Here is a 109,707-nt window from a genome sequence, read left to right as displayed (position 1 = left end):
CCCCACAGAGGTGGGGCCCAATCCTTCCCGCCCCTGGCCGTGGGGCCCAGCCCCACAGCATTTAGGGACCCCCACCCCGAGCCTCAGCAGTGCCTGCCTGGCCTCGCGCTCCTCCAGCTTCCACAGAAGCCCCCAGGTAAGCACTGCGGGGTCCCCAAAACTGGCACTCCCTGCATGGCACCCGTCTGGCACCCTCCATGCTGGTGGGGGCTGTGGGGCACAGGGGGGTTCCCTCAAGGAAGGGTGGGTGCCTGGGCATGGAGAGGGAGAGGGTGACAGATGGGGGGCTGCAGCTCTGTCCCCCAGATTTGGGGGTGTCTTGTCCCTGAGATCCCCATAGGTGACCCTACATCAGCAGGGTAGCCTGGGCAGGTCAGTGTCCAGAGGATGGCGATTATCCCGGGAATCCCAGGCATCTCCCAGGGCCTCTGGCAGCTGCCCTGGGCTGAGTCACCCCACAACCGGGACGGCCCCGAGCACCAAGCCGCCCTTCAAAGGTGCCGTGGGTGACTCCTCTTGGGATCGCACCGGCACCTCCAGCACTTCCATCCTGGCATAACCCACGCAGTGTCTCTCCCCAGGGCCACCACGCTCTCCATGGAGACCAGCAGTTCCTTCCCACAGCTTGGCATGCAGCAGCCCCTCGAGCCCCCCAAGCAGCAGCTCCCGGGCTACGGCAAGTGCAGCACCGCGGGCAGTGATCCTGGCAAAGATCCTGGGAAAGCTGCTGGATGCAGTGGAAGCAGCGGGATCGGGAAGGGGCCAATGCCAATGGTCTGCAGCACTCCATGGTGAGAGCGAGGGGCTGGGGGCAGGAGGGAGACAGGGAGGTGAGCAGGGGAAGCTGAGGCAGTGCCAGGGTGATGGGAACCCCAGGCTGGTGCTGGGGGAAAAGTCTGAGGTCTATGGGCCACCACATCTCAGCATGGCCCAAGGGAGAAGACCGGATCTGCTGGGAATGGTGCTGTGTTAAGTTGCTCCCAGCAGCGAGGGAGAAGGTGTGTGTGGACTCCCTGCTCTGTCCCCAGGGAGTCTGGGGCTCCAGTTTGATGCTGGGATGGGATAACGTGGATCTGGGATGACATGAGGCTCTGGGAAGATAGAATGGGGCTGCGTCCCCTCTAACACCCTCGTCCCCGCAGTGGGAACCCCTATGCGGGCCTGGTGAGCCACCTGCGGGCATCCTGGCTCTCTGGGAAGACACGGCCCATGGAATACCGCATGGCCCAGCTGGAGGCTCTGGGACGCTTCCTGGATGACAAGAAGCAGGAGATCCTGGAAGCCACTGAATTGGACATGGGCAAGGTGAGAGGGTCTGGGAATTGGGGGCCACTGGCATAGCGTCTTTGGAGTCCTTCATACACCCTTGTCTGGGTATTGCATCCTTGTGGGAGTCTGGGCATAGGGGTGTCCCTTCCTTGGGGTCCTGCTTCCCCCTTGATGTGCTCCCACGCTGGTGCATCTATAAGTGCTGGGTCCCTGCAGATCCAGGGGTTAGCAGAGGGACTGTGCTGTTGATCCCATCCCTGGTGCCCTGAAACCAGGCAAAGGCCCTGTTGGCCTGTCAGTGACCAGCTGAGGTGGGAGCGTTTCACACTCTGGTCGGCATCCTGGGAGTCCATGTGACCTCCACAGAGGTAACGTCCTGGGGAGCTCCTGGCCAGCCTGGCACACCCAGGATTACTGGCATTGTGCAACATGCTGGCACTGCACATTCCTCCCAGGGCCTCCAAGGGACTGGTTTCACTGGCATGGTGGCATGGGCAGGGCTCTGGATGTGGCTTGGGGTATTGTGGCATGCCAGGAGCTCCTGGATGATCTGCTGGCAAAAAAGGAGCATCCGTACCATGGATAATTCTACTGGTCTCAGCTCATCATCCCTGGAAGTGTTCAAGGCCAGGTTGGATGGGGCTTGGAGCAACCTGGGCTAGTGGAAGGTGTCCCTGCCCATGATGGGGTGGAATAGGATGAGCTTCAAGGTCTCTTCCAACCCAAACCATTCCAGGATTCCATTATATGACCCTCACCTCTTTGTTTGGCATCAGTGTAGTGGCCCATGCCCTCAGCCATGTCTTTTCCACATTCTGCCATCTCCCAAGGCTCCTAATTGCCTTGTTTGTTGGAGGTGAGTCCTTTTCCTTCAACCAGGCTTTGATAGGCATCATCATCTTTCCTAATTAGGCCTAATTAGATCCGGTTGTCCAGTAATGAGCTTGTAATGCAGCTGGGCCCTCATAGCTGGATGGACACTTCACCTGCTCTTACGTACCTGAGGTGGTGTCTCACCTCCAGTGGTGCCGGTTCCTCTCTGATGCTGATGATTGGTGGCACTTGGATGACCTCAGCCTTAATGTCCTATCTCATAACCTTTGTATCCCATCAAAATTCTTAATGAACCATCATCTTCTTTACCCTGGTCATGCTATCGTCATCCTGGGTTGGGAACAGCCCCGTTGCTTCACTGGATTGTCTCATGTGCCTGCTGAGCCCTCAGGTCCAAGAGGGTCCTCGCACCTCCTGGCAGCTGCATTTTGGGGACCTGAAGGTCTCTTGGTGGTGGAAGATCCTGGGAATCAGTATCCAGCCTTCCCAACCCCAAAGTGGTGTGGGGATGGGAAGAAGATTGCAATCCAGGGATGGTTTTGGGTTGGAGGAGTCCAAAATATGATGTCACAGCGCAGGAGCTTTGCTCCTCCTGCTCTCCACAGTCATGAAGGGGCTCCACTGAGCCTGCTGGGCTATCCCTGGTGTCTTCACATTGCTCCTGCAAGGATGATATGATCCTGATCTGTGCTCTGTGGCTACAGAGAGGACCCACTTCTCTACCACAAGGGGTTTAATTAAGCCATGGTTCTTACTACTTCCCTTTAGTCAAGGTCTTAAGACTTTGACTAAACTTAAGACTAAAAAGTGCAATTTTTGTCCACTGGTGGTGGAAGGGAGCTCGGGGCTTTGCTTCCAGCTTGAATATCCAAGTGGTCAGGATGCCTCTGGCACCACAATCAGCTCTTCAGGAGCTCTGATGACATTGCTTGGTGTCCCCTTGGCTTGGGGTTCTATTGCCAGTTTACAGTGCTGAACTCAGGAATTTGTTAAATACCATGAAAATGTTCAAATTTGGGTTTTTTTTCCTTCTGGTCAAATACCTATTTTCATAATATTCTGGGACACTGATATTCCCTGGGAGTTACAGGAGGTGATGGAAATTTCTGCTGAAAAGATTCTCCTGCTATTCCTGTTTGGAAGAGGGGAGAGATGCCCCTTGGGGTGGTGGGGTTGGCATTGGGGTTATGGGGTCTGTGTTAGGGTGACAGGCTCAGTGATGGGGTCAGTGTTGGGGTGACACTTCCATGATGTCTGTCCCCAGCCATCCTTTGAGGCTTTCTTCAGTGAGATCCTCCTCTGCAAGAACGAGCTCAACATCACCCTCAACAACCTGTGCCACTGGATGAAGGATGAGTATGTGGACAAGAACCTGGTAAGAAGGAAGCTCTGGGAAAAGGGAAGCAGGGAAGAGAGATTGCTAGTGGGGAAGGCAGTGCTGAGGTCATGTTCTTCTCAAAGGTGATGCAGCTGGACTCCGCCTTCATCCGCAAGGACCCCTACGGGGTGGTGCTCATCATAGCGCCCTGGAACTACCCCATCCACCTCTTCCTGGTGCCCCTCATTGGGGCCATTGCTGCTGGTGAGCCCAACCTTCCAGTTCCCTGGGCCTGGAAGTGCTGGCATCTCATCCCCAGAAGGGCTGGCTGTCACCATGTCACTGTGCTGATGTCCTGTTCATCTTCCCCCAGGGAACTGCGCCATCATCAAACCCTCGGAGATCTCCAAGAACACAGAGAGACTCATTGCCGAAACGCTGAGCTGTTACCTGGACAGTGTGAGAAGCCCTTTTTGTCCTTGTCCCTTGTTCCCGGGCCATGGTGTTCCCAACCCTGCCTCACACCCACCGTCCCCACACATCATCCCTGTGTGGAACCTCCTCCCTCTGCACTCAGTCGATGTCCCAGCCTCCTGGGATGCTGTTGGTAGGGACAGATGGTGACACAAGAGGACTTTTTCCTGTTTCCTTGCAGGACTGCTTCGCTGTGGTGACCGGTGGTGTGCCGGAGACCACCAGGCTGCTGGAGAACAAGTTTGACTATATCTTTTTCACTGGTAGGTCCCATGGGACAGAGCAGAGCCCTGCCTGGATGTGGTGCCAGGATCTGCTGGAGGATCTGGGATGTATGTCTGAGGTCTGCCACCAGACCCAGTGCCACATCCCAGAGCCGTGCGATGGCTGGTGGGATCCCCACCTCAATCCATGTTTTCCCTGCTCACAGGCAGCCCCCCGGTGGGGCGGATCGTGATGACAGCCGCTGCCAAGCACCTGACGCCGGTGACGCTGGAACTGGGGGGCAAGAACCCCTGCTATGTGTCCGACACCTGCAACGTGGCCAATGTGGCACGGCGTGTGGTCTGGGGCCGCTTCTTCAACGCAGGGCAGACCTGCATCGCTCCTGACTACGTGCTCTGCACCGTGGAGATGCAGGACAAGCTCATGCCTGCCCTGCGTGAGGCCATCACTGAGTTTTTTGGCCCCAACCCCCGAGAATCGCCGGATTTTGGCCGCATTGTGAGCGACAAGCAGTTCCGGCGCATCCGGGCGCTCCTGAGCAGTGGGCGCGTGGCCATCGGGGGACAGACGGATGAGGCAGAGCGCTACATCGGTGAGGCTTGGGGGTCACACACCTCTTGGTGAGCACATTGGGGGTTTTCAGGGAGTCTTCATCCAGAGGGGAGGCTCTAGAGGGAAAAGAGTTTTAGGGGTGCTTAAAAAGAGGTCCTGAGGGGAGGTTTCATCTCCAGCCTCTGTGCCCAGCTGATGCGGTCAGGTTTTCTCTCTGCAGCTCCCACAGTGCTGGCAGACGTGCTGCCCTCAGACCCTGCCATGCAGGAGGAGATCTTCGGGCCCATCCTGCCCATCGTTGTCATCGCCAACATGGATGAAGCCATCGACTTCATCAATGCGCGGCCGCAGCCATTGGTCGTCTATGCCTTCTCCTGCGACAGCAAGGTGTGTCTGTGGAGCAGAAAAAGTGGGGAGGGAAGTCAGGCACCACCTCCATGAGCTCCAGGACATGCTTTGAAGCGTCTTTAGAGCCCAAACACTCTGGGAACATCCAGTGGGTGAACTGGCTAAAGTTTGCCAAGTGCAAGTCCCTCATCTACCTTCTCTTCTCCCTCCCAGGTGGTGAACCAGGTCCTGGAGCGGACGAGCAGCGGAGGCTTCTGCGGCAATGACACCCTGATGCACGTGACTCTGACCTCGCTGCCCTTCGGAGGCATTGGTAGGTCCAAAATCCCCAATCCTGGCCATTGGGAGCCAGGTGTGATCTGTGGCCTGAGCCATGGTGAGGAAGGTGAGCTTCCTGCTGCAGCCAGTGTGGTGCTGGGCTGGATCCCTTTAAGTCCCTCAAGAGCCAGGATGTACCTTCATGCCAACTTTTAGGACTAAATATTAGGAAGACCTGGAGAACCTCTTAGGAGATCTTGGAGATCCTTCTCAGAGAAGAAGAAATTTTTGGTCTCCAGAGGCACCAAGTTTTGCTTTCTGAGGTGTAAAGTGAGGCTGTTCAGCCCTGGGCTGTGGGTGCAGCATGGTCCAGGGATACAGGAATGTTGTTTCCCAGAACACTTCCCCATGTCTTTATCTCTCCCCATAATATTTCTGGGATAAACCTCTTCATTTGATGCTGCCCTTGCTCAGCATCTCTGTCGGGGCTGGCACCTGAGTCACCTGGACAATTAATTCCTCACCTGCCTGTGGCTCAGGGAACAATTTTTGGTGCTTCCCATTCCGTAACTTATCTTAATTGGTAATGATTCAGACCATCTACTTCCAATTATCAGGTAAAGCCACTTTAGAGCAGGTGAAGGGGCTGAAGTCATTGGGGTGAGATGGCACCAAAGCTTCCATGGGAAGTCACTGGGCTCTTAACCTCCAGTTAAACTAGCCACAGGAACTGGGAGAACTGGTGTTGCCAACGTGGCTCCAGGTTTTTAGAGTTCTGGGAAGAAGGTGGAACAGCTCCAGCTGTGGGGAGACACAGTGGAGCATCATGGAGGGAAATCCAGACTTGCAGAACCCAGCAAAGCTTGTGTAGATAAATGGAGGTGGGTAAAAAGGAGACGCTGGGGCCTCCAAACTGCTGAGATGCAGCAGGATTGGCTGGACTGAACATTCATATACCTGGAGGAGGCACTGAAAGAATGGAATTCCTCCACCATGTCTGTGCTGCTCAGAAATTCCTGTAGGCATCTTTTTCCCTCGTGTTGATGCTTGGAGAAGGCATCATCAGGAGCAGAGTCCCGTCCTGAGCATGGACCTGTCCTGTGTGTTCCAGGGAACAGTGGCCTGGGAAAATACCATGGGAAGTTCACCTTTGACACCTTCTCCCACCACCGCGGCTGCCTGCACCGGAACATGGGGCTGGAGACGCTCAACACCCCGCGCTACCCCCCCTACACCCAGCAGAAGTTGGGCCTCCTCACGACCACCTTCGAGGTGAAGCGCAGGGGCACCTGCACCCTGCTCTGAGGCTGCCATGTCCTGCTCTGAGGACACCACGGAGTTGGCGCAGAGAACTAGGACTGTCCCCCTCTCCCTCTTCATCATGCTCCTCACTTCCTCATGGTGTCCTTTGCCTCGCCTGGAGCATGTCGGATGGCCGGGATGGACATCCCCTCCTGCACCCTTGTGGCCTCCACTCCCAACCATTTTCCAGGACACAGCTGAAATGACCAAAAACTTTTTCTTACTCCAAACTTCTCTTTCTGGTGGAGAAGCACTTCTGTCAGCCCCGTGTCCCCTCACATAGACTTTACCTTTGGAATGAACCTCTCTCCTTCCTTGCTGTTGCTCTTTGCTCTGTGTAACTCTGCCTGTAGTAAAGACTTTGCATCAAACTCTCTCCCAGCCTCTCTTTGTGCCTCCGTCCTCTGGTTTGGGGGGGTGCTGGGAGGGAGGGTTGGGGCGGTGTTTCCCATCCCAAGCAGTTTTAACTGGAATGGAGCCAGCAGTGGCGTGCAGCTGGACAGGCAGCCAAAGGTCAGGGGCAGGCGGCCAAGGGGCAGGGCAGGAAGCTGACAGCTGTGCTGTTAGCTGTGAAGAGGGAAGCTGTGGTTGAAAGCCCCAGCATAAACATCCCGCACCACACCTGTGGGACCATGGAGACTGGAACTGCCTTCCCGCAGCTCCCTGAGAGTGAGGCCAGGAGAGCCCCCAAGGGTGGTGGTGGGAATGAGAGTGTGGACGGTGATGCCACAAGGTGAGACTGTGGAGGGACAGAGGGGTGGCAGGAGGGGTCCTGGTGCTCCATCCTCTCCCCGGAGTGGCAGTTGGATGCTGGGTTGGGGTGGTGCAGAGCTCTGAGGAGCTGCGATGGGGCTGGCGTCCCTCTTAACACCACTGCACCCACAGCAGGAACCCCTTTGAGGGGCTGGTGAGCCACCTGCGGGCAGCCTGGCTCTCTGGGAAGACTCGGCCCATGGAATACCGCATAGCCCAGCTGGAGGCTCTGGGACACTTCCTGGATGACAAGAAGCAGGAGATCCTGGAAGCCACTGCCTGTGACTTGGGCAAGGTGAGAGGGGACAGGAACGGGAGGACTGAGGGGCTCCCATCGTCCAGCTGGGGGTGCTTTCTCCTCCTCTCATTGGATTCTCCAGTCCTGCCTGGGCTCTGCCCCAGGCTCGCAGCCTCTGGATTTGGGAGACTGACGTGAAGCATGTCCCAGTCACTGTTGTCCAGAGCCCATCCCTGCTCTGCCATGGGCAGAGGGGGCTGTGGGGAGTCCCTCGACATCAATAGCCATTCCCACACCCACCAGCCTCAGTTTCCCTCTTCTCCGGGCAGGTTAATCCCTGATTTCTGTCCCTGCTCCCTGCCCTGAACTTCCCACCTGATGTCACCCCCTTCCCTCCCTCAGGGCTCACCCAGGATGCAGCTCTCTGAGCCTGGATCCCCTGGCTCTGCAGACAGAGCCTTAACACCACGCAGGGCTCATTGTCTCCTCCACCCTAGTCTCTTTGGACACCCTCCCCATTCTTCCTGTTGTCCAGATGAATGGGATCTGCATAATTATTCCTATTTTTAAGCATTCAGTGCTTAAAAACCTCATGCTGCAGACACAGGGAGTGCTCAACACCTTTGGGGATTCAAATCCAGCATGGGATGTAGAGAGCTCCAGAAACCAAATCCTGGGCAAAACACTATGGAGTGTTGGGATAAGAGCTGCAGGACATGCCAAGGTGACGTGTTGGGTCCTTGGTGTCCGCAGGCACCCTTTGAAGCTGAATTATCTGAGATCCTCCTGTGCAAGAATGAGCTCCATGAGACCCTGAACAACCTGTCCCACTGGATGAAGGATGAGCAAGTGGACAGGACTCTGGTGAGAGGGAAGAGGAAAGAGAGGATGGGAGGCAGAGCCGGGTGGGATGGTGGTGCAGGGCGGGACCTGACATGGTGAGTGTCCCGCAGGCGATGCAGCTGGACTCCGCCTTCATCCGCAAGGACCCCTACGGGGTGGTGCTCATCATAGCGCCCTGGAACTACCCCATCCAGCTCTTCCTGGTGCCCCTCATTGGGGCCATCGCTGCCGGTGAGCACAACTTTCCAGTCCCTTGGCTTAGAGGATCCCAGCAGTACTGACAAGGGCACCTCATCCCCAGAAGGGCTGGCTGTCACCATGTCACAGCTCCAACATCCTGTCTGTCTTCCCCCAGGGAACTGTGCCATCATCAAACCCTCAGAGGTGTCCAAGAAGACAGAGAGACTCGTGGCAGAAGTGCTGCCCAGCTACCTGGACAAGGTGGGACACTCTCCCCATCCCTGTGGCATGGCTGGGGCACCCCAGCACACACAGAGCTGTGCTCTGTGCCTGCCTCACACACCATCTCAGGTTCCATGTGCTGCCCAGCTTCCTTCCTCCACGTCCAGCTAGTGTCCCAGCCTCCTGGGATGCTGTCGGTGGGGACAGATGGTGACAGGAGGGGACCTTTCTCATTTCCTTGCAGGACTGCTTCGCTGTGGTGACCGGTGGTGTGCTGGAGACCACCAGGCTGCTGGAGAACAAGTTCGACTACATCTTTTTCACTGGTAGGTCCCATGGGACAGAGCAGAGCCCTGCCTGGATTTTGTGTGAGGAGGAAGAGGGGTTCCCTCCAGACACCCCTGCTAAGAAGGCAGGGATTGGGTTGGGGATGTGGTGCCAGGATCTGCTGGAGGATCTGGGATGTATGTCTGAGGTCTGCCACCAGACCCAGTGCCACATCCCAGAGCCGTGCGATGGCTGGTGGGATCCCCACCTCAATCCATGTTTTCCATGCTCACAGGCAGCCCCCCGGTGGGGCGGATCGTGATGACAGCCGCTGCCAAGCACCTGACGCCGGTGACGCTGGAACTGGGGGGCAAGAACCCCTGCTATGTGTCCGACACCTGCAACGTGGCCAATGTGGCACGGCGTGTGGTCTGGGGCCGCTTCTTCAACGCAGGGCAGACCTGCATCGCTCCTGACTACGTGCTCTGCACCATGGAGATGCAGGAGAAGCTGCTCCCAGCCCTGCGCAAGGCCATTGATGATTTCTATGGCCCCAACCCCCGAGAATCGCCGGATTTTGGCCGCATTGTGAGTGACAAGCAGTTCCAGCGGGTGCAAAGGCTCCTGGGCAGTGGGCACGTGGCCATCGGGGGACAGACGGATGAGGCAGAGCGCTACATCGGTGAGGCTTGGGGGTCACTCACATCTTCATCCCTGCATGCAGCACATTTTGGGTCTGGAGAAGATTATGATGGGAACTGGGTGCTTGGCCAGGTGTCCTTTTGTAGAGGAGGAGTGTCCTGGGGGGACAATCAAGGTGTCATCTCCGACCTCTGTGCCCGGCTGATACTGTTGGGTTTCTTCTCTGCAGCTCCCACCGTGCTGGCAGATGTGCAGCCCTCGGATCCCATCATGCAGGAGGAGATCTTCGGGCCCATCCTGCCCATCGTCATCATTGCCAACATGGATGAAGCCATCGACTTCATCAACAGCAGGGAGCGGCCCTTGGCTATCTACGCCTTCTCCTCCAATGACAAGGTAGAGCCAAACCAGGACTACACATGCCCTGTGCTCCTTGGCAGCTGTATCCAGCCATGTTTGTGCTCCAAGTGTTTCCCTTACAGCACATCACCCTAGTCAGGGAGCATGGATTGCATTTAGAAGTACAGGAATGGGGTGGGAGACCCATGTCCCACCTTCTTCATGTCCCTCCCAGGTGGTGAACCAGGTCCTGGAGCGGACAAGCAGCGGAGGCTTCTGCGGCAACGACACCCTGATGCATGTGACTCTGACCTCGCTGCCCTTTGGAGGGATTGGTAGGTCCAAAATCCCCAATCCTGGCCAGGAAGGGTCTCGGGGGGAACTCTCAGCTCCAGAGGGCTCAGTAGTCCATAGGGAAATTCTCCTCCAGAAGCCCTTTGCTTCACCTTGGGCTCTTGGGTTTTGCTGGACACCTGTGGAGCACCCTGAGGTTCCTTTTCTCCATATTTCCCATCCCAAGCTCTGTGTTCCCTGGGTTCATGGAAATGTCTTGCTTAAACATAGGGAATCAGGGCTTGAAGCAATCTGGTCTAGTGGAAGGTGTCCCTGCCCATGGCAGGGGGGTGGAACTGGATAATCTTTAAGGTCCTTTCCAACTCAAACCATTCTGGGATTCCATGATGGAGACACCCACTTTTGATGGGATGATCTCCACTACCGGCTCCTGTTTTCCTCTCTTCCCACTCAGCTGGCCAGGAGCCATCAGTAACCTCCCTTTCTCCTGGGGCTGCTGATGTGCGAGGTACTGAACCCAACCCATCACCCCAACCAAGGCTGGCATTTTATCAGGAACACTGACTGGCTCAGGCTGACTCATGGAATTTTATCCCATCTGTTATCAAATGATGTGTGGATTTCCTTATTTTTTGCCACCCTGCCTGGCTTTCCTGTGCTTGTTCCTGGCCAGCCAGCTTCTACCTCCCAACATTCATCCTTGGTGCTGAGTCCCACCTCGTCAAAGGCACCTTGGTCATTGTGCCTCTCCACTCCCAGAGTCTTGCCTGCAGCAGGGCTGGATCCAGCATGGATGGGATGTTTTGGAGGTAGGGAAGCTCATCTGAAGCTCATCTGGTGGCAGCAACTTGCTGCTGCCATCACCTCATCAGTGACACCCCTCCAGTTGCTAAATATGTTATCTGAAATAGTGAAATCCACTGATGAGAGGGTTTTTGGGAATCTTTCCACCTCCCAGCCTAATCTTAACAGTCTAAACATCCACTTGGGTGTGCACTAGGTCACCTCCATAGTCCTCTTTGGGTCACGTTCCTGGGAAGCTCATCCATGGCTTGGAAAGCAGCTGGATGAAGTTGTGGTGCCACTTTTACAGAGCTGGGAGCTTAATTTTGGGTTCTTTGACCCAAAGGATGGCCAGATCCAGCCACCCACCAGGGTCCTGTGCTGTGTATTCCAGGGAACAGTGGCCTGGGAATGCACCACGGGAAGTTCAGCTTCGACACCTTCTCCCACCGCCGCGGGTGCCTGAAGCGCGGGATGGGCCGGGAGCCCCTCAATGGCCCGCGCTACCCCCCGTACAGCCAGCAGAAATTTGGGGTCATCCGGGCCACGTCCAAGGTGACACGTAAGAATGACTGTACCCTGCTCTGAGGGTCCCCACATCTCACTCGGAGTCTCCCCACTCAGCACATCTCCTGCTGCTGGTCCTGATGCCCAGGTGCAATGAAAGATGTTTCCACACATCTGTGTGGTTCCCTTTCACCTCCCTGCTCACCCCAAAAGTCCCAAGACTCCCACATGTCCCTCCATCCCAGTCCCATATGCCCCTTTTCTGGCTCTTTGGAGTTCTATTTCCAGTGGTTCTACCACAGCAGAGGGGTCTCCTGTGTCCCCCTCATTGCATACTCTGCCTTGAGAAGGTCCACAGCAACTCCCTGATCACAAATCCTTGAGCTGGGATGATTCCAGTTTTCTTCACCCCATGATCTCAGTGTCCTTTGCCCCATGTTCCCAATTTCACCTACTCCATGATCCCAAGTTTTCTTTGCCCCATGGTATCAGTGTCCATTGCCCCATGTTCCCATTTATCCTGCCCCATGAGCCCAGTTTCCTTCACCCCATGCTGCTCCATTTTGGGGGGCTGGTTGTGCCCATTCCTGCTAGGCTGTGGCTTGTCATGGCTGAATCCCATAGGGATCCCCCCAGGTGGGACGGATGGAGAGAACTGGACAAAGGAGTTGAAATAAAGACAGTTTTATAGAGAAAGGGAAACATTGAGTGCACCATCAGTAAATTTGCAGATGACACCAAGCTGGGAGCATGTGTCGATCTGTGTTGGAGGGTAGGAGGGCTCTGCAGAGGGATCTGGACAGGCTGGATAGATGGGCCAAGTCCAACAGCATGAGGTTTAACAAGTCCAAGTGCTGAGTCCTGCACTTTGGCCACAACAACCCCCAGCAATGCTATAGGCTGGGGACAGGGTGGCTGGACAGTGCCCAGGCAGAAAGGGACCTGGGGGTACTGGTCGACAGCCAACTGAACATGAGCCAGCAGGGTGCCCAGGTGGCCAAGAAGGCCAACGGCACCTGGCCTGTATCAGGAATAGTGTGGCCAGCAGGACCAGGGAAGTCATTCTTCCCCTATACTCGGCACTGGTGAGGCTGCACCTTCAGTGCTGTGTCCAGTTCTGGGCCCCTCAGTTCAGGAAGGAGGTTGAGATGCTTGAACATGTCCAGAGGAGGGCAACAAGGCTGGTGAGGGGCTTGGAACACAAGCCCTGTGAGGAACAGCTGAGGGTGCTGGGGTCATTTAGCCTGGAAAAAAGGAGGCTCGGTGGTGACCTTATCCCTCTCTCCAACTTCCTGAAAGGTGGTTGTGGCCAGGTTGGGGTTGGTCTCCCAGGCAACAACTGACAGAACGAGAGGACAAAGTCTTAAGCTGTACCAAGGGAAATTTAGGTTAGACGTCAGAAAAAAATTCTTCACTGAAAAAGTATTGCGTGCTGGAATCGTCTGCCCAAGGAGGTGGTGGAGTCACCGTGCCTGAACGTGTTTAAAAAAAGACTGGATGTGTCACTCGGTGCCGTGGTTTAGTTGATGAGGAGGTGTTAGGTCATAGGTTAGACCTGATGTCACCTCCCGGTGGAAGGTGTCCCCCAAAGGTCTTTTCCAACCTACTTCATTCTGTGATTCTGTGACCCCCCGTGCCCGCCTCCAGGGACTGTGCTAGGGCTGGAGGCTCGGGGCTCACGCTGAGCCCGCCAGAGGCGGTGCTGGGCTTTGTAGTGAATCCAAGTGTCTGGGCCGCTCCAGCTTCGAGAACTTCCGGCACCCGCGGCCCGAGCTGCTCCAGGAACCGGACGGAAAGCTCCGGGGGCTCGGGAAGCCCTGAAAGAGGGGGAGACTCTGCGCCGCCACCGTGACCGCGCCCCGCCGCCATAAACACGCGCTTCCGCCCGCCCTTCGGCCACGCCCCTCCCCTGCCTAACCAATCGCCGCGCAGCACGGCCGCGCTCCGCCCAATCAACGACGCCGTCCCCTCTTCCTTCCCGCGCTCCCGCCCATTGCGGGACTCCCACCAATGAGAAACGCGTCCGCCGTCACTCGCCCCGCCCACGACGCGCCGCCGTGCGCGCATGCGCAGTGCCCGCGGGGGCGGCCAGGGGTCAGGACGCCGGAGGGCCCTTGGGGCAGGTGAGGCGGAAAGGGGGGGCCCGAGGGAGCTTGGGGGGCCCAGGGGGCGGCCCGGGGCTGTGGTCACCCTTGGTGGCGTCTGGTGGCCTCCCAGATCCCGCTGGGGGCAGAGGAGTCGGCCCGGACACTGCGCTACCCTCCGCGCCTCCCCCTCCCCGAAGGGGATACACGCAGGGTGAGCGGGGACTTTGGGGGTGACAGGAAGGATCAGTCCAGCCTGGGGCTCAGGTGGGTGCTGGGCGGCGGGGAGGGGGCTTGGGGACGGGGATGGGGGGACACGTGGGTTCCTTGGCAGGGGCAGGACATCAGGGCCCCTCGGGGGGTACAGCTGGATCCTTAGGGGTGGGAAGGGACAGGATATCTGAGTGCCCCTGGAGGTGGGGCGCGGGGCAGCGGGATGCCCAGGTCCCTCGGGAGAACAGCTGGATCCCTTCTAGGGGGTAGACAAAAATCCTGGGTCCCTTGGGGGATACACTTGGGTCCCTTAAGAGGGGGCTGCAAGGGGGGGACAGGATACCTGGGTCCCTACAGAGGGGTTGCCAAGGGAATCAGGATGCCTGGGAACCCTTGGGGGAAGCACTCGGGGTCCCTTGTGGGATGTTGAGATGGGTGCCTGGGAGTCTGTGTCTCTTTCAGTGGAGGGGTGGGGATCAGGCTGCCAGTGTCCCCCACGGGAAGTGGGGGGCCCCTGGCTGCCCCAGTTCCTTACTGGTAGTTGCTGAGATTCCCTCTGCACTCCAGGACCGGCCATGGCAGCGCTGCGACTGCTGTACCGGGCTGCCCGCGCAGGTGAGGCCGTCTGGGAACCCCCAAACCCCCTGAACCCCCCAACCCCATCTTGGCCCCGCTGACCCTCCTGTCCCTCCCCAGGCCCCCCGGCCCCGCTGGGCTCCCTGCGCCCACTCAGCACCAGCACCCCCAGGGACTGTTACAGTGAGTATGGCCATGCCACCCCTGTGGGGGCTCAGCTCCCACCCCAGGGCTCTGTGGGGTGGGCACAGCTCCCCTCTTCCCACAGAGTACGTCAACATCCGGGAGCCGGCCATGGACATGCGATCCATCACCGACCGTGCTGCCCAGACCCTGCTCTGGACCGAGCTTGTCCGAGGTGAGGCCTCGCTCACCCTCCTCATTTGTGGGGTGACCCCCCTCCCAAATAGGCCGTAACCCCTCTTTCTCTGTCGCAGGCCTGGCCATGACCCTGAGCTACCTTTTCCGTGAGCCGGCCACCATCAATTACCCGTTTGAGAAGGGCCCGCTGAGCCCGCGGTTCCGCGGGGAGCACGCGCTGCGCCGGTACCCGTCTGGGGAGGAGCGCTGCATCGCCTGCAAGCTCTGCGAGGCCGTGTGCCCGGCACAGGTGAGCCTTCCTCCCCCTCCTCCTCATCCTCCTCACGCGGGCCTCCAGCCGTGACGGTGTCCCCGTGCCAGGCCATCACCATCGAGGCCGAGCCCCGCGCCGACGGCAGCCGCCGCACCACCCGCTACGACATTGACATGACCAAGTGCATCTACTGCGGGTTCTGCCAGGAGGCTTGTCCTGTGGATGCCATCGTGGAGGTGAGTGGGGCTTGGGGGGGCTGCAGGGACCCCCTTTCCCCGCCATGGTGACCTGAAGGGTGACTCCATCCCACCCTGGCAGGGCCCCAATTTTGAGTTCTCGACGGAGACGCACGAGGAGCTGCTCTACAACAAGGAGAAGCTGCTCAACAACGGCGACAAGTGGGAGGCCGAGATTGCGGCCAACATCCAGGCTGATTACCTGTACCGGTGACAGCCCCTGCGCAGCTGCCTGCCCCCCAAATAAAGTGTTTGGGGGTTCACCCCCCCTGTTGGCACTGTGAGTGCCAGCCCCTTACCATGACTGTGTCTTTTCCTTTCCAGCACTGGGGTCAGACCCCCCGACCCTTGGGGGAACCCACCCCTGAGTGTGTGGTTGTGTTTTGGGGGGGTGGATGGGGGTCCTGGGGCTGCTGGCACCAATGTTGGAGTAGGGAGTGGTTTGTGGGAAAAGGTGTGGGAGGTGGAGGGAGGGCAGGCAGGAATGGAGGGGCAGTGCTGGGGGGATTTAGGAAATCTCGGAGGGTCATTTCCAGCTTCTGAGGCCAGCTAGGGTGGGAGGGACCCGGTGATCCTGGCAAGGGGGTTCACAGTGGTACTGGTGTGAGGGTCCCAATGATGCTTGTGTGGGGATCCAGGTGATCCCAGCAGAGGTCTCGATGGTACCAGTGGGGAGCCTCTGGTGGTATTGGTATGGGTGTCACAGTGGTGCTGGTGTGGGGATCCTGGTGGTACTGGTGTGTGGGTACCAATACGGGGTGCCTGGCGAATCTGGCAGGGGTCTCACAGTGGTACCAGTATGGGGGTCCTGGTGATCCTGGCAGGGATCTTGCAGTGGTATCCGTATGGGGGTCCCAGTGGTCCCAGCAGGGAGATCCCGGTGCTACCAATTGTTAGGACCTGCCCCCCGAAGGTGAGAGTAATGCAGGGGCAGATTAGAGTAAAACGACTCAATGATCGTTGTTTGTAAGTATGTCCGTGTAGGGTTTATTTTAGAACAATTGGGTTGCAATGGAAAGCAGGTATGTAGCCGTTTTGGTCATAACTATCTACAGTCATATAGCAATATGAAAGCATGGAAGTGTTACTTTAAAAATTTGTAAGGGAAAAGAGAAAAAAAGAGCGAAAAGATAAGGGTAATCACCGCTGGCAGATCTTGTGACTTGATTGCTGCAATTTAGTTGTCCCTTGGTCGAAGTAATGGTCTTGATCTGTCGGCGGTGGGGGAAGAAGCCCACAAAACACAAAGTCCGATGGGTTAAAACGCAATCAGGCTCGGGGGAAACGCCCAGGTTTCAGTCCTCCGGTGAAAGGCATCAGAAATTAGTCTGGGAGCGCTTTCGGGGGTCTTTCATGCTCGGTGATCCCTTCTCAGCTGCCTCTCACGGCAGCGCAGTTCAGCCGGTAGTGCCGGAGGGGAAGTATTAGAACTGAGCGAGTTGTGCAAGGGAGGGCCATTAGCGTCACAAGAACGACCGTCGCGCCTTGCAGGATGCAGGCAGTGATAGTTCACCCCCTTTGTTTCATGCGCATTGGGCAGTAGCACCCCAAACCTCTTCTCTCCAGGGATGGCAACCTGGCCCCAGCAAAGCACCCTGGCTCCTGCACAAACGGGCGATTGTTTTGAGTAATTAATTACTCGCTAGCAGTCCGGGTTCACACCAGAGTGGGGGTCCTGCTGATACTGGCGGGCGGTTTCCCGGCTCCGCTCGGCTCCGGGAAGTGTCTCCCATTTCCATCCTCCTGGGGGGGATGTTGCGGGGGTCCTGTCTCCGAGGGGCCGCTCCCCACGCGGTGCGGGGTGCGGTATGTCCCGGGGAACGGGGTTCCCGGGGGGCGGCGGGGCCGGGCCACTCGGTCCCTCCCCGGGGCCGGGCTCTTCCTGGGGAAGAGGAAGTGCTGGATCCCGGCCCCGCTCCGCGGCGGGGGGGGCAGCACGGGCGGGTGGGTCCGGAGCGGGTCCGGCCCGGGGGGGCGGCCGGGGCGGTCCCGGGGCGGGGATTGCGCTGGCCCTGACTCAGAGGCAGCTGAATGGGGCGGGGGGTGGACGGGGAAGGGGGGTTTCGAAAGTACTTTGCCAGCCCGGTGCTGGGCACAGCCGCGTGTGACCGAGCGGGCCGGTTTCCCACGGTCACAGCCCGGGGACACCCCGGTTCCGTCGCCGCAGCCGCCGAGACCCCTGGGCGACCTCTGCCCTGCTGTCCCGCTTTCCAGCCCTTAACCCCCTTTCTCTCAGTTCCTCATTCGCATCCCACCCCATTCCCTCCTATTTCATTCTATCCCATCCGTCCCCAGGCGTGTGCCCTGACGCCTTCGCACACCGGGCCGGACTGGGGGTCTCTGGGGGGCCATGGGGTCCCTGTTCCGCAGCGAGGAGGTTTGCCTGGCCCAGCTCTTCCTCCAGTCGGCTTCTGCCTACAGCTGCATCAGCGAGCTGGGCGAGCGGGGGCTGCTGGAGTTCAGAGACGTAAGTAGGGGTTGGGGGGGCGTTTTGGGGTGTCTGGGATGCAGGGGGTCCGGCTGTGTGGGCCTGGGTGCACTGGATTTGGGGACGGTGGTTTGGGGTGCTCCGTGTACAGGGGGTTTGGTCTGGTCGGGTTTGAGATGGGTGTTTTAGGGTGCCCCGGGAACAGGGAAGTTGGTCAGGGTGGGTTTGGTGCCTGGCCTGCCTGTTCCCCCGGGATGCTGAACCCCTCAATCCAATGTGGGGCCATGCCTTGACTGTATCCCCGCAGCTGAACCCCAAAGTGAGCCCCTTCCAGCGGCGCTTCGTGGGCGAGGTGCGGCGCTGCGAGGAGATGGAGAAAACCTTCAGTGAGTGCCGGGGGGCCGTGGGGCTGACTTTGGGGGGCTTCTCAGGGGGGTGCCACCCTCGGTCCCTCATTCTGACCGTGTCCCCCCTTCAGCCTTCCTGCAGCAGGAGCTGCGGGGCGCGGGGCGGGTGCTGGGGCCGTGTCCCGAGAGCCCGCGGGCGCCGGCGGCGCGGGAAGCGCTGCGGGTGCAGGAGCAGTCGGAGCAGCTGGCGCAGGAGCTGCGGGAGGTCAGCCGGAACCGCGCGTCCCTGCGCGGCCGCCTGCGGGACCTGCGCCAGTACCTGCACGTGCTGCGCGAGGGACAGCGCTTCACCAGCCTGCCGGTGGGTCCGGGAATCCCCGCCGACCTGGGGGTGCTGCTTTGGGCCTCAGTTTCCCCCAGGCTCATCCCTCTGCTCCGCATCGCCGCAGGCCTCCCTGGGCTCCCCGCCGCGGCCACGGGCGCTTTCGGAGCGTGAGCCCATCCTCGACCCCTCCCTGCACCAGCACCTCGAGCGCAAGATCAAGTGAGAGGGGGAAGGGTGTGGGGTGGGGGGTGGAGAGGGGCTCTGGGCCAGTGGCGTGGCCGTAGGGCAGCTGGGAAGCTGTGGGATAACGCTTGGAGATGACCTGTGGCGCAGTGGTGCAGCCATGGAGTGGTTTGCCTATCCCAACCCTCCTGCTGTGTCTCCGCAGCTTCGTGGCCGGCGTCATCCACCCGTGGCGAGTGACCGCCTTCGAGCGGCTGCTGTGGCGTGCCTGCCGTGGGTACCTGGTGGCCTCCTTCGTGGAAATGCCCGAGCCCATGGAGGACCCGGCCTCGGTGAGGCAGCACCCGGGGGGAGCTGGCACAGCTGTGGGGGCCGGGATATCGGAATGACACAGACCGTGCTGTCCCCAGGGCGAGAGCATCACCTGGGTCATCTTCCTCATCTCCTACTGGGGCGAGCAGATCGGGCAGAAGATCCGCAAGATCTCGGACTGGTGAGTGTCCACCCACAGGGAGGTTTATTTAGTAACACCCACTCTGGACCCCACTGTGGGGCCGGGCTGGGGAGCCCTGACACGGCAATGTCCCTCTGTCCCAGCTTCCACTGCCAGGTGTATCCGTACCCGGAGAGCGAGGCCAGCAGGACAGACACCATGACCGGGCTGCACAGCCAGATCCAGGACCTCAGTGTGGTGAGCTGGGCATCATGAAGGGATGTGGGGGCCATGCTGGGTCCGCCATCCCTGACACAGGTGCCCACAGGTGCTGGAGGAGACAGAGCAGTACCTGGCACAGGTGCTGGACAAGGTGGCGCTGGTGCTGCCCACCTGGCGCGTGCAGGTGCAGAAGATGAAGGCCATCTACCTCGTCCTCAACCAATGCAGCTTCGATGTCACCGAGAAGTGCCTCATCGCCGAGGTCTGGTGCCCCGTGCGGGACCTCACCCAAGTGCAGGATGCCCTGCGCCAGGGATCCGTGAGTGGCTCTGTGTCCTCGTCCTGGGCATGCTTGGTGTCCCCATGTCCTTGTACCAGGGGTTGTTCGGTATATCCATGTCCTTGTTCTGGGGTTGCTCAGTGTCCTCGTGTCAGGAGTTGCTCTGTGTTCCCATGTCCTCATGCCTGGGTTTCTTGGTGTCCCATGTCTTCATGTCAAGGGTTTCTCGGTGTCCCCATGTCCTTGTGCCAGGGGTTGTTCTGTGTCTCCAATGTCCTTGTTGTGGGGTTGCTCAGTGTCCCCCTGTCCTCGTTCCAGAGGTCGTTTGGTGTCCCTATGTCACCTCATCATGGTGGGGCATGTGCCGGGCTGGGGGTGGGTGCCAGGAACAGACTCCAGGTGCTGGGTAGGGGGTGCTGGGGGCTGGTGCCAGGAAGGGGGGTGTTGTGGGGTGGGTGCCAGGATCAGGTTCCGGGTGCTGTTCCCGCAGTACCAGAGCGGCTCCAGTGTGGAGTGCTTCGTGCAGCGCATCCCCACCTCGGAGAGCCCCCCCACCCTCATCCGCACCAACAAGTTCACTGCCGGCTTCCAGAGCATTGTGGATGCCTACGGGGTGGCCAGTTACCAGGAGGTGAACCCCGGTAAGGCCCCCGGCACCCCCTGAGACCCAGGGCTGAGAGGGGACACCTTGTGTAATGCAGTCCGTGTGTCCCACAGCACCCTACGCCATCATCACCTTCCCCTTCATCTTCGCCATCATGTTCGGGGACGTGGGGCACGGGCTGCTCATGTTCCTCTTTGCGCTCTGGATGGTGCTGTACGAGGACAGCCCCCGCCTGCGGCAGGGCACCAACGAGGTGGGGGCAGGATGGAGCAGGATGGAGGGGTGGGACGCAGTTGGAGACATGGGATGGGGTTGGGGGCGTGGAGGGGGGTTGGAGGTGTGGGACATGGTTGGGGATGTGGGATGGGGTTGGATGATAAAGGGTGCCGCTGGTGGCTCAGGACAGGGACACTATGGATCAGGGCTGGTGGTGTGGGAGGGAAATGGCGTGGGGCAGGGGAGGTGGTGAGGGACATGGGAGCTGTGTTTGCCCCCCCAGATCTGGCTGATGTTCTTTGAGGGGCGCTACCTCATCCTGCTCATGGGTGCTTTCTCCATCTACACCGGCTTCATCTACAACGAGTGCTTCAGCAAGGCCACCACCATCTTCCCCTCTGCCTGGAGTGTGGCCACCATGGCCAACCGCTCCTCCTGGAGGTGTGGTCTCACCCCTGTGCCCCCTGCCCGGGTCCCCATCTCCCTGCTGGCACTGACATCCCTCGTTCTGCCCCCAGCTCTGCATACCTCGCCACCCACCCCTCTCTCACCTTGGACCCCAATGTCACTGGTGTCTTCCGAGGGCCGTATCCATTCGGGATCGACCCAGTGAGTGTCCCATGGGGATGACAACGAGGTGGGACCCTTTTTGGGGTCGTGCAGAGTCTCACCCACCTTGTTCATGACAGATCTGGAGCTTGGCCACCAACCACCTCAACTTCCTCAACTCCTTCAAGATGAAGATGTCTGTGGTGCTGGGCATCGTGCACATGGGCTTCGGCGTCGTGTTGGGGGTCTTCAACCATGTGTGAGTCCTTGGGCTGTGCCCGCGGGCTCTGGTCATGCCAAGGGGACCGGGATTGGACTCACCTGGGTGGGATGGGGGTGGCAACTGGGGTCTTGTATCCCTACACCTTGATGGGTGCCGAGGACATGCGAGGGTGAGGAGGGACAGGCTGAGCATGGCCAATGTCCTCCCACCCAGGCACTTCCAGCAGCGGCACCGGCTGGTCCTGGAGTTCCTCCCGGAGATGATTTTCCTCCTGGCGCTTTTTGGCTACCTGGTCTTCCTCATCTTCTACAAGTGGATCAAGTTCAGTGCTGCTAACTCCCTGGTGGCCCCCAGCATCCTCATCCACTTCATCGACATGTTCCTCTTCACATCCAATGCCGAGAACCTCCCACTCTACCCAGGGCAGGTACCACCCCACACCCTGGCAGGCACCTACTCCCCACCCTGGCTGGGAGAGCGGGTGTAAGGAATGGGGCTCTTCTCAGATCAGGCAGGCCCCAAAGCGCTGTCCCTGTGCTGCAGGTGCCGGTGCAGATGGTGCTGGTGGTGCTGGCGCTGGCGTCGGTGCCCGTCCTGCTCCTGGGGACGCCGCTGTACCAGTGGTGCCGGCAGCGCGCCCCGAGGATGGTAAGGCTGGGGGCCATGGGGGGCTCCATGGGGGTCATGGGGAGGTCTCACCGCTGGTGCTGTTGCGGTGCAGCCGGTGTCCATGGGGGAGCAGGAGCCGCTGCTGGAGGGGCAGGAGGCCGGGAACTCCGTCAACGCCACCAAGGAGGACGTGGAGAGCGGGGGGCACAGCCCTGATGCCAAGGTGAGGGGCATCCAGGCAGGCTTGGGTGGTGGGATGGGGGTGTCTGTGCCCCTTGCTGATGTCCCGTGTCCCCTCCCTCTCTGCAGCACTTGGACTTCACTGAAATCTTCATGCACCAGGCAATCCACACCATCGAGTACTGCCTGGGCTGTGTCTCCAATACTGCGTCCTACCTGCGGCTCTGGGCGCTCAGCCTGGCGCACGCCCGTGAGTCCCCTTGGTTCCCCCTTGCCCCTCTCAGAGCCAGGGAGACCCTCACTCCCCTCTCCTGCCCATCTCCCTCCAATTCCCAGAGCTCTCGGAGGTCCTGTGGACCATGGTGATGCGGAACGGCTTCGTGCGGCTGAGCTATGTGGGCGGCGTGGTGCTGGTGCCCGTCTTCGCCGCCTTCGCCGTGCTGACTGTGGCCATCCTGCTGGTGATGGAGGGGCTCTCCGCCTTCCTCCATGCCCTGCGCCTGCACTGGTGAGCCCCCAAAGCTGATGGGTTACTGGTTGAGTCTGGGGGGCGTGACAGACCTCCCAGAGCACCCCTCACCCCCCTCTCCTTGCCAGGGTGGAGTTCCAGAATAAGTTCTACGTGGGTGCTGGGTACAAGCTGTGCCCTTTCGCCTTCGCCCCGGACACCTGGGAATAGCCATGCCATGGAGATTACAGGGACTTGGAACGTTGGCTGCACCCCAAATTCCCCTCCCTGGATCCCTGGAGCCTCCTTGGCAGTGAATAAAGCCATTCCTGTGGCTCCCCCCAGCTCTGCGTTGCCATTGCATGGGTAGGAGGTGCAGGGGGGGCTTGGGGGTGCCCCCAGTCACTGTTGGCCATAGCCGAAGGTGGGGGCCATGGCAGGGCCGTAAGGGCTGAGCGGGGGGAAGGCAGGCAGGGGGTAGGGCAGGGTGCGGGGTTTGGCCCCCACATAGACACCAGGGGGGCAGTTGAGGGGCTGGAAGGTGGGTGCAGGGAGCTCAGGGAAACTGGGGGGTGCTGCTGGTTGTTGGGGGGCAGCAGCCAGAGCCCCACGGCTGCGTGGAGCTCCTGCGGTGGGGAGAGGCAGCAGCAGGGGCTCGGCTCCCCCTGCAGCCCCCCTCCCTTTCTCCTGCTTCTCGGGGTGAGGGGGCAGTGGCGTGGCCCGGGCATGGGGCATCGCTCCCAGCAGGGACCCTGCTGGCACCCCGCACCTGCAAGAGAGGTGGGGTGGGGGCTCAGGGCTCGACCTCCTCGCCCTGGTGTGGGGATGGCATCCGGGGGTGCCTTACCATGGCTCAGGGTCACCATCCCGAAATCCCTTGGCGAAGGGGTTGCTGGCGATCTTCAGCTGGGTGATCTGCAGAGGGGAAGCAGGGTCAGGGAGTCCTGGGAGGGCTGCCCTGGTGTTCCCCCAGCCGGCGCTCACCCGGTGGTTCTGGTAGGCCGTCACTGCCATGAACTGGGTCTCGGGGAAGCTGAAGGACTTGAAGTTCTGGTGGGCAAAGCGCTCGCTGTCACGCCGCGGGTCCACGAAGACGACGTGGAAGCGGGGCTGGTAGCGGTGCATGGAGTTGAGGATGATCTGGGGGCGGGAAAGAGGAGGTGGCAGGACCCCCCTGGGCAGGGGTGCACTGTATCCCCCCATCGCCCACCCTGCAGCAGGGTCCTCACGTGGCCATTGTCATCCAGGAGGTTGTTGGTCAGCTTGAGCTTGTCGAAGGACACGATCTGCCGCATCCACTGGGCGCCCTTGGCCGGGGAGTCGGGGTGGAAGTGGACGCGGCCGGGAGCTGCCGGCTCGGCCCGGCCTGCCGCCAGCCAGGATGAGCTGTGGAAGGCGTATCTGCAGGGCGGGGAGGGGCTCAGCACCCCTGGATCCAGCCCCCTGCCCCCATCGCCCCGTCCCCACCTGTATCTCTTGTCATCCAGTGGGATGAAATCCATGAGCAGGACATAGTCAGCCAACGGATCCAACCCCGACAGCTTCACCTGAAAGGTGGGGAACATCCTTCTGCACAGAGAGGGGTGTGGGAGGGGGGTGCCCCCTCCTGCCCTGGCAGCCCCCCGGGCCACTCTGGTACCCACCTGCCTGCCTTGGTGACGATCATCTCGGTGCCCAGGCGGTTGAACTCCTCCCAGAGGCTGCCCATCTCCAGCCGTGCTGCAGCGTGGCACACCCGCTGGTTCTTGCCACTGGCCCCTGTCCCCTCGCCAGCCCACCCGAGGCCGGGGGTGCACAGAGACCCCTCGCCCGGGCCCCCCAGGAAGGCTGTGGAGGGTTGAAGGGGTGTCAGTCTGGGGGAGCAGACCCCATGCATCACACCCTCCCTCCATGGAGATGGTGGCAGGATCGGGGTGTCCTGTCCCCCCACTACAGTGGGGTTTTATCTCCATCCCCACCACACCCAAAAATGCCACAGGACCCCACTGCTGGGTGCAGGAGGTGTTGTCATGGGGGGGTTTTACCTGCCATGGGTGTGGTGGGAGTGCAGGAGGCGTCCGTGGCTCCATTCCCCGGCATGGTGGTAGTGGGACTCCACCAAAGCTCCCTTCCAGTGCAGCGCTGGCTCTGCAGTGTCCCCGCAGCCTGCCGGGGGTTTTATGCCCCAGCTTCAGGGATGGAGAGGCGGGGGCTGGAGCCGAGGTGGTCCTTGGGGGCTGGAGCACAGCCCCCTTCCCCAGCCTGCCTTCCCGCCTTGACGCGGTGATGATGGACGGGAGGCGAGCGGTGGCACCGCTGGGACCACCACCAGTCCCCAAACAGGGCTTGGGATGCCCCGGGCTGGGGAGGGACATCTTTCTTGGGGTCTCCTTGTCCCATCATATCACAGATCTGAGCGGGGGGAGGTGGGGGCTCCCCCAGGCAAAACCCCTCTTGGTACACAGCCGTCACCACCTGATATTGAAAACCACAGTGAGGTGTTGAGGCATCGGCAAAGAGCCACTGCTCCAGCAGAGCCTCTGCGGCTCCGGAGGGAGGAACGAGCTGCCCCCTCCCCATAACCCCCCCCCCCAAGGTGGGTCCAGTCTCTGCCCTGGTGCCTGGGACCCTCTGTTCCCCTGGTTGCAGTGACAGCGGGAGATGGATGGGGACAAGCGGGCGCTGTGGGGCTGAGGGCGATTTGCAGGAGGTGACCAACACCAGGGTGAGGCATTACAGGGGAAAAGCAGGGGGGTTACTCCAGAGCCCCCCACTCCCCTCCGAACTGCACCAGGGCCATGGACACTGTCTGATAGCACGCTATGGATTGTATTCTGGAGGGATGAGGAATGCTGAGGCTCTGGGAGAGGGTCTGGAGGACCAGGGGATGTCCTTGTGGGAATGCTGGTGGCTTTCTGTACCTGTTAGTGCCCCAGTGATGGTGGCACTGGCCTGAACTCCCTCCCTGCTCTGCACAGAGCTGGGCATTTTCTCCCAGCTGGGACTCAGCCTTCCGTCCTGCCTTGAGTTCGGCACTCGAATCCTTCCTCTGTCCATCATAACACAGAGGGGACCCCATGTCCCTGGGCACTGTGGGGCTGCCAAGGGGGCAGCCTGGGCAGCTCCAGTATTTGGGACCAGGGCCAGGACTGACGTGAAGCAGGGAGGAACCACCTCCCCAGGTTCCCCCCGCATCCCCCGCACGTGTCCGTGCCCCGCGGAGCCGGCTCGGCCCCATCCATCTCCCGCTGTCAGCCAGGCTTGGCCGTGGGGCCGGTATCGAGCGCCAGATGAGGAGGTGTGAGAGAGGCAGAGCTGACAGCGGGCAGGAGGATAGAGGGGGCTCAGCCCCGAGCAGGATCGGACCTGCCAGGGCTCATCCACAGCTCCTGGACCTTCTGGGTGGAACTGGATGATCTTTAAGGTCCTCTCCAACCGGAGCCATTCCAGGATTCTCTGGCTGGTGTAGGTGACTGCAGGTGGGTCTCCTGAACCAATTTTGAAGCACGTGGTACAAAATGGCTTTTCAAAATGAACTTTTTTGGTCCCAAATGGGACCCTTTGGGCAAATAGGAACCAGAAAAAACTTCAAAAAAGGAAAACAGCGAGCCTTTGCCATGCAGAATAATTGCCCCAGACAGCAGGACAGGCTGGAGAGAGCTGTGGAGGTTGTGGTGGCCACTAAGATGAAGCAGGAGAAGAGTGTCGGCAGACTGTCAGATGACTCCTTGCAATGAGTCTCTGACTCATCTGGAATGGGGAAGTAAAAACTGCTTGGGGGGTGGTGAGGGGAGAAGAGGAATTGACCCTGTTTCACAGGCAATAGTAAACAGCCGGCATGGCGGGGGACAAGAGGGAAGTGAGAAGGGAGGAAACGGCAATACTCATTTCTCAGCCAGAAATACAAGTATCTGTTAGGTCAGAGTGGGCAGCTTGAGCAGCAGTTGGGTCTTTATTTATTTTATTTATTAATTTTTAATTTTATCTTTATTTTTTCAAACTCTGATTGAGAAAAGAGGAAGCGAATTTTAGCAGGTCAAGTTATACTCTGGAAGTGTCCAAGGCCAGATTCTCCAGAGCTTGGAGCACCCTGGTCTAGTAAAAGGTGTCCATACCCATGGCAGGGGGTGGGACTGGATGTTCTTTAAGGTCCCTTCCAATCCAAACATTTCCAGGTTCTAGGATCCTCTCTAAGGAATGTGTAGTACGAAAGAAAGGTAATTGCAAAGATAAAACAATAATTTCCTTAAATATGTCCAGTACTTAATGTTTTTTTCCCTCCCATATATAATAAATAAAAATACATTATATAAATATAATTATGTATAATTAAAAGGTAATATAGAAATGGAGAAGAATTTTATAAATCTTTCAGACTCAAGTGTTTGACAAACCCCCTTGATTTTGTTTCACTCCTGCTGACACCATTGTGTACACGAGTGGCATCGCTCTGGCTCCGCAGGCATCCATTCCGATGTGCCATGGGGATCCCATCCCTAAAACCCCAGAGACAAAACCCCCTCTGAATGGGCCCCAAGGCCTCTGGGGAAGGCTCATTCTGTTTTCAGGTGCTTCAGAGACCCTTTGGCAACTGCTCATGTGGGGAAGGTGTAAAACTTAAAATCTTCCAGCCACGTTAGAGGATGGAACAGGAAAAACTTCCTGGTTTTGGCAGGACCGATAGGGCTTGTGGACTTCATCTCAAGGACCTGTGAGTATCTTGATTCAAGCTGCCATTAACTAGGGGGTGGTTTTGGGACAACTTTTTGCTGGATGGGGAGAGTCATAAATTGGATTAGGAGGGGGCGGTTTTCCCTTGAAGCTGCACGTGGATGAACTTGCAATCAGGAATGCTGGTCTCATTTTAATTGACCCAAATTGATTGGAAATCACTTCAATGGTGTCTGTTGTCAATTTAATGCAACACTAATTAATGTGGAAAATTAAGGCATGAGGTTATTTTATTTGTTATTGTATTTATTTGTCCCTAAATAAGAACCTCTCCCTCCTCCCCTGCAAAATGTCACCCCTTCCAGGGATGGGGCATCCACAACTTCTCTGGCCCTGGCAGAGGTGTCCAAGACCAGGCTGGGCAGGGATTGGAGCAGCCTGGGGTAGTGGAAGGTGTCCCTGCCCATGGCAGGGGGTTGGAACAAGACCAGCTTTAGGATCCCTCCCGACCTAACCCATTCCAGGATTCCATAATTCTGTGTGTTGTATTCAGACACGCCTGGCTCGTTTGAGGCCTCCAAACCTCTTGATGTTGTCCAAACCTCCCACATCATCTCCTCTTGAGCATGTCTCTTTCCACCCAGGCGAGGTTGATTTTCCACCCCAGCTGCAGTTTTCTGATTATTCCTGATTCCAGGTTTCAGGGCTTGACTCATCTCATCCCAGGACTCATCCTCTCTCCTTGTGGGCTTTGAATGAGTCACCACAGGTTCCCCTGATGGAGACAACAATGTGTTTGGGGGCTTTGACTCATCCGATCTATTTTAAACATTTTTTAATGGAAAAATGTAATGGATTTCTCCACTTGCTTCTTGGTGATGAAGGGTGGCGGGGTGACACAGCCACATGGGAAATGCGAGATTTATTCAGAGCAGGCACACTCTGGGCAAGGCTGAAGTGTCAATTTGAGCCTCAAGGGCTAAATTCAGATCATAATCATCACCAGGAAGTGTAAAAATAATTTGCAGCAGGAGAGTTCCTGAAGGGTTTTCCCTTTATCCCAGTTTGCAGTTGGAACACTTCTCCAAATCATGGGGTGTCTCCCAGTCCCCAAATCTCTATTTCCTATGTCAGTTCTTTTTAATTCCCTGTGATGGCAAGAGATTGGTTACATAATCCAAGAGATAAATTTGTAGATATATAATATGTTTTTCTAAGAAAATATGCTTTATATATATATAAATTCTATATAAATATTTTCTTTATATATTAAAATAAATTAATATATTAAAGTTTTAAATATATGTTTATTAATATATAGAATCATATTAAAATTGTATATATATATATAAAATATGTATATAGAAGTAGGAAATCAATCCTCAAGTATCCATTTAACTTTCTGAAACTAATTGAGTTTATTTAACTAATTGTGCTTATTTATCAGTGCAGGTCTCCTCTTAAGGAGCTGCTTCCAATGTCACCAATTTCCAAACCATTCCAGGATTCTGTGTGACCCTGCATGGGTCTCATTTGGACGTGGCACATCCTCTTCTGGGCTACTGTGAGAATGTTGATCCGTCTAATTCTACCTGAGATATCACAGGATATGAAAATCTGCTTCAGCTGCACCTGGGAGGAAAGAGGAGCCAAAATCTTCCTCTAGGTGTGTTTGCATTGGATATAGGGAAGAAATTCTTCCCTGGGAGGGTGCTGAGGCCCTGGCACAGGTTGCCCAGAGCAGCTGTGGCTGTCCCATCCCTGGCAGTGTCCAAGGCCAGGATGGATGGGCTGATCTTGGTGAGTTAGAGAAGCTCCTCTACTGCCTTGCACAAGGATCTTATGGAATTTGAGTAAGAAAGCAGGTGCCACAATGGAGATCCATACCCCAGGAGGACAAGGAGGAGTATTCCACACAGAGCTCAGACCAAGCACCTGCCTCGCAGCAGGGATGAAACCTAATCCCTGCTTTTTAACTGAATTTATTTCCATTCTATCTCGGATCCTTCACACCAAGCAAAGATGGTTTGTTGAGTCAAAAAAAGTGAGGCTGAACATGGATGAATCAAGAAATCGAGGCCAGTTCTCTGAGGGGGGCAGATTTCCAGGTCTGGGCAGGTGGATGCTGCTCCTTGGGAGGACTCAGCCCCCAAACCGCTCGATTTTCATTATCTGTAACATCTCCAGCACTGTCCTGGCATCCCAGCCGCTGCTTCGCCTCCGGCATCTCCTCGTGGGTGATGAAAAGCAGCTCTAAATCCTCATTATAGCACCAGGAGACCAGACACATCGCTCCTGGGACATCTGAAACAGGATGTCGGGTTCTGGGATGGAACTCAGCCCTTCAGCTAAGGCTGATCCAATAATGATGATTTTTAGGTTTGGATCCGTTTGTCAGGAGCCTGCAGCGCTTACTTTTGGTTTACTCTCTGGTGTAACTCTGTCAAGCCATGATTAATGTTATCCAGGAGAAAAATCAATGTTTATTTATTCTATCTGTCACAGAGTGGGATTTTAGGAGCTGCTGATCTCTCCCTGGTGAGTGGCAAGACGGAGCCTGAATCTATCTTTTATCCCCAAACGACGCATCACATCTAAAGCACAGCGAGGTGAGACAAAGCCCAGCTCCTGTTCCTAGCGCTTTCACCTAGAAAATCTCTTCCTGAGACATGGGGAGCAGGTATTTATTCCTCAAGTGCTCAGGCTGGACCGGCAGCACTCAGAAGACGAGGAATACATTCATTTTCCCAGCAGTTACTGGGAAAATCGCGGACTTCCACGCACGAGTGGTTGGAGGAGCCCCAGGAAGAGGTCTTGCGATACGCCCGGGATCTCTCCCGCCGTTTCCCTCTTGAATTCCCCGCTGTTCCCAGGGCTCCGCTGGCGCCGCGCTGCTGCCGCCTGCGGGCGGAGCGCGGTACTGCAGCCCAGGTGCCCGCGCATGCGCGGTCCCACGGGCCTCTCGGAGGGGCGCGCGTGCGCAGTGAGCGGAACGAAGCTCCGGGTCACGTGGTACGCAAGGGCACAGAGAACAATGCGCATGCGCGGTCCCGCCGCGGGTGGTGGGGGGGGCGCTGTTCCCCCCCCTTCTCTCTCAGTGCTGCCGCCCCGTGGGAGCGCCCGGCACTGCAGGCCCCGTCCCCAGGGAATGCCGAGGTGTCCCGTGCCTGTGGCGCTCGGCGGCACTGCCCTGACGTGGTGCAAAAAGAGCAGGGGGCAAGTTCTGGATTAGCGGGAGGATGTTTCTGGAATGGAATTTGGTGCAGGAGGGACCGTAAAGCCCATCTAAACTCTTGCTTTCCCATTCTGCAGCAAGGAATGCATCCAAAACGGCCTCCTCGGCCTCACGGACGTTGCGAGTACTCTCCACAGTGCTGCCCGGGCTTGTCTGGGAATGGGAACGGCTGTTGGGAGCTCTGGCAGAGCACCTGGAGACCAGGTAAAATCAGAAATGTGATTGTTTTGGCTGCTGCTGAGTGTGCATTTCTTTTCAAGGTGTTCCTCTGGTTGATCTGTGTCACAGTAGCTTCCTAGAGCTGGAGTCAAACTTGACTTGGAAGCTGCATTCCAAACTTTTGTCCACATTTATTTTCTCTCCCACATGGAGGCACCTAAAGAAGCAGAGGTGGGGTGTTCCTAACAAAAGAACATCCAAATTCATTGGTGGTAGAGGGCTTAAAATTAAAGTATGGGTGGAGGTGCCTTTAGGACACTTCCAGTTCCTTCATATATGAATGGAATTTAAATGAAGTGTCCAAATCCTGACAAGCTTGTATGAACTCCAAAGCCTTTGCAAGTGTTTTACAGCCAGGGAGGGAGACAAGAGTCTGGAGTCTCTCCCCAAAATCTGGCTGCTGGTTTGTTTGACCAGGCATAGGAATAATTGTGTATTCCCTGGGGCTGCCCTTATGGAGAAAGGTTTATTTATCTCCCTCGGGTTTATTCAGTGTACCTTCAAAATGATGGAAACCGATTTCATGGAAATGCCAGAGGTGCCAAATGCTGTCCCCAGCCAGAGCTCAGAGCCAGCCCTGTGGGAAGGGGTTTAATGCCCATTTTCCCAGTCCCTCAAGGCAGCAGCACTGGAGCCCTTGCCCCCAAACACGCCCGAGGTGCCGAGCGCTGGCAGGAGGCAAATCCAGGGATTGGACAGCAGGAGCTTGCACTGCTCGTGTAATCCCAGGCCTGGAGCTGTGCTTCAGAAATCCCAGGAGATGCTGCCTCACTCAAACCTCGTTTAAAGCTCAGCATCCCTCCTGCTCCCTCCTGGAATTACTGTTGCTCCCTTTGCTGCTCTTCCCTATTATTACTATTATTGCTATTACTGTAAATTCCCACTCCATTTCTTCCACAGCCCTTGGCTTCCCACAGGTGGTGCTTTAGGAAAGCCCCTGCAGCCTGGGAAGGTGCTTTTGGCTCCGGACACATTCCCAGCCCCCAGGAGCAGCAGGACCTGTGTTGTCCCCAGCAGGTGAGGCAGAGGTGCCTTTCCTTCCTTCCTTCCTTCCCTGCTGCACTTTGGCTTTTCGAGGGCTCTCTGGGGGTCTGAGGGAAAAGGTCGTTGTCATTCCAGGGCAGAATTAGCCCTGGTCCCCCTAAGAGCAGGAGGAATCATTTTATCCTTGGTTTTGGCTACACATTTTGTGTTTCCTCTCTTTTGCTGACACCGTGTGGTGAAGCAGCAGCTCCCAACTTTTTCAGTGCTGCCCCCTGGAATAGTTTTCATTCGTACAACCATGAATTCCCTGCTGGAATCCCAGTCACAGCCCCCCAGATCAATGTGCAGTTTAAGGTCTTAGCACCCTGACCAGGACAATTTCCTGTCTCTAGACATGGAAAACAGGGGAAAACGCAGACTGGATTGGAGCCAGAATCCAGAACGGGGAAAGTGAGGCAGCGTGCTCGGCACAGGCTGGGGATGGTACAGGGGCTGTTCTTGTTGGATGACACCCGTGTGGAACAGATCCTTCTCTTCCTTTGTCCAAAGTCCGATGGCAAAGGATTGAATAGCTCACAAATGGGGCCTGGAATGAAAATGGTTCTGTTAAAATTAGGCAAAGAATGCAATAGGAAAAAATGGGCATCCTTTTTATGTATGAAAATAGTAGGGAATAAAAGGCAAGGGCACTTTTATTTGGTGTCACCTCACTTTTTGTGGATAAAACCCTCCAGTGAGCAATCAGAACAGGAGTGTGAAAGCCACAAGCCTTTGACTTCCACAGGGACCTAATTTCCCTTTTCTCCTCTCTTTCAGGACAGGAAAAACCACTTAACTCATCCCATCTTTGCCAAAAGCTTTGGTGTTTGAGCAGCCAAACCCAGCGGGCTCCAGCCCTGGCAGAATGTGCTGGAGGGCCCCTGGTGCTGCCCATGGTGTGGGGTGAGTCCCCAGTTGTCCCCAGAGCGTTGCAAATCCAGAGGGATCTGCCCTGGTTTCAGGCTGTCCTTGCCCTGGTCCCTGCAGTCCCCTGAGACAGAGAGAGCCCTGGCCAAAGGGCCTTTGGCACCTTGTCAGGAATGTGGCAGCAGCCCCGGGAGCAGGTTGGAGGCGGGAACTGGGGCTGTGTCTGAGACTGACCAGGTCAGCTCAGTGTTTACCTGTGGGGGTTTGGCCCCACACACTGAGTTTAAGCAGGATCAGGGTGATGGATGCTGCATTTTGTGCACCCTGAGAGTTTCTACCCCCCCTGGAGATTTCCTGCAGGGATGTGGCAGCACAGGGAGCAGAATTAAAGCTGCACCTCCCATGGGCATTGCTGGCCTTTGTGTCTCTGTTGTGCCATCAGTCTGTGGGAGTTTGCTGCTGTCCCTGCCACTGCCACCCCACCTGGGGGCTGCGTGCTCCTGGCAGCCCTTGGCAGCCCCACACAAGCTCCAGTGGTGCCTCTGTGCTGTGTTGGGAGTGTTGGCTGGGAATGTGCCTCACCCCTGGCAGTTTTGTTCCTGAGCAGCCAGACAGAGCTTTTGGGCTTGTCAGCTTCAGAGTTTGATTGGAAAAGTCCCTGAAAAGAATAATGACAGTGAAGTTTGTCAAAGTGGTGCTTTGACAGTCTGTGCTTTGTGTTGGAGGTTGTCGTGCATTTGCCCTGCAGGGAATGAACGTCCCCTTCCCAATTCAGCCCAGAAGATCCCAAAGGCTCTTACAGGAATATTTATCCTTTGCTTCCCTTTGTGATAATGAAATCTCCACCCTGCCATGAGCCATTCCTTGATCTCTCCTGGAGAAAACCTCATGGCAGAGGCACTTTGCAAAGGAGCCCAGAGCTGTGTTTGGAGCAGAGAGTGCTGAGAGCTGTGTCTGCTTGTGCTGCTCCAGCCTGGCAATATCCTCATGGAACAGACTGGGCAGATGGGATCAGATGCAGCAAAATCCCTTCATGGAAGAGGTTTTCTCCTGTGCAGATCAGGCATGGGGCAGGAAGTGAACTTTGGAAATCAGCTGCTCTGCCCCCAGAAAGCATCACTCACATCAGCATGAATGACATGACCTGTGCCCACCACTCACAATTCACCCAGCCAAAATCAAGAGCAAAGGTTGGTTTGGGTTTGAGAACTCGAAATAACTTTGAAACAGAAGAAATCACTTTTTTCTTGTTTCTTTCTTTCTTTCAGATGCTGGACTTGCCTCTGTGGATGTGTGCTGAGCTCTTGCTGCAGGGGACTGTCAGGTCTTAGTGGCTGTGAGTTCCTGTTCTTCTCACTGGGGAATTGGAAATAATTATTAATTAATTGCAGAAATATTTCTGGAACCTTTCCCCTTTCACACCTCACTGTGTGGGACAAGGACAGAGAGAGGAAGCAGAGGAGCGGCCTTGGGTCGGAGAGGGGCAGGAGAAAGGTACTGTGGGCAAAGGGACCTCCCTGGTGTCACCAGGGCACCTGTGGGGAACAGAATGGACACTTTGAGGGCATATGGAGGTGAGGAGTGGACAGTCTGGGGCAAAATCTGAGTTCATCTACATGTATATATATACACACATATATATATATATAGGGGATATTTTTGAGGGAAAAGCTGAGGTACTGAGTTCACCCACCTTGCCCCGAGTTGTGTTTGCACAAAGTGGGACCAGAGGTGAAGGTCAGTCCAAAGCCAACCCTGCTCAACCTATAAATCCCAGGATAAGTTCTACAAGCTGTCCATTGAGGGACTAAAAATACACAAAAAGTGGAACCAAGAGCATTAAGAAGGTTCCTGGGAATCCCATTACAGTGTTGTCATTGCATTTTTAACAGATCTTTAAGCTTTTTTATGACAACAGTGCATTTCTCTGTTGGGGTTATTCATTCTGTGGGCAGTGAGGTTTATCTGGATTTGAATTCCCTCATGGTGGTCCTGACACTGCTCAGGAGCTGGTAGGACAAACAGACTCCTGGCAGGCACAGGGTGTTTTCCCCCGGAGTTCATCCAGCTGCTGCCCACCAGCCCAGCCAGGAGGGATCTGCTTTGGCTCCTGTTTTCTGCCAGGGAAAGAAAGTTTTCCATTGATCCAGCTGAGATTCCAGCAGCCTCATCTCCCGGCGCTCCCCGGGCAGCCAAAGCGCACCCCGCCCGCTTCCAGCCGGGATCCAGCGCCTGCTCCGGGGAACCGCCGCCCTCCTGCTGCTCCCGGCACCGGCACGGCCCCGGCTCCCCACGGCCGCAGCCGGAGCAGGAGCGGCAGCGCTGGGCTCGGCCCCAGCACCCATCCTGGAGTGGCTCTTCCCGCCCGCGGCGATCCCGGTCCCGGTCCCGATCCCAACCCCAATCCCGCCCCGGTCCTGTGGCTCCAGGACCGGTACCCTGCCCGCCGAGGGAGTAGCGGCTCCGCCCGGGACCCCCAGCCGACACCGACAGGACCCGGACCCGAATCCCGGGCCCGGATCCCGACCCCACCTAAGCGCCTCGGGCCCCGCGTAGCGCCGGGACCAGCCCCGGTCCCGGGCTCCGCACAGCGCTCCGAGCGACGGCCCCGCCGCATCCTGGGATGAGCATCCACCGCATGCAGCGGAGCGGGCGCGGGTCCGCCGGGATTTACGAGCGCGGGCGGGGCGGGGCCGGCTCAGGTGTGAAGGGCGGGGCCGGCTCAGGTGCGCGGGGCCCCAGAGCGGCTGCGCGGGGCGGGACCGAGGACATTAAAGCCCCGGGAATCAGCGGTCGGAGCCTTTTGCTCCCTCGGCGCGCGGGGCGAGAGGCTGCGGCAGGGCCGGGCTCTATATTTCTATTCCTTTATATTTCTCTTTACCTCTCTTCCTCTAAACCTCCCCTTCCCCACCCCTCCCTTCCTCTCCTTCCCAACCCCCTGCTCTCTCCCCCCGTACCCTCCTCTCCTTCCTCCCCGACCCCCCGGACCCCCCTTCCCCCCCCTCCCTATCCCCCTACACACCCCTACCCTACCCCTCCACCCTCCCCCTCCTTCTCCACCCTTCCTTCCCCCCTCCCCACCCCGGCTCCCCCCTGCCCCCTCTCCCCGCTCCCCTTCTGCTCCCCAGTTTCCCCACAGCTGTCCTCAATCCTCCTTCCTCCACCCTTCCTTCCCTTTCCACCTCTCCCTATTCCCCTTCCCTCTTTCCCCCTCTGTACCTTGACACCCCCACCTATGCGCCATCCTCGTCCTCCTTCCTCCACCCTTCCTACTGCCCCACCCCATCTTCCCCTGTTCCTCTCCCTGCTCCCCTGCACACCCTGACCCCGACCACCCCCTCTGCCCCGCTATTCCCGTCCTCTGTTCCCCTTTCCCCCGCAGCCGCGGGGCTCGGGGCACCGGAGAATAAAGCCCAGAGGGCCGGAGCCCGGCGCCCTCCGCCCTCGCTGGAGCCCCCACACGGGGCGAGACCCGCTCGGCGGGTCCCCCCATGCAGTTCACAAGCACCGCCCAACACTGCCGGGGCTCCGGCTTTCCCCACATCACACGGGGGGCTCCCGGGGGGGTCGGGGCTGGGGGTCAGGGAGGGCCCCCTCCTTAGGAGGGGGTCCCGGGGTGGCGTGGGGGTGGGACGGGCCCCCTCCGGAGGAGGAGGCGGCCCTAGGGGGGGGGTAGGGAGGGCCCCCTCCGGAGGAGGGGGTCCGGGGGAGGCGGAGGAGGGACTTTACCCCCTCCAGTCCCTCCCCCGGATCCCCTCCTCCGGACCGGGGATGGGGGGGTAAGCGGAGGGGGTCACGTCACTCTGCAGCTTGAACAGACACAGAGCTCGCCAGCCAAACCAACGGCCCCGCCCTCCCTCGGAGTCCCCGGTCCGGAGGAGGGGATCCCGGGAGGGGGGGGTCAGGGTGGGGCCCCTCCTGAGGAGGGGGGCCGGAGGAGGGACTGGAGGGGAGAAAGTCCCCCCTCCGCCTCCCCCGGACCCCCTCCGGAAGAGGGGACTCTCCCTGGCCCCCCCCGCCCGGGACCCCCTCCTCCGGAGGGGGCCCTCCCTACCCCCACCTAGGGCCGCCTCCTCCTCCGGAGGGGGCCCATCTCACCCCCACCCTACCCCGCTACCCCCTCCTAAGGAGGGGGCCCTCCCTGACCCCCAGCCCCGACCCCCCCGGGAGCCCCCCGTGTGATGTGGGGAAAGCCGGAGCCCCGGCAGTGTTGGGCGGTGCTTGTGAACTGCATGGGGGGACCCGCCGAGAGGGTCTCGCCCCGTGTGGGGGCTCCAGCGAGGGCGGAGGGCGCCGGGCTCCGGCCCTCTGGGCTTTATTCTCCGGTGCCCCGAGCCCCGCGGCTGCGGGGAAGGAAGGAGAGGGGAGAACGGAGAGAGAGAAGAGATGCGGGGGAATGAGAAGGGGTAGGGAAGGGGGAGCGGGGTGCAAAAGGAAGCGGGAGGGAAACGGAAAGGCTGGGTGGGGGGGAGAAGGAGGGGGAGAAGGAGGGTGGACAGAGGAGGGGAAGAGGGGGAAGAGAAGGGGGTAGCGGGGTAGGACAGGAGAGGACGGAGTGTGGGAGGGGGGAGGTTTGGGGCGAGAGGAGGGAAGAGTTTGGGGGAGAGAGAGAAGAAGGGGAAAGGGGGAGAAAGAAGGGGAACACGGGGAGAAAGAAGGAGGGGAGAAGGGGGGACAGGAGGGGAGGCCGAAGCCCCCGCGCCTCACCCGGGGAGCCCGGACACAGAGCTCCCGCCCGCACCGCGCTCGCAGTGAGCAAATGGCGAGGGAGGCGATTTCCGGGCATTAAATCCCCTCGGCCCCGCCCCGCGCAGCCGCGCTGGGGCCCCGCGCAGCTGAGCCGGCACCGGCACCGCCCCTGAAGCCGCGCCCCGGCCCCGGCCCCCTCCGGGCCCCGCCTCACAGAGCCCCGGCCCGCCCGGGGTGGGGACAGGACCATCGCCCGCGGCCCCGCCCCTCCCACCTGGGCCGAGCCGGGGCTGCTCCCGGTACCGGCACGGGGGCTTCGGGTCCGGGTCCTGCCCTTGTCCGCCGGGGGCCCCGGGGCGGGATTGGGGCTGGGATGGGGACCGCGGTCCCCGCGGGCGGAGGAGTCGCTCCGGGACGGGCGCTGGGGCCGAGCCCGGCGCTGCCGCTCCTGCTCCGCTGCGGCCCCGCCGGGGCTCCGGGCGCGGTCCCGCCACGGCCCCGGAACCTTCCAAACCCCGCCGGTCCCCGCAGCGCCGGAGGAATTTTTTATACATCGCAGGCAGATAATTCTCATAGAGAAACCCCAAAAATAAAAGATACGGGGTCGGGTAGGGGGGGCGGTGGGGGAGCAGGCAGTGTTCTGCTTTAAATTAAAACATATTGGGAAAAAGAAATCTGTGGAACAGCTCATTTCCTCTCCTGGGCTGGCTTCTGTGTGACTGGCTGTGATTCCAGCTGCTCGCTGTGGGACTCTAAGGAAATGCCAGGTGCTGAGCACTACAGAAGATAATGGGAAATCTCTCTGGATCAGGCAGTGTCCCAGAAGTCTGGCAGTGCTCAGCATTCCTGGCTAGAATTTGGGGGGGGGGGGGTCCCCTTCCATAGTGTCCCCATGGAGCTGACACTTCCCAGCATTCCTGGCTGGAATTTGGGGATCCCAGCACAGCCCCTCCATAGTGTCCCTGTGGACCTGGCACTGCCCACCATCCCTGACCAGGGTTTGGGGCTTCCAGCACAGCCCCCCCAGCACATCCCGCTGCTTCCTCAAGTCCCCTTTAACCAGGATCCTTTTTGGGGTGGGGACACCCAAACCCAGCACAACTGGCTTTAATCCACTTTTGGGGGATCTCCCCTCTCCCCTCCTCACCGAATTCCTGCTGCCAAAGCCCAGCCTGAGGCTCAGCTCTCCATCCCCTCAATCTCTCCAAGGAATTGCACTTGGATTTCCCAGTCCAGCAGGGCAGCAATGCTGTTGTCCTCATTGTGTATCTTAGGTGCAGAACTGCCTAAGAAATAATTGAAAGAAATTAAAAGAATGAAGAGAAAATAAAGAAGAGCTGCCAGCTCCAACCAAGGGGTGCTCAAGCCCCTTCTCAATGATTTGTTTTAATTAACCAATGAAAATGAACCAATTAAGATCACATCAACATGTTATTATTCTTTTTAATTGAGTTCTACAGAAATATTGCAGAATATAAAAGAACCTTTTTAACCCCCAAAACTCTTCGAGGAGATCCACAGGGCAGGGCTGCACTGCACCCCCAAACCGAGGAGAACTGGGAGAAAAGACAAACCCAGACTGAGATTCCCAGGAGATTGGTGCACCTTCTGCCAGCCAGAACAGCCCTTGTTCTGAAAACCCACTGTGAATCCCAGGAACCTGGGCCATTATCTGTGTCCTCAGGGGCCTTTTTATTTAAAGCAGATTTCCAGAGAGTATTAACGAACTACAGAAAATTAAACTGAAATGTAAAGGAACAGCTCCCCCAAGCCAGCAGGCTGCAGCATCCAAAAGAAAATGAACAGAAAGATACGGATTGGGACCATCAGCAATCCCAGATCCCTCGTGTGGAATAGCACTCTGCTTTGGTTTATCAATCACCACTTCTCTTAGTGGACAAACCCTTCAGCTTTGCTTCCAATTCACCAAGTTCCCAACTGTGGCCACCGAGGTTCTGCTGCACCGTGTCCACGGTGGGATCCAGGAAAACACGCAGGGTATGGTCCTCTGGGAATGTTGCTGAGGAAGCCACTGACCTAATCTGTGCCTGCAGCCCAGAGGGAATCTCTTCCCAACAGCTCTGGCTGTGCTCGGTGTGTCCCGACGGTTCCCACGCTGACACACCACAGCTCCTCTGGCCGCTGCCTTGGGAAGTATCCCTAAGGTGCCACCAAGAAAGGAGCTTCTTATGGGCACAGAGTCTTGGGCTTCAGGGGAAGAAAAGGAGCTTTCAGTCTTTAGCATCTCCCACTCCGTCAGCATTGATAGCAAACATGGCTTCAGCCTCGGGAAGACACGGAGAGTCATAGATTTTACAGATCCTGGTCTCACCTCGGCCTTTCCGCAGGTACAGCCTGACAGGGAGAGGGAAGGAATCAGGTCAGGATGGGCAGCGTGCTCCCAGAAAATCATCCTAATCCATAAGGGATTAAACAGAGCTGTATGAACTGCCTGAGATGTTCCTCCTGCGGACGGAGGGCCCAGTGTGGCACTAAGCTGAAGCATAGGCTGGGCCTCCCATGGACAGACTATGGAAACCCCAGAAGTAAAAGCTGCTCAGCCAGTTTCATAAAACATTCCAAACCCAGGCTCCTGGGATCTGTCCATCTCTTGTCTCACCTGGTGGTGGAAGCATGAGCGATGATATTGCCTCCGATGGGTTTTTTGGGATCTGCAGCAAACATGGCAGCTCCGTCTACCTGTGCCACCACCTGGTTTGTGATGACAACGGCCACACCGAACTGCAGGGGAAACAACCAAAACCCAGTTATTCCCACAATCAGAGCAGAAAAGCAGGGAAAAGGACACAGGGGCACTCCTGGTGTCCATAACTGTGGGATCCAGCCCCTCCAAACCAATGGGAGCAGAGGTGGAGACAAAGCCCTTAGGACCAGTTTGCTGGGGTTTATAAGAAAACCAATGAGTTTTACTTTGGCAATTTTATTGGGTTTGTATGGCCAGGATTTGGTAGTGGGGGGGCCACAGAGATGGCTTCTATGCGAAACTGCTGGAAGCTTCCACCATGTCAGGCAGAGCCAATCCCAGGATGGCCCCAAGAGGGACATGCTGCTGGCCAAGGCCGGGCCAATTAGAAATGGTGGTAATGCTTCTGTGATAACAGATTTAAGAAGAAATCAAACAAAACTTGTGGTGCAGCTTCAATTCCAGCTAGAAAAGAGTAGGAGTGAGAATATGAGGAGAACAAGATGCAAACACTAAGGGCAGTGAAGAAAGAGGGGAAGGAGGTGCTCCAGGCACCAGCTGAGATTCCTCTGCAGGCCGTGGTGAGGACCATGGTGATCCTCCCTGCAGCCTATGGAGATCCACAGGGATGCAGAGATCCACCCACAGCCCGTGGAGGAGCCCCACGCTGGAGCAGGTGGATGCCTGGAGGAGGCTGTGAGCGACGTGGTGGAGAGAGGGGCCCTGCTCCCAGGCTGGAGCAGCCTGTCCTTGGGGCACTGCACCCCGTGAAGAGAGACCCATGGTGCAGCAGTTTGAGGGGCACTGCTGCCTGTGGGATGGACTCACATTGCAGCAGTTCACAGGGAGCTGCTGCTCGTGAGATGGAGCCACATTGGAGAAGTTTGTGGAGAACTGTCTCCTATGGGGAGGGACCCCACAGTGCAGCAGGGGAACAACTCCTCTCCCTCAGCAGTGGGAGAAGCCTTGGGTGGATGAACTGACCAAACTCCCCCATTCCCATCTCACTGTGCCGCTGGTATAGAAGGTAGAGCTGGGGAGGAGGGAGAACTGAGGGTAAGGTGTTTTTAAGAGCTTATTTTACTTCTCATGATCCTGCTTTAATTTTGTTAGTAATGAGTTCACTTCACATGTCTAAGTTGAGCCTGTTTTTCCCTGTATGGTGATTGATGAGTGTTTTCTCCCGGTCCTTATCTCAACTCACAAACCCTTCATTAAACTTTCTCTCCTCTGTCCAGTTGCAGAGGAGGGTGAGTGAGCAGCTGTCACGGGCGCCTGGCGTTTGGCAAGCGTCAACCCACAACATTAAACCCAGTCAATGCTCACCTCGTCCGCCAGGCGCAGCAGCATCCGCAGGAACCTGGCCAGGTGCATCTGCCTGGCGGAGAGCTCCCCCCTTCCCGAGTAATCCGTGCGGTACAGGGCCGTGGCACTGTCCACGATCAGCAGCGCGTACCTGGGAAAGGGGAGGCAGGGCTGTTAAGTCTCAGTTCCAATCCCAAGATGCCTGCACAGCTCTCCTGGGAGCTAGGAAATCATCAGCACTGTTTCTAACCACAGTTCTAAACTGAGCTTCCTCAGGCTGGCACTGAGGAACCATGAATTCCCTGTGTTTGTACAGCCACATCAGCTGGAGCCAGTCCCTGGCATCCAGAATTCCAGCAGCAAGACGCGCTCATGGAGCAAGCTGGCTCCCTGGAGAAGCCAAAAGCTAATCCCATGTGGGAACAAAATCCCTTAAATCAGTGTAATTACCGTGACTCAGCCATCATGGCCGAGGCCTGGTACAGCAGCTGGGTCTGGTGGTCGGTGTTAAAGCCCCGGGCATAGGCCACGTTGTCCAGGACATCACTGCCAGACAGGCCATACCTGCAAAATCAGGGAAAATAAAGGGATAAACCCTGGGTGACAATTTCATCCATAGCAGTTAGCCCAGAGCTTTGGCAAAAGACTGGAATAAAAACTCACATCCCCAGCAGAGATAAAAACAGGAAAAATGTAGCCTGTGGTGATGAAAAGAGAATGGAATGATTGGAACCATTTTAAATGGGTAAGAGGAAACAGCCTCATGTCATACCAGGGGAGACTGAGGCTGGATATTGGGAAGTCTCCTATTGGAAAGGCTGTCCAGCCCTAGTACAGCTGCCCAGGGCAGTGGTGGAGGCCCCATCCCTGGAGGGATTTAAAGCCGTGCGGATGTGGCACTTGGGGACATGGGACAGTGGTGGCCTCGGCAGCACCGGGGAACGGTTGGGCACCGTGATCTCTGAGGGCTCCTCCAACCTGAAGGATTCCATGATTCCAAGGACATTCTGTACACGGCCAGCACAGACACAGCTGTGCCTGCTGCAAACATCATTTCACTTCCTCTCCTTTGCTTGGCTGCCAAATATTCCCTGGCGACAGGGAACACAGGAGCAGTCCTTGCTGCAGGAGAAGCCAGCAGGGTTAGATCAAATTCCCCTCAGAAAGAGCTAACAGGATCCAGCCAGTCCTGTCCCCAGCTGCTTGGGAAGCTCCCAGTCCCTTCCAGTAACAAAAGAGAGGGAAATCACCTCATGCCAAGGGACAATGACACGAGAGCTGGGGAGAGAGCGGCAGGGACAGGAGAGGAATGACAACACCAGAGGTTTCCAAAGGGAACACCTGCCAAATCAACCTCCACGGCCTGTGGAAAACGTTTTCCAACTGAGTTGTGAGTCCATCTATTCCTGTCTTCCACTCACAGACCTTTCAGCCACAGCCAGGAGCCGCTCTGGACGGAAGGTCCCCTCCGTGTCGATGTACATGGCTTTTCCCTCGCCGCCCCCGCGGTCTATGGGGAGCTAAAGGAGAAGGCAAGGAATGAACAGGGAATAATCTATCCATAAATACAGCAGATATTGCCACACACCCTCACTGAACTCATACAACAAATAACATCCCAAGTTATTGTGATTAAAGTCCCATTTAGCTGGGAAAAGCAAGAGGAAAGATTCCTGGTCCCCCATCTCTGACACCTTCCTTTTGTAGTACCTGTCACCTGGAGTGCCAGGACAAGGGGGAATGGCTTCCCACTAACACAGGGCTGGGATAGATGGGATATTGCGAAGAAATTCTTCCCTATGAGGGTGGTGAGACTCTGGCACAGGTTGCCCAGAGAAGCTGTGGCTGCCCCTGGATCCCTGGAAGTGTCCAAGGCCAGGTTGGACAGGGCTCGGAGCAACTTGGGCTAGTGGAAGATGTCCCTGCCCATGGAACTGGATGGGCTTTAAGGTCCCTTCCCACCCCAACCATTCCAGCATTTCATGATTCTACACAAGATGACAGGTGCTTAGCTTTGAGCTGGGAAGTTTAGAGAGTCAACTAAATGATCATATTAAGTCCAAGCCTCTAATATTTTAGGGAATAGCAACCTCTAGACAGTAATAAACACTTAGAAAGTCAAGGAAAGTGCCAAAATTAGCAAATATCCCAAGGCTGTGGGGTCTGAATATTGGACTGTAATGAGGTGAAGCCCCCACCTGACAGGTGACTGCCAGGGTGTGACACAGCTGCGTCTTCCCAGTACGGAATTCCCCGAACAATTCTGTTATGGACCCTGTTTCTATTCCTCCTGAAAGGAAAATAATAATAATTATTAATAAAACTTAAAAGGTCACATGCTACAAACAGGTATGATCTATGTATCCCACATATCAAATACTACATTTACAGAGACTCAGTTAAACACTGGATTTGGCTGAAAGTTTCAAAGCTAAGAGGGAAAACTGCTTGTCAGCCTGAGGTTTGTGTGTGCTGTAGATAAGAAGTTCGGGTGTGTTTTTGAAGATGGTGAAGAGCTAAAATTACTTGTTTTAATTTTTGGATTACCAGAGGAATGGGGAGATGGTGATGCCTGGTTTCGTTTACCCTAAACACATTGTGGACTTAAATAAACCAGAAACATCAAAAAATGGACAGCTTTGGGTCTTGCATCATGACTAAAAGGACTAAAAGCTATTTCTGCAGCTTTTAAAATAAAAGCAATTATTCAAGAGCAGTTCTAGAGGTCTTTCATCCAACCAGGGCTTGCCTTATGTGGTTCTGTGCAAGGACCCCACTCACAGGAAAACCCCACCCTAATAACTGAGCTTAAGCAGGAAAGAGAAATAATAAAATGCTGACCTTGAAGCAGCTTATCCAGCTCTTTGGAGCCAGTGGTGATCTGGATGATCTCTGACCGTCGCTGGTGGAATTCTGTGGCTGTGGTGAAGCCCATGGGAACCAGTTTGGCTGCCTCAGCCTGAGGAAAAAACCCAATGGAGCAGTGCCAGAAGAGTTCATGCCATTCGTTAACTCCCCCAGTAATTAATATTTCCTGCCTTGTGGAGAGGCACCCATATCATTCCATGCACATTTCATAGACCTTGCACAAGCTGGTACCTCTGAACAGAACTGAAATTCTGCTCCGAGAAAAAGCTCCAACATCCCTTTTGTGTGTTTTATGGAAATATCCTCCCCTTGTTCCCCACCAGGTCAGTTCAGTCCTGTCCTGGTGTGTTTTGCCTTTTCCCATCACAAGTCATGTTACACCTCTCATCACCTTCACTGCCCTCTGGAGACCTTCCAAATTCACCACAACACTTTCAGCCAGCAGAAAGAAACTTGTGGAATATCTTGGGTTAAAGTTCCAGAATATCCTTACCAAGATTTTGTCAGCTTTGGCTTCGCTGATGCCTTTAATGTTCAGCAGCTCCTTCTTTGGTGCATAAGCCACAGCCTCCACTGTGTGAAATCCAGCTTCTTCCAGCTTCTTCACATCATTGGCATTTATGCCACATTGCTGGGAAGCAGGGAGGGAGAAAAAAGGACACGTGTTGGTATTTTTTTTTTTTTTACACAACATAAGTAAGAATTTAGCAGCAGAGTTTTCAGTTTAGCCTGGTTTTTAAAGAAAAAGGTTTAGGTAGGATATTAGTAAGAAATTCTTCCCTGTGGAGGTGGTGACACCCTGGTGGAGAAGCTGTGGATGCCCCATGCCTGGAAATGCTCAAGTCCAGGATGGATGGGGATGAGCTTTTAAGGTCCCTTCCAACCCAAACCATTACAGGATTCCATTCTAGGAAAAAGAGTAGCGGATCTATGGAAAACTTTCTCCAGAGGTAACTCCTCACCTACCTCCAACCTGGATATGAGCTGCGGCCCAAAGCTCTCCTCCTCTGCTGACGTGTCTGCACTGGCCTCGAGCTGCATCTGCATGGCCATGGCAGCGAGGGACCAGGACACCCCCTGGAAGGAACCAAACACTTCAGTGTTCCCTCTTAGCAGTAAGTTACATGAATCAGGATCATGGAGTTACTAAAGCTGGAAAACTCCTCTGAACTAGCCCTTGATGTTGGGGCTGGGCTGTGCCCCAGAGCCTGCCTGCCCTCGGGACTGCCACAAACACTTTGGAAAGGGCTGGAAGACCCTGCGGAGGATTTGTACCACCCCTGGGATTGCTGAGCAGGATGGCAGGCAGGAGCTGTCATGGGAAACTGAAGGATACAAGGGAATTCACACACTTGGAATATAACACACAATTTGAATATTACAGATTATAGTGACAGGACAAGGGGGAATGGATTCAAACTGACAGAGGGGAAATTTACATTGAATACTGGCAGGAAATTCTTCTCTGTGAGGGTGCTGAGGCCTTGGCACAGAGAAGCTGTGGTTGCCCCTGGATCCCTGAAGTGTCAAAGGCCAGGCTGGAACTTGATGGCCATTCCGGCATTCCACGATTCTAACTTTACCGGGGGCCCGGCCAGCAGCACCTCCCAGGTACCGCCCGCCGGCGATCCCGCGCCACGTCCCCTCATTCTGCTCAACTCCAGCCCTTTGTTTAACGCCCCTCACGGCCCCCCACAGGTGACGGCCTTTCCCCCCACTCCCCCCAGGCTCCCGCGGCCGCTCCCCGCCCCGGGGAGGCGCCGGGGGAGCCCTGAGAGGCGTCGGAGCCCCCGCAGCCCCGGGCCCGTCCCGCCCGCCTCACCGCGGCCCCGCTCCGGCCGTTCGGGCGCTCCCGCCGCCGCCTCACGTGACCCCGCCCGCGCCCGCGCGCGCAGGCGCCGCCCCGCCCCCGGCGGCGCCGTGAAGGGGAGCGCGGGAAGCGGCACCGGGCCTGGAACGGAACGGGAATGGGGCATGGAGAGCTGCCCCGGGGCAGCGCGGCCTTTCTTTCTGATTCACTTTCCTTCCTCCCTCTTTCTGATCTTCCTTTTTGTTTTCTTTTCCCATTTTTCTTCCCCCCCCCCCCATTTTTTCTTTTCTTCTCTCTCCCGTTTTCTTTTTGCCCTCTTTTCTCTTTCCCCCCTCTTCTCTTTTCCCCCCACTTTTCCTTCTCTTTCCCCACTCTTTTCCTTTTGCTTCTCTCTCCTTTCCATTATTTTCCCTTGTTTTCCCTCACTTATTTTCTCTTTTTTTCCTTTTCCCCTTTTGAAGCCCAAAACCCTGTTGCCCCCGTAAATCCAGCGGCCCGCGCAGTTCCTCGGCCAGCACCCAGGAACAAACAGCTGGAGATCAAGACACATCTGGAGCAGAGGTTTCGATTCCACACAGGAAGCCCCATCCCTTGACTTTGACGGAATCCCTTTGCCTTGAGGCGTTGCTGGGCACAGATTGGAGCCGCTGATTCTTGGCACATGGAAGTGAAGTTTTCCATGATTTTTTAAAGTAGGAGAATGGAAAATTTTCCTACTACAAATGTGTGGCTTCACCCGCTACTTTGATTCAATGGTCAGAGCAATATAATAAACTCCACCAAAAACTCACTTGAGTCTTTATAGTTATTGATGCTTTAGTGTGTAAAATACACTGAAAGAAAACCAGCCCCAAAAAACCAAAAAAAGAGGTGGATAATGCTCCTGGAGAACTGCGGCAGCACTCTCAGCTAGTTACTAATGCATAAAGAATGGGGTGGGGAATTCAAAATTCCAAGTATAGGACCTAAGCTGAGAATGATTTGGGTGCTATCTTCCAAATTAAAATACAATAAATCCTTGTGAAAAGCCAGGACATAGAAAACTAACACTAGGAAAGGCAAGGGGAAAAAAAAATCATACTGTGAAAAGCCTTCCCAAGTATTTAACATAATTATTCCAATTTTTTGAATTGAATTTAGCACTGAATTTTCAATAACCAGTTTAAATAGAGCAGCCCATAATCTCCCTTTGAAGCAGGAAGAGTGATAAATCCAATCTTTATTAAACTTCCACTTTTCATACAGAAGCAAACTTCGTAAAAAGACAAAATATATAAACACTAAAATACAGGAAAACATTTTTAAATTCAACATATTTTACAGGGTACCAAGATTTGCAGCTGCAGAACTGAGAGCTGAGCCAAAGTTGGTGCTTTGGCTTGGTCAGGGTGAGATCAGTTCCAACAGCAAGACCCACATAATACACAAAATATACACCAAACCAAGCTAGAGCTCACAGACACTCCCAGGTTTTAGGAGTTCAGTCTCCTTGCTAAAATTCCATGGCATTCCAAACTGGAACAGTGTCCCAGCACCCAGAGATAGTGCTGGACTAAGACAATGAGTGTCAGAACTAACTTCAGCCAGAGAATCACAGTGACGGCTTTGAGGCTGTTGCATCCCAGAGTCTGTGGGCAAGCACAGGGATTTTTAGCCTTAATTCCAAAAATATTTCTGACTTTAATGGCCGGGTTAATTGCTACAGGTTGACTGGTTAATTAATCAGATGCAGGGATATAGTGTCTGGCCTGGGAGGGGTCCCAGGCAATGGATAAACACCGGACGTGGTGGGATCTGTTAAATTGCATGTGGTAGTGAAATAATGTCAGCGAAAGTAAATTCCAGTTGCAATAATTTAGAGAACACTCATCATTGCTTCATCCAAGAGCTCTGTAAATGACCCCAGGACAGAATCAATGGGCTATGGCAGAAGAATATCCATGCTAGGAATGACTATCCAATCATGACTATCTGGGCCAGGAATGACCACCAGTGACTGAGAGAACACCTTGAATTTACAAAGGACGTAGGAATTTCCTTCTCCTCCTCTTCAGACACCCCTGCTTTTGTAAAACTTGTGGCCTACACCAAGCATTCTACTCGGTGTAAGCCACAAGGATACTAAATAGGCAGGAATACTAGAGCTGAGTGGGTAACAGCATTCCCATTGCAGGGAGACACAGCTGGAATTCTTGTAAGACTAAATTCACAGACTACCCATTCTGACTGCTTCAGTCCTGCCTGTGGATCCAGTGGATCATCTGGGACCCTGGAGCAGATTCTGATGGATCGAGAAGACAATTCTTTGCAGGTAGTGGTGACCAACTGGAACACTGGAGAGAACAGCAGCAATTTCCTTCTCCCTGGGAAAGATAAAATTATCACATGTGTTGAAGAGGATCCCGAGGGTTCAATCCCCCATCCCTACTTCAGAACGGAGTCACATGCAGCGGTGCTTTGTCAGCTCACCCGATATTCCCAATGTGGGTTTGGACACTGAAGGGAAGTGCAGCAGATGGGTAGTCATGAGAGAGAGCCAGAGACAACTCAAACTTTGCAAAAGCCACAGAAGAGGAGAACACAAGCTTCACCCTGTGGAAATAAACACAAAGATCCATGCAAAACAGTCAAATGAGCTGCTTCCACCTTGGAATTAGTGCCAGGAGCAGAAATACACGATGTCACTGATGCAACAAGTGCAGTAACTTTTAAAGAGATCCAGCACAGACCCACAGGAACTTCAGGAATAAGATAAAAAAGATCCTTCACAATTTATCAACACTTTGGAAAGCAAACCCCCAACTTCTCCCACAGAAAAAGTTAATGCACACGTAATTCACAGAACCATCCAGAAATTATGGGAGAATAGAGATTAAAAATATGTTTTCTAGTTACCATAAAACATTCCCAGGTAGTTAAGGTTTCCTAATGTTTTAAGTAGGACCGATTTGCCTCCAGTTCCATGGCACTTTTGGCACTCTTGCAAAGGGAACTACAAAATTAGAATAACCTCTGGAACAGCACCAAGGAGGGCAGAGCAAATTAATAATTGGGCACTTCTTAATTAAAGATATGCATCAATAATGGAAGGATGAGGTGAAATTGTATTTGTCTTGTACCACTGGGACATGCCAAAAAATTGGGAAGTAGCAATGGAAAATGGAAAGTAAAGAAAGTAAACTTCAGTTTCAGTGCACCCCTCCTTCCATGACTGATTCTGCTTGGCTGAGGTGACACTGAACCGTGCCATAAATCAAATCCCTCCTGATGGGAGAGAATTTGCTGAAAGTCCTTGCAAGGAGTTTCAAAGATAAACCGAGACTTTTCCTTGATTTTCAATGCTTCCAGATAGTTGTTTATTAAGCCTTATCAGAGGAACAGAGCCACTAGTGTGACCCAGGTACAGCATAGAGCACAGAAAGCAGGAGTGAAGTCTCTCTATCAAGATTTACACAGCCTTTTAAAGATATTTTAACCAATAGTTACTAAAAACATACATTATTTTCACTTTCCTACCAATTATTCAGTAACACGGGCAGGAACTGCGGAATTCTCTATCCAATCATCCCAAATTACTTTTACTGCAGAACGTGGAGTAGTAGAAGAAGGAGAAGAAGGTTTAGAGAACAAGAACAATCCTCCATTTTGGCATTTTTTACTCTTGCCTATTTACTACAAAGAGAAGCCCAAAACCTCTAAATTTTTCACCCTGTGACAATCTTACATAGTAGTCTATCACCTAATTCACACCACTGTATTTTCTAGTTCTTGTCTGATTGTTGGTAATTTTTTCCAATTGAGACTAAAACAGTGTTGTTCAGGGGGGTAAGAACCCTTAAAAACAGGCAGAGAAATATTCTCGGCACTCTGAGTTCCTACACTGAGGCAAACGCAAGATTAAAGGAAACAAAGCCCTAAGCTACAGGTAAACTCTTGGCTCTGTTTCCTTTGCATTGCTACAATTTGGCCTAAATATTTAAGAAAGGCAAGTTGAGCAGGAAAACAGCAAGGAAGGAGAAGTTGTCTAACAGTCATAAAATCGAGGAACCCATGAACAGCTTAATTTCCATGTACTGGGACACTACAGTGCAATTGTATGAAAAGAAATTAAATTGTTTTTAAAAATAGCTTTTAAGTAAACCAAAGCTTTTAAGAAAACCAAATTGAAACTACTTCAGTGTTTTGCTTCTGATTATCTAGAAACTCCCTCTTAAGGCTACTGTGCACTCCGTCTTACAGAATCACAGAACATCCCGAGTCAGAAGGGACCCACAAGGATCATCAAAGTCCAGCTCCTGGCCCTGCACAGGACACCCCAACAATCCCACCACTAAATTATCTAAATTTACTCACTCAGTGTTTTTGACATCTGTCTCCAGGAGATGGAATTTTGCACCCCACCTCTCCAGAAATTCCAACTCCTCTCCCAAGATTTTGCAGCGATTCACCACCAAGGAGATGTCAAAGAGAGCCTGGGGGGGCAATCAGAAAAGCAACATCAGCACTCAAGGGGTGACCATGTGATGCTTGAACACACAGCTCATCCTAGAAAGTACAAAAAATAGAAATGGTTTAACTGCTACCTCAGTTTGGATGGAAAAATGAAATTGTGCAAGTATAACAAATGTACAGTTTTTGCTTTAAATTTGTCCTTTCAGCTTTGCCAACAGGTCCACAGCCACCCAGGAACACAGAAGTTTGCCTTGGCAATTTAAACCTACATTCTTTAGGAGGCAGAATGGCCTTGAGCTCAATTTTTTTTTTCCTGGGGAAAAAAAAGGTTTTTTTAATAAACTCCACCTTTTGGGACTCCTGCCTTCAGAGACAGGTATTTCCCCCGACACCTCAGAATATTCCTGAAGCAGATTTTGGGTTGCATTCCTGAAGCTTTCATTAAGGTACTTTGGTTCTCAGCTCAGCTCTATTTTCTCTGTGGCAGAAAATAATAATTGGGTTTGTTTCAGAGTCTTCAGAGTTTCCCTGGAATGTTACCTGGGGCAAGTAGTGCAGTGTGGGACACTTTTCCTGCCAGCTTCCCCGACTTTCAATAAACTGGAAGAGGAGTCTTTGTACTAAACACGAGGAGGGTGGAGCTTGTTCCTCTGCAACACAAAAGAAAACCAGAAATCTTTGAAAAGCCATTCCATAAAGCACTAGAAGATAAAGCACACATTTCGAGTCTTCCCAACAACAGATTAGCAGGGCTGCTACTTTCACACTACTCAAAAATCTCACCATCCAGGAAGGATTCAAAGTCCAGGCTAATGATGCTTCTGGAAGGACGTGCAGCGAAAAACTCACCATCTGAGAAAGAAAGTTAAAAAACTCCAGTTATTTCCATGCTTAGTTCTGGAGTTACAGCTCTTCATCTTCAGAAACAGCCATGCATTACATACATTTCTGAATTTTCATATGAAAAACATATTCAAAACTACCTCTCTCAGCTTACACACTGTAGTATATTTTCTATTTACTATTTCCCTTCAGCAAATCTTTAAAAATATGGATATTTTAATAGTTTCTATTCTCTAACATTTCAAATTCATAAAACACAAATCTACCCATTTTGTGACTCACCTGCTGGGGGTCCAAACACAACTGTGAGTGTCACAGAATCATAAAGAAAATTAAAGACAGCTTGCTGCTCACTCCATTCCATCAACTCCCACTCAGTGAAGCTGAAACAGGGAAAAAAAAACCCCACCATCACCCCAAGTTTCAACCAACCAACCAATCAATTCAAAACAACTTCGTGAGGGACAAACATGAGAGTATTAAATGCACTTGCAGCTCTTACCACATCACACACCAATGAAATTTTCCAATGCCAAACAGAGGCTTATATTCTAACAGAATATAAGAATCTGTTGGGAATGCAAGCATATTACTATAAATTTTATATAAATGTCAATTTTGGGGTTGAAGAAGAGTTGGATGTAGAAACCCTGAACACAGAGTACCACTGCAAAGCTGCTAATGGAATAACTGCCTCACACATGGAAGTTCTCCAAGGCTTTATTGCCTACCTTAGGCTGCAAGGAGATGGGCATCCCAAGATCTCCCACATCAAATAACAAGGAAAACCAAACCCAAACACATTCATGTACATATGAGGCCCCAGAAATAGCTACTAAAAATTAAAACCTGGAGGTGTTTTCCTTACTCATATTTCTTCAGGATTTCCAGGCAGACCCTTTCAGTCTTCTTGAGCTCTTCCATCTCAGCCAAATCACACTCATCCTCAGCGTCCATCTCTGACAGTTCTCTGCAAGGATAAACCAATCCCATGGGATGTGGTACAGTGGTTAAAAACAGACCAACCCTCTAAAAATGGAGAGTGCACCTGATTCTTAAATCCTTTTTGACATCTTACCTCAGAAGTTCCTCTTCTTGGGCTGCGATGCTTTGCAATTCTAAAGCAAAGGGAAAAAAGGAAAGAAAAGGAAAAGAATGAGAGAAAAGAGTAGCCCTAATTTGGAAGCCCTAATTTGCTGTGCGCTCACTGCTCCTACGGAGTTAAAGGTTATAATTATTGGACAATTAAAGTACTGAATATGACAGCCAGCACACACTCTTCAGGTAGCAAGTTCTAAATTCCCTTTTTCCAGGGAAAAACCAGTCCTTTTCATTCTTTAACCCCTATGTAATTAGCTATGTGCAATGCAGGAAAGAGCAGCAGTGTCTAAATCCCTCAGGGTGGGGGTTGAGTATCACCCCCTCCACATTCTAAAACACCAGACAAAAAGTGCATTCAGCTGGTTCCATTACCTTTCTGTACATTCTGCCCTCCTGCCATTCCAGCACTGCAGGTGGCTTCCTCTTCATCCCAAAAAGAATCTGTGGGAAAGAAGTGTCAGGTCTGTGCAGAACTCCCAGATTCAATACTTAGAGTTAATTTTGTTGGTTTGTGGGCTCTAGAAATCTCAACACTTCGAAGTTAACTAAAAAAAATATACAAAAATATGGAAAAGTATCTACCAAAAACCTCAGAAAGTGATATGAACTAGCAAAATTTATTTTTTTTGCACTGTTTTAGAGCTGCTACTGTGCAATTTGATTTCTGCTTAAGGCACTGGAGATAAAGAACTGAAACTACAGAGCATCATTACATAGTAATGCCAAGTTCTGACTGCAGCTTGTATCCAACAACCACACAGAATCCTGAACTGACCTTTTAAACAGCAGCTCTGCAGAAAAAAGAGAAAGCAGCATATTGGTCACCTGTTTGGAAACACACACCTGATTCCAGAGCAACCACGGAGTTCTCTACCTCCTTTGTCTGGTCATCCACCTTTTCTATTCTTGACTGGAGCTTTCTGTATTGTTCCTAAGATGGGAAAATTGTAATTGAGTCAGTGATATTATTTTAAAACCTGAATTTTCTTCTGGGATCACCACGGGGCTCTTTGCTTGCTAATTAATTAAAGCAGCTAGTGAAATCTGTCATTAGAGGGAAGAGGCAACTGACAAACAGTGGGGCAGTAGCCCATAATAAGAAATTACTAAACGCTCACTGAATCTCCCTAGTGAGGGATAAGACATGGAAATAAATAAATCCCTAGAGCTTTTATAAATACACATCTTTGATCCCTGTCAATGCATTACTTGTGCACTTCCTTGTCACTTATCAGAGAACCCCTGAATGGTTTGGGTTGAAAAGGACTTCAAAGATCATCCAATTCCAATGCCCTGCCACGAGCAGGGACATCTTCCACTATCCCAGCTTGCTCCAAGCCCCATCCAACCTGGCCTTGGACACTTCCAGGGATCCAGGGGCAGCCACAGCTTCTCTGGGCAACCTGTGCCAGGGCCTCAGCACCTCTCAGGGAAGAATTTCTTCCTAAATACTTGCTAATACTACTTACCTACTTACTAACACTGGCATTGCTGCAGTATAAAGAGCTAATTTTTGATGGTGTTTCCTTAATAGTCCCATTTTTCACTGTTAATCACCAAAACTCTTAGGCAGAAGGTTCCTACAGTGTGACTGCAAGAAAGTCACTATCAGTCACTGTCCCAGTGTTGTATTTGCATACAAATAAAAGGGAAATGTATTTATAAGAAAGAAACTTCCATGAGAGTACACACTTAAAATCATTAAGCTCCTACACATTTAAAGACAAGAAATGTGGTAGAAGTGACTTTTTAAAGGCAAATGCCTGCAGCCCTGTGGCTCCTTACCTCAGCACTCTGCAGCAGTTTCCTGTACAATGTCTCCTTCTCATTATGAGACAAGATTTTAGCCTCCTTGGTGAAACAGGATTTCATCTTGTTCAGTTCTGCTCCAAACTTACTCAGCTGTGATGAATGGGAAATACAGAAGAGAAAGTGAATGGAAATATAATCCTTCCTGACTCTAGCTCACCACCCAACCTCAGTGATATCCTATGCCAAACTAATGATGAATTATGAAAAATACTGTGTCTCCAATCAATTTTGACTCTTTATTTTCAAGGAGTAGATCTTTATTCTTGACATTCGAAAAGCAGAAAACAAAATCTCTTGATCCACCTTCTCAATTCTTGTGGGATGCTTTTATTAATTTTCTGGGTTTTATATGCAGTAACTGTGGGTCATTTCTTTCCCCTTTAATATATTTCAAAGGACACATTTCCTTGCATTCTCCTGACATGCTGGAAGTTCTCAGCAGTTTACCACTGAGAAAATATTTTGCCTTGTTTCACCTGCTGTTATTTTGTGACTATTCTGGTTCTTATTTGATGTGAATTAAATAAATTATCCTCGCTTCTTCATTACATATATTATCTCCATACAGCATTACCTCTTCATCAGTGCAGGTTCTCATTACTTCCCACAAACTCCTGATCACGTTCACCAGGGGCTGATCAAGGACACTCACATGTGGTTTTAACCTGAAATATGGAGAAAAAAAAAAGTTGAAAGTCATGTTACAATTGCATTGACCACATAAAGCAGCACGTTGATATTTGTACAATTCATTTCTAAATCTGTAATAAACTACTAACTATATTTTTACTTTTCCTATATGTAATGTATTAACTTTCTTCAGGCCATTTCCATGCACCCAGAGCTGAAAAAATGAATTACTGATAAACTGTGTGACTGGAAAACCACTCACTCCACTGTTTTCCGAGACAGGTCCTGGCAATCTTCCTCATAAATCCGCAGCTTGGGCCGGTGAACGTACTGGCTGTAGATGAGATCTTCTGCAGTAGGAGGTGCACTGACTGCACACTGGGAAAAAAACACAGGGAAAAGTAGGAAGAAAAAGGAAAAAAAGAATCCATATTTTTCAGAAATAGTAACTTCCAATCAATTCAATTCTGCTTTCACGCCTTGTGTTTCCTCACGCCGGAGCACAGGCTTCCTTTTGGGATATGTGCCTCATCATTAGGGCTCAAAAAAATGAAATTAAGTATTACTGAAAGAGGTTCACTCCCTTTTAGATGAAGACTTGAAAACATGTATGTGTTATGCAGGTAACTAGAGTGCTCCCCAATAAAACAATGCTTAATTCAAAGTTATCCTTAATTCAGAATCAAGCTCCCAAGTCTTAGGGAAGCCTTATGGAGCTTTATTCCTCAAATAAATATGAGGGGAGGTATTTCAGAAAGCTTCCTGTATAGTAAAGCTCGTAAATAACTGACATCAATTACTTCCACTCCTTCAGAGAGAGTTTTCAGGGGCTTTTGTGGGGGTGGTGGCAGTTTTTTACCAGTCACTAGTGCACAGTAGCAGCATTACTAAGCCTGATGACTATTTAGAGACAACTCAGTATGAATAAATTTGTAAAGTAAACTGCAGCTAAGCTGGGAGAGCATTTCAAATAAAAATGGAAGGGATTTAGAAGTCAGACTTCTGTTCTTTAATTCTTCCCCTTCCTTCAGGTGAGGAAATAAAGAGCAGCAATGTCATGGTGAAGCATTTCCAAAGGAGAGACTAGAACAGGCAGGAGGAGTGCAGAGTAGCTGCAGGCAGTAGTGGCTGATGGACACAGCGAGAAGATAAAGTGGAAAGATCAGACTGAGCTTCTAATTCTTACTTCCAAATTGACTGTCCTTAAAACAAGTTAAAAAAGCAAGAATTAGCATATTTATCCAAGAACAGTAACCCTGAAATCCTGAATATATGGTATTTGGTGAGGAGATAGAAATCTGTTCTGGTTTTCATTTAAAGATGCTTGAGTTGCTAAAAATTAAAACCCAAAACAACAAAGGAGTATTGTTTAAGGTCAGTTATATTGTTCCACTCACACTGGCTGGAAGCTGGCTGCGCCGGGGCTTCTGAATCACAACATGGACTTGAAGAAGGGTAAAAAACTCCCCAACCGTGATAGCACCACTCTGAAATTTCTGTACATTTGAGCAAAAACATACAGGTAAGTCCATTTTTCAAGACAGAATGCTCACTGGTGTATGCACACAGGATTTTTTTCCTGTTAGGACAAGAAGTTGCTGTCCTCCAGCTGTGTCCATACCTCCCATAAATTTTCTTCACAAATGCTGTCTGTGAGAAGCTGGGACTCCACCTGACTGCTGCGCTGGACTGGGAAAACAAAATAGAAAGTGTGTGTGGGAGGGATGTTGGTGGAGTTAATAACAGTCTTACAGGGCAAAGAACACAAGGTTTGGGACTCTTATCACAAATGGTCTCTTACGTGTTAACTCTGTGTCAGCCTTCACAGAATCCAGGGAGCTGCTGGTGCTGGCGTGAGGACACGCGGGGCTTTTAGCTGAGAGACTTGGAGGTTCTCCACCTTCCTCGACTTCTGCTTGGTCCTGAGGGACAACATCAAAAGTCACCTAATATGAACAAAATTTAAAAAAATAAATCAGTATAGTTATATGAAACAACCTAACTGAATCAGTGGTTTATTGTAGCTGTTCCTTGAAAGGATTAAAGGGATACTATGCAGAGAAGTTTAAAATTGGCAAATCCCTCATTCTGCCTGTTTTGCCTGGTACAGGAATGTTGCACACATCAACCTGATTCTTGTAACTTGGCAAAACAATGAAAACCACAGGGAATGACACAGGAGAGTGACAGCAAACTGGTGGTTATGAAAAACAAAAAAACCTACTAACAGATCCACTTACACCCCCCCCAAAACTTAAGCCCTGGTAGTGCTCCCTGTATCCTTACAGTGAGGGACCAGGCTCACCTCCAAGTCTTGAGAGGCCCTAGCATCCACATGTTCATCCCTCTTGGCCTTCTTGGGGCTTTGAAGATCCTCCTCAGTTGGTCCCAAAGCTCTTTTTGTGTTGCAAGATTTTGTCTCTTCAGATGGATCCTTTTCAGAGTGGGGGATTTGTTTTTTATTTTTATTATCCCAAGCATTTTCCATGAGTTCAGAGCTGACAGATTCATTGGAATCCATTTCCTCCAGGCACACAGGGAGAAATTCTTCTGCTATGAACTGAAAAGGGCTGAAGTTCTGCCTGCTGGACTTGTTACCTGGGGTTTCACTGCTGTTTGCTGGAACTGGGGCTTCTGCTCTGTCTGATTTTGTATTTTTGTCTTCTGCACTGGAAACACGATTTCTCTTGTTTGGTAATTTAGGCTGGAATATACCCAGAGGGATACTTATTCCTGGATATTCATCCTTAGGCACTATTTCTATGGGATCAGCTCCAGATTCCAGACCTGTGTTCTCCTGTTTTTTGGTATCAAAGAAGTTATTTGCTTCACTGACAGTGTTTTCTGCCAACCTCACAGTATCCTCTGGCTGAGCTGAGGAACTGGGCAACTGGTCAGAAGAAACAGTTTTGGAAACGGAAAGAGATTTCCTTCTCAGATCTTTCAGTTTTGAACAAATATCTAAAATACCTGAAACTGCTGGTGGAAGAGTGGGATGAGCCTGATCCTTTGGACTGTCACTGACCAAAGGTTTCCTAGTTTGTTCAGAGGTTATTTGAAAGTCTTTTGGAGGCACTTCCTCTTCAGATGACAGCTCCTCATTTTTCTTGGATTCCTTGTTAGCAGCTGGAACAAGGTTTGCTCCAGCCAAGCCCAAATCTGAATCTCCACACTGAGATGAATCCTCTTCCACTAGCTGGTTTCTCTGAGTACTAGGGGTATATGGATGACCCTTCCAAGGATCTGATCCCTGCATGGGAAAGGCAACACAGGATTCCGAACTGCCAGTTTCTTCCCTGTGATCCACAGGGCCCTTACTTGGGAACTTGAAAGATATTCTCTTTGATTGCAGTTTTTCTGGTGATGTGAGATCCTGCTCCCTGCTTACAGAGACAGAATTATCTGTGGTAAGGCCATGATCCTGGGGTGCCCCCACATCCACAGTACTTTCTTGAAGGGAGACAGAATAAACTGAATGTTGTGTTGTGCCACTGGGGACCTGGGTAGCTCCTTTCTCACTAGGAAATGCTGAGGCTGGTAAAGCAGAAGAGGGAATGCTGGGCTTATCCTTAGGTTTTGTGGCATATTGTGAGGAGTCCATGTCACCTCTGCAGGGCACCAACCCACTGTGCATGTGCTGTGGTGGCTGCTGGGTGTTTGTGTGGGGCACCTGCTGGGCCTCAAATCCACAGACGTTCTTACTGACAGCGACAGTGTGGGATGCAGTGATGTCCATGTCCTCCTGGTCGTGGGCAAACACAATGGTTTTGTCAGCAGGAATGGCTGGGATGGGCTGTCTGTGCTGTGCCGTGTGAATTGTGGTGATCTCCACATCCTGAGCCAGAGCAAAACTGATGGTGCTGCCACCTGCAGCAGCCTCCTGCCCACCCCGCTCCGCCGGCGTTGTCGTTGTGGCCCCTTTTTCTAAGAACATTGTTTTATTTCCATCTTGACCAAAGCATCCAGGTGCTGCTTTGTTTTGTGACAAAACAATGTTGATGCTGTAATCTGGAACCATCACCACACATCTGCCAGTCATGTCCATGTTTTCACCGTGGGGAAACACAACAGACTTTTCTCCTAACAAAGACAACTGGGAACTTCCCTTGGGTGCCTCAGATGTCCTGGCCCACACTGGCTCTTCTGCACCCCTCCAGAGCAGCACATGAGCTGAGGGAGGAGTTTTTAAATCCTCTCTTGAAGAACCTGTTTTACCCATGGAAAAATGTCTGTCAGAGTCTCCTTGGGTTGGCAATACTTTGCTTACTGCCCTCACAGGCTGGGGTTTCTCTTGCCTCTCTGAGTTTTGGCTGTCTGCATTTATTCCTATTACTGTCCCAAACTGTTCATTTCCTCTCACTCCAGAGGGAGCAGGATTGTTACTGAAAGTAAATGAACCACTTGGAGCCAAAGCAGTAACAATTTGCTTACTGGTGTTCATTTTCAAGTCCCCACATTCCATTGCTGCAGTTTGACTCATGATATCCACACCACGGTGACTGGAAAATGGGAAGGGCTGGTTTTGCAGATGCTTGGATGCATTGTTCTGATTATAATCCATGAATTCTTGTTCACTGTTACTAGGAGCAATCTCAAAGGCAGCAGGATGAGCTTTGGTTATGTCCATGCTTTGATCACCCAAAAACATGCCTGTTGCATCATTTGTGCAGAAATCTGAGACGCTTGGAAGGTCTTCTTCCAGAGGCTGTGATACCACAACTTTTCGGCTTTGCAAAGACAGGGATGCACCGGTGTTAGTGACAACATTCTCATGGACTCCTCTGTTTTGCTCTTGTAACAAACACATGCTCTTGGCACAGGAACTCAGACCACTTGCCTGGAAGTTGTTTTTTCCAAGTTTCTTATCAACCACTATCGTCCGAAGATCTTGAGCATTCCTTTCCATAGCCTGGCTCCATTTATTATTCCCATCAATACTCCTCACTTCAACATTTTCCTTGTCCATATCTACAGAATACACAAATATGTCACCCTCAGTGACACTTTTGCTCTGGTTCTTTCTTGGAATGATTTTACAGGGCATTTGTTTCGGTTCTGCTGTTATCCCACTGCTTTGACCATCCAAGACAACAGTGTGGCATCTTGTTATTTCCATTTCTTCCGTCTCAGTTACATTGGAAGGTGTGGATCTGTTACCCAGGAAATGAGGTTTGCAGGTGACAGAGGTGAACACTGCAGTGGGATGTTCATTATCAACATTCTTTCCACCATCCTTAACACAAGTTTTAACCAAGTCCATGTCTTCTCCTGCAATTATTACTGTCTTCTCACCTGAAAAAACAAGCTGGGGGTTTGCAGAGGGATCAAACCCGCTCTTCAAAACACCGCAAGCCCCCAAATGCGTATATGGGCCAAACCCAGTGCTAGCTGCAGCAGGACCACGAGCTTGGGACATGTTTTCCATGTGTCCACATGAGGCTGAAGGCAGTTCAAGTGCACTGGTTTTATAGGGCCCAGCAGCAGGATTATCTCTAGGTGCCAGACCCCTTGGGATGTCCCCACGCGCCGGTGATCTGCTCCCTGTGAGCGGAGGGTTGGTACTCACTGGCTTTTCACAGGTTTTATGGCATGAACTGTCCTTTTCTGTGGTGCTGGCCTTACAGATGATGTCTCTGTAATTCCCAGTCATTCCCATGTCATCACACTTGGAAAACACAACAGTTTTGTGCCCTCGGAAGTCGGTCTCAGACGAAACAGATCCCTGGATGGTAGACACTGCCCTGGCCTCCTGTTTCCCAACTCGCAGCACTGGGGGGTCTCCTCTGTCTTCAGCATTTGCTGTTCTTCTGTCTGCACAAAACTCCTGCTGAACATTGAAGTCCTGATTAGATGCTCTCCTCAACACAGAATTATCCAACTCTGTGGGTGGGAAATCCTTTTGGAAGTCGAGACTTTGGTTCCCGACCGTGGAGAGGGCGAAGGACACTTTGGCAGTGTGACTCGTTGTCACATCCATGCCCTTGTCTGCAAACACCTCGGTGACATCCGCACACTCCCACTGCTCTGGTGGAGCCTCACCAATGCCAGGGAATGGAATTCTAACATCAGCTGCCTCACATTTTGTCATCTCCATCCCACCTTCTCGGCCTCGAAACACTTTTGTCACATTGCAGGTGTCCAGCGGCTCATGGGAATAGTCAAACTCCCCGGACAGTCGTGCCATGTTTCCTGAGCCTTGGGAAGGGACACAGCAAACATTCTCCTTGTCAGGTGCCTCAGCAGGATTGTTTGACTTCAGCCTCAGGAGAAATTCATTGAAATCTATTTTTTTCACAGTAGTGGCCTCTTCCTTCTGTTCCAAAGATGGGCCCAGATGGTCTGTGGGGTCAGAGAGCAAACTCAATTCCTTGCTGCTTTCTGCCTTCCCCTGGCTGGAGTTTAACTTGGCCAGGAAGGAGGTGAGGTCTATTTTCTCAGTTCTGTCAGGCTGGTGGGCTCTGAGGTTCCGTGTGATCATGGCTGTGTGACTGGCTGTCATCTCCATCTCGTTCTCCTCTGAGAAGGGGAGGGTGGTGTCGTGCCTGTCCGTCCTTGGAGCAGTGTGGTCCACGTCATGCCACTGAAAAGCAACGAAAAAGGAGAATTCAGCAACTGACACTTAAAACAAATGACCAATGCTTTATTCTATTTGAAACAGAAGTCAACTAATGTTGACTAATGTAAAGTCCTAAGGTTTTAGCTCTATAAATTTTTTTTAAAAAAACCCAACCTGTTGATTTCAGGCCTCCCTGATAAGTAGTAACATATTTAAGGACAGGACAATGACTGAATTATTCAAATGTATAGTATTTAAATGGCATTTAATGAAACACTGTGTCTCATCTCACACTTCCCATCTAGCCACATCTTAGCAAGCACAGACCAATTACTGAGGCTTATGGATCAGTATTTTCTATTTCTCTACAACATGATTTCCACCTTCTATTTTGACCACAAATTGGGGGTGATCCCCTCACACGTGGAAAACTTATAAAAGTTTGTAATCAGTGATGGCCACTTTACATGCTGGAAGATCAAGAGAAGTCGCCAAAGGATGGATACAGTATATCCATCATATTACAGTATAATATCATATTGCAGTTAATGTTGTTTTGCAGAAGGGAAAGTAAGTGGGATGAAGCTCCTTATACACTTGAAAAGGAAAAGAAAGGCAAAGGGTTGAAAGAGGTGTTGTTTTGTGTGCAGCATAGGACAGAGGGGCTTAAAGTGCAGGCGAGAAGAAGAGGAGGATGATTTAGAGCTGATGGTTGCTCTGTGGCAAAGAATAAGGGGAGGGTGAATGATGAATCCCTGGGGAATAGGGATAGACACACAAGGAAGTCTTGGGAAAGTGAACTGCAACAGAAAGAACATTTTAGGGGATTGGAGGATTTTGGTCCGATTGCAGGCTGCACTAAAAGGCAGCAAGGAGATGTTGGGGGAGATGCCAGGGAAGTTCTGATGGCTCCCCTCCAGCAGGTGGTTGGGAATTATGGTCCAGTAACCCTGTTTTTAATAGTGGATTTGATGTCATGGAGAAAGGTGGCAGGAGTTTATAAGGAAGACCTGGACAGAGTTGCTAAAGTATTTGAAACCATAATTAGGACTCAGGACCCCCCTCACTCAGAAACAATTGGTTAATTATTATAATAATTGGTGACTAAAGAAGTATGTCCTGGGTTGCAGTGTATTCTATTACCACCCTCATGAGGTGTTGAAATCAGGTGGGGCAGTGTTTCCTTGCCTCCTCCCCCCAGACTATCTTTCTGTTAATGGCCCATCATTGTCCTGCCACCTGACTCATAGATAACTCCCTCCGGACTATCTTCTGTTAATGAGCCTAATCAACACTTGGTCTCATGACTCATTACCCCATTGTGAGATGCTCCACCCAGAGGGAGGAACCAAGCATCCCATCGTGGATATAAGCTGAGACTGAACACCAGAGACAACGCCTTTCCACTGGATTTCCAGAGGACAGGAGCTACACAGCCATCACTGGACCTTCTGAGGAAGAGCAGACTCTTTTACTACAGGATCACTGCTTCAGAGGACTGCAGCCACCATTCTACCAGACTGCTGCCACCACCGTGCCCAACAGGGTGTCAGGTTGTACCTTGACTCTGTCAGTTTGAACCAGTGTTTTCTTTTACTTTTTTTCCTTTTCTTTAATTTCCATTAAATTGTTATTCTGACTTGGTGCCTCCCACTGGTTTGTTTTCAAACTAGTACAAAGTACTTTAGTAATTTGCATTAATTAGTGGCTGAAGTATATCTGGCCAATTGTACTGTGATATTTAGTGGCTGAAATGGATTTAGCAGTTTGTGCTGTGATAGTTGATAGCTGAAGTGTATTTAGCAATTTGTAAAGGAAGGGGACATTGGAAAAGGGAGTGTCCCCAGGTCAGGGGAAATCAAAGAACCTAAACCAGGCTCTTGAAGCCATCAGGCTCAAGACCTCAAATGAAAATGGAAAACCCCCCCTGAAGGAACCAGGGATATCATCCTCACCTGAGCCCTGGTTACATTATTACTGGGAATGAAAAGGTAAATTTTTTAATTGATACAGGAACAACTTATTCAGCACTGAATACACGAAAAGGAAAACTTAGCTCAGAACCTGTAAGCACTGCAGGTGTGACAGGGAGGAACGGGAACAGGCCCTTTTTTACAACTATTACTACTTAAATTAATAAACCAGTGGGGAAAACACCAATTTGTATATATGCTTGAATGCCCAATCCCCTTGTTGGGGAGAGATTTATTGGGAGAATTGGATGCTCAAATAACTTTACAGGATGGGGAAATACAAATTCAAACACCAGAATCAAAAGCCTTTAAAGCAAAGATTTTTATGCTACAGGAATCAGAATAGTTGGAAGAAATCTTAGAGGAGAGCAGAGAATGCTGTAACCCTGTAACCCTCAGGGCAACTGAGACACCTGGATGATCAGAGATTGCCAAACCGGTGAGGATTACTCTCAAACCTGAAACCAGACTGGTAAAGCAAACCCAATATCCTATGAAGCATTAAAATTAACTCCTGTAAGTTTTAAAAGGTACATTGTTACCAACAAATCATTGGGACTAGACTGGCCTGTATATCCTTTCCAACCAAGAAATACAGTGTGCATCAGAACCTGGAGTTTTGGACCAATCCAGGAGAAGTGGAAGGGACCATATCAAGTCTCCCTGGTGACCTATACTGCACTCAAAGTGGAAGGACTTGAACCCTGAGTTCATCACATGTGGGTCAAACCAGCAACCACACGTGAAACACAGCACACACAAGACTCTGACCCACACCATGGAGTTTTCATGTATATATGCAAATCCTATTGTTTTAGGATAGGATATGATCTTCTAGGAAAATATCATTTATTAGATCGAGATGAAAATGATAAATAATTACATGTTCATAATAATAATAGAAACTACATTAATTTCTGGGAAGGAAAATGTAGTCTTAAAGTTAGTGCAAGACTTTGACAAATTACAGAATGTAACTTCCATAATGTGTGTGGGAACCTTACAAAAGAGATTAGCTTTAGACCTATTACATAAACATGGTTTATGTGGTTATTTGAATTTAAACAACAATCCTAGTTGTGTGCACATTCCAAACGTGACTGCTAAATTAGATTATCAGATGAGATAAGAATTGGTTGCTGCATCTAGCATAGAATTAAGGGCAGAATTAGGAAGTAACTAGTTCGGTGAAATATTTAAAGAATTTGGATTCTCTCTGACTGGTTAGCTGGCCTCATCTTTGCAAAGTATAACTGTGATCATATTAATAATAGTGATTATTATACTTGCCTTAAAAACTTATATGATATTAGTAAAGAAAGTGGGGCTCATGAAGGCTTGCAAAGAAGAGAAGAATGGAGGAACTAGTTCATTACTGAGAAGTTACAGAGGAATTTCAGAAGCAAGAGTTACTTATGTTGCAGTCTAATGCCTATCAGATTAGGAAACACTTCAAAACAGATACTCACTTTCAGAAGAATTTTATGTGAACACAAAGGCTTATTTTTTAGGCACTTAACATTTTTAATCTTTACTACACAAATTCTTGTGATCTATTTTGGACACTGGTATTTTTAGCACCAAAAAACTAAAAGCCTTCACATACCTCAGTCTGCTGCCCCAAGGCCTGGATGGGGGCATGAAGCAAAGTGTTCATCCCTATGGAAAGAAAGGGAATACTCCAGTTTTTGTGCTATTTGCTTATTTTTTTGTCCACAGAGCTGAAGATCAATGCACTGAATAAATAAATACAACTAAATCCAAATACATTCTGAAAAATATTTTCATTACTCCCTTCAGCACCTCAAAGAGCCACCCAGACTTCCATAACAGGATCCTTGTAAACAACTTCATGGGACAAAGCCCATCCAGAGAGAGCTCTCCCAAGGCAGGGAGATTGCTCCAGGCATGTTAAAATTACTCAAACACAATCAGCAGCTTTAAATAAACAGAGCAGTTTTGTTATTAAATCTGTTTCCAGACTCACCAGTGATCTCACATGGAACAGCCCCAGGGTCTTCATTCCTACAAAAGGTGGGTTTGAGAAACAGTTTGTTAAAGGGTTTCAAAGAGAAGCCTTGATCAATAAACTGAAGAGGCAGAGAATTTTGTTGTGCAGAATTCTGTGGCAGAACTCATGTGGGTCTGGGCAGCAGACACCAGATGCTGCTTATTTGTCTTTAATATATTCTAACTTGAGTCACAATCTTATTTTTCCCATGAAATTAACTGTTCTGCCACAAACCACTGTTTAACATACAGGGGCATTATAATTCTTCAGTGACAATAAAAGATTAATTCCTTATTTTTCATAGAATCTATGGTTCAATGAAATTCCCTTCTCACATATAAAGTCTGTTATTTTACCACCAAGTCATTTTAATTTTACAGATCCCATCATTGTGTTTTATCTACAAGAACTTTGAGGCCAGACTAATGCTTTATCCTTTTCTGAGAAAAAAGGTTGGTAATAAACATTGAATAATAACAAATATCTATCAGACATGATACTTACTGATTAGTCAAGGTATCATCCTTCTCATCTGCTGAACACCCTAAAAATAAGAAAATGACAAAATTACAGTGTGAGAAGCATAATCACGTTTGTACTTGATTATCTTAAAGGTTTTGCCCAACCCACACGATTTTGATTCAATAAAACATTGAGACAAGAGTGAACTGCCCAGAAAAGAATGTTCTGAAGTTCTCACTCTTGATGTGTCTTCTCACAGCAAAAACTCTGTGGCTAAGGGGTTTTCAGCCAGCCCAGGATAAAGAGCTGACCATGTTGTTCCTTCCCCAACCAGAAAACTTCTGATTTCTTAAATTCAAGCTAAAATCTTGTTGCTAATGGTCTGGGGAATCTGGGAACCCTGTCAGGAAAAGAAAAAGGAGTTCTACCTGTATTTTCTGTCTCTGACATGCTGTTCTTAAGATCTCGCTGGAAGACTCTGCAGCTAAGAACAAAAACACCAGTTTTTGAAAACACAAAACCATCTCTAAAAGCAAATTAAAAAAAAAAAATCAGGACTAATTTCAATCTTTTCTACATGTCCTGAAACGAGATAACAAAAGCCAGAAGTGTTCTGGACCCAACTGTATTTTTCAGGGAGAGGATGCCATTACGACACTTAAGATGTATGAATGGAAATTGAATGGAAAACAAAAATTTCCAACTGTATTAATTCCACTGAACTGTGCTTTTCTTCAGCTGGGAAGAGAAAATGAACAATGGCTCTCAGGGTTGAACCCAACTCGATATAACAATCTTGCTGCTGCTGGCAGTCATTTGTGATTACCCAGTGAGGACAGTTTTAGGGGGAGGGATTATTCCCTGCATTTTATGGCTAAGGAAGGGACGTAGGTGTGCACCCTTCAGCTCCCTCACTTGATGGTGTTGGCGAAGCTGACCCTGCGCGAGCTCCTCCTGCGTCTCTCTATGTGGATGTCCTGCCAATAAAGAACACAACAGGTTGCTACCCACGACAGGCACAGGTCTCCAAGAAACACAAAACCAAACAAAAGTGGTGTTTCAATATTATTATCAAAAATGCTGCACTAAAACCACCTGCCTTATTCCAGTGACACCGTTTAATCAGCAAAGCACTGGGGAGCATTGGTAGGAAAGGGCTTGGGATACCTACCTGGGTCATTTCATTCCCATTTCCCAGATCATCCAGAGGATTTCGCGGAGCCTTTAAAATCTGAAAGAAAACACAACAGCTGAGATATCAGCTGCAGCTCCAAGAGCTGGTTTCTTGGCTGGAGAGAGTTTCTAAGAGCCAGCAGTGCCCTAGTCAATCCTCTCAGTCTAACAGGCTCTTTTAGAATGCTTTTCTGCAATTCCCAAGAGAAAGCAAGTTCCTCTTTGAGCTTCCCATGGCTTCTTTTGCCCCTCACACAGTTTTATTTCGAGGAATGCTGTAAGTTACTCACGGAGGACAGGCGCTTCCCTCTGATGTGCTCTGTGTTATCACTGCAGGGGAAAAAGAGAAACAGGTATTGATGCCTGAAGTCTTTAGCTTTTAGGTAATCTTCATGTATTTGCAGCTTTGTAGACTGTTAAGTGCCTCGGTGTAACTTCTAGTACTTTGCCACCTTTCTTCCCACAGTGAACAGGTGCTTATTGACACATTCCTAAAATTCTGTTATGTCTTGCCTGTTACTTCTCCAAGGACATTTTATTTGGCACCACGTAACCACAGGCATAAAAAAGGTAGGGTAGGAGGGCAGAACCCAGGGTGGGACATTACCTAACCAACCACTCCTCTAGTTGGACAATATTGGCCAGATACTCTAATTGCCTGATTTTATCAATTGTAAGGATCTAATCTGGGGCACTATTTTTCACCATATTGGGTACCTGAAGGCTTTCAAGTGAAGGTTTGCTTTTATATTATCATTATATTGTCTGGAAAAATTTGTGTTCTATATCCAGGCATCAGTATGAGGGCACAAAATTGCACCAAGGTGTGTTTCCTGAACGGTTCTGCCATGGTTTTGAGGTTAATAAATTGATTTCTCTGTTATTTTTATAAGTGTGGAATTAAATAAACAAGTACTTGTAACAGATTGATCATTTCAGCACTGGTTCCCAGAATAAGCTTTGGAAAACTCAGCAGATTGCCCCCCCAATCCACAGTCAGTTCATCTCCTGACACTCCATCACTATGAAATCCCCTCACCAAACACCAAAGGAACTCCCATGTCTTCTTCACAATGGAAAACACACTTCATTCAAGGGATGTTGAAGTGCACTAAGAAAAGTTTTGCCTCTAAAGGGCAATATTTATACCACAGTAAAATTTTCAGAGGGTTCCAACTCACCTTTCCATGTTAGAGTCTGTGTAAATCTTGTCCATTGCTGAAGGATGCGCTTTTCCTATAGAATACAGCACCAAAATTCAAAACCATTAATGAACCTCAGTAGGAAAACTGCATAAACCCACACCTGGCTATTAGCTTTTGATGCTGTGTTTTTTGCTATCCATCCTTCTCTAGTCACAAAAATGCTCTGAAGTACACAGGCCTCTCAAGTCCATGTTCTCCTGTTATATTCACATTAGACATGTATTTCCTATTGTATATTGGAAAACAGCTGTGCTAACAGTTTAAGTATTACTGGTTAATTGACCTTTTATTTAAAGTTAAGATTCTGGTAAATGCTGGGAGATAAATGAGATCAAACTTTATCCAAGACAATGTTAGCTCTGTCACATACAAGACATTTTCCCTCTCAACTGAATTTCAGCTTGTGCCTGCTGTTTCTTGTCCCTTCTCTAGATACAGCCAGAAGAGCCTGGCTCAATTTTCTTAAAACCCTCCTGAAAGGAGTAAGAGGAATGTTTTTTTACAAACTGTGAGTCTCCCTAAGCCAGGGACTGACAGGTGAGTTAAGCAACAGGAGAATGTTACTTATTGACACAAACTGCTGCTTATCCAAGGCCCTGCTAAATTCCTGGACTTAGAGAACTAAGATACAAAGAAAAAGAGGGGACAGGGCCGTGCACATTAGAAGAGGGTCTCTATTAGGAGATTTGCAAAGTCTGTACCTCTCAAGTACCTCAGCCAATGGGGAGAGGGAAATTAGGATAAAAAGGAGGCTGCGTTCTCCAGCAATTTGAGAGACCCCGTGGCCTCTCCCTTAATTCATGACTAAAGCTGCAGGACCTCTCTGTCTCCTTTTTGGACACAAACTCTGGCGTTGTGAATTAATTTTCCTAACAGAGGGAACAATTTCTTCCCAATACCCCATCTAAACCCACTTTCAGTCAGACTGAACACACAAAGAAGGGAGAGACAGGGAAGATCGCTGGGGGAGATAAGCCTGGGGCTATAAAAGCCTTAACCACTCTGCTATTGGGGATATTAAATTGGGAAATTCACTTCCCAACCACCTTCCTCAACTGTTCTTTAATCCTGCTTGAAATTCCTCTACAATCCTTGAGGGACGAGCGGCGAGCTGAGTCGCTGTGCTAATGAAGACCCTCGCCTTTTTACACGAGAATCATTCCATAACCCTTCAAACCATTCCTGCCGCCCATCCCGCCCCTCCTCGACCTTTTCCCCATTAGGATGAGCCCATATAGTCTCTTTTTCCGTCTCTTTTTGTCCCCGCGCCCTCGCTTTGCCGCCCACACAGCCCAGGCGCCAATCACTTCTCAATCATCAACCCCACATTAATCACCTCTATCGTTAATTACACCACATTAACACGTTCCCCAGACGTTAATTACCTCGGATCGATCCGCGCCGCCCTTATCGGGGGGTTCCCCACACGCTCCGCGCCCACCGCAGGTGGCACCGCCTCAGCCCTCCTTCCATCCAGCCGATCCCGAGGCCGCTCCCGGGGCAGCGCCGACCTTCTCCCCCCGCCTTCTCCCGCGCTCTTTCCCCGCAGCACCCGCCCCGGCCCCTGGCAACGGCCGCCGCCGCTCCCGCGCCGCTTCCTGCGCTCGCCGGGCCCCTCGGCCGCTCTTACCTCCCGCTTGGGGACCCCCGCTCCCGAATCCCGGTTTCCGGGTCCCCGGTCCCGGTTCCCGCTCCCCGGTCGCCGCCGCCCCGTTCAAATCCAACCGCCCGCCCCGCGCCCGTGACGACACACTGGCGCCGTACGGGATGGCTGCCCCCAGCTCCGTACAACATGGCGCCCTCTTGTGTCGTACAACATGGCGGCCTCCACGGATCACTGTGCTGCTGCCATTTCGGTGCCTCCCGCGGCGCGCACGCCGGGAGCCTCGGTGATGGGGATGGCGCGGTACTGCACGGGCACCGCGGGGTGCGCGGTCCTGGTACGGTGGCTTCGCTCCGCACTGTGCCCGTGCAGGACCGCGTAACCGGCGCCGCCGCGCACGGGAGCGGCGGGCGGGAGGAGATTGCAGGGGCGATGGCCGCCCTTCCTTATAGGCCCGGCGAGGAAGTAGTCGCTGTGACGAGGTGGCCGAGTGGTTAAGGCGATGGACTGCTAATCCATTGTGCTCTGCACGCGTGGGTTCGAATCCCATCCTCGTCGGAAAGCAAAACTTTTCCCGAGCGCTTAAAACATGTATTTTTTTTTTTTGGCTTCACACTTCCAAGGGGGACCTCTCCCTCCCGCTTCTCCCTTCGGCCCTTATGCGGAGAAGGAAAAACGGAGGTGGCGCCCGGGACAGACAGTGTCCTGAGCGATTCAGGGTCACAAGACAGGATAGAGTGTCCCAAAGGTTCTAGGGGTTGTAGCCAGGAGGGAGTGTCATGAGGGATCTAGGGGTCACCCAGGATAGTGTCCCAAGGAATTAAAGGGTCACAGCCAGGACAGAGTGTCCTCAGGGATTGAAGGGTCTCACCCAGTATCCAGCTTCCTGTGGTGCTTCTCCATGGCATAGCCTGATTTACCTCCTTTCCTCAGAACCCAGCTCTGCTGCGGAGCTTCCAGCTGCGACAACGCTGAGAACTAACCCCTTTTAATCTCAACCTCCTCTGTAACCCCAACAAAACGTCCTATTAGGGCTGGACAGGTCCTTCATGAAAGCTTTGAGTAAAAATTAGAGGGATGGAAGATCTCTCCTATGAGGAAAGGCTCAAACAGCTGGGATTGTTGAGTCTGGAAAAGAGAAGGCTCCAGGGAGCCCTTAGAGCCCCTCCCAGTGCCTAAAGAAGCTCCAAGAGAGCTGGACTTTGGTCAAGGGAGAATGGTTCCAAACTGGAAAAGGGGAGATTGAGACGGGATATTGGGAATAAATTCTTCCCTGTGAAGGTGCTGAGGCCCTGGCACAGGTTGCCCAGAGAAGCTGTGGCTGCCCCTGGATCCCTGGCAGCGTTCAAGGCCAGGATGGATGGGGCTTGGAGCAAGCTGGGATAGCAGAAGATGTCCCTGCCCATGCCAGGGGGGTGGGACTGGATGGGCTTTAAAGTCCCAGCCCCTCACTGAAAATGACATCAAGGTTCTCTTTGGATAAGTAATTACTGCACTTGGCTTTGTCTTCCATCAAGTTATGGCAATTTAAAAAGCATAAATGAGTGTATTGACAAGATACAGGAAAACTTTTCCTCTCTGCCTAAGTCATAGAGGGTTCACTCCAAAAAAAGTCTGGAATTAGAGGCCTGGAAGTAGAAGTTATGAAACACAGAGATTCCAGGGGAAGGGACATCTCACACCTCTGCTGTGACAGCTCTGAGCCCCTCTTGCACACACTGCCATGATTTTAAGTACACTTAAATCCTTCTGGAAATTAGATCATACCAAATCCTGGGCAGAAAGTGGCCAGATGACAACGCTGCAGCCTCACAAAAGGCTCCCAACCCCAATGGACCAGTTAAAACACAACTGGACGAGTGTTACTGTGTGGAAGGTGAGTGTTTAGGGGCTAATTCCAGTCAGTCCTGCACAGGGAGAGGCCGAGCCACGGGGAAGTTTGCCAGGAGGGTTTATTTGTATGGAAAAGTGCTTTAGCACAGTGAGATACACGTTCTCCTGATAAAGACAGAATTATAGAATCATCTAGGATGGAAAAGACCTTCAAGATCAAGTCCAAACCCCAACCCAGCACTGTCAAGGCATATCCAAGTAAAGGCATACTAAAGAAAGGAATTCTTCCAGGACCTACACATTGTATGGGAAGCTTTATGCCTACAACAAGGACCCAGTATTTACCTGACCCAGCCTCAGATGGGAATTTATCACAGGGAACCTCCAAGAGCAATGTTCTTCCAGCTAATAAAACATCAGACATTATTTTGACTTTAAATAAAATAAAATTAATTAAAATACAATTAGAGGTAGGATCCTTGTGAAATAAACCCTAAATTTTCAGTGTTCAAAGAATTTTGGAAACAGAAGCCCAGGAGTTTCTTAACCAGGAAATTAGAAGTTGCCAACTGCAGCCACTATTCCAGGAAAAGGGGAAAAAGCAGTGCTGAGCTCCAGTTCCTCATCAGGCCCTCTAGCCCAATCTCAGTCAGGAAAACCACTGCCAGAGGCTTTTTTTGTAACAGAAATTTCTTACCAAAAAACCTCCCAACATAACCTGGGACACCTCAAAGTCTAATCTAACTGCCACCCCTAAATCTACCCCCTTTCCCCTGCATCCAAATCCAGTAACAGCTCCAGCCACCCTTTTTTTATCCACTGAAGGTCCCCAGGTTCCATTTATTTCCATGAAAGATGTATTCCAATGCAGCAAAAAATTGTATAACGCTGATTTTTAGCATCATCTTTCTTAATAACTGGAATTAAATTAGAATCATGAAACCTTTGGCAGGATGTAGAAGAGCAAAGCTCAAATTGGAGTGAATTTTTATGGAAATATTCAACATCAGCTGGATGACCCAGCACAGAAAGACATCACTGGGCTCCTCTGAGTTACTGGAAGCAAACACTGGTTTATTGTGGCTTGGTAGCCACGTCCTGACCCTGGTGACATCATCAAGTGATTTTAGAAGGAAGGTACTAATTCCTGTGGGCTGGCCAACCTGAGATCTCCAAAATTGATATAAAAACCCTCCCAGAAGCCAAGAATTGACTGTGTAAATGCTGGTGAAAATAAGAACTATGGTGACACTTACCATTCTGGAAATATACTGATATAAAATTATTTTTTAAAAAGTCTTCTGCTTCATAAAACAGCTTTTGTTTTTTTTTGAAAGATGATTGTCACATTGAAGTGATATTAAAAAATCTCTTCAAGACAAAATCCGGGGACTAGCACCTCCAAAACTGCCCAGTATCTGCACCCAGAACTACTAACTTAAGTAATTATTTGAAAGAATATTGGTAATTTCAAAGGCAAGTGGATCTTGCTGACAAACAGCAGGCACAAAACAGATTACAGTGTTCTGGTTTTACCTCGCAGCGTTCTCAGGGATAATCTCGGAATTTTGAAATCAATCTGACAATAAAATACTGTAAAAATAGGGTTTTTTATGACATGACATCCAGGAGCTCTTACTGTAAGACACAGGAACACAGCAGGCTGGAAGAAAAATCAATTTTTGACTTTTAGTGCATGCACTTCATTATCCATGTGGATAATTGATCCTGAGTCCTTTGAGGTGAAGGCAAAGCTGCCCATGCCAAGCAGAGTTCGGTCCTTGTTGCCTTCAAGCGTCAGTTCACTGATGGGCAACATAAAACTCCTGTTTTAGCCTCGTTTCCCTGCTCATCTTTCGCAGCACCTGTGGGAAGCCGGGATAGTTCTCCAGCCCCACGGATCCCTCCCACCCCAGCTCAAGGCACACTTTGTTCACCTCAACCACAATGAAAAGTCAATCTTTGGTCTTTTCACGCTGCTCTCCCGGCCAGCAGCATCCACAGGTGCTGGGTATCCTGCTCATTCCTCCCAGTCCTCCGTGGCCCACTCGGGCATGCTGGAGCAGTACTCAAAGTCTGCTCCCTTGTAGCGCAGGGCGTGCAGGAACATCACCAGCTCCTTGGGAGAAGGGTCCCGCCTGCTCGTCCTGCACTCCACACACAAAGGGTCCTTCTCTTCCCAACCCTTCTCCCCTGTTTGTCCATCCTGATTCCCACACAAACTGAGCTCTTTATCAAGCATTTCCAGGTTGATATCAAAGTTCAGCGGACAAGCTGCTACATCATTCCTCTCGGGATCCTTCACAAACCTCTTGGGAGTCTTTTCGTCCTCACCAGGGCAAGAACTCCCATTTATAGGATCAGCCTCTGCAGACTTTGTGCAGTCACCTGAATTCCCAGAGTCTTTACTTTCACCACTGGAGTTCAAGTCCTCCTCCCCAATACCCAAGACCTCCAGGCTCTGTTTGGAACGATGCTCCTCCACCAGCGCCTTCAGGAGCTCCTCATCCGTCTTCCCGATCTTCCCGCCCTTGCCCCTGTCCGGGCCCCACGCCTCCATGTTGTAGATGGGATCGTTGACAATGGGGTGCCCCAGGAACTGCAGGTGGACGCGGATCTGGTGCGTGCGGCCCGTGCGTGGCAGACACCTCACCACGCTGGTGCTGCCGTTGTAGCTGAGCCTCTGGAAGAGGGTTTGGCAGGGCTTCCCCTTGGGATCCACACGACAAACACCGACCTTGTAGGAAACCACCAGGATGGGCTCTTCGCAGACCACCTCGTGTTCTGGGAACTCCCCCACCACCCGGCAGACATATTCCTTCTCCAGCTGCCAGGAGACACAAGAGAAAGGCTCAGGAAACACAGTGGAAAACACACCCAAGCTCCAGCCTTGCTCCTCCCCCCTCTCCCCTCAATAAAATACATCCGATGGTGGCATTTTATTACAACAGAAAAGGGGAAAAAAACTAAATCAGCTACTTAAAGCCAAATTTCCCCTCACATTTTCCCCAGCTAATTGGGAAATCAAGAACAGAAAGGCCTGGCCTATTTTCCTTGTATTAAATTCAGGAGCCATCTCTCTGCAGCCTTTGGTTTACAGCCCTGAAGCCAATCCTGGAAAAAGTTTTGTTTGGATCAAGAGACTCTGGAAAAATGGGAATTTTAAAATTGCAAAAGTATTGGACGACTGATCCACTCAATGTGTCAACTCAAAAATAAATCTGCTCTCCAACCAGTTTGCATGATCCCAGTAAGCTTGCACAGTCCCTTGGGACGATCCCTTGGGGAAGAAGATCCCCTCCAACCCAGTATCACCAAAATAATTTAAATTTTTAGGAGACCCCTTTCAACCTAAAATTACCAAAATCAATTAAAGTTTTAGGAGACCCTTTTCAATTTAATATTACCAAATCCAATTAAATTTGTAGGAGATCCCTTTCAGCCCAATATAACCAAATTAAAATAAACTACCACATTGAACTAAATTTTTAGAAGATCCCTTCCAATCGATATCAGCAACAGCAGTTAGATTTTTACGGTTTTCAATCTAATATTATCAATCTAGTATTACCAAATTCAACTAGTATCTTAGGAGCTCCCTTCCAATCGAGTATTACCAAACTCAATTTTTACTCTGCCTTTAGCCTATGAAGGACGAGAAGCACCAACAGATAAGAACAGCAACACAACCATGAGCCGTCTGGGGAACTTGAGCTCACCTAGAGCCCAAATCTGGCTGACTTTGGAGCACACCTGCTCCAGGAGAGCACAGCAGCAGCGGCTCCAAGCCCTCACCTGCCTCTGCCGGACCTGCTCGTCGATGCGCTTGGACACGGCCGCGGTCTTGGCGAACATGAGCACGCCCGAGGTCATGCGGTCCAGGCGGTGCAGGGTGTGCAGCTCCCGCAGGCCGTGCTCCTTGCCCAGGATGAAGATGACCGTGTTGTGCCGGAACCTGCCGCAGGGGTGGACAGGCAGGGACGAGGGTTTGTCCACCACCACCACCTCCTCATCCTCTGCCAGAATGCGGATGGGCTGCGCAGTGACCGGCGGCTCGTGCCGATGCACCGTGTTCCTGAGGAAGTCGTTGTTCTGCAAGGGATACAGACAATTAGTCTGAGTCTAGCTTGTGCAGCCACCCACTCGGCCACAAACAACGGGGACTTGATACTGTGGGAGAAGAATTAAAGGCTCTTTCTCCAGGAACCCTGGATCTACGATAACTGTGTGTGTGTCACTGTGCAAATCCGGTAACCTGGCCGTAGCACATTCCCATTCCCAGGGTCCAAACAGGAAGCCGTGGGGCATGTGTGGGGCTGTAGGATCCACACATTCCCGAATCCAGTGGGGCAGGGATTCCCCGGGAACCCCGATTTCCCTTCAGTCTCTCCACAGGGTTCGCAGAATATATCGAGTTGGAAGGAACCCATCAGGATTATCGAGTCCAGCCCTTGACCCTGTGTTATGTGACCACGGAGCTCACGGGGTGGTGCTGACGGCTCGGGGCACTCCGGGCTTCACCACCACACCACAATCCCCACCGGAGCGCCCACCCCGGGGTCCGCCCACCTTGAGCACGATGTCCAGGTCGCGCACGGGCTCCTCGTTGAGGCGCAGGCGGCCGGCGCGGGCGGCGGCGCGGTAATAGGCGAGGGGCTGCGCTCGGAATTCGGTGCCGAAGACGTGCAGGAGGCTGCGGCCCACCCAGCGCCCTTTGCAGTAGGTGCGGAAGTCGAAGTAGTAGGGGCGCACCTTGCGCAGGCCGCCCTCGAAGTAGTACGAGGTCTCGGCGAAGTGCTCGGCGCCGAAGCTCACGCCGGCGTTCAGCTTCCGCGGCGGCGGCACGTAACGCTCGCCGCCCGCCAGCCGCCGTTTCTTGGGGGCCGGCGCCGCCTCCTCCTTGCCGGCGGGGCCCGGCTCCTCCTCCCGGGCTCGGCTGGGGCCGGGTCCCGGCTCGGCCATGTCCCCGCGGGGCCGCAGCGGCAGCCGGACCCCGGCCCGCGCCGCGCGCACCCACACCGGCCACACCGCGCGCCGCACGCCGTGACGCACGGCGCTGCGCCGGGCAGCGCGGCCAATCAGCGAGCCCGGCCCCGCCAGGCCACGCCCCCGGCGTCCCCGCCCCGCGCCCGCCTCCCCCCGGCGCCGCGTCGTGAGGGCGCGGGAGCAGAGGGAGGCGATGGAGGAGCGAGAATGCCTTTATTTATTTACCTCCGAGCAGCTCCCCCCTCAGAACTGCTCCACAAATGACCCTCGAGCATCACCGCAGCCCGCCTTCCCCTCGTGAGCCTCCTCAGCCACCGCCTGCGGGAGGGACACGTCAGGGAAAAGCCAAAACGTGAGCATTTTTTTGTAACCCCAATCAGAAAAACCAAGTAAAGCGCGTTTTTCATAGCCCCAAAGAGGGAAAAGAAATGCGCATTTTTCAAAACACCAAACAGGAAAAAAACAACTCCAAGAAACAAGCATTTTTCATAACCTCAAAATCCAGTGTTGCTGCCCATTATTAAATTAGTCGGTGCAGGCAGAAGAGAACACGCTCCCATATTTAAAACCATTGCCAAATCAGGGTACATTGCTGCTCCGAGACACTAATTGTGACTTATTTTTGCCAAGCATTAAGCAGAGTAGTTGATATTAAAGTGGTTTTAGTGAAGCTTTAAGTATTCCTGTCTGCTTTCAGAATTCTCTGTGAACTGATGTTATCTAGAGTTTATCAGAGAGGATAGCTGGAGTTGTCTGGATCTGCTCTCTGGAAGCTGCCACAGCCTCCAAGAGACTCCCCTGGTCCTACCCCTGTTCTCCATCCCTCCAGAATGAGCTCCTCTGAAGCAGAACTTCCCTTTATCCATTGACGAAATTTCCATTAAAAAGCAAAACCATACTGACCATCTACAGGCCTAAGTCTCACTCATGAGCTTTCAGAGGTGCCTTTAGAGATATCCATCCATGTGTCAGAGGTCATCCCTGAGGCAAAGGAAAACCAACAGTTACTACTCCCTCAGTTCTGTGCCAGCATCATGTGGAATTTAAAAACACACACAGGCTCCAGAGAAAGAGAAAATAGAAGTCTGCAGGCCCTATCCAACAGAAAACACCCCCTGCTTTGCCAAGCTGTTCTCTCCTCTTTTTTCCACAAACAGCATCTGCCAGGGATCCAGGACTCGGTCAGCAAAGCCAAGGAGGGCAAGCTCAGAGGGAGAGGAAGGAGTGTTCCTCAGGGAAGAGCAGATTTTACCGAGGCCATTGCTTTTCCTTGTCTGTGAGAGGGACGTAGATGACGCCCATGAGCTGGGTCTCGATGATGTGCCCATCGCTGGTCTTGTCGTACTGCATCAGCACCTGGTTCGCTCCCTCGGGCCCCACGGGCACGATCAGCCGCCCGCCCGGCTTCAGCTCCTTCAGCAGCTGCAGCACGGAGAAATCCCGGTCAGCAGAGGCAAAGAAACCCCACACACACAACGGGAATAAGCCACACTGTGAAGGTCATGACAGGAAATAGGCTTCCAGTGGTTCCCGCATTTTCTCTAGGAACACCCAGCACGGCCACTCTCACCTCCTTGGGGACGGTGGCTGCGGCCGCTCCCACATGGATGGCATCGTAAGGAGCTTCCTCGGGGTATCCCTGCCTGCCGTCTCCAACTACAGAAGGAAAACGTGCAGGAAAGACCTTGGTTGTCATAACAACTCGGAGCATCAACACAAACTGGAAGGACTTCGAGGAGCAGAGCCAAGGGAGAAACCCCGGCACTGCAGGGAGCTCACCCACAAGCTTCACACGGCCGGAGCTGAGCAGCGTCGGATCATCCTCTTGGACGTTCCGGATGGATTCGTGCACCAGCTCCTTGATGTGCTCCACACCCACAGCTTTTCCCGTCGGGCCAATCTGGAAAGAACATCAGTCAAACACCTGATGCCTCCTGTACGGAAGAGACATGTTTGACAGGGCAGGTTTTAGTGGGAATTGGGGTATTTCCAGGAAGAAACTCCAGAGCAGAGGTTCTGAAGAGAAGGTGCAAGCACTGTGCCCCTTCCTTGGTTTTAAGGCTGAGTAGTCCCAGTTATATCAGCTAATGAAGGGATGTGCTTTCTGGGCTGGGAATAGAGTGCCGTGAGCTCACCATCCTGGCGAAGCATGCGGTGAGGTATCCGCTCCCAGATCCCACATCCAGTGCCTTGGCACCTTCCACCAGCTGATCCTTGAGCAGCTCCAGTGCGTGGGCGTGCTGCAGGGACAGCCAGGACAAGGAGGTGGGAAACATCCTGGGTTAGTCTCCTCTCCCAACACTTTCCCTTGTTCTCTGATTTAATCACAGCACACCTGGCCTTGTGCCTGACACTTCCAGAGCAAAACTTAAGTGTCAGACCTGGAAGATCTTTTGCAGAACATCTTTTAGGCAGAGGCTCAGGAATTAGATGTGAAACAAGGAAAAAAGGTCTCATGCAAAAAAAAAAGGGACAACATGGAATTCCCGTCTAAGCACACTTTTAAAGCAACTGAAAGATTATAGGAGAAACTCCTCTTAAAAAGAAAAATCCCTACAGAAACAAGCAGGATAATCATGTCCGTGGGATATTTCACTTTTCTACTTGAAGAAAAATTAAATATCAAAAGAGACATAAACAATTCCCTCCATTTCTGTTGAAAGTGAGGAGTTTTCACCTTACCATGTGCGGGGCACTGATCGTAGCCTTGTAGCCTAAAAGGAAACGGGTGGCACAAGTTATTTGATAAGGAATAAAATTCCCAGTGGGAACAGTTCCTAATTCTCTCCCACTTTCCCCTAAAAATAGGAAAACACTTGTCTCCTCTCACAGAATCCCAGGATGATTTGGGTTGGAAGGGACCTTAAAGCTCATGTAGTCCCAGCCCCTGCCATGGGCGGGGACACCTTCCCTTAAACCAGGTTGCTTCAAGGCCCATCCAGCCTGGGCTTGGACACTTCCAGGGATAGGAATTCCACAAGTAGACCATGGAGCACCTGCCAAGGCACCTTGTGCCCTGCTGACAGCAGATGCTTTGCCAAAAGTGACTCACCAATGGATTGAGGAGAATCCATGTATGGGAAATACTTGATGTAGTGACCTCTGTCCGTAGCCAACAGCACATCGAAGACTCGCTGGGACTTAATGATCCCTTTTTCTGGGAAAGAAGGAAAAGAGAGACAGGCAGGACTGAAATCCTCAGCACTCCAGCAAGAAGAGATTTGAAAGGGGATGCACACTTCAGGGAGTTTGTGGATCTGGGGGAATTAATGAAGGATCTGAGAGACACAGCAAACACAACACTGACGGAAGGATATCCTTTCCCATTCCCGCTAGGAGCCCAGCCACCAGCCCATCTCCAGGGCGTGACCACCTGCATCCACAACACTTCCGACCCTGCTGAGTGTAACGGGAGTGAAAGGGAGTCGCGTTTCACGCCGGGAAGCGGAGACTCCGGTTCAGGTTTCAGCAGTGAACTCATGGGCCATGACTGCAGAGACATCCCACATCCCTTCACACCTTTCTGCGGGAATTTTACGGCTATTTTTACGTGTGTTCCAGCCCGCTGTCCAGGAGCACCGGGGACCATTCCAGCCCCCGGGCAGTGCTGGAGGCACAGCACGGACGTCCGGGACACTCGGCTGCACCCCCGGGCTCAGAACACCGAGCTGCAGCACTTTAAAAGGCGTCACACACGTCCAGAGGCAGAGAACGAAGGTGTGGAAAGGCTTTCCTGCCCCTTCTGGCATAACACCTTGTTTCCAACTATAAATAGAACGAGTTCAGGCTGGGGCAAATGCCAAAATTAAGGAATATTAACCCCAGCCCTTCAGAGTGAGCAGTGTCACACGGCGTGAGACTAAATATCCATACACAGACATTAAATATCCGTACACTGACATTCCAGCGGATGCTGCCGGGACTCACTGTAGAGGTTGTTGACCAGCTCCGCGTGCGTTTTCCCGCTGGATGTCCAGGCCATGGTCCTGGCAAAGAGCAGCCCCATGAGTGCCAGCACGGCGCCGGGCGGCAGCTGGCTCATCACACGGACACGGCAGCGGCCTGCGGAGAGACGGGGTTCAGAGCCACGCCAGAGCTCCCCGTGTCCCGCTGAAACACATCCCGCCCACACTAAACCATGGGAAACGTCACAGAGGCCCAAGGATGTCACACCGCACTCGCCGGCGCCGCCCACCACAACTTCCGCCCTGGGCCAACATGGCGGCGCGGCGGCGGCAGCGCCCCCCGCCCTGCGGACCAATGGGCGCGCTCGCTCCGCCAACGGCGCGCGATGATTGGCCGGGCCCGGGCCGGTGACGGCGGCGATTGGCCGGGCCCGGGCCGGTGACGGCGGCGATTGGCCGGGCCCGGGGCCGGAGAGGCGCGGGCGGAGCTGCCGGGGCTGCCCGGAGCGCGGGGCGGTGGGTGCGGGACCGGGGCGGCCCCTCAGCGTCACGGGCGGCCGCGGGGACATCGCGCCCTGGAGGGCGGCCGGGCGTCCTGGTGGGATGAGAATTCCCTGGAATGCCCGCTGGCGTGACTTGGGCAGAGGGAGGGAGGTGGCGGAGGCCTGGGCGGGCGGAACTGCTCGGTGTTCACCGTTTATTCCCCTCATCCCAGGATCCCACGATGAGGATGATCGAGAGCGTGGACTCCGTGGTGACCAGGTCCAGCGAGGACCTCTGGGCTGAGATCTGCTCCTGTCTGCCACATCCCGAGCAAAAGGACGCCGGCGATGCTTTCACAGACTCCTTCATGGATTCCTACGCCGAGGGCAGCGGATCGGGCGGCTCTTCCCAGCCCGCCCTGAAGCCCTGGGCACCCCTGAACGACTCAGAGGTGTACTTGGCATCCCTGGGTGAGTGTCTCCCGCTGCTGAGGTGCCTGGTGACAGCTCTGTTTATGTGGTGTCAGTGCTGTGGTCAAAAAGTCTCCTAACTACTTAAACACAGAATCTGACTAATTTTCTTCAAGTGCAGCACTGGAAGTGTGAAGCTCGGTCAGAGCTTCTTCAGCACTGCCACAGAAAGGAACTTTTTATCAAGTAAAAGCTGAAAAAAATTGGTTTTTACCCTCCACAATAAGTGGGAAGCTGCACACAGCAACAGAACAGGTAGCAGAAGTGTTTTTCTAAGCTTTTATATCTACCAGAACTTTCGTCTTGCCTTCGTTGCTGGTTCACAGTGCACCAAGTAGTGCACTGAGAGTGATTTATATTTCAATTTGCATGGAAATTGTGGGAACTCAGTGCCTGCGAGATCTGTGCCCTCCTGTGTGATTTCATGGAAACTGAGCATTAAGTGTGAAAGTTATTAAAACCCCATATGGGCAGAGTTGACTGGTTGCACAAACCTTATTTCCTTCAGAAGCATCACCTGAAAAATATCATCTTGTGTATATATGAGAAAGAGAGCCACGCAGGCTTGAAATACAGGGGGGAAATTACTTTTAAAATAGACATTAGTCTTGAAAAGTTAATTTAACTTACTTTTTGATACAGAAGTCCAGATCCTTCTCTTCTCTCCTTCCAGAAAAAAACCCATAACAAAGATAACAAAACCCCCTGTTCTCCTCACAGAGAGAAGACTGATGAGGATCAAAGGCCTGTCCCAGGAGGTGACCTCCAAGGACATGCTGCGCACGCTGTCCCAGGCCAAGAAGGAATGCTGGGACAGGTTCCTGCAGGAGAAGTTTGAGGCTGAATGTTACGTTGAGGGCCACGATGCTGACGAGAGGTAACGAGCAAGTCAGTGGGAAGGGGTCACCACTTAGCTCTTAAAAACTAGAGAAAGGTTTTGTCAGGACATTACACAGAAATACCATCTCCCTGCAGCTTGGAGAGGCTGCCCCGGGATTCCTGCAACATTTTGGGAATGTCTGTTGGGGTTGTGCTAGAGGGAACACAGAGCATGTAGGGTTTGAGCTTCTAGTGCTCCCCTCAGACTGCATGGGAGCAACTGGGACCTACTCAGTGATTTCCCTCCTCACACATGGGGTAGGAAAGGAATGGAGCAGAGGAGGGAATGTTCAGTCTGTCTCAGATTGGGATTTGGGGTTGGTGCCAGTCCTGGGATGAGATTTCCCTTCCCTGCCTCTCTTACAGTGTTTCTGCTCTCTCCCCCATTGCCCTCACACAGATGATGTCAGAAGTAAGATGGGAGCCCTTTTCCTAAGCAATCTCCCATGCCCGATCACACGGAACGCTCTCCAAATTCCGCATTTCTCAGCTGACATTTTCCATGATTGCTTCTGGCTGACAAGAAGATTATTTCTCTCCATTGAAGAAAATCTACTTAAGCCAGAACTATGAAAAGTAATCCCTGTTTATAGTGAGGTTTCAGATGGTTTCTTTGGTCCCCAGTTAACTTCACTGTGGTTTATATTTAAAACCAAGCTTTTATGTGCTCTTTCTACTGTTTTTAAAGGATGAGTATGTTATCCATGAAAGAATTTCAGTCCCTAGAACTTGACTATGAAGTTAGAGGTCACTCCTGAATGGTGGTGAAGTTTTGAGTCTCACCCACCAGTGTAATTAAACAAGCCTTAACTTCTAAGTGCACTGAATTAAGATGTTAGACTGCCAGGGTTATGTAGGTTCTTTAACCTTCCAGTGCTACTAATGCTCACACATTTTGAGATGTTCTTCCTGCTTTGGTTTTATTCCCTTCCCCCCCCATCCCCCATATTTCCTGGTCTTCATCACAGAAGGGCAGCTGGGGTTTGTTTGAACAAGAGGTTTTTTACTTCCAGCCCAGAAAGCTGGAAATTGGTGCAATCATAGACTGGTTTGGGTTGGAAGGGACCTTAAGGCCCATCCAGTCCCAGCCCCCTGCCCTGGGTAGGGACACCTTCCACTATCCCAGGTTGCTCCAAGCCCCATCCAGCCTGCCCTTGAACATTTCCAGGGATGGGACAGCCGCAGCTTCTCTGGGCAACCTGTGCTGGGGCCCCAGCACCCTCCATGGGAAGGATTTCTTCCCAAAATCCCATCTAACCCTGCCCTCTGTCTGATTGAGTCGCAGTCTTTGGCTACAGAGACAGAGGAGAACCTCAGGTGTGTAAAGGCTGAAAGGGGTCCTGTGCAGGTCCTTTTCACTGAGAGAAATCAGAGCATAAAACGTGTTCTAACCACAGTTTAAAAGGCCCACCTGCAGGGAATGGCTTTGTAGAATGACAGATTCTGCTTGTCCCTCTGGTCCAAGGATCCATCCCACGCCAGACCTCACCTGTGGGAACGGGAATACCTGCAGAGGGGCAGGAAATGCCTGTGGAGGCTTTTCCTCTTGCTTCTCTTGTGTGTCCCTGTGCAGCTCTGTCACTCTGTGGTCTCATGGTGTCCCTTTCTGTCCCCAGCACGCTGGAGCACCTGAAACGCTGGCTGCAGCCTGACAAAGTGGCCATCAGCTCCGAGGAGGTGCAGTGCCTCATCCCGCCGGAATTGCAGCCAGAGAAGCCAGAGGCTGAGGAGGAGCCTCCGGCTGCAGAGCAGTGAGAGGCCCCAGCTGTGCCTGGGGGCTGCCTCTTGTCCCAGCCCCCAGGAAGATGTACCCAGCCACAGGAATAGCAGGGAGGGGGGCACAGAGCAAATTATCAGTAATCGAAAAAGTAATTTTTAAAAGAAAGAACCCCCACCACACCAAATTCCAGCTCTGGCGCTCCACAGACAGCGACAGGCACTGGTAGGGACGAGAGGGAACGCCTGTGACATGGCTGAACTGAAACTTCACTTTGGTCTTCTCCAGCCTGCAGCCACCTCATCATTCCAGCCTGGATGTGGATTGCTTGGAATCCATCAGGAGTCACATTAAACAACAACAACAAAAAAAGCAGTTGTTGAGAAGCACCAGAAAACATCGCGGTCTAGAATAGAGCAGAGAAACCACTGAATCACTGTCTTCCTGTCTTTTACATTTTCATTACTCAGTTGGGCATTTTTTCCTCTCCTGCCAAGTCCACTTTGGTGTTTTCTCCAGATCTTCACTGTTTCAATCTGGCTTGGCCCCAAGCTGTGCCAGAAAGAAGATGGATACTTCTCACCTCTGTGAATTTGTGACCCTGAAGGAAGCTCCCACTGCAGTCACTAAATTGATGGTGTCATTGATGTTGTAGCTATTTCACATTCCTCTCTGTAATGCACCCCCTAATATCCCACTTTATTGCCCAAACTCTCTATTATAGACTGGAGGGGGAATATTTTTCCTCTTGTTGGTCATTTTGTACCTGTTCTTTATCCCTTCAGCCTCTCCAGAAGAAGATCAGATGAGATTCTGTATTGGGAAACCAAGCGTGGTAGACAGGGAGGCGATAAACAACTTGTTTTCATCACAGAATTGCATAGAATTCTCTGACTTGAAATTTAATTGTTTTTTTCACCCTGCTTAACTCTGCAAAGGGTTATTTCCCTTTACTAATCCAAGAATCTGTGATTTCGTGCTGATTTTCCGTTGATCCTTGTGTTCTGCCTCGGCACCAACACTGGAGGTCGGTAGAGGGAAGCAGCACAGTCGGTCAGAGCTCCTTAGGAGAAATTGTGGTTCTTGGAGTTAGTCCACACCGGATTCATACCGTGTTTGTTTATGTGTCTGTTTGAAAACATTTTTTTAGGAGTAAATTCTTGCTGGAGCCTCCCAGTTTCCTGTCTCTGTACACAAACAGAGGTGCTGCTCTCTTGGTCGCTGCCTCACAACTCAGAGGTTGTTCCCACCTCAGCTTTCCTGGTGGAACTCCCACCCCAGGCTCACCTCCCAAAACAGTCACGGTCAGAATTCTCCATTAAAACAATGCCTTGTTTTTGAAAGCTTGAGAAATGGGGTGAATCATCTGAGTGCCAGTGATGCACAACTTGCAAGCCTCGTGTCTTGCTGGTTTGGTCATTAAATGTCCCTTTTAATTTATCCTTAGTGTCCCTTTTAATTTATCCTTTACCTGTCCTGTATTATATTGTCTGTGTCCTTGTGAAAATCTCTCTCACCAGATGTAACAAAGCTGTGACAAAGATGCAGAACTCTGAGCTGTTGCCAGAAATGGTTTGTGCAGAGAGAGAAAGCAGCAATTTCTCTGTCCCCAGCCTATTTCCCTATTTTATTTGTCAATAAAATTATTCTTATGGGTAGCAAGCACTGTGAGGATGCTTTATATTATTTGATCTGTTCTTAAACATATCTGAGGAAGAAATGTACCCAAAAGAACTGTACTGAAATAATTCCACATCCAAATCACCAAGCATTTCCTTTGGAGAAGGTACCTGAGGGAACAGCTCTTACCATTTCACTTGTAAAAATAATAACCATTCCAAGATTCTCTGACCTGCTTTCTGGAAACATGTAGGGAAAAGGAAATCCAACTGATCATTGCAAAGATTGAGCAATAATTTCCTTAAATTGATCCATTATATAGAGTTAGCTTATTTCCCCCCCGCCATATATAATAAATGTAGTTATATGAATATAATTATATGCAATTAAATCATCACTTAGAGTGCTGACTTGGGGTGGGTCTGTACTTAAATCACCATAAAAAAACCCTTTAAAACTTCTTTACAAAATCACTGAAACTGTGAACAGCAGTGTGATGTGTCCGAGCAGTTGTTGCACTTGGTGATGCCACACATGGTTTGAGTAGGAAGGACTTTACCTCCGAGTATTGGGGTTTATTTTGGGAAAAACAGGCTGCTGAGCTCTTCTCCACCAAACAAACTCGTGCTGGTAAAAGCAGCAACCTCACTGCGGGGGGGAGGGTTTGCTTCTGCAGCAACACCAGTTTTCCTGTGTGTGGAAATAACTCCCACAGAGGGAGAATTGCTGAGGTTGGAAAAACCCTCTGGGATCATTGAATCCAAGCCCAGCACAGCTGAACCCACCACTATCCTGTGTCCCCAAATGCCACAGCCACACGGCTTTTAAACCCTTCCAGGGCTGGGGACTCCACCCCTGCCCTGGGCAGCCTGTTTTTAACAATTTAACCCAAAGGAGACATCAGTGACAGCTCAGGGACAGAGAAAGGGCCGATCCTCAGTGGCGCAGGCAGATCTGCAGTCACGGTGCCTGGAGGCATCAGGTCCAGACCGTGAGGCACAGAGCTGCCAGCAGATACAGGGAATTACTTTCAGGCAGGATAAATGAGTAATCACAAAGGAAACAGCAGGCCCCCTACCCTTTGTACCTTTTAAAGACAATATTACACCTTTTTCTCTGCATGGAACAGCATTTCTGTACCCCTTGAAGCCAGTGGAGACCCCATGCAGTGACACAGCCCCAGCCTGGCAGGGGTTTGCTTTCAAAATGGGGTAGAATAAAGTTGTATCTAACATAATTCACCTGCTGCCTTGTCAGAGCAAGGGGAGGGCAGGGCTGACAGAGTACTTTGGGCAGCAAGGAAAGGCTCCCATCCACCCAAATGGGAAAAAAGGTGATTCTCCACAAGCTTGGACCAAAGGAATCGATCCCACAGAAGCATAAGCTGGCAGCACCCTGTGGCGATGCTGAGAATCACAGAATTCCAGGATAGTTTGGGTTGGAAGGGACCTCAGAGCTCATCCAGTTCCACCCTCTGCCATGGGCAGCAACACCTTCCACCATCCCTGATTGCTCCAAGCCCGGTCCAGCCTGGCCTTGGACACTGCCAGGGATCCAGGGGCAGCCACAGCTTCTCTGGGCAACCTGTGCCAGTGCCTCAACACCCTCACAGGGAAGAATTTCTTCCCAATGTCCACTGTAAACCTTCCCTCCTTCAGCTTATGGCTATCAAATATTCCATCCTCTGGAACTGACAGGCTCTCAAGGATCAGGGCTATGAAAACCTAAGGTTATTTCTAATAACCACCCTGGTGACACAGAAAAGAATAAAAATCACAGCAAACTGATTCCTCTCCATTATCTGCATGGGATGGGAGGGACACCAGGATGCCACACCAGGTGCCTCCAGCACCTCCAGCTCTCCCATCAGGGATCATCAGGGTGGGCTGCAGCTTTCAAACCCATCCTTGTACCCCTGAGCCAGGATCTGGGGCGGGGCAATACAAGCTTTGGGAATAAGAGTGATTTATCCTGAATGCTCTGGAAGCAGCAAAGATGATGTCAAAGAAGGTTTTTTTCAGAATAAGCCTGTGCAGAGGGAAGAGATCCCAGTGCTGCAGCTGGGTCACCCTGGCCATGGTGCATCTGGGCTGTGATGGAGCCAGTGGCTGCCTTGGGATGGACTTGTCATCCCACTGTCAGCTCCAAAGCCCAGCTCTCCTCTCCAACCAGCCTCTGGCTTTCCTTATCTGATTGTTCTGCTCTTTAAAATTAACAGCAGCTCTTGTCAGGAGCTGATACGGAGGCAAAGATGATTTTCTTCCTGCTGATTATTTGGCAGGGGTGAGCACTCTCCTCTGGATCAGCTCAGCCAGCTTTAATAACCAGCCCAGCTCTGTCAGATTGGGATGAATTAATCACCATCTTGCACCAAAACTCTCCATTTTGCAGAACTTCTGTGATTGCTCTGACAGTTTCCATTCCTCTTATCCCCCCCCAAGTTCCATTGGATGATCATTACTTATCACTTTCCCATATTTAAGTAAGGCTGACCCTGGTACCCTTTCTCATTTGGGGCAATTCCCAATGGCTGGACCACCCTCACCCCATCCTACACTTGCCCCCCAAGCTGGGTCACTAGCACCCCGGGGTTGGGTGCCCATCACCCTACGGCTGAGCCACCCTCACCCCACTCTTCCCTCACCCCACTCTGCCCTCACCTCACTTTCCATCCCTCTTCCCTCGCCCCCGGGCCGGGACCCCCGACCGGGCGGGCGCTGCCAACCCCGGGAGCTCCGCGCGGTCCCTGCGCCCGCCCGCCCCGTCCGTCCCCCCGCGCCTTCCTCTCCTTCCCTGCCGGGGGAATGTCCCTGGATCCAGCCCCGAGAGCGAGGCAGCCCCCGGTGCTCCCCGCCAGGCCGGGGGGCGGGATACGGCTCCACCTGCGGTGCGGGGCGGTGGGATGTGCGCGTCCCCCCGGGTACCTGGAACACCGCGCGCCGTGGGTGGGAACGCTCTGTTCCTCCGGGACTGAAAGGCTCAGGCAGCGGGGGAAAAAAAAAAAAAAAAAAGAAAGAAAAAAGGAAAAAAAAAAAAAAGACAAAGCAAGACAAAACCATCCCGAGACCACAAAAACCCGGCTGAGAACGGCTGTGCCGGAGCCTCCCGGTGAGCAACACCCTGCGAAGGGAACGCTCCTCCTCATCCGCACGGGAACGTCGGCGGGCAGAGGGCAGCTCCCAGCCTCGAGCACCCCGGACCCCTCCGCAGGTAAGAGCGCTCCGGGACCGGGATAGGGGGTCCTGCAGCCACACCCTGGACCGCCCAAATCCCAGCCAAAGCCGCGGGGTTCAGCATTAATCAGTGAGGGAGCAGGACCCTGGCGACGCACAGAAAAGCTGGTTTGACTCTCGTGCGTACACGAAGGAGAATTAAAGAATTTAATTGAGCTTCAGAATTTTCATTTTATAAGTTAATGAGCATTTTAGCTCCTCGGCTGCAAGTTTCCTGATGGATTTTGTGTTCCTGCCCCAGGCAGGGCACGGGGACCTGGAGCTGTGGTATCACAGCGTGCGCCCTGTGACTGCAGCTGGGATGTAGAAAACCACAATATCCCTTGGTTAATTACAAGGGTTTCTTAATTAATGCTGATTTGACTCTCCACTGAGGGGAAAAGACTGTCCAGATCCTGGTAAGGGGGATCAAACAGCAATTTTGAGAGTGTGGGGCTTGAAAGGAGGGTCCTGGAGGAGAACTCCTTATTTCCATATGCTTTCTGCTGGAATATATTTTATCTCATCCCCCTGTGCTGCTGTGAGTGGGTTTGTGGAGGTGCCCAGGGAGCCAGGCACTGCCTCCTCCCATCTCTCCCATCACAGCTGCCACAGGGAAAGACAGAAGAAGCCAAAGCTCCATGGGTGGTGAAGATATAACGAAGGGGATAAAAGAACCCAGTGGGACGGGATGGGCTGGGCTGGGCTGGCGGGGAGAGACACAGGAGTGCAGGGGATGGAAAGGATGCTCCTGCCCAACCAGATGGCATGCAGCTGGTGGGTCAGGGTGGAATTAACTGGAAAAAATAAAAAGCAAGAAATGCAGGAGTGTCTTTTTTTTTCTGCCTTACGTCAGTGCAGCTCCCAGGTCACTCTCCATGAGGCTCCTTGAGCTGATTTCTGGGTCCTGCTGCCCCAAGCTGGCAGCTCCCCACAGATCTGTGCTGGCTGCTTAACCATTTCACAGCCAGCTTGCCAACTTTGCTCCATACTGGAGCTCCTCTGTCTCTGTCACAGGGCACCTTCACTCTTAAACAAGTCAATTAAACCAGCCAGTGCCTCAGCACAGGGCTGTACAAAAGGCCTGGACTCTGGGGACAAGTTCTTCTGCCCAGAAGTTCAACCAAAATGTGTTTCTGTCCCCTCCAGAACTCACAGGCTCATCTGTGTTTGACTTTGAGCTGAGGAGAAGCCGCATCTGCCACAGGGACTCCCATGGCTCAGCTGCCCAATGACTCCTGGCACAACGGCTCGGCCGCACTCTTCACCGGCCTGGACCTGCTCCTGGAGCTGAAGCCACTCTTCATCCCGCTCTATGCCACGCTGGTGGTGGTGGCGTGCATCGGGAACCTCTTCCTCATCCTCCTCATCGCCCTCACCAAGAAGCTGCACTGCACCACCAACTTCCTGATCGGGAATCTGGCGGTGGCCGACTTCATCATGTGCCTGGCCTGCGTCCCCCTCACTGTGTCCTATGCCTTCGAGGAACGGGGCTGGCTCTTTGGCACGTTCATGTGCCACTTTGTCACCCTGCTGCAGGCTGCCACTGTCTTCGTGTCGGTGCTGTCCCTCACGGCCATCGCCATCGACCGCTACGTGGTGGTGGCGTACCCGATCCGCAGGCGGATCAGCCGCAGGGCCTGCATTGGCCTCGTGGCCTGCATTTGGTTGCTCTCCATCGTGGCCTCCGTGCCCACCTCGCTGCACACCCACTACTTGGACCTCAACGCCATCGGCCATGACATGATCATCTGCGAGGAGTTCTGGAAGCACGAGGAGCGGGAGCGGCTGCTGTACTCATGCCTGATGCTGCTGCTGTCCTACATGCTCCCGCTGCTGGCTGTGTCTGTCTCCTTCTGTGCCATCACCTACCACCTGCGCAGGAGGAATGTGCCGGGCACTGCCCATTGCTGCCAGGACAAGTGGACCAGGACCAAGCACAAGACCTTCCGGGTGCTCACCGTTTCCGTGGTCTGCTTTGCCGTCTGCTGGCTGCCTCTGCAGGTGGTCAATTTCATCCGGGACATTGACGAGGAGTTCACCATCCTGGACAAGAGGTACGTCAACGTCATCCAGGTCTCGTGCCACCTGATCGCCATGAGCTCTGCCTGCTACAACCCCTTCATCTACGCCTCCCTCCACGACAAGTTCTGGTTCCACCTCAGCAGCTACTTCTACCGCAAGAAGCAGAGCTCCAGGACCATGTCCTGCAAGGCTTCCCACTTCAACACCTGCTCCACCCTGGCAGATGCTCCCGCCCGGGCCTTGGACAAGATAGCTTTGCAATCCAGGTTACCTTAGCCGAAGGACCTTGAGGGATGGGGTTTGCATAGCCCTATATCCCAAACCATGGCTGGGACATGTCCCTATATCCCGAATCATGGCTGAGTGTAGTAGGTGTCCAGTGCTACATCTGGAGCACAAAGACTTCACCCCACGGTTTATGCAGGAGGTGGGTCAGTGTCTGAGCAAGGCAAACACCTCTTGTGTAAAAAACTCTTCGGAGAGTGCATGTCTTCATTTTGTAGGATATAGATTGTTCCTAAGCAACAAGCAGCACGTTGTGCCATGGGAAGAGGTCGACTTGCACGGGGAGCCGTGAAATTGCTGCGCATTTATCCTTTTAAATTGTGGCTTACTGGTGAAGGGACAATGAGATGTGCATTCTGCAGGTGCAGATGGGGACACGTGGTTGCTGACAGCCGGTGGCTGGTTTGGAATGGGAGTGACTTTCATAACCTGCTGGGCCTGCTGGGGGAGCTGCCCCCGTAACCAGACAGGGCATCCCAGTTTCTCCAGCCAAATGTGCAGATGCAGCTGGGCACATCCATGAAGTCATCGCTGCTCTTCATAGCCAAGCAGGACTTGAAAGATCTCAGGTGATGAGTTTGCTGGGAATGGTGTCTCAAATTCTGTTCCCAGGGAAGATTAGGTTGATGTATGTCCATGTTCAGGGTCCTGCAGTAGAGGTGGGAACCCCAGTGCCAGGCTGGTCTATCCCAGAAGCTGCTGGATGGTTGGTTTGCTTGTCAGTGCTCCTCAGTGTCTGAGGTGCCTCTGTTGGCTCTCAGGCTGCTCTGTGCAAGCAGCACACGCAGAAGGCAGCATCTCCTTACACCCAATTCCCATCCAGGTTTTAACCTCTTGATTTCCCAGGAGAAACTCTTGGGAACCAGCACCCCCACAGGCACCATGGCTCAGGGCCATGGCAGCTCCTGGCTGCCCATGGCCATGCCTTTGGCTCACCATGTGCTGCCATGCTCTGTGAGGCCAAGCTGTGACCTCCTGCTGCTCCTTGTGCCTGGGGACAGGACCTCAAATCCCCCAGGCAACAGGTCCTCAGCCCTGCGTGGAACTTGCCCATGGCACTGGCCAGCATTCCCACTTCTGCCAGCAGCTTGGGAGCATCCAGTGCAGACACAGCTGGCTGGAACCCAAGAGGATCCCTAACCCGCTCCCCTTGTGCCCATCCACAAGCTCGCTCACCTTCCTGCTGAGGCCCTCATGGTAGCCCTAGAAGGACTCGTGATCTCCCGTGGGGTGACCAGCAGAGACAGGGACCCATCCAACGCAGTGCCGGTGGCCTCTGTTGTGTTCCCACAGCCAGCTCCCTCCTTGGCTTCCTGCGGCTTCCCTGGGCCTGGGCTGCTCATCCTGGAGGAGCCAAGCAAGGCAGAAAGTCCCTGTTTGTCCCTTCTGTAATAAAGGCTTCAAGAGCTTGGGCTGTGTGTGTGTATTGATGTGAATCCCACAAACCCCAGAAACCCTTGACTGCAGCTCAGTCACATCCCAGGAAGATGCCAGCTTGGATTTGGTTAGTTCTGTCCCAGTCCTGGGCAGCGGTAGATCCTTGGAGGTCAGGCTGGGATTAGGGCTGGACCAGGTTGCTCCAAGGCCCATCCAGCCTGCCCTTGGACATTTCCAGGGATGGGGCAGCCACAGCTTCTCTGGGCAACTTGTGCTGGAGCCTCACCATCCTCAGAGCCAGGAATTTCTTCCCAGTATCCCATTTAACCCTGCCCTCTTTCTAACTGAAGCCATTTCCTCTTATCTGTTACTGCCAGTGTTGATTCCTTCTCTCTTCATTTCATCCCATCACAACCTCTATTACTTCACTCTTAATTAAAACCCCTAAATTTCCCTAAATTACTCTTCTTAGCCTTTTTGTGCCTGCAACTCCACCACCCACTCATCCCCATCACTGCATTTATCTGCAGGACCATTTAAAAATCCATATATCCATCCTGGAGAACTGATCCACAAAGAGGATGAGGTTTCCTCTTCTGTATTTCCATTAGAATTTGCAGTTATTGAGCACTGGGAGAGAAAATCCCCACCCTCAGGTCCCCCTGTTGAGATGTTTTGCTCATTCCCCAAATTACCTGCAGGAAAAGGGAAAACACTATTTTGGGAGGGTGAGCTAAAAGCTGAGTGACTTCTGAGAATAAACACAGAAATCCTGGAGCTGCAGTCTGTGATTCACAGAAACTGGATATATAAAGGAGAACATGGTTTGTTTTCTTAATGAAAGTAAATTAATTAGATAAATGAGGGAGGAAAACATGTTTGACGGTTGATTCTGCAGAGCTTTCCTCAGGAAGCTGCTCGAAGCTTGTCTCCCGGGAACCACGGAGTATAAAGGGGATATTTTTGTTGAATCATCCTCAATTATTAAGGATTTTGCACGATATTCTCCCCGAGGCTGTTTCTTCCTCACAAACTCTGTTGTTGGTTGAAATATGGTTGATAATGGTTGGACTCGATGATCTTAAATATTTTTTCTAACCTAAACAATTCCATGATGCTGTGACCCTCTACCGGGATTTGGTGCCTGTAGCTCTTCCATCTGACAAGACACAATCCAGGAAAGGAAAATATTGGTCAGCCTGTTTAGGTGTTTACAGCTCTAAGGAGCAGATAATATAATTTATTACAGTGATGTTCTTTCAAAAGCACTTGAGAGATGATAATTTGAAAGAGCTTATCTAAAAGCAAGGTATTATTCCCACTATTTGATCCCTACCCAGTTTCTCCCACGGCTGCAGATGATGGGGCCCTTTGTCCTGCACTGCAGAATGAATTGAGATGAGCATCAGCTCTAAATGCACACGAAGGATCAACACTGTTTCCATGTGCACTCCTAGAAATTTCCTCCTTTGTCTCCCAATCAGGCACAGCAAACAAAATTAGACTGGTAATTTTCCACTGACTTTTAGCCCCCCTCTCACTGTGTTTGCTCTGTCTGGATGTCACCAGTGATGACAAAACAGCCAGAAGAGAGAAGCTCCTCCACTGAGCCAGGATCATTGGGCCAATTTTGTTCGTGGAGCTGGAAAACGCTTAGAAAATGTTGATTCATTTTACGTTATTATTATTATTATTATTATTATCATTATCATTATTTCCTGGTTTATTGTGAATAACATTCTGACTCAAGCCACTGCTTCTGATTTCCTTGACAGGGCTTGCAAAGGATCTTTTGCATTTCTCTGAGCAGATTCCATGGGCTGTACAAACTGTGGCCAACTCCTTCTTCTCAGATCTTGGATCTGGCTCAAAAGGCAGGTTTGTGACATGTACATGAGTAAACCAAGCTTATTGTGACTTCTTTTGGTGAAGAGCGCAGTTGGTACAGCTCAGGCCCACAGTAATGACCTGGAATGGGTCCCAGTTTGGGATGGAAGGGACCTTAAAGCCCACCCAGTTCCACCCCCTGCCATGGGCAGGGACACCTTCCAGCAGCCCAGGGTGCTCCAAACCCCATCCAACCTGCCCTTGGACGCCTGGGGGCTGGATCCCATTGGATCAGGCAGACTGAGCACCTTCCCGTGGGCATCACCTCTCTGTGAACCGAACCGCTGGATCTTCCAGCATTGTTGAATTATTGAAAGCACCACAGCTGATTAATGGATGTACCCACTTCCGACTCATCCCGTATTCCCCCGGTGCCTCCTCCTCCTCTGTCGCTGCGAGACGCTTTGGAGCGCTCACACTTTAATTTCTGTGAGCGTAGCAAGCTCTCGCTGCAGCAAATTAACCAAGATTTCCTAAACCCCTGTTTAGTCCTCATTCATCTATTTTATGTGTCATCCCACTCCCACAGCAGATGCCAAGAATCTCCTTAGTCACACACCATGGTCACCGCGCCCTCGCTCGGGGACAAATCTGACTTAGTTCAACATTGTTCCCCAAGGTGATGATGAGGGATGAGGTGCCTTGTACCAGTCCCCAAAAACCTACAGACACATCCCTGGCTTGGTGCCACTGCCTGGGACTCTCCAGTATGCCAAGGATGGAGCAGGGCTGGGAGACACCCCCAAATCCCCACACTCAAAGCATCATTTTTACTGGACATTAATATCCAATTTTGGGAGCAATGCAGGAGACCCAGACATTTCCTGCAGCAGGGATGGAGTCATCCCACAGCCCCTGGCAGCAGAGAACTTGGGGTGATGCTCCAGCCAGATCCCCCCACGCAGGGGGTGGTTGCTTCCCCCCGGATGCTCCAGCCCATCTCCCAGCTGTGATGAGCGGAATGAGGCCAAGGCCATGCGCAGCATGCGGGCGACGGGTGCTAATTCCATAAATGAGCCGAGCACTGATTGCCACACGGAAGTGCTGTGGAGTGTGGCTCTTGGTTGCTATAGGAACCCATCAACCCCCCCTGGGAAAAGCCAAATTACTGGATCGAGGCAGCTCCTCTGGTGGTGACAGTGGGGGGCTCGGCATGGTGACACCCTCCTGCTCCAGGAATGGAACCAGGGCAACCTCAGGAGGCGGAAGATGGAGGTGGGGATGCCCAAGGCTCCAGGGAGACTTTGGAGCCCCTTCCTGTGCCTAAATGGGCTCCAAGAGAGCTGCAAAGGGACTTTGGACATGGGCCTGGAGTGACAAGGGGGAATGGCTTCCTATTGCCAGAGGGCAGGATGGGAGACTAGGAAGAAATTCTTCCCTGTGAGGGTGCTGAGGCCCTGGCACAGGTTGCCCAGAGAAGAGGTGGCTGCCCCTGGATCCCTGGAAATGTCCGAGGCCAGGTTGGACAGAGCTTGGAGCAACCTGGGGTAGTGGAAGGTGTCCCTACTCGAGGCAGGGGCTGGAATGGGATGAGATGTCCTGGCAGGGGAACAAAGGGTCCTGGCAGATTTTACCTCGGCTCTGAAGGGAAAGTCTGCATTGCTGAGAATGTGCATGATGCTGATAAAGCTCCAAAGTTCTGGACCAGGATCCTTGCAGCTGTTACCCTAAAAATGCAGCAAAAAAAGATTTTGCAATAATCCCACTGGGTTGCAACAAGAGCCTGGTGAAGTAAATGGATGAATTTTCAAGATTTACCCTCAAACTCACCCAAAGGCACAGCCTGGTCCTTCTCTTTCCATCAGGAACTGTCACCTCCTGGGCTACCCTGAGCCCAAAGCAATGCCTGGAAATATCCAGGCAGGTTTACTGATGCTCATCCCTCCTGCATTAACAAGAAATCTTAATTTCTCCCCTTGCCATGGGGTGTTTCCAGGCTGCCAGCTCCTTCCTTCCATGGAAGACGACACAGTTCCCGGGTCTCCATAATTATTTACATGTGGGCTGTGTTTATTGGCAATTAAATGGTTCGGTGGCTCCGAGACATTAGTCTCCTCTAAACATGTTGTCTGCCAGATTGCTTCCTGCCAGCAGTCCCTGTGGGATGGGGAATTCTGCCGAGCCCTCCGGGGCTGCGTGTGGATGGGAGGGAGCAGCTGGCAGAGCCCCCCCGGAAAAATAATGCTCTAACGGAGCAGGTTTGGAATTGGGAGCCTTGGGGAGGGGATGGGGTTGTGTTAAACACCGCACAAACAGCCGGACCTGAGCCCTGAAAGATCAGAGGGGTGGCAGGGACGGGGTGTGCAGGAGCATCCCAGCCTCGAGCAGGGAAGGGAGGGGTGTGGCAGGCCGGGAGGGGGCCGTGGGACTGTGCAGTGTCCCCACCGAGGCAGCTGCCCCAGCCCACTCTGGAGGACACTTACCACTTACAAGTCTTCAAAGATCCACTGAAATGCTGCAGGGCTCGCCCTCGCTATTGCAAGACTTGGTTAAAGGGATTTTTCGTAAGGAATTGTCTGAAGCCGGCGAGCAGGGGGTGGATTCCGGGAGAGCTGCTCCAGGGAAGGCTCCGGCGCGGAGCGGAGCGCCCGGGGCGACCGCGGTGCTCATGGAGACTTTGTCCCTCTGCAGCATCGTCCTGTCAGTGCCATGAATTTGCTGCCAGAGCCAGGCTTGGCTCCAGGGAGCTCTTTGTGAGCACTCAGCAGGACAAACCCTCCAGCCCTGCCCTGCTGCCAGGGCTCTGCCACAAACCAGATGTTTTTGTGGCAGCCCCAAGTGTCCCCAGCTCCTCATCCTCAGCTGCCACTTCCTTCAAAGCCCCCAGCCCCCAAAAGCCTCCTGGCCCCCACGATCCCACAGAACAGCTTGATTCTGGATGAGGCTTGGAGCAACCTGGTGTAGTGGAAGGTGTCCCTGCCCATGGCAGGAGGTGGGACTAGATGATTTTTAAGGTCTGTTCCCACCAAAATAATTCTGGGATTCTCCCCAAAGGTCAGGCTCGCTGGGCTCTCCTCAGTTTAACATCCACTTGGACTTGCTAATGTTCAGGAGGTGGGACTGAGGTGTGGGATGAGCAAGCAGCATGGGGATCCAGATATTTATATGCATTTATTATGTTTTTACATTTAAATCTCAAGCCTTTGCTGCTTCCCCCTGCTTGGCCCTTTCCCAGGTTAGAAATGAGCCTGAACCTCCTCTTTTCCACTCTGCTGCTGGCAGGGGATCTGAGCCTACAACCAGCCACACACTTTATCCTTTACTCCTCACTCTGGCACCTTTAAATTCCTTCAAACAGTGGCAGCTTCAACAGGGGCTTTCTCAGGCCCCTGCGTGTTGCCACTGGTTCCCACATCCCTGTTTCCCTCCTCACCTGATGCTCCCCAATAACAATAAGCAGGATTTTGCTGGTTGCTTTGAGCTTCCTCCCGAGCCCCTGGTGCTTTCAGGAGAGCAGAAGGATGTGTTTAGGCCCCAAAGTGCCCCGTTGTTCCCCATTGCAAGCTCCCACCAGCAAATACCACTCACCAGAGCCACTGAAAGGTGTAGTTTCCACACCGATCCCGGGCCTCGCGAAAGAGCTCTGCAGCTCATGGATAAACCCTGATGGAGATTTATTTCAGTCCCTCTCATAGCTCAGCAAGGATTCTGTGGCTCTCATTAGCACTTTGGGGAGCTATACAGCAAATTCCTCAAGCTTCTTGGCTTGAAATCATGTTAAGATTTGCTGAAAGCAACAGAAGATGCAGTTTATAATTATGGGTCTGCAAAGGAAAAGGCTTTTGGAGAGTTTAAGATCCAAAGATGTTTTTTTCCCAGAAGAAAAGAAAGCCACCTTGTCTGCCTTTATAGTCAAGTGGAAAACAGACCTGGAGGATTCCCTGACACAAAGAAGAGGCTGGATATAACTGAGACAGGAGACTCCTGCCTGTTACCTGAGATACCAGGTTTGGTTCCAATCCTGCTACCGACATCCTTTGGGATCCTAAATGTGAGACAGCTCTGCTGAATTTGGTGGCGCCAGCACTGTGGAAAGAGCAGGTGAAGTTCTACAAGCCTTTCCCATCCAATCATGACACTTCAGATTTCTCCTCTTTTAACCCAAAGGACAAATTGCCAAGGATAAGGAAAACCACGCGGAGGCACATGGGCCCTGGCAGAAGGTGCGTGACCGACAAGGTGTTCCCTCCTCCCTCCCGCTGGCGTCGGGCCTGGACATATTTTGCTCACGATGCAACTTCCATTATTTCCATGGCAACCATCCTTTGTCGAGGATGAAGACTGGAGATTTTTTAACAACTCCCCGTTTGCCAATTCAAGCCCCAGAAGGAAGTGGGAAAGTTCTCATTCACATGCAAAATAGCTGCGATGAAAGCCGAGGGGTGCAGGGTGGGGGCAGCGCTTGGGCACAGCGCTTTTCATCCCAGCCTTCCTCATTTCCTTGGTTTACAGTGGCAAAGAGCCTCATCCAGGGATGCGCCTGACACCCTCTCAAACCTACCCATGGCAGGGGGTTGGAACTTGACGATCTTTAAGGTCCCTTCCAATCCAAACCATTCCGGGATTCTGTGAATATCAAAATATCTCTACACACAATAGACCCATTGGAGACGCTTTCTTTTGGCTCTTTCAAAATCCTGCCTGCGAGGGAAGGAACATCCCAAGGATGTTCGTGCTCAAAGCAAGATCCACAGCCCATGGTGACTCAGGAGGGAGGCTGGGAGCCAGGAGGAGCAGAAGCCAGGCTGGTGTGATGCCGTCTGCAGGCATCAGAGCAGCTGTCCCTGGCACCGCTTGCTCCCGCCGCCTTTCCCAAAGCTTTATTCCTGCTAGATCCGGGGTCATGGCTACCAGCCAGCATGGCGACTGGCAGCCTTAATGCATTTATTTCAGCCCCAGTGCCTGGCCAGGAACTTGGTTATTTCTGTGAAATCCACAGGAGAAGACCCACAGGGAAGAGGAGAAACCTGACGTACACCCCGAGCTGAGCATGGGGACCAGAGGGAACATGTTCCAAACCCCTTCCCAGAGTCACATTGACAAAAGCCAACAGCTTGGGGTTTGGAAAGGCTGGAACGAGGTTTTGCAGGTGTAATGTTGGAATTAGTAAAGAAGATGACACGGGAAGTGAGATTTTTGGAACAGCAAAGGTTCCTAACTTCCTAACCTGTCTTGCTCCCTGGTCCACAGGGGAATACCAAATCAGCTCCAAACTCCAAAAACTGTGCAGAAGTAGTGACTAATGACAAAATACAGTAACATGTGGTACTTTAGAGGGAATCAGGTTTCTGTGTCACAAGGTGGAATTGAACTATTGGGGTGTCTCCACATCCCTGGACAGTGCTCTACAGGGAGAACACAAGAGCAGTGGGGTCAGGGATGGGATTCATCAGCACAAAATTGGAGTAAGCAAGGGAGGGAATAGCAAGGACAAACCTCAATGCCAAAACCTTGGGTTGTTCACTTGGGGAAGTTTGGGGCATTCAGTGCAGAACTGAGGATTAACAAAATAGAATTCAAAAGAGGAAACATTCCCTTTTGATTCTGGGGCATAACTGCACGTGTAGGGATGGAAAGGTGGGAAAAGGAGCTGCCAGACCAGAACAGATCCAAACCAGTTGATAACTTCATGTTTTCCTCCTTGTTTGTACCTGAGTTCCCTTCCTCCCTGCTCCTGCAGCCATCACCCCTTTCCCTGTGCTCCAGGGGACGGCTGGATCCTGCTCAGCACCTCTCACCTCCAGCGCCTGCTGTCAGCTCTGGAATCTCCTCCTGATTTATTCCACCCTGGAGAAACACCTGACAAAGGAAAGAAACGACACAGCTGCAGAGGGAGCTGACTTTTTTTCACTCTACTTGTCCAAAGCTGCCATGGAGAATTGTACCATTGTCCACAGATAAAATGAAACCCAAATAATGGAAACCTGATGGATTTCTCATTTTTGCTGACCTGCAGACAAAACTTCTTCCCAAGCTACAAGCCTCTACCTGAATTAAAATCCTCCTGATGGGAAGGTACAAGGAGGTGGGAGCCTGTTTGCTTTATTTAAAGAGAAAAGGATGATCAGTGATGCCCAGAAAAGGAGTGAGAGAGTCAGAGAAAAGCAAAATCCTGTGCACAGTAAATTAGATTAAGGGGACAAGAGACAGAAATTTAATATAGAGAACAGAAGCTGCAGCAGATAAACAAACAAGCAGCATAAACCTTTAAAACTACTGAGAAATAAACACTTAATTAAAAACCAAGTCACCAAACAAGCGGGAAATGTTCCCAGAAGCAAAGATAGGAAAGTCTCACCAACTTATTCCTGGTTAGGGAGACCTGGAGGTCAGGTTTAATTACAGCTCAGCTCACCACCCCCCCCACCCCCTCTCCCAGCAGCATCTGTTTTACAAAACAAAATCTGATTCCCAGCCGGATCTGGTGCCTTTGGCTGGAGGACAGGACAGATCTCCAGCTCTTCCAGCACCGGGCACCAAAACCCCTGGGGACAGACAGGAATGCTGCCGATTTCAGAGGGGGCACGAGGGGAGCAAAGCCGATTTCTGACCCATTTTTGGCCTGGGATCGGTGCCTGCAGATTCAGGACACAGCCAGGAGCTCAAATCCATGGATGTTCCAGTCACTGCCCTCATACCCAGCCATGACCGCCTTAGCAAAGGTAAAAATCCCTCAGCCCAAACTCTCCTTGGTCGCTTACCCCAACAGTGGGCTTGGATGCAGCTCCATGCCCTTCTTTCAGAAAATGTTAAAATCCTGAAGAAAACACCTTAAACAGGGGAAAGGAAAATTAAGAGAGGAATCCCAGGAAGCTGCCAGCTCCATAACCCATCCCTACCACTTTGTACCAACTGCACAGCAATTAGGAGCCCATTTTGCTGCTTTTCACCCCATTTCCCTGTGTCCTGTTATGCGTTTGGCTCTGAAGTGTCCCTTCTCCATGTGTTGGTGCTGCTCTGGCAATTAAAACCTTAATTAATCATGACATGAACAACCAATTCATCCCATCTTTGTGTTGCGGCTCAGCATGAGGGGCAGAGGCCTCTCCAAGGACACAAATAATCCCAAGGAAAAGCACTAACAGGCTAATTCATATAAAAACTTTATTAGAAATGAGGACACAGCCTCCTAGGAACAACATCCTGCGTTATCTCCCAAACTTTTACGATTTCAGAGCCATAATTAAATACAAGAGCTACAAAAAGGGTGTGCACGGCTACTAAAGGAGGGAGAATCAACCCCCAAATTGCCATTGTTTCAAACATGGCTGGAGAAGGGGGTTTTCCACAGTGGTTTCCATGCAGGGACCCACGAGGTTGTGAGCTGGCACGTGGCCCGTGGGATTTGTTTTCCATCCTAAAGACCAGGATGGGCTTTGATCTTATCCCAAGTCCGTATTGCTTCAATTCAGAGAAAAGAGCAGAATGTGATGGCTTGATATTGCATCTGATACATGATGTTGGATAAATAGTTGTACTTTCAAAATCACCCCCCAAAAAAAGGCATATTATCCTACCCCTAATTATATTTCAATGGTAAATAATAATAACAATAATAATAATAATAAAAATAGTAATAAAAATAAAAACCAGAGGTACTACTGACACAGAAAAAAATGACCAGCCTCATTTAAGCACCATCTACAATGAGAAAACAAAGGATAAATGTGGCCTGGTTTTACAAAATACTTTTTTTTTTCTACTTATGCCCAAAACCCACCCAGGACCAGTTTAACAGCGCTAATTTTTAGTGCATCAACTGCCACGTTATGATCTCAATTCAACCAAAGTCTAGTAAAAAATCCAAAAAAGGAAGAAAAATACTTAAAATATATAAATTTCTCAGATTCCCTACAGGAGTTTTCCATGTCGTGCCATAAAAAAATGATTTAGAGCAAAATAGAGATACAAAAGCTACTGTGCTTGAGCCAGCAGCGTAAGTAAACGGGAAAGTCAGAGCAGTACAAAAAGGATCCTAAGTAGCAAAGGCAGTAGAGTATTTTATATAAACAGTGCTTGCAAAGTATAAATTTAGGAAATAATGCATAGAGGAGCATGCTTCACACAGCAGCAAGGGCTGTGCGAGCAAATCCTTGTAGCCAAGGGAGAATTCCCACCGGCTCCCGACAGGAGCAGCTCACTGCCTGCAGAACTCGCTGGTGATGTTGGGCAGGGGGTAGGCGAAGAGGGAGAAGTCCAGGATGTATTTCGGGAGGAGCTCTTTGATCAGCCGGCGCTGGGTGTTGCACAGGTAGTAGTGCAGCGTCTCGGCCGTGACGGGCTTGTACCAGGCCTGGCGCTCCGGGAAGCGGACGAAGGAGGGCGACTGGATGTGCTCCAGGACGTGGTTGGCGTCGGCGTGCAGCCGCTCATAGGAGCCGATGAAGTCGTACCTGACGGCGCAGGGCTGGCACAGGTTGTAGATGGGCATCCAGTGCTCGTTCATGCGCTCCACGTCCTCGTCCAGCAGGTACCGCAGGAACTCGGAGAAGGTCACGTCGTCGCCCGCCGAGTTCCCCCCGTTCTTCCGGTACCGCCGGACGATCTCCACGCCGTACTTCTGCTGGTACTCCTTGATCTCCCCGAATTTATTCCGGTAGGCCGAGAGCAGCCTCTCCATCGGGTTCCGCACGAAGATGAACTTGTAGTAGTGCTTCAGGCGGTAGCTGATCTCCTCCGGCTTCATGTCACCCAGGAACACCAGGTCGCTCTTGTGGTCCATCTTCCCCTGCACGTCCACGCTCTCCAGCGCCCCGTCCAGCACCTTGAGGATGCGCTTCCAGTTGGAGCAGGCCACCTTGGGCACGTAGCAGTAGAGGAAGCGGTACTTGTCGCTGACCAGGAGGTGCCGGAGCACCGTGCGGCGCTGCCCGGGCGGCAGCTCCCAGACGCTGCGGGGCATCGAGCGCTGCCCGCACAGGGCGCGGATCGTGCGGTTCCGCGTGTCCCGCAGCACCTCCAGCTCCAGCTCCGCCGGCGAGTCCCGCCCGTCCCGCCGGGACGGCCCCGCGGGCGGGTGCGGCGGCGGCGGCCCGACCTGGGCGAGGATGCCGCGCTCGATCATGAGGAGGAGCCCGCTGGAGGCCAGAATGACGCCGAACATCAGCATGGAGGGCAGGAGCGCCGCGCCCGCCGCGCCCCGGGAGCGCGCCCGGCTGCGGCCCGCAGGGACCGCCCGGCGGGGCTCGGCGGGGCCGGGGCCGCGGGGCTGCATGGCCGGGGGCTCCCGGGCCGGGCCGGCTCGGCCGGGGCTGCGGGGGGGTCCGGGCTCGGCGGGGCGGGGCGGGCGCGGTGACGGCGCGGGGCGGAAGAGGCGGCGGGACCGCCCCGCACTGAGCCCGCCCCGCCCGGGGCCCTGCGGCGGGGACAGCGGAGTCACGGGGTAACCGAGTAGCGGGGCTGGAGGGGACCTCGGGGCCCATCCAGTGCCAGCCCTTGCCATCGGCAGCGACACCTTCCACCAGCCCAGGTTGCTCCAAGCCCCGTCCAACAGGGCTTTAAAACCCTTCCAGGGATGGGGCGGCCACAATTTCTCTGGGCATCCTGTGCCAGGGCCTCACCACCCTCGCAGGGAAGAATTTTTTCCCAATCTCTTATCTAACCCTGCCCTCTGGCAGTGGGAAGCCGTTCCCCCTTGTTCTGTCCCTCCATCCCTTGTCCGAAGTCCTTCTCCAGCTCTCTTGGGAGCCCCTTTAGGCACTGGAAATAGCTCTAAGGTTACCCTGGAATTTTCTCCAGGCTGAAAACCCCCTGCTCTCCCAGCCTGTCTCCAGAGCAAAGCTGTTCCAGCCCTCTAGTCACAGAATCATTCAGGTTGGAAAACACCCCCCAGACCATCGAGTCCAACCTGTGACTGATTCCTGTGTTCTCACCCAGCCCAGAGCACTGAGTACCACATCCAGTCCTTCCTTGAACACCTGCAGGGAGGGGCACTCCACCACCTCCCTGGGCAGCCCCTTCCAATGCCTGACAACCCTTTGCAGGAAAAAATTCCTCTTGATGTCCAGCCTGACCCTCCCCTGGTGCAACTTGAGGTCATTTCCTCTCCTGTGCCTCGTTCCTTGGGAGCAGAGCCCGACACCGACTTGGCCGCACCTTCCTGTCAGGGAGTTGTGGAGAGCAAGACTGTCCCCCTCAGCTTCCTCTTCTCCAGGCTGAGCCCCCCAGCTCCCTCGGTCACTCCTCATAGGACTTACTCCCAGTGATCATCCCTCTGGAGTGAGTCCAGAGCCATCCATGATCCCCACCAGCACCCCGGCACATCGGGATGTCAGTCAGGCATAAGCCTGAGCAACACTTCACACTGCTCTCATCCCAAAATACATTTAAATATGATTTCAAACAGCCCACCAGGTTTGCTCCGAGATTCTGGGCGCTGCTGGCAGCACAGTTCACATCCCAGCACTTCCATGGCCTTGTGCGGTGGTAACAGATGGTTTTTACAATACCAGGCCAAACTACCCATAATTAGGCATTGTGCCCCACTTTATATAATTCTGTAATTCTATAATTCCAGCACAGGTTTAGCACCTGGAGGAGGAGCAGACACCGGCTACATGCTGAGCCGAGGAGGCTGTGCCACCACCCGAGAGCCAGAGGGCGGGATTTGCCAAAACTTCACAGGCATTTCCCCCAAACCAGCTCTGTGAATGACCCCAGCCGCTCACTTGCTGCTTCAGGCCATCCCTTCGATGCCTGCGGCACTCACCCAGCCATCAGGATGCCATTTCCTCACACAGCCCTTTCCGAAATCATTCCACACTCCCATTGTTCTTCGCATTTTCCTTCAATGAATTTTCTTAGCCTACCACGGGGCCTGGTCTCTTAACAGCCTTGCAGGGACTCTCTGTCAGGAGCTTTCTTAACATCAAGAGAAAACCAGCTTCCACTTACTTTCCTTTGATCAGGAGCCAAGAGCGTTTTGTCAGCCAAGGCAGACAAAGCACTTGGAGCACAGTGCGAGAGCCTGCAGCTAGATTATTGCACATTTCCCGGTTTTATTTGGATGTAAATACAGCATTAGCTCTCGGAAGAGACCGATATCTGACCCTGCCACCAGCAAAGCTGCACACATGAGGTGTTATCAGATTCCTGCTCTCATTTCAGAGGGCAGGTCCTGATCTGATCTCAACACCAGCCCAAACTGAAGCCGTGCCAACATATATAATCTGTGTCACCGAGACAAAAATCAATCCCTCCTCCTGGAGAAAAAGCCTGATTGCAGCAAATTCCAAAGTGGCCAAGGGGAATTTTTTTTTCTTCGAAGGTGTGTTAGCCTGGCACTGCTCATCAATTTGTGTTCCTATTCCCCACTAATATCTCTAAGTCAGAAGCAGTTACATAGGATAGCCCAGTGGTTCTGGAAATACAGAGAAGCAGGAAACTGCCCACGAGGTCAGTGGGGCTATTTTCCAAAGGAAACTTGGATTTAAGGACTGGTCTGAAGAGCACAGGTATGGGGTAGGATGCAGAGTCTCTATAGGAACAGCACAGCCAAGCAAATACAGGATTTAGGGGCTGGTTTGCAGGGCTAAACCCTGTGTCACCAAGGAAAGTTAATTGTGGTTACACTCAATATGCCTAATTAACACCCAGACTAAGCAGTAATTTGATTTCCAAAGCAGTTAAAAGCCGCCTCACGTTCAGAATGTGCAAAATTATGGGAATATATTTCCCAGACAGATCCATCTCTTCAGAAAAAGCACATTTAGCAAATAAAATGTCACTGAGGAAACCAAACTCCAGGCTGCTGTGGTTTGCCTATGAGTTTATACAACACACTGCAATGATGGAAGGGTTTGGTCCTCTCTTCTGTGGGAAAAGGGAAACCCACATAGCCCTTCCCAGGGAAATGTTCTGCCAGGCCTCAGTGTGATCTACTACCAGGGGCTGGTGCAGCAGCCTCATCCCTAAAATTCCCATTTACAGATAAAAAGATTTTTGTAACTCCCAGCCCTCTTCAAGGTGCCTCCAAACCCCAATATTCACCTTAAGAACACCACAGTCTCCACCCTGGGTAAGTGGAGCAGTAAATCTCTAGGCCTTTTCCTCACAGTTTACTCACATGAGCAGAAAAACATTAGAACATTATTATTAAAATATTACATTATAATATCAACTGCATTACACTGAGCCAGTCTCCCAGCAGCATTTATGCACACACAAGTTTAAGGAAGGCTGCAGAACTCACCTTGGCTGTCAGAAATCAGGAACATGTATCAGTGTGACAAGGAAAATGCCAGTTCCCACAGGGGATGGAGTGAAAGACTGAGGGACGCTCCTGTCCTTCCAGCTCGGAGTGAGGCTGGACACTGATGTCATCACAAATGCCCTGCCAAGGCTCTGCTGGCCTTTCGAGTGAGATCAGATATTTATTTTGGTCTGAAAAACTGCAAAAAGGACAAACGGGTGAGGCCTCTGGAAAAGCTGAGCAAGAGAAAGAAGGTTTCTTGAAAAAACATCAGTTTGGGCCGATGCCAGCTTCCTAGACAAGAAACAGGACGGCGATTCCAATCAGAGGAGACCCCCTGAATTGGTTTGAGCAGCTCTGGATCAAAAAGTGAAACAAGCAAAGGAGGAGAGATCCGATGCTGTGGCTGCGTGTCCAGAGATTATCCTGTAATTTGGTATAATAAAGCCTCTTATCCAAGGGGATAAGCACAGAAGCCGCTCCACAATCAGCTCACTACTGAGGCGGAGTTTCTTATCTCTGGGGAAAAAAGCCTTTTTAAACAAAGTCAAACACTCTGGATGAATACGCTAAGTAATTCTGAGGAGATGGTCTAACACAAAAATCACTGTTTTCAAGGAAGACTTTGTGCTGAAGGATCTGGTTATAAATTCATTGATATGCAGTTGGCTGGACTTGGAAAGATTTTGCTCTGAGCTCAGTGCCTTAACTCCGAGCTCTGTTCTGCTCTCTCTGCTCTGCTGGGCACGACTGTGGAATCACTCCTGAATGAAGCCATCCCGGGAGGTTCAGCTCCTTAATGCCAGGAGAACCACCAGGCACCGCTTGCTCAGCAGAGGCCGTGCCAGCTCTTCCCCCTTGGATCTGGGGTGCGGACGCAGGGAGCGAGCCGGAGCGCATCCCGGTCCCCGGGGATGGCACAGACAGCGGGCCGGGAGCGGAGGCTGCGGGGCAAGCAGCCAGCAGGGCTGGCAGACACTGTATGGATACACATCCCCCCGGGCTACACGCTCCCCGAGCAGCGCAGAGCTGTCACACACTCCACACGCTCCAGCTGGGCCGGAGGTCGGAGCGAGGTCAGGAATACCGCAGGCGCCAGCGCAACGGGGACAGCGCTCGGGGACTGCGGCTCAGGCAGAGCTCTCCCAGTTATTCAGGAGAATAACTCCCAAATCTTCCACCCCCAAAAATCAGGTTGACAGGCAAAGCCCATTGCCAGGCTGAGCGCATCCAATTTTAAGTCAGTAACAACCACAACTCCCTTGTTGTACCCTTTATCCTCCCGCTGACCCATCTCTGATCCTTCTGATCCCTCCGAGCCCAGGGCTGCTGGAGGCACACACAGACATTCTCGGAGTCGCAGCCAGCCGGGGTTTTACCACCAGCGCTCTGTACAAACACACATTAAATCCAACACAGTTCCCAAACCTGCGTCGCAAGAGAGTCTCCGAGTCTCTTAACTCATTCCAGGTCTATCCACTGCTCTTTACACGGAGTTTCCCGAGGCTCCCAGGCGGCTCCTGCGGGGCTGTAATGAAGTCGTGACTGTGTGTGTGAAGTTCCTGCTGGAATGTGTAGGCAATTAATATTTTTGTGGTTTCACAGGCAGCAGGACGAGGACTGAATCTGCTCCAACACCTCCAAAACCTGCAGCATCTCACCCCTGACACCAAGGCAAAAGAACCCGGAAAGGGACTGATAAGGACCCATTTGACTGTGCCCTGTTTAGGTTCGTAACATTGTTCCATGTGCCAGGAGCGATAACGGCCCGTGAATGACACGCTTTGCCCCAGGAAAATTTGACGGGAATATTGGAGAGTGGTGGTGGATGGGTGCTGGGAAGTTTTGGGGATAAGTTGAACGAGAGGGGATCTGGCTGGAAAGAGGGACAAATTTATCCTGGAGGGGACAGTCAGACGTCGGAAGAATGGTGCCATCTGTGCGGAGTCCAGGCTGGCTGACTCGCAGAATCCTAGAAGCATTTAGTTTGGAAAAGGCCTCCAAGATCATCAGGTCCAATCTTCAGTTGTGGTACTGGGGAAAACTTCTCAATATTCCGATCTTTTTCTTGTTCTTCTCGATATGGTTTTCCATTCATAACCTGGATTTTATAGGAATGGGAAGTTTTGTGCCTTCAGGCCATCCTAGGCATCATGTTATTTAAATTGCTGTGTAATCCCTAAAAGCATTTTCCTGAGTATTCCAGAGGCACTTCCCAAGGAAAGTCTGAGAGTTTATCACTAAGACCACTGTAAATTCCAGTAGGAAATCCTGGGTCAATGAATCATGGCAGCATCATTCCTATTTTATTATTACTGATACACACACTCCATTTGTTTTTCCATGTTAAATTCCCTGTGTGCGCACAGCAGGATCCCACTGGTTCCTTTAATGAATAAACATGTACAATTAATCTGAAATTTTCTCTAAATGCAGCATATTTGGAAAGTTATTTCCAGTGTTTTCAATCCTGAAATATATCAGCATCAAGGTGGTTTGGAAAATGAGCATTGAAAGGAAGAAAAATGAGGGAGGAAACTCAGGATCTAGGGAAACGCAAAGAGTAAGTGAATCCCATCCCTCATGAAAAATTAATTATTAGAAAAATGAGTTATTATAAAACACGAGCCATTGTTAATTAGATCAAAGAACAGAAGCGACTCCAGCAAGAATTCTGGCCCGACATCTGTCCCAACAGGATTAATTTAAAATAAACATCAGGAAGAACGAAATAAATCAGTCCGTTTGTGCCTCCTCTTGCTCTAGACCATGGAAGACTGAGGCTTTCTGTTAAAGGGTGATGAAAAGGGTTCCCCCCCCCCATCCATAAAAAAAAAGTTGCATTATTTACAGATTTTAGAAGAAAACTAATTAAGAAAGTTAAATTACAAGAAAATTTGCTCAAATATTAGGAAAAATATGTGTTGGGAGCAAGGGGTCTGCCCTTGGAAATGGGGGGCTGCTGCCTGCCTGGATCCCAGTTTCCACACCCACACGCATCTCTGGGGCTGCTTTTGGGACATCATGTTCCTGAGACAGAGATCCCATGGGGAAATAAATTCTCCCAGGGAGTCCCAGCTTTCATCTCATGGGGAGGTGAGAACAAAACCCAGCTGTGCTCGTTAACATGTCATATAATTCCCTTTTTAAAAACTAATTATCTGATGTGCTACGAATCCAATCCCACTCGTGGCTCTTTGGCTGTGACAGGGAGAAACATCCCCCAGCCTGGGACAGGGAGAAACAGCTGATTGCTAAATCACCCTCTG

At 51.9% G+C, this 109,707-nt stretch overlaps 12 protein-coding genes across 15 annotated transcripts; 6 read left to right on the top strand and 6 right to left on the bottom strand.

Moving 5' to 3' along the window:
* Positions 1-582: 582 nt before the first annotated feature.
* On the top strand, positions 583-6,583 carry LOC309574484 (aldehyde dehydrogenase family 3 member B1-like; the record flags this gene model as incomplete). The annotated part of the gene is made up of 10 exons (XM_082284189.1): positions 583-791; positions 1,143-1,305; positions 3,368-3,478; positions 3,565-3,685; positions 3,795-3,880; positions 4,077-4,158; positions 4,326-4,712; positions 4,893-5,059; positions 5,234-5,333; positions 6,390-6,583. The coding sequence occupies exons 1-10, from the start codon at positions 598-600 to the stop codon at positions 6,581-6,583; spliced, it is 1,605 nt and encodes a 534-aa protein (XP_082140315.1). The 5' UTR covers positions 583-597.
* Positions 6,584-7,189: 606 nt separating this feature from the next.
* LOC309574483 (aldehyde dehydrogenase family 3 member B1-like) lies at positions 7,190-11,729 on the top strand (the record flags this gene model as incomplete). Its single annotated transcript, XM_082284188.1, has 10 exons — positions 7,190-7,313; positions 7,466-7,628; positions 8,325-8,435; positions 8,525-8,645; positions 8,770-8,855; positions 9,061-9,142; positions 9,379-9,765; positions 9,955-10,121; positions 10,300-10,399; positions 11,536-11,729. Exons 1-10 carry the CDS (start codon positions 7,213-7,215, stop codon positions 11,727-11,729), a joined length of 1,512 nt encoding a protein of 503 aa, XP_082140314.1. The 5' UTR covers positions 7,190-7,212.
* A 1,968-nt stretch (positions 11,730-13,697) lies between these two features.
* NDUFS8 (NADH:ubiquinone oxidoreductase core subunit S8) lies at positions 13,698-15,629 on the top strand. 3 transcript variants are annotated; one of them, XM_082282777.1, is made up of 8 exons: positions 13,703-13,771; positions 13,866-13,946; positions 14,513-14,560; positions 14,642-14,704; positions 14,790-14,879; positions 14,959-15,131; positions 15,203-15,331; positions 15,414-15,629. In XM_082282777.1, exons 1-8 carry the CDS (start codon positions 13,714-13,716, stop codon positions 15,543-15,545), a joined length of 774 nt encoding a protein of 257 aa, XP_082138903.1. In that variant the 5' UTR covers positions 13,703-13,713; the 3' UTR covers positions 15,546-15,629. The 3 variants fall into 3 exon arrangements, with proteins under 3 accessions (XP_082138904.1, XP_082138903.1, XP_082138905.1); XM_082282778.1 differs by lacking the exon at positions 13,866-13,946 and having other exon boundaries at positions 13,698-13,771; XM_082282779.1 differs by lacking the exon at positions 13,703-13,771 and having other exon boundaries at positions 13,870-13,999.
* Positions 15,630-17,225: 1,596 nt separating this feature from the next.
* TCIRG1 (T cell immune regulator 1, ATPase H+ transporting V0 subunit a3) lies at positions 17,226-22,651 on the top strand. The gene is made up of 20 exons (XM_082284293.1): positions 17,226-17,275; positions 17,627-17,798; positions 18,067-18,145; positions 18,238-18,467; positions 18,556-18,650; positions 18,820-18,946; positions 19,025-19,107; positions 19,212-19,305; positions 19,376-19,588; positions 20,040-20,190; positions 20,267-20,406; positions 20,653-20,810; positions 20,888-20,978; positions 21,059-21,177; positions 21,355-21,568; positions 21,685-21,789; positions 21,863-21,973; positions 22,060-22,180; positions 22,267-22,438; positions 22,528-22,651. The coding sequence occupies exons 2-20, from the start codon at positions 17,682-17,684 to the stop codon at positions 22,607-22,609; spliced, it is 2,502 nt and encodes an 833-aa protein (XP_082140419.1). The 5' UTR covers positions 17,226-17,275; positions 17,627-17,681; the 3' UTR covers positions 22,610-22,651.
* Positions 22,652-22,780: 129 nt separating this feature from the next.
* Positions 22,781-24,457, bottom strand: TBX10 (T-box transcription factor 10; the record flags this gene model as incomplete). Its single annotated transcript, XM_082283432.1, has 8 exons — positions 22,781-22,912; positions 23,141-23,147; positions 23,226-23,293; positions 23,363-23,518; positions 23,608-23,779; positions 23,846-23,947; positions 24,022-24,205; positions 24,403-24,457. The coding sequence occupies 8 exons, from the start codon at positions 24,455-24,457 to the stop codon at positions 22,781-22,783; spliced, it is 876 nt and encodes a 291-aa protein (XP_082139558.1).
* Positions 24,458-39,292: 14,835 nt separating this feature from the next.
* On the bottom strand, positions 39,293-44,991 carry RAD51 (RAD51 recombinase; the record flags this gene model as incomplete). Its single annotated transcript, XM_082282865.1, has 9 exons — positions 39,293-39,416; positions 39,682-39,803; positions 41,092-41,221; positions 41,521-41,634; positions 42,496-42,590; positions 43,269-43,360; positions 43,912-44,029; positions 44,432-44,569; positions 44,905-44,991. 9 exons carry the CDS (start codon positions 44,989-44,991, stop codon positions 39,293-39,295), a joined length of 1,020 nt encoding a protein of 339 aa, XP_082138991.1.
* Positions 44,992-47,999: 3,008 nt separating this feature from the next.
* On the bottom strand, positions 48,000-67,977 carry KNL1 (kinetochore scaffold 1; the record flags this gene model as incomplete). The annotated part of the gene is made up of 25 exons (XM_082283028.1): positions 48,000-48,111; positions 48,218-48,340; positions 50,102-50,220; positions 50,741-50,850; positions 50,984-51,052; positions 51,326-51,426; positions 51,912-52,013; positions 52,122-52,161; positions 52,517-52,585; positions 52,988-53,075; positions 53,930-54,046; positions 54,531-54,621; positions 54,849-54,964; positions 55,984-56,082; positions 56,208-56,275; positions 56,388-56,508; positions 56,892-61,166; positions 64,722-64,774; positions 65,103-65,140; positions 65,631-65,670; positions 66,017-66,072; positions 66,504-66,565; positions 66,760-66,819; positions 67,052-67,091; positions 67,943-67,977. 25 exons carry the CDS (start codon positions 67,975-67,977, stop codon positions 48,006-48,008), a joined length of 6,198 nt encoding a protein of 2,065 aa, XP_082139154.1. The 3' UTR covers positions 48,000-48,005.
* A 5,016-nt stretch (positions 67,978-72,993) lies between these two features.
* Positions 72,994-76,444, bottom strand: RPUSD2 (RNA pseudouridine synthase domain containing 2). Its single transcript, XM_082283618.1, has 3 exons — positions 75,972-76,444; positions 75,198-75,494; positions 72,994-74,229 (listed from the first exon to the last, which is right to left on the bottom strand). Exons 1-3 carry the CDS (start codon positions 76,362-76,364, stop codon positions 73,423-73,425), a joined length of 1,497 nt encoding a protein of 498 aa, XP_082139744.1. The 5' UTR covers positions 76,365-76,444; the 3' UTR covers positions 72,994-73,422.
* Positions 76,445-76,584: 140 nt separating this feature from the next.
* On the bottom strand, positions 76,585-80,573 carry LOC309573952 (protein-L-isoaspartate(D-aspartate) O-methyltransferase-like). Of its 2 annotated transcripts, XR_014226478.1 has the most exons (9): positions 80,316-80,573; positions 79,441-79,545; positions 79,071-79,102; positions 78,524-78,628; positions 78,168-78,288; positions 77,959-78,044; positions 77,641-77,810; positions 77,292-77,369; positions 76,585-76,706 (listed from the first exon to the last, which is right to left on the bottom strand). XR_014226478.1 is itself a non-coding variant. In XM_082283223.1 (8 exons), exons 1-8 carry the CDS (start codon positions 80,428-80,430, stop codon positions 77,357-77,359), a joined length of 747 nt encoding a protein of 248 aa, XP_082139349.1. In that variant the 5' UTR covers positions 80,431-80,573; the 3' UTR covers positions 76,585-77,356. The 2 variants fall into 2 exon arrangements, 1 of the variants encoding a protein (XP_082139349.1); XM_082283223.1 differs by having other exon boundaries at positions 76,585-77,369.
* A 118-nt stretch (positions 80,574-80,691) lies between these two features.
* CCDC32 (coiled-coil domain containing 32) lies at positions 80,692-85,472 on the top strand. Its single transcript, XM_082283629.1, has 4 exons — positions 80,692-80,809; positions 81,009-81,246; positions 81,967-82,123; positions 83,742-85,472. The coding sequence occupies exons 2-4, from the start codon at positions 81,018-81,020 to the stop codon at positions 83,878-83,880; spliced, it is 525 nt and encodes a 174-aa protein (XP_082139755.1). The 5' UTR covers positions 80,692-80,809; positions 81,009-81,017; the 3' UTR covers positions 83,881-85,472.
* A 4,417-nt stretch (positions 85,473-89,889) lies between these two features.
* Positions 89,890-90,975, top strand: LOC309573679 (prolactin-releasing peptide receptor-like; the record flags this gene model as incomplete). Its single annotated transcript, XM_082282798.1, has 1 exon — positions 89,890-90,975. One exon carries the CDS (start codon positions 89,890-89,892, stop codon positions 90,973-90,975), a length of 1,086 nt encoding a protein of 361 aa, XP_082138924.1.
* Positions 90,976-101,427: 10,452 nt separating this feature from the next.
* Positions 101,428-103,462, bottom strand: CHST14 (carbohydrate sulfotransferase 14; the record flags this gene model as incomplete). Its single annotated transcript, XM_082283651.1, has 1 exon — positions 101,428-103,462. One exon carries the CDS (start codon positions 103,460-103,462, stop codon positions 102,386-102,388), a length of 1,077 nt encoding a protein of 358 aa, XP_082139777.1. The 3' UTR covers positions 101,428-102,385.
* Positions 103,463-109,707: the final 6,245 nt, after the last annotated feature.

The sequence above is a fragment of the Coloeus monedula genome, assembly GCF_965178545.1.
Source record: "Coloeus monedula genome assembly, chromosome: 6".
NCBI classification, from domain to species: Eukaryota; Metazoa; Chordata; class Aves; order Passeriformes; family Corvidae; genus Coloeus; species Coloeus monedula.
The sequence above is the reverse complement of the archived record's forward strand: the minus strand, read 5'-3'. Positions and strand labels throughout refer to the sequence as shown.

Excerpts from the sequence above, each read along its gene's own strand:
- TCIRG1 (XM_082284293.1), top strand. The coding sequence starts at position 17,682 with ATGGGGTCCCTGTTCCGCAGCGAGGAGGTTTGCCTGGCCCAGCTCTTC. Across the intron at positions 18,651-18,819 it reads CACCTCGAGCGCAAGATCAA|CTTCGTGGCCGGCGTCATCC; the intron begins GTGAGAGGGGGA and ends GTGTCTCCGCAG. Across the intron at positions 20,191-20,266 it reads TTACCAGGAGGTGAACCCCG|CACCCTACGCCATCATCACC; the intron begins GTAAGGCCCCCG and ends TGTGTCCCACAG.
- CCDC32 (XM_082283629.1), top strand. The coding sequence starts at position 81,018 with ATGAGGATGATCGAGAGCGTGGACTCCGTGGTGACCAGGTCCAGCGAG. Across the intron at positions 81,247-81,966 it reads GGTGTACTTGGCATCCCTGG|AGAGAAGACTGATGAGGATC; the intron begins GTGAGTGTCTCC and ends TTCTCCTCACAG. Across the intron at positions 82,124-83,741 it reads GGCCACGATGCTGACGAGAG|CACGCTGGAGCACCTGAAAC; the intron begins GTAACGAGCAAG and ends TTCTGTCCCCAG.
- RPUSD2 (XM_082283618.1), bottom strand. The coding sequence starts at position 76,364 with ATGGCCGAGCCGGGACCCGGCCCCAGCCGAGCCCGGGAGGAGGAGCCG. Across the intron at positions 75,495-75,971 it reads ACCTGGACATCGTGCTCAAG|AACAACGACTTCCTCAGGAA; the intron begins GTGGGCGGACCC and ends TATCCCTTGCAG. Across the intron at positions 74,230-75,197 it reads AGCAGGTCCGGCAGAGGCAG|CTGGAGAAGGAATATGTCTG; the intron begins GTGAGGGCTTGG and ends GTCTCCTGGCAG.
- LOC309573952 (XM_082283223.1), bottom strand. The coding sequence starts at position 80,430 with ATGAGCCAGCTGCCGCCCGGCGCCGTGCTGGCACTCATGGGGCTGCTC. Across the intron at positions 78,629-79,070 it reads CGATCAGTGCCCCGCACATG|CACGCCCACGCACTGGAGCT; the intron begins GTAAGGTGAAAA and ends CTGTCCCTGCAG. Across the intron at positions 78,289-78,523 it reads CCGCATGCTTCGCCAGGATG|ATTGGCCCGACGGGAAAAGC; the intron begins GTGAGCTCACGG and ends TGTTCTTTCCAG.
- NDUFS8 (XM_082282777.1), top strand. The coding sequence starts at position 13,714 with ATGCGCAGTGCCCGCGGGGGCGGCCAGGGGTCAGGACGCCGGAGGGCC. Across the intron at positions 13,947-14,512 it reads CCGAAGGGGATACACGCAGG|GACCGGCCATGGCAGCGCTG; the intron begins GTGAGCGGGGAC and ends TCTGCACTCCAG. Across the intron at positions 14,561-14,641 it reads GTACCGGGCTGCCCGCGCAG|GCCCCCCGGCCCCGCTGGGC; the intron begins GTGAGGCCGTCT and ends GTCCCTCCCCAG.